The sequence below is a fragment of the Balaenoptera acutorostrata genome, chromosome 20 (genome assembly GCF_949987535.1).
Source record: "Balaenoptera acutorostrata chromosome 20, mBalAcu1.1, whole genome shotgun sequence".
NCBI lineage: Eukaryota > Metazoa > Chordata > Mammalia > Artiodactyla > Balaenopteridae > Balaenoptera > Balaenoptera acutorostrata.
This window is the reverse complement of record NC_080083.1, coordinates 57548180-57685597: the sequence shown is the minus strand read 5'-3', so window position 1 is coordinate 57685597 and position 137418 is coordinate 57548180. Positions and strand designations below refer to the sequence as shown.

At 55.7% G+C, this 137418-nt stretch overlaps 6 protein-coding genes and 1 non-coding gene across 15 annotated transcripts; 5 read left to right on the top strand and 2 right to left on the bottom strand.

Moving 5' to 3' along the window:
* The first annotated feature begins 7127 nt into the window (after window positions 1–7127).
* On the top strand, window positions 7128–11554 carry RPL38 (ribosomal protein L38). Its single transcript, XM_007185608.2, has 5 exons — window positions 7128–7206; window positions 7418–7451; window positions 7615–7675; window positions 10587–10709; window positions 11457–11554. The coding sequence occupies exons 2-5, from the start codon at window positions 7449–7451 to the stop codon at window positions 11480–11482; spliced, it is 213 nt and encodes a 70-aa protein (XP_007185670.1). The 5' UTR covers window positions 7128–7206; window positions 7418–7448; the 3' UTR covers window positions 11483–11554.
* Window positions 11555–16801: 5247 nt separating this feature from the next.
* On the top strand, window positions 16802–55513 carry TTYH2 (tweety family member 2). Of its 4 annotated transcripts, none has more exons than XM_057536212.1 (14): window positions 16802–16986; window positions 24534–24706; window positions 30128–30239; window positions 34557–34777; window positions 39424–39519; window positions 40014–40086; window positions 44460–44529; window positions 44798–44853; window positions 45347–45439; window positions 45657–45749; window positions 47328–47470; window positions 48115–48297; window positions 48740–48818; window positions 53731–55513. In XM_057536212.1, exons 1-14 carry the CDS (start codon window positions 16858–16860, stop codon window positions 53809–53811), a joined length of 1602 nt encoding a protein of 533 aa, XP_057392195.1. In that variant the 5' UTR covers window positions 16802–16857; the 3' UTR covers window positions 53812–55513. The 4 variants fall into 4 exon arrangements, with proteins under 4 accessions (XP_057392195.1, XP_057392196.1, XP_057392198.1 ...); XM_057536213.1 differs by having other exon boundaries at window positions 51667–55513; XM_057536215.1 differs by lacking the exons at window positions 30128–30239; window positions 34557–34777.
* LOC114238323 (small nucleolar RNA SNORA35) lies at window positions 52941–53069 on the bottom strand. Its single transcript, XR_003623713.1, has one exon. It is a non-coding gene; the product is annotated as a small nucleolar RNA SNORA35 (small nucleolar RNA).
* A 4391-nt stretch (window positions 55514–59904) lies between the features above and the next one.
* Window positions 59905–86644, top strand: DNAI2 (dynein axonemal intermediate chain 2). Its single transcript, XM_007185612.3, has 13 exons — window positions 59905–59965; window positions 65352–65545; window positions 67043–67204; window positions 68184–68305; window positions 71060–71202; window positions 72192–72305; window positions 76148–76287; window positions 77189–77311; window positions 80456–80679; window positions 82154–82289; window positions 82961–83107; window positions 83921–84148; window positions 85990–86644. The coding sequence occupies exons 2-13, from the start codon at window positions 65363–65365 to the stop codon at window positions 86092–86094; spliced, it is 1827 nt and encodes a 608-aa protein (XP_007185674.2). The 5' UTR covers window positions 59905–59965; window positions 65352–65362; the 3' UTR covers window positions 86095–86644.
* Window positions 86645–94070: 7426 nt separating this feature from the next.
* On the top strand, window positions 94071–118389 carry KIF19 (kinesin family member 19). 6 transcript variants are annotated; one of them, XM_007185614.2, is made up of 20 exons: window positions 94071–94184; window positions 95910–95990; window positions 105157–105267; window positions 105898–105985; window positions 106306–106442; window positions 107522–107647; window positions 108011–108205; window positions 109590–109736; window positions 111133–111255; window positions 112504–112669; window positions 113346–113520; window positions 113629–113827; window positions 114419–114689; window positions 114787–114908; window positions 115378–115511; window positions 115766–115871; window positions 116036–116132; window positions 116777–117174; window positions 117387–117546; window positions 117779–118389. In XM_007185614.2, exons 1-20 carry the CDS (start codon window positions 94146–94148, stop codon window positions 117907–117909), a joined length of 3006 nt encoding a protein of 1001 aa, XP_007185676.2. In that variant the 5' UTR covers window positions 94071–94145; the 3' UTR covers window positions 117910–118389. The 6 variants fall into 6 exon arrangements, with proteins under 6 accessions (XP_007185676.2, XP_057391196.1, XP_057391197.1 ...); XM_057535213.1 differs by having other exon boundaries at window positions 115739–115871; XM_057535214.1 differs by having other exon boundaries at window positions 117387–117904.
* Window positions 118390–118618: 229 nt separating this feature from the next.
* BTBD17 (BTB domain containing 17) lies at window positions 118619–123516 on the bottom strand. The gene is made up of 3 exons (XM_057535216.1): window positions 123422–123516; window positions 121551–121827; window positions 118619–120267 (listed from the first exon to the last, which is right to left on the bottom strand). Exons 1-3 carry the CDS (start codon window positions 123504–123506, stop codon window positions 119193–119195), a joined length of 1437 nt encoding a protein of 478 aa, XP_057391199.1. The 5' UTR covers window positions 123507–123516; the 3' UTR covers window positions 118619–119192.
* A 3977-nt stretch (window positions 123517–127493) lies between these two features.
* GPR142 (G protein-coupled receptor 142) lies at window positions 127494–131440 on the top strand. The gene is given in 5 exon segments (XM_007185615.3): window positions 127494–127585; window positions 128416–128510; window positions 128512–128563; window positions 129419–129577; window positions 130194–131440. Coding segments are annotated over 4 exon segments (1125 nt in total). The 5' UTR covers window positions 127494–127585; window positions 128416–128468; the 3' UTR covers window positions 131066–131440.
* The last annotated feature ends 5978 nt before the right edge of the window (window positions 131441–137418 follow it).

The window sequence follows — 137418 nt, the reverse complement described above, 5'->3', positions numbered from 1 at the left end:
ATGTATGAATAGATAACTAATAAGAACCTGCTGTATAAAAAATAAATAAAATAAAATTCAAAAAAAAAAATTATCCTGCAATCACTCAGTCTTGCTGTGCTGTTTCCGGTCAGGATCTGGGCGGCTCCAGAGGGCGGCGGGCGGCGGTGTTCGTGGGCAGTGGCTCTCTCCCGGAGCCAGCACCGTCCTGCCCTTGACACCTTGATGGGGGCGGGGCGGGGGGGCTGGCTTTCTTCTCTGTTGGCCCACCCTGGGCAGGTGGCCCCTTGGGGGAGGGGGAGGGGCACGTGGCTTCCTGCGGGGGTGGGGGGGGAGGGGACGGGCGAGGGGGGCAGGCTCTTCATCCTATGCACGGGTCTTTCCCAGCGTTCCTAGGTCTTAAGCCAGGGCCGGCCAGCTCCGGGAAGGACACGTGGGCCATCCAGGCTCCCCGACTCCCTCCGGGGGAGGGGGGATGCAGCCCAGGGGGCCACCGTGAGGGAAGCAGGAGGCCAAAGGCTCTGAGGCTGAGGGAGATGCTGCACCCACCAGCCTGCCCCCCCACCCAAAGGAACCACACGGCCCAGGTTATGAGGCTGTCATTCACTTCATCTTGCTTCCCCACCCCTTCCACCCCTCATACCCCAGTCTAGCCCGACCCCCAAGGCCCCGGCATTAGCACCTTTAATAGGGGCTTCCCTGGCGGTCCAGTGGTCAGTACTCTGCACTGCCGTTGCCATGGGCCCGGGTTCGCTCCCTGGTCGGGGAACTAAGATCCTGCAAACCGCGCAGTGCGGCCAAAATAATTAATTAAATAAATAAATAATTTAAAACACCATTAATACTAGAGGCCTCTCCACGCTCTCCCTTCCCTCCCTGGGACCCCCATCTGGCAGAGGGGGGTCCAAGACCCGACATCACTGCTGATGAAGGTCTCCTGTCAGCCACACCCAGGATGCTCTCCAAGGCGCATGATTTATGGGCTTTAATTTTCCCAGATCCTCAGTCGTGTCACCTCTTTCCCTCTGGTCTGTCAGGGCATTTATCTCCCACCCCTGCAGCCCTTCTCCCCCTTCCCTGTTTTTTAATTTGAAGCATCTATCTGGAGCATCCTGAGATGGGACCGTCTGCAATACTGAATGCATTACACTGCTGACAGCTCTATTGATTTTCTCTCTCCCGCTGCATAATGCAAGATATATACAAGCCGATAGGCTGACCCCTGTTCCTTGATTTGAAGGGACCGTGCCCTTTTTCTTTCTCTCTCTCATGTCCCCCTCACCCTGGCATACTTTGATATATAGGAGGGGTGTTTGTCCCTTACGCTCAAGATGGATTCTCCTCTGCCCCGATATTATTTTCCTCTCTTCTGGTGGACGCTGTCTAATCCATCCTTTTTACGGTAGCAGGTTGGACACTGTGGAAGCCGTTCACGGTGCAAAGGGGTTGGTGGAAGCAGGGGAGTTGAGGAGGTGGCATCTGTCAAAACTGGCTGTGTCCCCTCTGGACAAGACCAGGCAGACTTTCCCAGGGGACCCCTCTGCCTGCCTCACCAAGTCTAGGGCCACCCCAGCCCACCTCCTCTTCTCTGGGTTGTAGTTCTCCAAATCCACTGGCAACTCTTTTTTTTTTTTTTTTCAAAGAACAAGTTCTCTGCTCTCTTTTTTTTTTTAATTAATTAATTTATTTATTTATTTATTTTTATTTTTGGCTGTGTTGGGTCTTCGTTTCTGCGTGAGGGCTTTCTCTAGTTGCGGCGAGTGGGGGCTACTCTGCATCATGGTGCGTGGGCCTCTCACTGTCGCGGCCTCTCTTGTTGTGGGGCACAGGCTCCAGATGCGCAGGCTCAGTAGTTGTGGCTCACGGGCCTAGTTGCTCCGTGGCATGTGGGATCCTCCCAGACCAGGGCTCGAACCCGTGTCCCCTGCATTGGCAGGCAGATTCTCAACCACTGCGCCACCAGGGAAGCCCCCCACTGGCAACTCTTGACTTACATTCGGTTCACAGTCCCAGAGCCAGTTGCTGGGCTAAGCGTTTTCTGTTGTGGTTTCTGCTAAGCAAGGCAGGGAAGCGGCAGACAGTCATGTGGGCTATACCCAATTGGCATAGGGGTCTGGAAGGCTTGGAAGGAGGGATTAATATCCCTCCTCAACAGAGGCTGAGGCTCAGAGATGCCAGGAGACTGGTTCAAGTTCTCCCAGCCAGACACAGGATTTGAATCCAAGACTATCTGTCTCCAGGGTCAGTTTTCCTCAAATCCTATCACAACGCCTCCTCCAGGAAGACCTCCTGGACTGAGCCCACCTAATTCGATTGCTTCTTTATTCTTGTCCCCCCTGGAACATATTTGCTTTGAAGGTTTGCTCTTGCCAGCTGGCTGCTGAGTGTGTTGGGTGGGTTCTCTCTGTTGTGAATCAGCATCATTGCTACTTCCTCCTGGCGTGTTTCCCTGAGCCCAGCCTGTCCCCAGCCCAGATCAATCTCCCACGGTCCCCATCTGGTCCCACAGTGAGAAGCACTTACTGCCTTATCAGTGCCTCTCCTGCTAGTCTGTGAGTCTCTGGAGATGGGGACAGAGATGCAGACCGGATCTTATTTCTGCATCTTCACCGCCTGGCCGACAGAAGGAGCTCTCTAAAAATGGGTTGAATCCGTTTAATCAGTCAATGGGCCATCTGGGCGGGTGGGTGTTTGCTCTCTTAGAGACCCCGTAAAGGCAGGCTCTGCAGGACCTGTTTCTGCCTTCTCCCCTCCACCCCCCCCCTCACCCAACCCCCATCCCCACACAAGGCCTCCCACTGGAAACGGTCCTCCAGCTGCTGAGGAGGAGAGCACCATTCCTAAGGTTCAGGGCTTCTGGCCGATGGGGCTGCATGTGCTCCTGGTGACTGACCACCTGGCCACACCCATCTTGCCAGCCAGCCAGAGACCCACAGAGAAGCACCAGAAAAGGATGCTGAACCTTTGAGCATCCCAGAGCAAGGGCTGGGTACCAATATGAGCAATGGCCGTGGGGTGCAAAGACAGAGGCCTGGGCCCATGAGTACCTGGCCACAGGTGCAGGACAGATGTCATTATAATAAAGAATATCCTCTTGGTTTTGTCCTTCTGGTCCAGTGGCTCTCAACGTGGAGTGATTTTGCCCCCCAGGGACACGTGGCAATGTCTGGAGATGCGTTTGTCTGTCACAGTTGTGAGGGTCCAGCATCTGGTGGGTAGAGGCCAGGGAGAGCTGAACATCCTACAATGTTCAGAACACCCCTCCCCCCAAAAAACAGAACGATCCCAAAAGCCAGCAGTGCCGAGTTTGAGAAACCCTGTTCCAGTCCGACCAGCCATGCCTTGTGGCTTTTAGCACAGCAGTTGGGAGAGTATTGAACCTGTATCCCTCGGGAGCACCTGAGATTCTCCTGGACTCCTTGGGGGCTGGAGGAGGGGAGAAACCTGCGTTCCTTTAGCCCTCTTGGGCCCCCCCCAAAAAGCACCAGCCCCCGTGCCCGCACCCTGCCTCCTTCCCTCCCTCGTCAACCTTTTCCCAAGTAACCAGATTCAGCCAGAGGGACTCACTCTCCCCAGCTGAAAACCTTTAAGGTTTAATAAACATCCCCCTTCCAAGATGGTTTAAAGGACAGCCCTGCCGCCAGACAAAGGCGTGGGCCTCTTGGGTGCCTTTTGGAAATTATATGAGATGGTAGATATGAGAGCACCCCGTCAGGTATGAAATACCATACAAATATTACCTCTAATTTATGTAAGTGCTCTCAGCCGGGGGTTTTAGGATGCAAGGCAGAAAGGGGCCAGAATCTTCACTTTCCATTTCCAGTCACGGTCTCAGCGCCCTCGTGTGGTCACTGATGGAAACTACACCCAGGTCGGGGCGGGGATTTTCAGACCCGGGGCGGGGCAGGCAGGATGGCTCCGACTATGGCTTTTCTCGTTGTCCCATTTGGGCTTCACAGCAGCACCCGAGGGAGGAGAGAGAGAGGTAGTATGACCTCCCCCGGAAAACCCCTGGAGCCAGCCATGGTTCTTGCAGGATGATGCCTGCCGTGGACAAGCCCAGCCCTGCAGAGCAGCATAAAGTGGGAAAGGCAACTGGGGGAGCCGCTCCTCTCCCGCTGCCTCCCGGCTGTTATAGAAACCTCGAGCTCCCCCACTGGCACCCCCAGGAGGCCCGTCGTACCCCCAGGCACAGCCCTTGCTGCTCGGGACTTGGCTTGGATGAAACACCAAACCCCAGCCTGGTTATTCCCAGCCCGGGGCCTGGCACAGAGTAAGCGTTCAGACCATGAACGTAGGAAGGGACCATCCTACGTTCCTTCCCCGCCCCCAGCCCCATGAAGTCGGTGCTAGTTTTTTTGGCCACTCCTGGTCCTACTTCCAAGATGGCCCAAAAGCTGAAAAGGAATCTAAATTCAGGGGTGGCCAGGTACCTGCTGGGGGGGCCAGAGGCCGTGTGCCTTAGCTTCTAGGGGCCCAGTCGGGCAGCCCTGGGCCCGGCAGGTTGATGGAGGGAAAGGAGAAAGGATGGACGCTCCCCACAGCTCTAGACGTGCCCTCCATCCATCTCCAGCTCTCTGACCACACAGACGCCACCCTGGTTGAGACCCTCCTCCGTGGTCCTTAGACAGTGACAGTAGCCCTCACCATTCCTATGGCCACCAGTCTTGGACATTTCCACCCATCCTCCACGCTTCACGGCTGACCTGTAACGGCAAACTGGTCCATGCTATGTCCTGCTCTCAAGTCTGGGGGTCTTCATCTCCTATGGGGTCCACCCTGGGCTCCTTGTAGAGTTTGCCGTCTTGTATGTGTATCAGCATCACCAGGGAAGCTTCTGTTGAATGCGGCATCCTGGGCTCCACCCAGAGACGCAGGCTGTCTCACTCAGGGCCAGGGCTTTGGCCCTTGTTTCCACTGTGACATGTGGGGCTCATCTTCCCACAAAGGAGGGAAGCCTTCCCTCCAGGCTCCTTGACTCACCTTTCAGTGGCTGCAGTTTATTTTGCTATTTGTCACCCTGGGGGAGCTGGAGAAAGCCGTTGGTACCTGAAAAAATATGTCTCTGTGTTTTGTTACTAGACATCTATGTTCTCTTCTTATGCAGTTCAAGAGGCAAACATCTGTCTCTGGGATCACTGCCAAAAGGAAGGTGCAGCCCCTCACCCTGTCCCTGTCCTGTAGGTCCCAGTGGGGAGAAGCACCAGGCATTCACTCAACAGATATTTTTGTGGACCTGTTATGTGCCAGGCACTGCTTTGTCCGAATTAATCACTCCATCCATCCCTCCCTCCCTCCCTCCCTCTCCTCATCCCTTCGTTCATTCATCCAAACATCCCTCCATCAATCTATCCACCCTTCATATAGTGAGTGATCTCGGATGCTGCAACCATCTCGAGGATCCTGCATGTCAGCACTGAGCACCTCTGTATATGTATGAGCACTACATTTTGAGAGTTATCAACAGAATGCAGGACCTCGTTCCTGCCTTTATAAAAAAAAGTCGGTGCAAATGTATGAGAAGTTTAACATTGCCGCACAGTCTATGGAAAGGCACGTGGGAGTAACTACTGCATGAGTGACGGGTGACAGGAGGCAGAGGTGCAGGGTCGTGCCCAGAGGAGAGGGCGGAGCTGAGCTCTGAGGATGAGCAGGACTTAGTGTCAGAGGGGAGGGCACAGGCAGATGCCTGGGGTCAGGAAGTGCCCTTAAGAAACCGGTTGGCTGGGCTGAAAAGGTCGTTGCTTTTGGCGGTGCAGTGGGGGAGAAAAGACCAGAAAGGCATCAGCCTGAGATGGAGGGGGGCTGTCAGGTCAGGCTGGGGGATTTGAGAGTGTCTTTCTCAGGTCAGAGCTGAGGCATCCTGACCTTCAGATAATCTCACATTAAGCCCCTACCAATTAACTTTTCTCTTTGTTAACACCCAAAAGCATCAGTAGTCACAGAAACATAGTTTGGCTTCTTTTAAATGTCTGTCTAGCACAATTAGAGGATTTCGTGATCTCCCAGGGGCAAGGACTGTGGGTTTATCCTTCCCTGTATCTCCAGCATCTCTAGGAAAATGCTCGACCTGGGCTTGTCTAATGGGAGGGAAGGGGGGAGGGGAGTGGGTTCAAAGCGAAGTTCATGGTAAAGGACTCTTTTCAGGTGAGCTGTTCCGTAATAATGCACACAGGGCAATTACATTCTGTTGTGCAGTTATTAAATTGGGGAGGAAACAAATATAATAAAATGTAGGCATTTGTAAGGAGGTTAAAAATAAAATTAAAGTGGAGGATGAAAATAAAATCGATAACCTCAGGTTTCCCGGAGCCTGCCTGCAAAGACGTTCTGGAAGAGCTGAGGGTAAATTTGTGCTGAGAAAATAATACCAGGGATGGGATGGAGGCTGCGAGGAACCAAAGGGGCAAAGGGAACGCTGCCTTCCCAGAGCTGCCGGCCCGTTTCAGGTGCGCAGCCTAGTAAGGAGGTGGTCAAGAGTCTGGGAGCGTGGGTTCGAGTCCTGACTTCACCTCTCCCAGCAACTGACACGCCTTCATTCTCTGCGGGTAAGACTGGGGTGAACGACCAGGGCCACCCGTCACAAGCACGCCCGAGGATCACAGAGGCCCTATGGGTAAAGTGCTTCGTACAGGAGATGTCCGGTGTGAGTGTTCCATAAACGTTAGCTATTCCAAGTTTTCACTTGCTTTTATGGTACCAGTTCTTAAAGGAATTGGAAGCAGCCAGTGGAAAAGCTCCGTTAAATAAAAAGAGGCGAGCAAGAGGGCCCTGCCCATGACAGATTAGATGTCCGTGAAGAAGGAGACCAGAAGGAAAAGGGAGGAACCCCTAGAAAGAGGTTATAAAATGTACGTAGGAGGGTCCCTCCATTTAAAAGAAAAAAAATCTCTGCGTAGAAGCCCAATACACAGGTCTAATGAAAGTAGTAGATAATAAGTCCTAACACAGGTCTTCAAACCGGATCTGAAATAAAACCTAGCAAAGCCAAGGTGGGGTTTGGACCGGAGGATAGAGGAGGTAGGGAGTGGTGGAGGGAGGTGGCCCATTGCTTTCGAGGAGCCGCGCTGTTAATCTAGGGAGAGACGCAGCGATGGGAAGGGCGAACGCCTGTGTTATTCTTGACCCGTTGCAGACACCGTACCCAGCTTCCTCTGGGGGAGGGTTTAACTGACCGGAAGCGGAAGTCTCGTTCTTTTCCGTTCTCCTCGCTTCTGGCTGCTTACGGTGAGTGTTTCTGGGGCCCTACATGGGGAGTGGGGGGTAATCCGTAGCAATCCACGGCCGGGTGACGTCTGGGGACCCCGGGCCTGGATCAGAGGTGCGGGGGGAGGAGGATGGAGTGCGATGGGGCCGGCATTTCGGGGGTGCGGGGAGGGGAAGCGGGGTAGCTGCCGGTTCCCGCGTCCCATGGACGCTGACGCTTGTTTTCCCGCAGGTTCCGGCCGCGCTCTCCGCACCTCGTCGCCATGGTGAGTACGACCCCTGCCTGGGGCCTTTCCGGGGTTGCGGGGCGAGAGGCGAGGGCAGGGGCGCCTGTGCGAGGGTCTCCGGAGCCCCGAGAGGGGCTGGTGGGCTCGACCATTCCCAGAAAAGCGTGTCTCTACAGTTGATTCTTTTTGCTTTGTGTTGCAGCCTCGCAAAATTGAGGAAATCAAGGACTTTCTGCTCACAGCCAGACGAAAGGACGCCAAATGTAAGTGAGGCTCTAGACGAGCGAGGGGAAAGGGTCGCGCGGGCGCGGAGCCGGCCCTGCACGGGCTCGGGCCGGGCGGCTGCTTAAGCCTGTGCGTGCTGTCGGGGAGCAGTGGTTTTAGCGGGTCTCGCGTAAGAGAAGCTGGTTGGCCAGTGTGTTCTCTTCCTTAGCTAACTGTGGACGTTTAAGAAACGTCCTAAGGTGTTTTGTTCGTGTGTGTCCTCCAGTATACGGTAGGTGCTCTGAACGGAACCCTTACTGGGTGAAGATCTGGAAATGCGCGTTTCATAAACCCCGACTTAGCGCTGCAGGTTAGGCTCTGGGCTGAGGGCAGGCCCTGCTCACAAGGAACTAAGTCATTTCCCTTCTACGTGTGCTGGTGTGCTAGCTTGTAAACGAAGGGAAAAGTAATTGATGCATCAAAAACATAAAACAGCGAGTTTTTGAGGGACGTGGGCCAGCCCCAGCTGCCAGCGTGTTCTCTCTACACTGTGGGAGGGAGTTCTGCTGGTGTGCCTTTGTTGTAGTTGAAGGAGGTTTGGGGAGCTTGTGCTTTTTATACTAGATCTTGAACTGCTTTAACCGGGAGTCATCTGTTTTGTGCTGCTCCTTATAGCTTTCTTTCCCTCCCAGATTTGTGCTAAAGAGAAAATCGGGTAACTCGTGAAAGTGGAGTACTCTCGGGCTGACTTACTTTAAGGTGGGCTAAGGCACCAGCCGTCTCTGACGCCCTGTGTCAGTGGTAGGGTGAAGCAGTGGCGTGCAGGAGAGCTTTTTAGGGAGTTCACGGGGCTTCAGGAAGAGTCATGTTTGTGTCCCCTTTACCTGAAACAGCTTGTTGCCTTTGATCCCCTGGTGCTGTGTGAACTGGTGACCACCTGTGGGAACAGGTAGCATCTGGTGGGAATGTCTGTCCTGCCGGGTGGTGGGGACCGCGGGTGACAGTGCGCTTGTGGTTTTGTATATACTGTGGTGCACAAAGGAAATGTGTCGGGTCAGCCTTAGTCCAGGCCAGGGAATTTGCTGTCACTGCCTGGGTTCAGATCCTAGCTCTACCAGCAGCTAGCTGTCCTTAGCAAGGTAAACACAACCCCACTGTTTTCTTTCTGTTGAAGAGGGGGTGATGACATCTGTCTCCTAGGATTGGTGCAAGGATCAGATCAGATCTGTTAGAGACTTTAGCACCTTGAGCAAGTGACACCAAATCCATCAGATTGCTTTGCATTTGAATTCTGTTTGGGAGCTTGATTTTAGACAGTGACCTGTGAGAGTAGGGGTCACGTTCCCCTGGATATGATAGGGTGCCCAGTGAGTGTTTTCTGAGTAAACTTTTAAATTTTTCCTTATAGTTTTAATTGTAAAATAAACATAACAAAATTTTTTGGTGTGCAGTTTACTGGCTTTGAGTACGTTCACATTGTAGTGCAACCATCCTTTTCCAGAAATTTTCATCTTGCAAAACTGAAACTCTGTAACCCATTAAACAATAGGTTTCCATTCTCTCTCTCCAAGCCCTGGCCACCACCATTCTACTTTGTCTCTATCAATTTGACTCTTCTAGGTGCCTCATGTAAGTGAAATCATCTGGTATTTGTCCTTTCATGACTGGCTTACTTCATTCAGCATGGTATCTTCAAAATTCATCCATGTTGGAGAATTTGTCAGGATTTCCTCCTTAAGACTAACTAATCCATTGTGTGGACATGCCACATTTTGTTTATCCATCCATCCATGGACATTTGGGTGGTTTCTGCCTTTGGCTCTTGTGAGTAATGTTGTTGTGAACGTTGTACAAATATCTTGTTGCTGCTTTCTGTACTTTTGAGTATATTCCTGTAAGTAGAATTGCTGCATCATATGATGTTGAATAAACATTTTTAAGAGATGCATCTGCCTTATCTTGCGAGGGTTCAGTTAGTTTATAGATGTACAGCAGCTACTAGGGACGACGCGGTATACTTAGCTTTGGGAGGAATGTTAAGATAGCAGAATAGGTTGGTTTGAGTAAATATCCATGTGCCTGATTTATTAAAACATGAGCCAAGGCAGCCAGTGCCTTGGGCAGGGCTACAGAGCTTCTGCTTCCTGTGACATGTCCTACCGCTTTAGCAGTTATCGGAAGAGATGGAGCTGTGGGTTGTGAGTCCAAGTTAACTGTGCTGTTGAAGACGGAATGAGGAACTTGACAGCTGTCTGACATGAGTAACCTGGGAAGCGGATGTCTTCCTGCCGCCAGAATAGGTGCCGGCCTCATAGAAATGCACTGATGCTTGTACATAACCAGACTGTTTGCTAAATTTCAAACCTTGCGCTGTTGAACTTTGAGCACAGTTGGGGCTCTTTATTGTCTGAGCTGTGTTCCTGAGATAGAATTTTAAAGCAATAAAGAGCCCAGAAGAAGTGTTCTGCTCAACTTTGAGGAAAAGCTTCAGTACGTGCTCATCATGGCGGGGGCGGTCCTGAAGGAAGAGCCTCCGCATCGCCCCCGATGGCATCTCATGTGCAGAGTTATTTCTAGAAGGGTGGTGGAAAGTTCTTGATCTCAGCAGATAATCCGTCTCCTTACTTTATGAACTACTTTCATCCCTTAAAAAAAGTAATAATAACAAGATGGACACAGGATGTTGTAGGATGTGTTCAGTGTACCAGATACTACCTGTGTTTTAAATATAAACATTAAGCTCCAGGTTCTTGAGTATTAATGTAAGGGAAATGAAGATTTCTGACATCATTTTTAAATACTGAGCTCAGAGGAGGGCGGGGGGTCTTGTTTTCTGTTTCAACAGAAGGACAGTGGAGGGAGGCAAGCACAGCTGTCACGTGCCACTTCCTGCAGAACTATAAAGCAGGTGGACTTTGCGCACTCTCCTTTCTGTGATCCAATTTAATTGTTAATTCTGGTCTCTGATAGCGGTCAAGATCAAGAAAAATAAGGATAATGTGAAGTTTAAAGTTCGATGTAGCAGGTACCTGTACACCTTGGTCATCACAGACAAAGAGAAGGCAGAGAAGCTGAAGCAGTCCCTGCCCCCAGGTGAGTGAGGTGGAAACCCCGGGGGAGGGGGAACAACCCGGAATGTGGAGGGTCCCTGTGTCACCATCTTGTTTCTTGACTTGTCCCCAGAATGAGGAAAGTCCATTCTGTGGTTTGTCTAAGTATCTGCTCTTGCTGTGGGTGTAGTGCAAGGAATATGCGTGGTTCTCAGAGGTTAGACCCCATACCAGAAATCGCTTCCACGGCCAGAGGAAAGTTTGTTTCACCCGCTTCAGTGCTTTCCTAATGCAGCATCGTAACAGCTGATGCTTATTCTGTGTCACTCATTTCATCCTCACCACAGCCCTACAAGGTAGGTAGGTGCTGGTATATTGATGACCCCCATTTTTATAGGTTGAGAGACTTATTAAATGCAACAGGCCATGCGCATAGGTTAAGCATAGGGGCCTGTCCTGGTGGTGGAAGGCTCAAAAGGGCAGCTGGGAGGAAACTGCCCCAGGAGCCCAGAGGGGGTTCTAAAGGCTGCTTCTTCACAGTGAGAAGTCAGCCAGCACCACTTGCCTTTGTAAGACTAACTGGAACATCTTTAGAAAGGCTGAGAGAGGGAACGTTTTTATTATCAAACACTAACTGTTGATGTTTTAAGCAAAACCATCCTGGTGGGCTTAATTTCTGAGCTTTGCGAGCCCTCTTTAGCTTAAGTACAAAATCCAGACAAGCAGTAGTAACTCAAATAAAATGAATAATCTTCTGAATGGCTTACTTTTGGTGTCTCTTTTCCTCTAGGTTTGGCAGTGAAGGAGCTGAAATGAATCACGCACACCGATTTGAACTGTATTAAAATTTTTTTAATTCTCAAAATGGCCTTTATCTTTGAGGATGGGGGGTGTGGGTGTTACTTGGAATGGCTTCTGGTGGGACTAGGGTGGGGGTCCTGGTGGCTCCCTTGTTGCACCCCTAATCTTGGGCTGTGATCCCAGCGGACAAGTAGAGCCATCTTTTTTTTTTTTTTTTTTTTTTTTAAGCCTAACTTTGAAAATAAGTAGATGGAAATAGGCAGTTAAAAGAGCCAATTATTGGTGGAAGTGAAGCCAGTCTGCACTCATGAGATGTAAAAGTCATTTAGGTAAAATGAGCTTCCTGGTCATGAAAATGATAGTTAAAAGGAGGGGTTGATTAGCCTTCTTGGAAATGGCAGTAAATGAAGCCGTCTCTTCCTCAGAAGGTGGCGGCACTTTTGTGTCTGCCATGTTGAAATATTTCTTTTTTATTTATTTATTTATTTATTTATGGCTGTGTTGGGTCTTCGTTTCTGTTCGAGGGCTTTCTCTAGTTGCGGCAAGCGGGGGCCACTCTTCATCACGGTGCGCAGGCCTCTCACTGTCGCGGCCTCTCTTGTTGTGGAGCACAGGCTCCAGACGCGCAGGCTCAGTAATTGTGGCTCACGGGCCCAGCTGCTCCACGGCATGTGGGATCTTCCCAGACCAGGGCTCGAACCCGTGTGCCCTGCATTGGCAGGCAGATTCTCAACCACTGCGCCACCAGGGAAGCCCTGAAATATTTCTTGATGCGGAGGTGGACGTGTGATTCCCTCCCCTCCCTTAACTAAGACACTTGTGTTCTCAGGCACAGGAATGAAAATTCACTCTTGTGTGTTTCCTCAGTGCTACTCAAGATTAAGTGGAGCTCGGAGTGGTACTTGGTGCCGTGAGATGAACGCAGATGAGAGGACGGTTTAGATGAGGGGCTCTGAGAAGAAGCCTATGAGCTAAGCGTGGAGATGAGTGGATGTTAGCCCAGCGAAAGGAACCCCTGGAACCCAAAGACCCGGTGTGAAACCCAGTTGACATTTAAAGGGAGGAGCCAGAGATCTGACCCCGGACCTTGAGGCCGTGCAGTGGTGGGTGTGAGGATAGGACATGCTGCTCAGGTGCGTGAAGGCCCAGATCCCCACGTAAGGGGTGTAGGTCCCAGCCAGGCCTGGCTCCTTGGGGATTCAGTCCTGCTTCCACTACTTGCTGACTTGAATGATCTTGAGAAACTACCTCCGCTCCCCCTGTGCCAGTTACCAATCCCGGGGAGGACTCCAAACAGGAGACAGTCAAGCACAGATGGGGCAAGACTTAGAAGGCAGAATCGCCTTCAGCAGTGGGCGTTGGTCCCCTGTGGCCAGCGAGTGCACGGTGGCAGGGCAGTTCGCTTACATGCACCCCTCCTGCCTCATGGAAGGACCCCCATCCCTTCCCCACAGGGAGCAGTATAGAGGGCCAAGTGTTTTAGGAGGCACACATTTTTAAGCAGGGAAAGTCATTGAGCTTGAAATAAGGAAAGTTTCCACACTGGTGACAATGACGAGCCCAGCACAGGTCCTGTGGGCTCATTACCCTCTGGCCAGGAAGTATTCCCCAGCCCGAGGACCAGTCTAAGGCAGCTGAGTGGGGGTCGCCAGGGTGCTTTTCAGCACTCAGTTGCCATCAGGTTATGGCAATACCCGTTTCAGTGGTTTCAGAGTCCAGTGAGCTACAATCGAGGTTAGGGTCTTTCTTGGCACGGATGTGCGGGTGCACCACGAGGTGGCGCCAAACTACGGCAAATGAGCGCCCACGGCCAGACCTTCCCGGGCCGCGGGAAGAGAAGGTCTGGCCGTGGTTTACACTGAGATCTACGCCCAAGTAGCCAAGTGCCTGAGATCGTTTGTAGGCTTTTTTCTATAAGAGTTCGAGGCATGTGAGGTCCTTTTTCAGTCTAGTCCTGAAGAGTTCGGGTTTTGTTTCCTCCGGCACAGGGGTCCTCGGGCGCTTAGTGGTTGGCGACAGACCCGGATGGGGCGCCTTCAGCGGCTCCCAGTCTTGCCCGCCCTTTCATTGGTCCAGCTTCCCGGGAAGAGGGCGGGTTTACCACTTGGGCTCCCTTTGTCCCAGCACATTTTGCAGAGACCAGCCCCAGTTCCTAGGATACAAACCCCGCAGGCATTTGTCTAGAGAAGGCGTCCTTTCAGGCTGTGGTTCTCAGCCCCGGCCTGTGCCTGCCAGTCAGTTAGGGCACTCTTTAAAAGTTTGCTGAGGCCAGGGCTGATTCCAGAGATTCTGTGTAAGTTGGTTTGATGCATCGGTCTGTGTTCAAGCCCTCTGGTGCCCAGGGCCGACACTGCCTTGCTGAGGTCAGCCGGCCAGCTTGGGTGAGCTGGTTCCCGCCACGCCAGATGAATGGGGAGCTGCGTGGGCAAGAGGGCTGTTCGACCCCCTTAACGAGGCCCTGGGAGGTCTCACGTTTCTCTTCTGCTTCTCTGCTTCACTGGCGTCCTGTCTAGGTCAGCAGGCCTCTGGGGAAGCAGCTAGAAAGGTCACTGTCCAGCTGGGTGCAGACCGGCCCAGCAGGTTTGTGTGTTCCAGGCTGCACCCCGTGGCTGCGGCGATGGCCCTGAGGGTGGGCTTGTGCAGTCAGCGTCTTCAAGTGTGGGCTGCGGGCCCGTCCTTCCCCCACCCGTTCTGTCTCTGGGCCCAGCCCCGGCTCCAGCAAAGTCCATGCTCAGGGTTCACGCCATGCCCTCCCCCTCCCTTCTCCCCTAAGGCACTTGCAGTTCGCAGTAGAGACTCTAATCTTCCTAGAGGAATGCCAAATCCTCCTAACTTCCGGGTCATTGTGGCGGGGATCTGCAGCTGCAGCCAGAACTGTTGACAAGGGGGGGGGAGGGGAACGTGTATGTGACACCAGGCGGTGCCTATCCCGGAGGTCCCGGGGCTGCGTGGGGGCTGCGTGGTCACGCTGGTTATCAGCGCCACCGAGGGCCCTACGAAACCACTTCAGGTCCGTCCCCCTCAGCTACCAGCACGGCCGGTTCAAGACCAAGACCCTGACCAGGGCCTCTGGGGCCATGTGTGGTCTGGCCCGGGCCTACCTTGACAACTTCTTTCTCTCTCTTTTTAAAAATACCTTTATTTTGGGAAATTCCCTGGCAGTCCAGTGGTTAGGACTCAGAGCTTTCACTGCCAGGGGCCGGGTTTGATCCCTGGTTGGAGAACTAAAAATATATATTTTTTTTTTTTTGAAGTAAGGCTGAGATATAATTTACAGTGAAATTCACCCTTCTTGGTATGCAGTTCTCTGTACTTTGACAAACGTGTACAGTTGTGTAACCCTGCAATCCAGAGAGAATATTCCCACCACCCCAAAGTTCCCTCTTGCACCCCAGCCCCTGGCAGCCTGCCACTGATCTGTTTCTGTCGGTGCAGTGTGCCAGTCTCTCCTTCTTGCCACTCCCCTCACTCCGGGGTTTGCATTTACTGATTCCACTCCGTCCCCTGTGGACCTTGGTCCCTGACCTCACAGTGTCCTGTCCCCCTGCTACGAATCCATCCTCCCCCAGGACGCTGGGAGTTAACCCCTCCTCATCCTTCAGCTCTCACCTCACGTGTCATTTTTCAGGAAATGCCCCCCCCCCAAGACTCTGTCCGGATTCACACACCAACACCGGGCTCTTGAAAGCGCTTTGGCGGGGGGGTGGGGGGGGGGGTGGGGGGGTGCTGGGGTTATAGTTAATCACTGTGTGGGATAAAGGCTGCCTCCCCTCACCTATTAAACTTTCCATGCAGGCAGGAACGTGTGTTTTTCTCATCACTGTATTCCCTAGAACAGAGAAGGTGCTCAATCAAAATCTGTTGAATTAATGAAAGGAAACCCCAGTGACAGGAACGGTGCTCTCCAGCTTCTGTGCCTCAGCTTTGGGCCTGCGCAGATCGGACGGCCGCAGTCAGGCTCAGGGAACCTTGACCCGGACCGCGACCTCCAGGAGGAGAGAGAGGTCTCGACCACAGAACAGGACTCCATCTCCCAGCCCTGGATCTCTAATAGGGGAAGGGGCGTGTGTGGTCTCTCCCCCTCTAGCAGCCACGCTGGAGTTTCACCCGCATCCACCCCGTTCCCCAAGCCAGAAACCTAGAAGTTTCTCCCAGGTCTCTTTTCTCACCGGTGTCTCTACCCCCTCGCTACCGCCTCTCAGACTGTCTGCAACTCAAGCCTGATCCCTTCAGGACCCCTTAACCGCCCCACACCCACCTCACCGACCTCAGGTGGCCCTTTACCCTGCCCTGGACCTTGTCCCAAGCCTTCCCCCTCCTTCCCGCCCCACGCGTCCCGCAGACACGACACGCTGTTTGGGTCGCAGGACGGCGCGTCCTTCCGCGAGGCTCCGTCGGATCCGGGACTGCCCCCACCGCATCCCCCGCATCCTGACGCGCTGACCCTGCTCTGCTTTCCTCCAGAACATCGCTAACCTAGCACGCCGTCCGTCTTCACGTGGGCACTGCTACCACCTGCCGCTAAACTGCGATGCCCTCCCAGCCAGAGCTTCCATCCTCTTTTGTTCACGGACAGAACAGTGCCTGGCATGTAGTAGGCGCTCAGTAAACTTGTGTTCTCGATGGTTCTGGCGTCTCCCTGGGATGTCCGGCCCTTCCCGGCACTCCCGGTGCTCCCTCCCCTCCCCTCCCCTCAGGACAATTCCAGGGTCTCTCCCCAGGGGACCCGCCCCGTCCCGCCGGCTGGTAAGAATCAGCTGCTTCTCTTAATCCCCGGGGCTTTCCAGGCGGCACCCGTTAGCTGTTTGGGCAGATGGGCTGGGCGCTCCCGGGGCAGGACCATGTCTTGGAACCCACGTGGCTTACAGAGTGAATGCTCAATCACGGTTGAGAGTGAATTCGGAACTAGTGACCCAGAACTGGGTCCCTTCCTTCCCCAATCAGTCAGTTCGCTACCCTCTAAGAGCGCTAGGAACGGCCGGCCTCGCCTCTCGCGCCATGACTGTCCGCGGCACTCAAAGACCCCCTACATGCTTGCTTTGATGATACGTGACCAGAAGCCCGGGGACCTAGAGAGTGCTGTTCAGAGACAGATTCAGAAGCCTTCTGGGGGCTGTTTCCACTGCTCCTTCCACCTCTCTCGCCCGTGGGGCCAGGACAGATTCCAGACCAAAAACAAGCTTCAGGCTCTTCGGCGTGACCCCTTGCAGCCGGAGGGTGAGCACAGGGCGAGGAGCCCCGCCACCACGGAGGGGGCGGGGCCGGCGCGCGCGCTCAGGGGGCGGGGCCCGGGGCGGGGCCCGGGGCGGGCGGGCGTGCGTCCCGGGCCGGGCGGCGGGCGGCGGGCGGCGGGCGGCGGCCGCAGCGGGCGGGCGCACTCCGGCAGAGCCATGCTGGCGGCGCGCGTGGAGTATATCGCGCCCTGGTGGGTGGCGTGGCTGCACCGCGTCCCGCACGTCGGCTTGCGCCTGCAGCCGGTGGACAGCACCTTCAGGCCCCGCGATGAGAGTTACCAGGAGGTGAGTCCGCGCCGCCCCCGACCCGGCGCCCCAAGTCCCCGCGCCACCCCTCCCGCCCTCCCAGCCCGCCGCTCTCCTCAGGCGTCCAGACCCCGTCCCCCACGCTCCCCGCAGCCTCTTCGCCCCTCTCCGCTTTCGCCGCGAGTCCTTGGCCCACGGCCCTCCCGTCTGGGAACCTCATGGGCCGGGACAACTGGAAAGATGGGAGTTAAGCCGGCCGAGGGACACGGGGGGGAAGGGCGCAGAGGCTGCCTGCGGGGGGGCGGGGAGGCCGAGCGCCGAGGGGGAGGGCAGCGCCGCGGGCGTAGGGGCATTTGTGCCCGTACCCGGGGATTCCGCCGCGCCAGCTGCGGCGATGCTGAGGTGCGCCCCGCCGTTTTCCTCCTTCTGCTGTTACAAGACGCGCTCTCTCTGGGAGAAGTTTGGGCAGAAACTGACCGGAGTCTCCCGGTTCGTCTCCGCAGCAACCCTCCTCCCCAGCCCCTGCTTGCAGCGTGGAAGCTGCTGCCAGCACCTCTACTTGGGCCCCTCCTGGAAGGCGACAGAGCTGGGGGAGAGGGGTGTGGACCCTCAGCTACGTGTGGATATTTGGGGGAAGGAAGGTGGCCCCCATCAGCCCCATCTCACACCAGCGCACCCTCCTTCTCTGTACAAACACACCTTCTAGGCCCTGGATTTCTGGGGTCTTAGCGGCTTGGCCAGCCACTCGCCTCATCCCTGCAATTCTCGCCTTGCCCTGCTCTGCTGGCCTCCGCGGTTTCTGCACCCCTGGGGAGAAGGGGTGCTCCCCAGGCTTCCCCGCCCAGACGAACTGCAGAATCTCCCAGCCTTCTCAGGTGTGGCCCAGCCCACTCCAGCCGCTGTGGCCAGGCTGAGTAGTTTTCTGCTGGGGCAAAGATTCCGGGGCCTGGAAGTCCAAGATGGGGCCCATTTGTTCAGCACTAAGCGCCCATCTCAGGACTTTGACCCCCGGCGGCCTCTGCCTGCGTGTCAGGCTCTCCGCGGTCTCCCGGTGTGAGGCCAGCCAGGGCAGAGCAGGGCCTCCAGCGAGGCTGAGCAGGGAGTCGGCTGTTCACCTCTCCGCTGCCAGGACTCTCTCCTGCAGGGCGCCCGGGATCCTGATCCAGTAGGGGGTGCAGGGCGCCAGCGACAGCGAGTCTAATAATAACCCCGAGTGTCCCCGTCACCCTCGGGCCCCAGGCAGATGATGCCTGCCCTTCCAGAAGGAGGAGAGACTCAGGACCCCTTCCTGCTCTTAGGCAGGGATCCGTCGCCCGCTTTGGCTTCCCGAGTTCGTTTCCTTCCCTGTCTGCCTGCCCCTCCCTCTCTCCAAGCCCTGCCCGGGGAAGGCAGCTCCCTGAGAATGCAGCCACCTGGGGAGAGCTCCAGGGAATCTTCCGCTCCCGATGAATGCATGAAAAGAGGCGGATATGATTTCAGAGACAGCTGTGTTGCTTGCGTACTGTGTGTGTGTCCGACCCCACGTCCGTGTGTCCCGAACCCCGCGTCCCAGATCCTGCCCCTGGGCTCTCCAACTATAGCTTTCTCCTTTCCCCCGGAGGAAAAGTAAACTCTCGGCCTGGGTGGAGAGGACCTTGGTGTGTGGGGAGGGGTGGTAGGGCACTCCCCCCGCCAGAGACAGCTCCCGTCTGGCCAGCAGCTGTGGTTGGCAGGGCCTGAGCCTGGGCCACCCCCCTTGGTCCCCTGGAGAGGTGGCAGACGAGCCAGAGGGACCCACTCACAGCCCCTGCCCCTCTCCTCCCCGGGTTCAGACCCTGGCACACTGCTGGCATCCCCAGGGCCGCTGCTCCCCGGCCGCCTAACACCCAGCCCCACCCCTACCCTCCATGTCCTGCTTAGGCCGCCTGAGGGCTCTGAGTGGGAGATGAGTCTGGTGAGCCTGGATGGGAAGTCTGGCTCTGGGTATTTATTTAAGGCGGCTCCTATTTTGGTAAGTTCCCCTGTTGTCTGACCGTGGGTCTCTCCTGGACGTCCCCATCTTCGTCCCCTTCCTCCTGAGCGGCGATCACCGCCCAAGTCAGGGCACCACGTCAGTTACTGCCCTGGATTGGACACTTTCTGCTGTCAGTCATCTCAGTACTCAGCACACTTGCCTGGGGAGAAGCCCAGTGCCCGGCCGGGGGGGGGGGGGGGGGGGGGCGGCGGGGAGGTCACGTGATAACCAAGGCCTTCTAGGCTCAGCGCTACAGCAGCTGAGTAGCTGGGACGGGGGCTGTGCCATCCAGCTATCTGCGTTGGAATCCCAGTTTTGTCACTTGCTGTGTGACCATGGCAGGTGTCTGTACCTCTCTGAGCCTCACTTTCCTCCTCTGCAAGTATTAAATGAGATGTCCCTTGAAACATGCTTAGTAAGTAGAGGGTCCTATAGCACGTGATAGGACCCAGTGACGCAAATCATTACGCAGACCGGGAGACTCCTTGAGGTTCAGAAACGTGTCCAAGTACAGTAACCCATGGAGAACACAGACGGAAGATCTGTGTCTACAGTCACTGATCAGGAAGGACTGAAAGACTCATGCAGAGGGGGCTTCAGCTCATGCCCCAAATGTCCAAGTGAACAGTACTGTCCTGTGGTACTGTGTGTGTGTGTGTGTGTGTGTGTGTGTGTGTGTGTACACAAAGATTAAATGGAACTGGGAACAGGCAGTGCGTCCTGGAAAGCTCCGGGGTGGGGACAAGCCGTGCAGGGGATCTGGAAGGCAAGGAGGTCTAGGAGTGAAAAGCAGGTCGCCTGGTGACTGGGACATCCTGAGCAAAGTCAGTTCCCAGAACTTCCTTGAGGAAGCAGAGCTCCCAGTCACTTTCTGGGGTCTTGGGGAGCCATGGAAGCTGCCTGATGGCTGTCCTTCCATCCTTCCCTGCCAGTGGACTTGACCCTGAGTCCTCGCTCAGGCTACCTGGGCTCCATCCACCAGGCTCTTGGGGAGGTCGTGCCCGGTCTGTGTGCAGAGGCAGGTGAGGCGAGCCCCAGGTGGAGGAGGGCGCCCCGGCCCCGCTGGGCCCCCAGCCCCATCCGGGGAAGCAGCCCAGACCTCTCAGCCTGAGTCTGCTGACCTCTAACCCTGGGAGAAGGAGTGGAGATGGAGCGGATCCCTGCTTCGAAGGGCTACTAAAGGGACCCGATCAGTTAGTGGGTGTAAAGCATGTGGCCAGCACCCGGCACTTCCTAAGTTGTCACAAGCCCTGCTTGGCAAGGAGGAAGCCCCAGCTGGCCAGGTGCCCATTGGACAGAGTTGGGGACAACAGAAAGGGCCCCTGGCACTGCCCTCAGCAGTGACTCCCAGAACAAGCCACTTCAGTTTCCTCCTTCAGTTGCCACCGTCACCACGCACCCACCTCCCCAGAGAGGTGGGAGACCAGACACTGAGGCTCTACTGTCCTTGAGAGGTCTGGAAGCTCCAAAATGCTGCGCAAAGGTTGACTGTTGCTTCTGCCGACGTGCAGGAGCCTCCTGTGTGCTCCCTGTTCCGTCTTTCCCTGCCCCGCATCCATAGCCCAGCCGTTCTCTCGGGACGCGCATGAGGAAGTAGAGGAGACACTCTTAATTTTTTACACGGAGGCACGGATTTCCGTGTGTTGACCTTAGGTGGTTCCGCTCATAGACTCCCCAGAGAGTCCCAAGTGTGTGTCCTTAGGCAGGGGGAGGCGGCGAGGGAGGGGCTAGACCCAGAACTATAGGGCTCCCCCCAACTTGGGGGGCAGTCCTCAGGAGGAGAGGCCAGGCGGGGAGGCCCGCCGGCAGGATTTGAGAGGAGCCGAGCTTGGGAAGAGGAAGCCGCCTTCGCCCAGTCTGAGCCCTGAGTCACGGTCAGCAGGACAGTCACGCTGCCCCCTGCCCCCAGGGGTGGAGGGACTTCACCCTTATCCAGTCACTGCCTCTCCCTCCAGCTCCTCGCCCCCTGGCCTCACCCCTAGGCTGGCTCACTCTCTGTCTCCTGGGGTCTCGGGGCGAGGGGCACTCGGGCTGTTGCCCACTCCCCCCCCCACCCCAGTGCAGGAGCCCCTCAGGGTGCAGCTGCAGCCTCGGCGTTCCCAGAATGCCAGTCGGCCACTGCTGCCCCCAGCTCGGGTCCTGGGTTCGTGCTCTGGTTTCTCATCGCAGAGTGACAAACCAGAGCTAATGGAAGTCACTGCGATGAGGTGAGAGGCCCGAGCCCTGACGCGGGGGCTAGGGGCCGGGTGCTGGGTGGGACGGCGCGGTGGTGGCCGCAGGAGATGACCTGGAAAGCTCCTTTCTTGGCTCTGTCGGAGCAGGAGGCCTTGTGAGCAGAGCTCCTGGCTTCCTCTGGACGGGAGGTCCTCCCTGTAACGCCCTCCCCCCACCCAGGCACATGGGGGCCTGCAGTGTTAATTAGGGGCTGGAAAATAATTGCCGGTTGGCCGGTGGCCCATGACACCAAGGTGGCCGTGGGAGATGGCTCTTCAGGCTCCTCTTCCCTCCCCCCTCCAACTCCTCCTTCCTCTAACCCTAACCCTGACCCCTCTGCCCCTGCCCTCGTGCTCCCAGCGCCCGTGGAAAGTTCTGGAGGGGAACTGCTAACAAAAGGGCCTCCGCATTTGGGTTTCCCAGACAGGGCCTCCCCGGGGCTGGGCTGCATCAAGGGTAATCGAACTGAGGCCAGACGCCCAGCTTGGGGAGCCCCCCTGCCCGCCCCCCGGCCTCGGAATCCCAGGGCCCTGCGCACGAGACGGGGCTTGCAGGAGGTCAGGAGGCCGGAGTGGGCTGTGAGGCGTGAAACGGGGGAACCAGGGCAGGGGCTCGGGGGTGGGGACGGGCTGTGGTTTGGAGAGATTGAAAGGGCACCAACCCAAGTCGAGATTACTTCCTGGAGGTCCTTCCTCGGTGGATGAGGACCCATGATAGAGTCAATGGGTTTTCCTGTTTGGGGGGAGATTGAGGGTGAGGCTGTCCAGGGCAGCTGGGAGGAGGTCTGGCGGTTAACCAGTCTCTAATCTATACAAAAGCTTTATCCAGCTTTTTGTTACTTTCTTTTTAATTCGGATTAATTTATAGGGAAGTGCACATCCTTAAGTGTACACCTCAATACGTGTGTGTGTGTGTGTGTGTGTGTGTGTGTGTGCGCGCGTGTGTGTGTGTGTGTGTGTGTGTGTGTGTGTGTGTGTGACACCATTCCAGTCAAGTGTATTCCTGACCCCCCCAGAGGCTCCATCCCACTTGATTCCCTCCCAAAGGTGGTTACTATTTGGACCTCTGTCACTACAGATGAGTTTCTCTGACTTCGCATCTTACGTCAGTTAAACCACACAGTCTCTGCTGTGTCCTCTGGCTTGTTTCCTCCACCATTACATCTGTGAGATTCTCCCGTATCACTGGCTGTCGCCGCAGTTTACTTTTCATAACTGCGTCGTATTCCATCATGTGGCTTCAATCCCTGTTATCTATCTGATCTCTTGTTGGTAGACATTTAAGTTGTTTCTGGTGTTTGGCTATTACCGCAGTGTTAGGCTGCTGTGAACATTCGTGCATGTGTCTTGTGGGGGACATGAGCCCTCCTTTCTGCCAGGTGAGTATCCAGGAGTGGGGTCGCTGGCTCTTGGGGTATATGCACACTGCACAGTGGTTTGCAACTTGTGAAGGGGGTCCTGGGCTTTAGCAGAGGGGCCTCAGGCCTGCGAGGGGGTGGCCAGGACAAAGCTTGGCATTTACGTCCACCCCGCAGCCAGGGGTGCTCTGTATATCAGCGCTCTGCTAAGCGAGTCTGAAGAAAAGGTTAAGCTACTATAAACAGTTTGAGAAAGTCTGTTGATACTAATCAGTGCTTCCCAACTTCAACAAGATACAGATCTCTTGGGATCATCTCTTGGTGCAGTTCTGATTCACTGGGTCCAGGGTGGGGCTTGAGACGCTGAGTTCTGCATTTCAGAAGATGTCAATGCCGCAGGGTTGGTGAACTTCACTTTGAATAGCAAGGCTCTAAACCCCCATCCTTGCCTTCTTCCCCTTGGCCTGCGGCTACAGGGCCTCCAGTGAGGGGCATGGGCTGGGGGCCGGCTAGTGGCAGCTTCTTCCACCGGCTCACCAGGCCAGCCTCCTGGCACAGTCCATGGGACAGGCCCAGTGGCCCTGGCCCGGGAGCCCCAGCGCCCGCCACCCAGGAGGACTTCCGCAGTGGGGTGTGGTCAGGTCCACTGGGCCTTCCCAGCTACCTGGAGGAGGAGGGCTTACGACCCATGCTGCTGAGTCGGTGGTCGGGGAGCAAGTTCCTGGCAGTACCTAAGACATATTTATCCCAGGTGGAGGTGAAAGCCACACTTCGTTACATCCACCCTGAGCCACCTCTCCTGTCCTCTTCTGGGCTGTCCCCACTGCTTTGGCCATTTGTCCATGAGGCTCAGAAACCTGTCGGTCCAGGTGACCAGCAGAGCAGGTCAAGTCAGGGGTCCGCAGGCTGGCCCAAGCCCTCACGGGCCCGAGCGGCTGAGTGGGCTCAGCAGATACCCTCTCCCCTGTGAGGCTCTGCCCACCCCCCTCCAAGACGACCCCGGGCCTCAGGTCTGCAGACCCCAGCCTCTGTGTTCAGGGTTGTCCCCTGGTGTGCGCATGCTCCTGCCTGAGTCTCGTCTCCCCCTTAGACCAGAAGGGTCCCAGTGTCTCCCCGACTCTGCCGATCACCCTGCCCCGACAGCCCAGACTGGAGCGCTGGGGGCTCTGGGCTGGGAACGACTTGGGGCACGTGGGCAGCGGGGCGAGGCTGTCCGCTCAGGAGCCTGACTTAGAGCCAGGCCCAGCCCTGGCGGGCGGCCACCAGTCCTGATGCCATCTGGTGTCCATCTGGCTGAATCAGGAGATTGGAAGGCAAGGAGTGGGGGGCCCTGGGCCTCCTGACAGATAGCGGCTCCTTCTGTAGGACCCTGAGTTGCTCGGCGGGCCTGAGACGGCATTTCCTCCCCCCTTCAGAATTCTGGGCTTTGCTGCCACAATTGGCATCGGGGGGTCGCCGTCCCTTTCAAGATGTGATGAGAGGGACGCCCCAGGTGCATCTCCTGACGTCTCCCCCCTCCCCCAGCGCAGAGTTGGCCTCTGGTTGAGGATGTACCCCGATACCTGGAACGAGGCTCGGTGGGGCAGATCCGCCAGGGCATCCCTTCCCTGCCCTGCGACAGGCCCCACTCAGCTTCTGAGACACCCCGCCCAGCCCCGTGTCCTCCGGGAGGCCTTGGATGCTCTGATCCCATGGACGTCCGTCTCCTTGCCTCCCTCAGTCACGCAGAGCACTGCCCACAGACCTCACTGTCCGGGGATGATTCCTGCCTTGTCTCTTGAGCAGCTCAGAACATCCATCATCAGACAGGGCCTGGTCCGCACCTGCATCCAGGTGTGTAAGCCCCGGACCTGGGGGCCAGGCTTGAGCCGCTCCTCCTAACGCCACTTGTCTCGTGTCCTCCCCCACCCACACCTAAGCTCCTCTGCCCCCGACTCCCCGTCCAGCCCGAGGGCAGGGCGCTTCCCAACACCCCTGCCACCCATGGGAGCAAGTGCTGACCCCCGGCCTCTCCCTCCTCAGTCGCTGCTGTTCCTGGGGCTGGTGGCCGCCGTCGGGCTGGGCCTGAACCTCGTCTTCCTCGCGGCTTACCTGGTGTGCGTGTGCTGCTCCCTGCAGAACAGTGCGGTGCAGACCAAGCGTCGCCACCCCTGCTGCATCACCTGGACGGCCGTGGTGGCTGGGCTCGTCTGCTGGTGAGTGTCCCTCCGCGCCGGGCCCGGCGTGTGCGGCTCGGGGTTGGGGTGGGGGTGTCTCCGTGTGAGGCTGCAAGGCGGACACAGAGGAAGAAGAGTGGGCCTGACCGTCTGGGTCTTGCCAGTGGTCAGCCTGATGACCAGGACACCCCTTCCTCGCCCTCCACTTCCCGCACCCCCCCCCAACCCCGCCGCCGGCAACCCCCAAGTGGCTCATCAGCTGTCTGGCCACGTTCTCCTTCCTGCCTGAGCTCCGGGTACCCGGATGGGAGGGCCTGTCTCCAGGGTGAAAGCTGTGCCTTTTCTCGCCGAACAGTGGGAATCAGATGCCCTGGATGGCGAGGGGAGGTTCCCGAGCAACCCTAGCCCCTGCCCCGGGGCGGGCCTCTCCAGCCTGGCAGCGAGCTCCCTGAGCAGTTGACCAGCGACGTCTCTGCTCTCTGCGTCCTGTCCCCTCCCAGCGGCCGCCCAGGGTCTGCGATCAAAGTCTGACTCCAGTCCGGATCAATGCCATCTTCTCACAAGATCAATAGCTCTTAGTGCCATCAGCTGGGTCTTCTTTGCTTCGGATGGTGAAGTGAGGCTTTCTAACTTTGTGTCAGAGCCACGCTGCCCAGGCCGTGTGTACACACACACACACACACACACACACACACACACACACACACACACACACACACACACACACACACGGGCCTTGTGTTCACCAGTTCTATTTGTCTTGTTTTTGTATCTACAGAGGTTTTTCCAAAAGCCCCAGTTCCTCCTGAAACGCTCCAGGGGGTGGTCCCGCTCAAGGGGTGGAATGCCTCGTGGCTGATTGTCCATTGTATCCAAGAACCCACAGCACTGTCTCGGCAGCAGGACAAGAGGCAGATGGGGCTCATCCCTAGCGGCTCACCTCATCCCCAGGGCTGTCTTCTCCGTTAGATCACGTTCAAGGTCCCGTCCTGCCTGCAGTGTCAGGAGCGTCTAAGCCAAAAGATAGGCAAGAACTCAGAGCAGCTTTGCAGGGGTGACAAAGCACCAAGCACGTGGAAGGGAACCAGGGCTGGGTGAGACATGCGGCCGGGGCTTCAATCATAAACTTAAAGGAGAGAGGTTGAGCCACGGTCACAAGGTCAAAGACAAGTATGACTCCCAGCAGAAAGGAGCCTCGTGCAAAGTACCTGGTATTAAATAGCCTCCTCCTGAGAGTAAGGTGTGCAGGGCGGGCAGGGAGAGACAGGATGGAGACGCCAAAGAAACCAGCAGTGCTTGCTACGCAGGCAGCCCTCTCTCCTATGAACTCAGATTTTTCTGAAAAAAATACTGCAGATGACAGAAGAATACTTTGGAACAGTAAGAATGACTTCGGGAGGTCAATTCCAATAAGTAATCATTACCTGCCGCTTAAGGAAAACTCAAAACGGGAGTGTATGTGGTACAGCTCCTTCTTCAGAATTCTCCAGGCTACCCGTGCCAGGCACGAGGGAGCCGGCGATGAGAAAAACAGCCACCAGTTCTGCCTTCTTGTAGCTCTTGGTCTGCTGGGAGAGACAGAGGATCGTATGCTTGTTTGATTTGAGTACTTATGAATTAAAGGGTAATTTTGGAGGCAAGGCATAGGCGTGAAGTAGGATGGCCCACTCGAGTCGGGCGTTAACTGGGTGACAAGGGCACCAAGATCCACAGAATGAGAAGGCGTGAACTAGGCAAAGGTGGGGGCAAGCTGGGAGGAGATACTTCCATGCAGAGGGAATTGGAGTGTGTGCAAAGGCCCTGTGGTGGGGGGGGGGAGAGGGGGAGCAAAGCTTTTTGTTTTTAACTTATGTTATTGAAGTATAGTTGATTTACAATGTTGTATTAATTTCTGCCGTACAACAAAGTGATTCAGTTATTCTTTTTCATATTCTTTTCCATTATGGTTTATCCCAGGATACTGAATAGAGTTCCCTGTGCTACACAGTTGGACCTTGTTGTTTATCCATTCTGTATATAATACTTTGCATCTGCTAACCCCAAACTCCCAATCCATCCTTCCCCCACCCCACCTCACCCTTGGCAACCGCAAGTCTGTTCTCTGTGAGTCTGTTTCTGTTTCGTAGATAAGTTCATTTGTGTCATAGTTTAGATTATTCCACATATAAGCGATATCGTATGGTATTTGTCTTTCTCTGTCTGACTTACTTCAGTTAGTATGATAATCTCTAGGTCCATCCATGTTGCTGCAAATGGCATTATTTCATTCTATTTTATGGCTGAGTAATATTCCATTGTGTATATGTACCACATCTTCTTTATCCATTCATCTGTCGATGGACATTTAGGTTGTTTCCATGTCTTGGCTATTGTGAATAGTGCAGCTATGAACATAGGGGTGCACGTATCTTTTTGAATTATAGTTTTGTCCAGGTATATGCCCAGGAGTGGGATGCACAAAGCTTTTAAGGTACTGAGAGAAGCCAGTGTGGCTGGACAGAGGGGCGGGCGAGGGGGCTGGGGTAGGGGTGCAGCAGGGTGGGGGTATCAGCAGTAAGTGCAGTGGAGATCCACAGTTAACTTCACTGGAGTTGTGTTCAGATTGGAGCCCAGTTGGAGTGAGTTGAGGGAGACAAGCGGGGAAGGGGGTCAACAAAAGCAGAAGGAGAAGGGATATGAGGTGAGGTTGAGGGGATTAGGAGGGGGAGGTCTTGCTGAGCTCTGACAGCATGGATCCTGGAGAAGAGGGGAGATTCAATCCTTAGAAGAAAGAATGAACAAGGCAAAAGGGATATGAGGAGAGCTCCCGGCACTCCTCTCTTTGGGGGGGACAGCGGTTTAATATTTGAGAAAGAGAGTGGTGCTGTTATACCAGAGAGGGGGCAGGACCACAAACTTGTCCCAGAAGACCGGGTGCAATTACACAGCCCCTCCTGAGCCATCATCTCCGATAAATCCATAGACTATGAGAAGACGCAAAAGTAGAATCCTCCGTCGTTGAAAACAGGGAAAGGGGGATTTAAAAGGATGGGAGAGCATTGGCTTGAGGCCAAGCCCCCAGAAAACACTGGATCATGACACAGAGAATTAGCAGAGAAAGTTAGAAACACAAGGAGCAAACGAAAGGTATTTTTCAGAACATACTGAAATTTAAAAGATGGAGTGACTAAATAGAAGCTCATGGAAATACAATACATTTAATGTATGAATATTTCTGCATTTGATCAAGGTCCTCCCAGTCTCCCTGCAGATGCTGTATTTACAGATTGTGTGGTGGTGCGGTTAAGTGGATTCAAAGCTGGTTGAACAATTCTGGTTGAATGCAAAGAATACTGATTTACTCATGAGTTCACCAAACTGTAGCTGGTGCGTTGCATGCTTGCGTGCGCCAGACACGTGAAGCAGATAGGAACCTTGTTTTAAAATGCACATTCTCAGACCATACTGGTGACAAATGGGTGCGGTGTGCCCCCCGCCCCCCCCCCCCCACCTACACTTTTAACAGGTGATTCTGTCCTGTGGTCCATGGACCACTTCCTGAGAAACCCTGAATTAGGGGTCAAGGGCACCCTGGAAGGAGGTTTCTATAACAGTCTCCCAGGGGATTCCATCCCAGGTCCTGCCCTGTTTAAAGAAAAAGGGTAAGCGTTTCCACACGTGCCTTCATCTTTCCCCCTTGCAAAACCAGCGTTTTGGATGAAAACTCAAGGAAGCTGTTTAATGAATCTTGAGAGGACCGCCAATGGTGTGAGTCAGATAAAGTATGATCAGTGACAGAGGCAAGACTTCGGATGATTTGTTCAGGCTGGAATGTTGGGCTAAAACCAACTAGATGAAATTTCACAGGGATGGATTTAAAGTTCCGCTTTTGTTTAAAACAAACAAAAAGCAATACGGCAATAGAGGAAGAAGGGACGCCTGGGCTTAGCGGCAGTTCCTGGGGAGAAATCCAGGGATATTAATGGCCCACAAGGTCAGTGACAGGGAGGGAGGACCCCAGGGCATTAGCCCCCAGTGCTCAGAGCTGGAGGGACCAGCTGGGCTTGGGTGCTTCACTCAGAGGCCACGTTTAAGGGTGACATGGACTGATTAGAGAGAGTTGAACCAGAGGATGATGTAGACCAGGGTCTGGAGGACACATCTGACTCATAGAGCAGAAAAGGGGTGACACGGAGCCCCATTCAGATGTCTGACAGGGTGCCTTGCAGAACTGGAGGCTTATTCCAGTCTGGCCCCCAGGACAGCCAGGAACCAGCAGGTACGTGATTTAAGGTGGTAGGCTTCAGCTCAACCTAACTCAACCTAACAAGGGACTTTCTAGAAGCCGGAACTTTTCAGTAGGACAGATGCCTCGTGGGTGGTGTGGGGAAGTGGAGGGGAAAGGATAGAGAATGGAGGGGGCATCCCCAACCCTTGGAGGGTTTGGGAGAGGTGAGTGTGATTTCATGAGACCTCAGTGGTCCCCAAGCCCACGTGTGTCAGAGTCACCTGGGGAGCTGGCAAAGGTACGAGTTCCTGAGCCCCTCCCAGACCTACTGTAGCATCAAAATCCCTAGGGCCCGGCCAGCAATCTTCCACCCTTCAGAGCCCCGGGACTAGAGAACAGGAGTATTTTCTTGTTGGCTGAATGAAATGTGCTGCAGAGCTAGTTGGCCAGGCCAGAGACCACTGCCCCAGAACCTTCCTCCCTCCCCCGGCCAGCCCACCTGCCAGAACTCTAGACCACCCCCTCTCCCCTACCCCCAGGAAAGAATTCCTCAGCTAAAGTCAAAAACCCACTCTCATGGATGTTTAAAGGCGCTTTCATCATAATTGCCAAAACCTAGAAGCGACTGAGAAGTCCTTCAGTAGGTGAATGGCTAAATTGTGTTCATCCAAACAATGGAATATTATTCAGCGCTTAAGAAAAGAAAAATGAGCTATCAAGCCATGAAAAAACATGGAGGAATCTTAAATACATATTACTAAGTGAAAGAAGCCCGTCTGAAAAGGCTACATACTGTATGATTCCAACCATATGACATTCTGGAAAAGGCAAAACTATGGAGACAGTAAAAAGATCAGTGGTTGGCATGAGGGATGAGGGAGGGATGGACGGGCAAGCACAGAGGATTTTAAGGGCAGTGAAATTACTCTGTATGATACTGTAATGGCAGATACATTTGTCCAAACCCATAAGATTGTATTACGACACCAAGAGTGACCCTAATGTAAACTGTGGACTTTGGGTGATAATGATGTGTCCATGTAGGTTCATCAGTTGTAACAATTGTCCCATTCTGGCGGGGGCTGTTGATGGTTGGGGAGGTGGTCTGGGCATGCAAGGCGCCACAGGGTATATGGGAAATTGCTGTACTTTCCATTCAATTTCATTGTGAAGTCAAAACGGCGCTAAAAAATAGTATACTAACAAAGTTTCTCCTCTGGGTGTCACCTCTAACTTTGGGGTCTTGCCCCTAGTGCTGCGGTGGGCGTTGGTTTCTATGGAAACAGCGAGGTCAACGACGGGGTGTACCAGCTGATCTACTCCCTGCACAATGCCAACCACACCTTCTCTGGGATCGATGTGCTGGTAAGGTCGCGGGCAGCAGGTGAGGTCAGCGTGGTGGGAACGAGAGCCCCAGTCAGAGCCCAGCCAGCTCGGCTCCAAGGGGGCCGGACTCCCCTTGGGGGGCTGCCAGGTGGTCCCGCCAGGAGCCAACCGGCGATTTCTGCTCCCCAGGCTGGGGGGCGGGGGGCGCGGCAGGGGTAGGAGTGAGGACCGAAGGAGAAAGGCTGCGGGGTCCTGGGGGGCAGGACGGCTGTGGGACCAAAGCCCGTCCGTCTTCGGCAGAGCTGAGCAGTGTGCCCGTTGTTCAAGAGGCCCCTGAACGTGGGAAGTGAGCCCCGCGGTGGTTTCTGTGCTTCCCTTTCAGTGCTGGGTGTAGAGCACGGTGGGTGGCGTCCAGGAGATGTCAACACTCTTCAGAAACAAGTGAAGAGCCCCAAACCCCGCAAGGTGTCCTCCGGGCTCTGGTTTCCAGGCTCCGTGACTCCAGCTGGGGGCTAAGGGTGAAGGATGTGCTGGGCTGGCCAGAGGAGAGGTAGGAGTTTTAGCCCAAGGAACAGGTCCACTTGTTGAGCCTCGAGGGCGGGGAGAGTCAGGGTCTTCAAAAAAAGGTAGCCCATGGCCCCCAGTGCTTGTCACTTTCTCTCTGGAAGCGCTGGCTCTTTCCAGCTGATTTCCCAACAGCCCCTGGTGCCCTAGGAGCCAGGCTCCAGGGCAGTTTTCAGAAATGCCAGTCCTGTCCCCCATCACCTCTGGGCCAGTTCCGCAGTAGAGGGGTGACCTCAGCAAATGAGCAGTTGTGTCAGGCAGCCTCAGCCGCACAATCCAGCCCCGGCCGGAGCCTGTGGGCTTCATCCTGGTGCCGCTGGAGGAGGATTCGACCTCATTGCCCCTCCTCTCCCTTAAGCTCCTCTCAGGCCTTAATCCCCCAGCCCGGCTCCTCCCAGGAGGGACTCCCTTAAAGAGACAGCTGTGCTGTTCCTTGGGGGTACGGCTGGGTGCTGGGTGCTATGGCTCTGGCCTCAGAGAAAGTCCTTCTGGGGAGCCGAGGGTCACACGCCAGAGCAGGGGCCCAGCTCTCCTGCTGAGCTCATCCAACCACCCCCTGTGTTGACGGGGACCCATCCCTGGGGACTGAGAGCTGCCTGGACACTGGGCTGGAGCAGCTCTAATGGGGCGAGGATGGGGCGGCTGGGATGGGGGAGCTGAGAGGCCGAACGCCGCCTGACCAGCACTGGGTGGGGCCTGGGTATGACCTGGCCTGGGGGGAGCTCACTCCCTGGGGACCCCCGCCCTCCCCTCCGCCCTGGGGGGAAGGGGCTCCACCCACCAGCACCAGAACCACTGGAGGAAGAGCCAGCCCCTGAAGGAGAATCCCTTCCCCGGGAAGCCCCAGAGCCATGACCTTCACTGGCTGACTTGTGACCATTGTAAGGAATGACCCGTGACTCCCCAGGGCTGAGGAAGAAAGTCCCAGAGCCGTCCTGATGGGAAGATTCAAGTTTTTCACGTCCTTATCCCCCGTAGATGAGCTGGGCCTGAGACCCCCAGGCTGGGCCCGTCCACCCCAGCTGAGAGCTCCCCAGGGCCAGGGGTGGACATTCTGCAGCAGACCCCAGGTCTCTAAACGCCCCCGTGTTCCTGAAGGGAAGGGTTCTGTGTGTCTCTGGCGGTCAGCCCCTCATCCTCTCTCCACCATTTCTGAAAAGTGAAGGCAGGCGTCCCAGGCTCTGGTGATGGTCCAGCCGGCCAGGAGCTGCTTGGGTCCTGATGGCCACCTCCTGTGTTGACCTGCGTCCTTGGCTGGGCCTATGGGGCTGGTTTGGGCCTCGGGTGGGCACCCAACACTCCCAGTCCCGAGGGCTCCAGGGGAGGCAGCAGATCTTAGAGGGCTCCCCAGATTGGAGGGGTGAAGGCCAAATATCAGATAAATGGTGTTAGATGAGATAATGCCCATGAAAGTGCCTGGTAATCTACAAAAAACGCTCCACATTGGGAGGGGGGACCCTATGCTAATGATGCCATTATTATAATTACTGTAATTGTGTATGTTACTGTAATCACCACGAAAGAGAGAGGAGGCTTGGATTGGGGGGCGGCGGCACTCGGGAGACAAGTCAGGCGACTAAGACCTGGGCCAGAGCGAGGTGGGCCCTCCCAGGTTCCCCTTCCCAGACCAGAAGCCCCAGGCACTGCGCCCTTCCTCCCTGAGGGAGCCCTGTGCCTCGGTGGGCGGCGGCAGAGTCCTGGATCAGCTGCACACTCTGATTTGGGGGGTCACAAAGGGTCATTTGGGAGTGCCAGGTGGGTCCTTTCTCTGGATCCAGCGCCCCCCATCTGGGCCCCAGTGACTCACTCAGGGCATCTTGCACACCTCTGACCCACTGGGGTCTCAGCTTAAAAGCAGGGCCTTGGGCTCTACAGCCCCTGGGAGCTCAGCTGGCTCGAGTTTGAGCCACGTGTTCTGGGGGCCACTGAGGCTCCTCTGGGTTCTCCTCTGAGTTGGCATCAGGCCTGTGGGCAGCCCTGGGGAAGGAACTGGGCACAGAGAGGTCGTGTTGCTGCTCCAGGGTAGGGAGCTAGTATGTGTTAGAGCAAGTACTGGAACCCAGGGGTCTGGTCTTAGCCCTTCCCTTCAAGGCTCTGAGATGGGGGCCCTGCCCCCGGACTGCCAAGGCTCCACCCCTTCATCTCCTGGCACTTCATCCCCTGCTCGTCTAGAAAACCTCATTAACTCCCTCTCTAAGAGGGAGCTTCCTCCTTTCTCAGAGATCTTCAAACTTGAGCTTGCATCAGAATCCCCTGGAGGGCTTGATAAACACAGATGGGGGACCCGCCCCAGACTTTCCAATTCTGTAGGTCTGGGACCAGGCTGAGAATTTGCACTTACAATGAGTTCCCAGCTGATAACACCGATCTGCTGGTCCAGGGGCCACAGCTGGAGAACCACTGCTCCATCCTCTGGGATGCTTGTAAGAACCAGCAACAAGCCGGGAAAAGGAACAAGCCGCTGACACTGAAAGAAATAAAATGCAACAAAGGGGGCCATTCTCTTTTCCGGAACCAGGAACTCCTAGCCTAGCGCAGATGTGAAAGGCCACAAAGTTGCTGTCAAGTCCCCCCTAATGCGGAGAAACAGCGTTTGCTGCCAGGAGTGGGGTCTGATCGCCCCTCTGCAGAGCTCTCCCCATGGGACGCTCCTAAACCTTCTTCTGGGTCTTTTTATTTTTTTTGGCAGTACCACAAGGCTTGCGGGATCTTAGTTCCCCGACCAGGGATTGAACCCACGGCCCTCGGCAGTGAAAGCGCCGAGTCCTAACCACTGGACTGCCAGGGAACTCCCATTCTGGGTCATTTTTCTCTCCCTTCCAGACCTGGGGGAGCTGAAGGCTGCCTGGAGGAATAGCACACACTTCCCGCTTCCAACCAGTTGTGCTTGTTGCTGTAGCCTGACAGTTTCAGAGCAACGAAGCCCTTCTTCCCCTCGTGCTGACACCCAGGCTCAGAACGGGCTTGGCAGGGAGGTGCTTGGGGTTCCCAGGCTGGGTCTCCAGCCCCTGCCGGGACCCTGCATCTGGGCTATCGAGAGGCACCTTTCTAATTCTTGTGGTCCTTGTTTGCAGGCCCAGGAGAGTCACCTCCATTGACCTTCCCTCTCTACTTCTGAGCAGAGAGAGGCTTCCTTCAGGGTCTGCTCAGCTCCAGGCAGGACAAACGTGGTGGGGAGGGGGACAAGCACAGAGAAGGCGCCGATTTCCTCCTCCTGTCACGTGTCCTGGCTGCTCGGAGGCAGGATCCCGTCTGCCTGTATTATTTCAAAGTTCCATTGTTCTGACGCTGTGGGCTGTCGTTTGCTCTACAACAAAGCCTTTCTCTTGTGAGACGCTGAGAAAGCCTATTGTGGGAACAAAAGGTCAGGTAGCAACAGAGGGACCCTTCAGTTTAAACATTTTATTCCTCACCCCCCAAAAGAATTCATCACCCAAGGTGTTTAAACTTTGAAGAGAATCTTCAAGGAAGAAAAATGGCTTCTCTTGTTTGTTTCCCCATCTGGGTCTGTCTTTCTAGGAAAGCCCTGTGTCTTGGAGCCCAGGTCCTGGTTAGGGCCAGATCGAGCCTGTGCCCTGGATGGAGGGACCCACGGGCTGGGCGGGTAGTGGGAGACTCCGCTGTCCATCCTCCGTCTGGACCACAGCCTCGTGACTCTTCAGGGCTGGGGGTGGCGCCCGTGGGGCACTCATTCAAGGCCAAGCTCTTCTCCTCCAGAGTCTTAGGCAGAGGGTTTACCTCTCTGGCTTCCCCCGACCTGAGGCCAGACTCAGAAGCCCCGCCCCTCCCCAGGTGTCTGGAACCACCCAGAAGATGAAGGTGGACCTCGAGCAGCACCTGGCCCGGCTCAGTGAGATCTTTGCCACCCGGGGAGATTACCTCCAGACGCTGAAGTTCATGCAGCAGATGGCGGGCAACGTCATCGTGCAGTTGGCAGGGGTGCCCGTGTGGACAGAGGTCACTGAGGAGCTGACCGAACTGGCCAACAAGACTGGCTACGTGGAGTACTACCGGTGAGGGGCCCCAGGGAGGGGTGGTGGGGCTGCACCAGCTTCCTTCATCCAAGCCAGCGTCTTGGGGCTTGGGCTGGGAAGTGCCACCAGGAGGTCTTAATAAGCCGTAATGACTGAAATCCCTAGGGCATGAGAGCTGGTGGGGGCCGAGCGGTGGGCATGGAGTACAGCCTGCTTGTACAGGCAGGCGCTGGGCCCCCGGGAGGGGCAGTGATGTGCCCAGATCTCAGCGCAGGAGGCTGGACCTGGCCTCCCACCCCGCACACAGCAGCGGACTCCTTCTGGACCAGCATCCTCTGTGGCTGGCGCTGGGTGAAGTGCTGGTGGTTTATGGGTTCCTCACCTGCCCGGGTTTCTGGGACAGGGTTCCCTGCACCTGCATTCTCAGCCACAGAGGTGCAGGGGGTCGGGGAGATGGCAGCCTCTTTGCCTCCCCCCGATGGCAGCTGCTTAGCAAGCTCAGAGATGTGTCCAGCCTGAGTGATGTGGGCTGCGGGGCACCACCCCACCTTTGCCGTATCAGGTATGCAGGTTCATACCAGTGTCATCGAGCCTTTGGGGTTTCACTTACGTCCCCCCCTGCCTCCCCATCACCCAAACCCCATCCCAGGTGAAGGCACTGGACACAGGCCAGCTGACCAGGGATCGGCTGCCCTCCCTCCACGCACAGGGTCTGGTGAAGGTCACTCTGGGGACAGCCAAGAAAGGAGGCGGCAGTCCCGGCTTTGGGGGGCTCCCAGCCGAAGGGTGACACCCACTCATGGCATACACGTCCTTGCGCACCCAGGGCAGGGCGCCTGGCACGGAGGCAGTGCTGGGGAGCAATGGACACAGGAGCCCTGAAGAGCAAGTATCCGCTCTTTGGCTGTCCCTCCCGCCCCGCCCCACCCCCCTCAATTTCTTGCCTCCCCTTCAAGCCATTAGCAAAGGTCAGAGTCTTTACCACAACATTGCACCGTTTACTCTGGATTCATTTCCCCTTTATGAGAAAGCCCCATCCCAGGCTGAACTGACCCAGAGAAAATGCTTCTGGTGGCCTCTGGCCAGAGACCTCCCCATCCAGGGCTCTCCCTTCCCCGGGGTTCCTACCGGGCCCTGACCAGGGGAAGCTCATGAGGCCCCCCGGCCCTGGACAGCACTCCTCGTCCCTCCCCTCCCCGCCCATCCAGCCCCTGCCTTTCCAGACATCACCAATGCAGCTTCCCACCAGATTTTTTTTCGCTCACGTGCAAAAGCACCTTTCTCCCAAGTGACCAAAAAGAAACTGCCAACTCTAAGGACTGGTTGTGACTTGTGACCCAATACAGTGGCATCTGATTAGTCCTGTGACATGAGGGACAGTCATTGCCTGAGCCTCCTAAATCTTTTTGTCGTGGAAAGTAGGTATCCGTTTTGACCCTGCCATTCTCTCTGAGTGGACCTAACCTGGGGCCATGTACACTGAAGGGCCTAATGCGGGCATTTTGAGAATGACTATGGTGAAATAAGTCAGAATGTATGTATCAACCGGGACTTATGTTTAAGATGATTTTATGAAAAGATGGGGTAAGTGTGGTGACCGCTGCACAGTATCTATTTCAATGTGGGTGACTGAGAGCGTCCCCTGGAGCCCCCATCCCCGACTTCCACCCCTTGTTCAGGTCTAGTTCAAGGTTAGCACCTGTGGCTCCTGAACGTTAGTGATGTTCTGCCCCTTCCCCTCATCTGCTGTTTACTCCCGCCTCTTGCCTGAGCTGCCCTAAAACAAAAGCCTTATTTTATTCTTCATGACCTAACCAGCCTTAGGGGCTGGGTCTCCTTTGGGCGGCCTCCTCATCTTCGCTTTCCATATGGCTCTAGAGCACAGCCATCCAGCTAAGCAAATTCTTTTTAGTACTTTTACACAAGGCCTGGCTAAGTATTGGAGGCAATTAAAAAGCCACGAGACTCCTCTCCGGAGATTTACAAAGGGTGTAACAGCAAGCGCATCAACACCGGATATGGGAGGAGCTGAGAGAGTAGGGGCCTGAGCTGCTCCTGCGAGAGCCAAGTTCTTGGTTAGAAACACATCCCCAGGTCATCCCCGGGCTCCTCTGGGAAAATGCATCCGCCTCGCAGAGCTGTTTCCAGGAACCCTTTACTACACAAGGAGGCGCGGATGCCTTGAAACACAGTCATTGTGGAGAGTCGATTAGAAGCAGTCCTAACTGATTTCCTGCTAATGTGCAGAGGAGAGGAGAGAGAGGTAACAAGAAACCTTTAGGTTGGAAACATGAAACCAAGACTTTGAGAGGCGCCTGGCGGCTGGCTCTGTCTCTTGTAGGAAGGCTCCGAGACATGGAGAGTCTGGAATTCCTGGGCCAGGCTCTTCTACCACGGGCCTCAGTTTAACAATCTGTAGAACGAGGTTCTTTTTTTTAAAATTTATTTAATTTATTTTATTTTTGGCTGCGTTGGGTCTTCGTTGCTGCGCGCGGGCTTTCTCTAGTTGCGGCGAGTGGGGGCTACTCTTGTGGCGTGCGGGCTTCTCATTGCAGTGGCTTCTCTTGTTGCGGAGCACGGGCTCTAGGCACGTGGGCTTCAGTAGCTGTGGCGCGCAGACTCAGTAGTTGTGGCACACGGGCTTAGTTGCTCCGCGGCATGTGGGATCTTCCCGGACCAGGGCTCGAACCCGTGTCCCCTGCATTGGCAGGCGGATTCTTAACCACTGCATCACCAGGGAGGCCCTGTAGAATGAGATTCTAATGCTAGATGTTCCTGAGGTTCTTTCAAGCTCCGACTCTGGTTCTAAGAAGACTGGCTCTTGGTGGCCTCGTCCTAGTGGAGGGCGGGGCGGGCTCTGCACTTCGCCAGAGCCGCTAGATCCATTCCTGGGAGCTCCAGAGACAACAGTGGCTGCCCCCGCTCCGCTCCAGGCAGGGAATCGAGGATTTTGATTAGTCCGCTTTTTGAGGCGTTTAGCCTCCATTCGTAAAGGGGGAAGGAACCTCGTTTGGCTGCCAGGCGGCTTCCAGCGTGCTCTCCCCCACTTGGAGCTTCTTTGTCACTTTCTTCCAGCTCCACCCCACTCCCTACCCACACTCCAGGCTCTTTCTTACCCTCCTTGTGGTATTAGTGAAGCAGAAAACCTTTGCTGGAGAGAAGTCAACAAATTTACTTGGCTTTTGCATCAAGAGACATGATGATCAGAAGACTCCCGTCTTCTGGGACGAGGAGAAGCCCCTTCTCTCTGCTCCCTGCCTTCTCCGGCCACCAGTTCCCAACGCTCACGTTGGTCCCCCAGCGCAGGGCCGATGGAAGTGGCTGCTCAGCGAGGTTGGAGCTGAGCTGTGAGGGCGACTTGGAATCCTGTTTGGAAGGGAACGAACCAGGGCGCTTTGCTTGGGATCTTCTCAGCGCCCTTGGATTTGGGTACCCTGGGCTCTGCAGCCCGTGCTTTGCAGAAGCAGAAAAGCAGGGACCCCAGAATCCCTCTGCCTTTCTTTGTTTCCCTTTTCATTTATCGAGCACTTAATCCTCACAGAGTTCCTGCCTCCTTCACAGGTTTGCAAACTGAGGCTCAAGGGAAAGGGGGGGGGGTGCAACTTGCCAAGTTCTCCAGCTGGTGTGTGACCGCCTTTCCCCATCACCTCAGCCCTGGGTGGGCAGCAAAAGGCCAGAGAAGTGAGGGGCTGGGAGGCCTGGAGGTTCTTGGTGCCCTGGGATGGCCTGGCCTGGGCTCCCTTGCCCCACCCGAGCTCCTGATGGTCTGGGGCTGAACCCACTCATCCGAGAATCCCCTGGCGCTAAGCTCGGTGCCTGGCACAAAAGGTGCTTGAAATCAAAACCTAATCAAAAGGATATATGTATATGTATAACTGAATCATTTTGCTGTACACCTGAAACCAACATTGTAAGTCAACTACATATACTCCAGGACTTCCCTGGCAGTCCAGTGGTTAAGACTCCGTGCTTCCACTGCAGGGGGCGTGGGTTCGATCCCTGGTCGGGGAGCTAAGATCCCACATGCCGCCGGGTGTGGCCAAAAAAGAAAGAAAAAGACTATACTCCAATATAAAATAAAATTTAAATTAAAAAAAATAAAATAAGCTACAAAGATATATTGTACAATGTAGCCAATATTTTATAATAACTGTAAACGGAGTATCACCTTCAAAACTTGTGAGCCACTGTATTGTACACCTGTAACTTATGTAATATTGTACAGCAACTATACTTCAATTTTTTTTAAAAAGTTTAAAAAGAAAAAAAAGTAAATGAAAGGAGAAATGTATTTCCTCGGTTGCACTAGCCATGTTTCACATTCTCGTGGCCACACGTGGGTAGTGGCAGAGAGAGTAGACAGTGCAGAGGTGGTCCACTTCCATCACTGCAGAAAGTTCAGGGGACCGTGCTGGTTCAGACCTTCAGCCGGGGCAGGGAAAGGTGACTCCTCTGTCCGGGCAGAAGTGGGTGCAGCTCCCGGAGCCCAGAGGAGCTGTCGGCCGTGCACGCTGGGTTCTCCTGTCCGGGGCAGGGACGCTCCCCTGGTCTAATTTGCTTAGCCACTGGCTGCGGGCGGTTTGTATCACGAAGGGTCCAGCGGGCCTGGGACAGTGGTCCAGGCTTCCCTGGTGGGCCCCAGGTGGGCAGATGCTCCCCCTGACCATCCCTTCCCATCTGCTCAGGTGGCTCTTCTACCTCCTGTTCTTCGTCCTGGACCTGGTCCTTTGCCTCCTCGCCTGCCTGGGACTGGCCAAGAGCTCCAGGTGCCTCCTGGCCTCGTGAGTAGCCCCGCCTCTGGGCCTGGGACAGGAGCTGGCCAAGGGTGTGGGGTGACAGTGCCACCATGAGAGAGATGAGGGCCTGGCAGGGCTGGGAGGATGTCGTGGGGGCAGCAGCCGCCGACTCACCATCTGGACACCAAGCCAGCTCCAGGCTTTCTCCCACGTGTCCCCGCCCTCCTGGGCCTGACTGTTGAGCAGCTGAGGCGTTAGAGCCACTCGCCTCCTCAGCTTGCGCCCTCACTGCCGTGTCTCTTCGGCTCAGGGACCTGTGCCCCAGGCATCGTTCCCTATCCCTCTGCCGGCAGTCAGCGGGGCGATGTCAGGGCAGGGGCTGAGGCTGCCCTCAGGGCCACCGCAAGAGTCTGGGAGTCGGGGGGACAAGATCGTAGCCGAGAGGAAGGGCGCTGAAGGTTGGCGGGGTGACAGCCATCACGGGGTCCCCCGCCTGCCGGCCTTGGCCTGGATCCCACCGGCAGCTGCCTCTCTCCTAGGGTGCTGTGCTGTGGGCTGCTGGCCCTGCTCCTCAGCTGGACGTCCCTGGCTGCTGACACTGCTGTGGCAGTGGTGAGTTGGGGGGCCTGGGGGTGCTGGGTGGTCTGACCAGGTGGACCGTCTGTCTGGTGGTGCATCGATGTGTCCCGTCCAGCGTCCCCGGGGCAGGGCCACCTGCCAGTCTCATTCCCTAACCTAGAACCCCAGAGTCTCAGGACTAAAGGGGCTGGGCTCATCTGTGCCAGCCCCCTCCCCCTTCAGAGGGGGACACAGGCCCGGGGAAAGGAAGGGGCTCGCCCAGGGTCACGAGGCTTTTGGGGGCAGAGCCAAGATGAGACCCCTGAAGCCTGATCCCTTTCCCACCCCGCTGGCCCATTCCCAGCCACGGCTTGTGAGGACGGGCACAGAAGACCAGGTGCCTTCTCTCTGGGTATAAAGAACTAACCAGGTCTGGTGGGTGTGGGCGGGGTTTGAACCTCAGGCTGGAGGAGCCCTCCAGCTTCCGAAGCACACTCCTGGGCCGGCTTCCCCGGTGTCAGGAACGGGGAAGGTGGCATTTTACCTGCTTTCCGTCCCCTTGCCCTTGGACTCACACACACCATCTAGAACGCAGTGGTGTATGTTTCCTGATGGGGTGCCTCGAGATGTGAAAAAAGCAAAACCAAGCGCGCGCACACACACACACACACACACACACACAAGGTCAGGAGTGTAAGGGGGGAAGCTTCCTATGCAAGTATGTTTGGTCTTTAATAGACCTAGTGCTCTAGAGAAGCTGTGTGCGTGTCATTCATTCATTCATTCGTTCGTTCAGCTGATGTTTGGCTGTGTGGCACTCAATGGTGAGGGGGCCTGGGGATGCAGAAACAGGAGGGCATGATGTTAGCTCCTGACTAAGTCGCAGCCTGCAGAAGAAAGACATGTAGGCAGATCATTGCAGTCCCATGTGAATCGGTACATGGCGGTGCACGGTGTGTGTGTGTGTGTGTGTGTGTGTGAGGCACGGGGCAGGATGTACCGAGGGATTTCCGGGAACCCCTAGCTGACTTAAGGGCCACAAAGTAACCCCGTGACCTGCATCCGTTCTGCCCTTTCAACCTGGGGAGGAAAAAGAAAAGGGCTCACTGGAACCCCTCTACCCAAATGCGTGCCTGGCCCAGTGACTTGGGGGCTGGCTGGTGGCTCTGGCCTTGACCACTTTGCATCCATGAGGCCCCCAGAATGAGTAGACCCTGGTGCAGCTTGGCTCAGAGTAGCTTTGGGCAAAGCTTGTCCGGAAGGGGGAGGAGGTGGGCATCTCCTGTTTTGTCTCCCCTCCCCCCATTCAGTGTCCGCTTTGGGCAGGAGGGCGCACTGGACAGGCGAAAGGCAGGAGCCTACATCCCCAGGGCTGAGGCTGCTCCAGATACGGGCAAGAGCAGAGTAGGAGAGCGCAGGTCATGCTCAAATGCATCCTGCCGTCATCTGGAGCTGGGCGGGCTGTACACGGTCTGGGGGGAGCGGCTGCTGGCCGGAGCCCCTCGCACAGCTGCCTGGCGACCAGCCTCTCCTCCAGGGACAAGCGTGGGCGCAGAGAAGCTCGCATATGGTGGGCCCTTCCCCCGTCTGCCTTCTCAAAGCAGCGATGGCCTCCAGCTGGCCACCGCGGGCTGCCTTCTGGGAGACAGCTCCGTCCCAGCGGGGACTTCAGCTCCCAGCTGAGAGCCCCGGGATGACAGGGAGCTGGAGAGAAAGGCCGTTTCCCTGATTCGATTAGTCAGGCCCTTGTGTGAGAGAGAGAGAGGGCGAGGGAGTGAATGGGGCTTTGATGGGGGGGCGCGTCCTGCTGCATTTTAATAGGAAGTCGGGGGAGAAGGAGCGAGGCCCGCAAAGGCTACTGTGGGGAGCTTTTGTGTGGCCACTGCCCCTGCTCTCTGAGCTTGTTTTTTTGGGGGTGTTTTTGTTTTTGAGATCTGTGGGACCAGAGCTCCAACACTGCCTTCCCACTGCAGGGGTGGCCTCACCCCGTGCCTTCCCTGTCCCCCGGAAAGGGCCTCCATGAGACAGGAGCAGTTGCCCCTAAGAATGTGATGGGGAGGGAGCTGGGAGCTGGGGAGCTGAGCCTTATCTGCTCGACCACCCCCTGTGCAGTCAGGAGTGTAAGGCAGAGGTGAAGGGTGAGGGGCAGAGAGGAGAGAAGGCGCCCAAGGAGAAGGAAGGGGGAGAAGTGGATTCCGGGAGAGGAAGGAGGAAAGGGTCACCCAGGTGCTTTGGCCGCAGGGCACCCCTGACTGAGCCGAGGTCTCCCTGGGAATCGGCCATGGAGGGACGGCGGACCCACCTCACTGGGCCCTAACCCAGCGAGGGTTCTTTTTTTAAAATATTTCATATAATAAGCTTATTTTAATAGTGCAAAAAGTAATCTGCTTCCAATCAATAAAGGAAAAACTTCCAGAGAATTTTATAAAAATAGCCAATACTTTGAACAAATACAAAAGCAAATAACTAGGTAAATATTACAATTATATGCTCCAAGCCCAAGGAGCCTGGCCTCCGGAACCCCCCTGGCTGGGTCCTCATCCCCTCCCCCCCTCCCCAGCAGGGGGCCCTGGGAACATAACTGAAGTTCCCCAGGCCTCTGGTCTCCTTGTCTCCTCTTGTGTAAAATGGGGAGAACAGCAGTCACGTTGAAGGGTTGTTGTTGGGACGAGATGGGTTGGTTGACCCCTGGGAGGCACATAGTAAGGGTCCGTTGCTTTACTGCACATTTACTCCCTTTCTAGGAGGGTCACAGGGTGACTTCAACTGTGCTCGGCGCACCCTCCCCCGCCCCCGCCCCCCATCCCCATCCCCGTTGCGTGAAGAAAGCACACGCGTGCACACGCACATACGGGCCCTTGTCTTCACCGATAGGAAGGCCGAATCCTCACTGAGGGTCTGAAGAGCAGGCCCGGCCTGAGGAGGGGGGTGAGGGACGCATCCCTGGTGGAGCCTCTGCCAGCGGCCTCCTGTCCTTCTTTGGGTCCCAAATATGCTGGGGGTGACCCAGGCCAAGATGGCGGCCTCGCTCTTCATGCTTCCCAAGGCCTCCCCATCCCCCTGCTTGGCTCTGGCTCCCCTCTCTCTGCCACTGCTGTAACGGGGGTGAGGGTGCACCCCTGGGCCCGCTGGTGCAGCAGCTCTGATTTATAATAATAAACCAGTCTGATGATGGACCCTAGTGATTTGAGTATAAAACGGTTCTCCCAGGGTCCTGAGGCATGTGGTTGTGTGAGCATGTGTATGTGTGCATGTGTGCGTGTACATATGTGGCTCTGTGGGAGCTCTGTATCTGGAGGGGCATTTGATTCCCCAGTCCCACCCAGACACACACTTTCTAGACCGTAAGTGCCACAGTACAGCTTGCCACTGTGTCTCATGCCTAGAACATCGTGCGGCACCTAGTAGGTACTCAACAAATATTTGTCAACTCGGTGAATGAATGAGCGATGCTCCAGCATTGCCCCCTGAGGCAGCCCTTCCTGAAGGAGGACAGGGCACGGGCAGGAAAGGGCCGTGGAGAGGAGTCCCCGGCTTGGAGAGCACGCACTGGAGCAGGGGTCCCCCTGGGAACGGGCCAGAGGACCAGAGCTTCCCCTGGCTGCTCTGAAAGGTGGACGTCCCCCCTCTACCCAGTGTCCCACTGCACCCCCCCAGGCCAGATCTGGGGAGGGCCTGGCTCAGAGGATGGCCTCCTTGCCGCTGCCTCTTCCAGGGCCCAGACGTGCTCCCACTCAGCCCTGTGGGCCCGTGGTGGTCACCTAGCCAGGCCGCACTGCCGTGTCCCAGTCCCCCAGTGCGGCAGTGGCAGAGCCTGGAACCCGTGTCCTCTCAGCCCCGTGCTCTTCCTGGTCCCCCATCTCATCATGACAGGACCTGCACCCAAAAGCTCAAAGATGGATTCAGCACCAATGTAGTTCTTTAGAAAGAGATTCTGAGGGAGGCTTCATAGATGGACAGCCCCAGAGCAGGGGTGGACTTGGTAACAGCGAGACAAAAAATAAAATAGAGAAGAGCAAATAAGGCCATGGTGCAAATAACTCTCCAAAACTCATTCCGCAGCTTACCCTTGACCCAGGTCCATCCCAGAAGAGGCATTTGGAAATAAGAGTTAACCGTTCATAGTTCCTGCTGTTGGCCACTTTTCTGAGTACTTTATGTAGATTAATTCATTAGGTGAATAGCGTTTTTCTCTCCATGTGACTGACAAGGCCGCTGAGACACAGGATAAGGCATTTGTCTGTAAAGTTACAGAGCTGGGCAGGGGCAGAGCCAGGATTCGAGCGCAGGGAGGATGGCTGTTGACTGTTCTTGCCCGCCGAGGTCTGAGCTGCGGGGTCCCCATGCCTGGGGCCAAGGGCACCCGGTTCCTCCCAGGGCCCCGGTGTGTGACTTTCCTCCACCCCTCCCGTCTCTCCCCGGCTCAGGGCACCGGCGACTTCTGCGCGGCTCCCGACGCCTTCATCCTGAACGTCACGGAGGGCCAGCTCCGCACAGGTAACAAGCTCTGGGGCCTCTGTGGTCAGAGCCACTCAGGATGCTCAGTCCAGGCCCATGGTCAGCCAGACTGTGCCTCTACTTACCCCTTTCAGCACTGTAGTCACCCAGTGCCTCCCACCCCTGTACTTCAGGTCCAGCTGGACCGCTGGGTCATTTCGTAGAAGCTACCTCCCTTAGGAGCTCTGGTACCGGCTTGGCCGCTGAGGATGGATGAGCACCCGGTCACATGTGAGCGCCTGCCTGACCAAGTGTCTTTGCCTTGCAGAGGTGACCCGTTATTACCTGTATTGCAGTCAGAGTACAAGCAGCCCCTTCCAGCAGGTACGGCCCGCCCAGCCCAGCCCTCACCCTGCCCCCAGCCCCCTCCGTGGTCAGCTCGCTCCCTCTTGACCCCAAGCCCCAGCACTGACCAATAAGGTGGCAGTGGCTGGGTGTTCTTTGCTTCTTTGGGGTCCTCTGCAGGGCACAGTGCTCTTGGTCAGCGGGCTTGCCCATCCGTCACCCTGGATGCTGGTTACCAGGCAGAGGTTGTGCAGTAGATCTGGGTTGGGGCCCAAGATTCTGCGTTTCTCACAAGCCCCCCCCCCCAAGGCTGTCCCAGCAGGACATTTAGAGTAGCAGGAAGCAAGAGAATGGTGTGGCTCTCAAGAAGCCTGAGGGCTGAGGGGAAGACCTCCTGTAAGCAGGAAGGGCCAGGATCCGGGAAGCGAAGCGACTGCAGCTGCAGATGGGGGAGGGGCTGCCGGGGAATCAGGCGGCTGCGGGGGCTCCTGGGAATCAAGCTCACGCGGGACCTCGGTCTCTCCTGGCCCAGGCACTGACCGTCTTCCAGCGCTCGCTGAGCAGCATGCAGATCCAGGTGACGGGACTGCTGCAGTTTGCGGTGCCACTGTTCCCCACGGCAGAGGTAAGGTGGCTGGCCACCTCCCACAGGGCCGGGCTTCGGAGACCAGGCTATGGAAAGAAAGTGTCCCCTCCCGGCAGTCTAGCCGCTTCCTTCGGCTTTAAAGGCCTCTCTGCAAAAGCCGCGGTTTGCGGTTTTATCCACAAGCCCTGCCCCCAGCGCTCATGCTCTGCCTCTCCGTCTGTCTGCATGTTCGCCTCTTTCTTTCTTCCGGCTTCAGAAAGATCTGCTCAGAATCCAGCTCCTGTTGAATTCATCCGAGTCCAGCCTCCACCAGCTGATGGCCATGTTGGATTGCCGGGGGCTGCACAAGGTGCCGGGGTGGCCCTGGGGGCGCGGGTGGAAGGCGGGGGGGTGGGACACCCCAGCAGGCCACATCTTCCCAGAGAGAAGGCTGCCGAGGCTGGGAGAGTGATTGCCTGGGCTCCCTTCAGGCTCAGGGAATGGGGTAGAAGAGGTGCCTGGCTTCTGGATTCTCTCCAGTAGCCGAGCCGGGGAGCCTCAGTGAAAGGTACCAGGGGGTGCGGGTAGGAGAGTTGGATCCGTTTACCTCTAGAACGCTGGGGGGCCCTGAGCTGTATGAGGGAGGCTGTTCCCCGTTGCCCAGACTCCCAGCCATCTGGTCACCTGACCAATTCCTGAATTGCAAGTGGACATCCCATTCTCATTGCCAGCGTCATCTCTAGGAGTTTGGAATATCGGACGATCGTGCAGGGAACACACTGGGAGTATGTGAGGCCCTCTCTCCCCCAAAGCAGAAAGCCAGTGCATGTCGATGGCTTTCACATCCCGTGTGGATTTCGAGCAAATATTCGTAATAATGTTCACAGCTGCCATTTACTGAGTCCTTGGTTCTGTGTTCAGCCTTGTTCTGTGCAGTTTATATCCAACATGTCATTGAGTCCTCACAGTTTTACTGTGAGATACATGTTATTTCATGGGAAATTTTATAGATAAGCAATGTGTGTGTGTGTGTCTGTGTATGTGGATGGATAGATGGATAGATAGATAGACAGATGTATCTATCTACCTATCTATCTATCTATATGTATACCTAAAAAGTAGCTTACCGAAGATCCCAGAGCTATCAATTCAAGGGCTTGGGTTTCCGACCCCAGCAGTCTGACTTCAGAACTGAGAACATGGGAGTCGCCCCAGTACCCTCCCTCCCCGTCCACATCCAATCCCTCAGCAAGTCCTCACAACTATACTCTCCAATATATCCTGCTCCGTCCACTTCTCTCTCCCTCCACAGCTCCTGCCTTGGTCCGAGCGCCCTCCCGCTCCCCTGGGTGACAACCGTGACCTCCCAACCGGTCCCCACTTTCTCCTGCCCCCTTACCTTTCATATATGGCAGCCAGGGAGCCAGAGCGGTCTTTTAAAAATGGATAGGATCACATCCCTTCCATCCCCAAACCTGCCCATGGCTTCCCATCACCTTGTGTAAAATTCAAACGCCTCGCCTGTCCTGCGAGGCCCAGCATGACCTGGTACCATCTCACCCGTCCCCTGCTGGCCTTTTCCCTCTTTCCTGAACACACCAAGCTTGTCTGCTTTGCCTCAGGTGCTCAAGGCACACTCCACTCCTTGCCATCCTGGCCTCAGATTAAGTGCCCCCCGCCCCCTGGCTCCCCCACCCCGCAAGCTCATCTGTCCTGTTCAGAGCCCAGCACACAGTAGGTATTCAGCAAAGGCTTGTAGAGAGAACCCGAGAAGCCCCATAGTGTCGGGGTCCCGAGCGTGGACCCTGAGTGGCTGTTCAAGGTGCTTGGGATGGGGGAGGGGCAGAGATCCCGAGTCGGCTGGGGGAGAGGGGCTTTCAGAGACCAGCTCAGACCCCAGGCTGTGTCCCACTCCCCCTCCAACTATGTGTCCCTCTTCCTCCGCCAGGACTACCTGGACGCCCTCACTGGCATCTGCTACGACGGCCTCAAGGGCCTGCTGTACCTCGGCCTCTTCTCCCTCCTGGCCGCCCTTGCCTTCTCCACCATGATCTGCATGGGGCCAGGGGCCTGGAAGCACTTTGCCACCAGGTGGGCTGCCTGGGCGGCTTCCTGGGGGAGGAGGCGGGAGGCTTAGCTCTGTGACTGAACCGAGAGCTGATAACCTGGGATGGAGAAGGGCAGCAGGGGGACCAGGCATTCAGCCCCAACAGGCTGGCTGGATTTCTGCCCAAGCGTCCCTGAAAGTCCAGACAGAACCCCAAAAGGAGGTTGGAGGGGGCCAGGGCAGGAGCAGGGCCAAGAATGGTGACAGCGTCATGCCACAGACTGGCATCCTTTGCTTATCGCCTCTTCCTCTGCAGCACTTTGTGGTGTGATGCTGCTGCTGGGAGGGGTGCCTCAGAATACCAGAAGGACACATTGTAGCACCAGGGCGCCTATAGTCTCACTGAGGAGATAGACGGAGACAAGATGGTATTTCAGTGTCTTGAGAGTAGGTCAGAAAAGGAAGCAGGGTAGGGAGGGTCCGTGTGCCTGTGGTCAGCATGGTGGACTGCCTGGAGGAGGTGGATGTGCAGTTGGGAATGGAGCAGAATAATACCAAAGAACCTCAAGGAGACACCTGTGGCCAGAGGGAGAGTCCTGGGAGGCAAGATTGGGAAGCGGGCCGGGACCCCACTGCCTGGAGCCTGCCTCGCCCCTCACAGCTGGCCATATCCTACGTGTCATTCCAGGGATAGAGACTACGACGACATCGACGATGACCCCTTCAACCCCCAGGCCCGGCGCATCCCCGCCCACAACCCCCCTCGCGGGCAGCTCCGCAGCTTCTGCAGCTACAGCAGCGGCCTGGGCAGCCAGACCAGCCTGCAGCCCCCGGCCCAGACTATCTCCAATGCCCCCGTCTCGGAGTACATGTACGGCAGGGCTCCCAGGGCCTCCCCGGTACCTCCCCCGACACATCGGGCTGGATCTGCGGGCAGCACGTTTGGGTCCAGAGAGCCGGGTGGGGAGGAGGCATCCGAGGCCAGCGCGGTCCCCTCACTGCAGCCAGGATGCCAGGTGGGAAGGCCCCCGGGGAGCATCTAGTGCTGGAGGAAGAGCCCCTGCAGGCGTCAGGTCTTTTGCCTCAAGCTTGCAGGGCAGGTTTAAGGCCCGAGAAGCTGCATTTCTCCAGGCCACACTGCTCCTTCTCCCCAGGCCTCCCTGTCTCCCTGCCCTCACTCCCTCCCGTCTATCCGTGGTCCTTTTCCGTCTCCCGTCTGCACACCCCCGGGATCCTCCTGTAGAAATCGGAGCAGACACCCCCCAACCCGGCCTCCCCAGCCTGAGCACTCCCCGCTCCTTTCGGCCCTGCAGGAACCAAGCTGTGCTCTTCGGTGGGAACCCACGCTACGAGAACGTGCCGCTCATTGGAAGAGGCTCCCCTCCGCCCACGGTAACCTGGGCTCCCGGGGCAAAGGCACTGCCCTTGCGGGGAGGGGGGAATGATTGAAGAAAAAAAACCTCCTGCGGACCCAGTGACTCCCCGCCACAGAGGTAGAAAAGAATGAAACAGTCTTGTTACCAGATAAGCATTAGACCAGACTGCCATGCACATCGCAGGCTATCTGCTAAGGGGACTGTAAAGACGGAGCTCATCCTACACAGTCAGGCAGGTAGACGCACCGCATTCCATACCTGTCCTCAAGATAAACGGTTCCTGTCCGCCAACAATAGGACTCGGCAGCACCATTTGTCACACTGGTTCATCCTAAATCCACCTGGTAATTGTGTGGCCATCAGGGCTCACTAACTGCCAGGGAGATGGGGGACAGTCTTCCTGATGCTACCATTTCAGAGATGGCTCCCAGCCCCGGAAGAAAACGTTCCTGGATTGTAAAACTGCTGAGAGCCTTCGTTGGCCTTTAAAAAGGTTTATACACCTCTCAAAGGGACAGAGGAGTAATTTATGATGATCAGCTTTCTAAAGGAAATGCTGCTCAAAGAAGCATTTCTTTCCCTTTTTGCACCGGGGAAATTCTTTCGTTTTAAATTTACGTTTACCTTGACACCCTGGGCTAGAGGATCAGGGGCCCCTGTGGTGGCAGGTCTGGGAGGACTAATACCAGACCTGCCTGCCCCAAACCACCCCACCCCCCGCAGCTCCTGATGTCCCCAGGCTGTGCCCAAGTGGGGTCCGCACTTCCCACCCGCCCTCCACCCCAGCCAGGGGACCTAGACGCAACATCAGGGTGTGAGGGGTGTGCCGGTTGTCTGCCCCTGGAGAAGTGTGAGGGTCGCCTCATACTACTGGCTGAGACAGAGCTGCAAATAGAGACAGCTGAGGTTCAAAAACACAGACTCCACTCTTTCACTGCCGCGGCCCAGGTTCCATCCCTGGTCGGGGAACTAAGATCCTGCAAGCATCGTGGCACGGCCAAAAGAGAAAAAAAAAACAGACTCCAGTACCAAATGCCTGGGTTCCAATGCCAGCTCATTGCTTATGACCTCTGTGGCTTTGGGCGAGTACTTTACCTTTCTGTGCCTCAGTTTCCCCATCTGTAGAATGGGGATGTAATAGCACACCACATAGGTGGTTGGAGCATTGGAGAAACTGACCCTTACAAAAGCATGTTTGTGTGACACAGTAAGTGCCGTTAAGACTGAGCCGCCTATTTATTTTACCCCCTCCTTCTGCTGTCACTCAAGCTTCCTCCCACCCCACCTCCTCCACAGAGGCGTGGCCTTTGTAAGAAAGAGGGGGCTCTAAGACCAGGTTGAAGTCTGCATTCTTGAGCCAGGCGTCTGTCAGGGAAGGAGCCCCTGCCTTCACTGGGCTGGGCGAGGTGTTTCACCTGCCCCATCCAGGTAGTTTGGAAGGAGCCGTCCAGTTGGTGAACTAGGAGCCCTGGAGCCCCAAGGACGGGGGCAAGGATGGGGGGACTAATGAAATAGACCTTGGCCCTGAGAACCACAATGTTCACGTGCACTCAGGGAATCCAGCGAGTGCTCCTGGGGAAAACCACAGTGCCGGACCCGGAAAGAGAGATGGGGACCCAGCCCCCATCTTCAGGACGTGGATAGTCTGCAGGGGCGGGGTGGGGGGGGAGAGACTCAGAAAGCTGTTGTAACAAGTGCCATACGGTGCTTTAGGACCTAGAGGGAGGAACTGCTCCTTCGCGGTCTAAGGAGGTGACATTTGAGCCTTACCTTGGAGCACTGGGTATCACCCAGAAGGGAGTTTGCTCCCCCAGGGGACGTTTGGCCATGTCTTGAGGCATCTTTGGTTGTCACACCTGGGGGGGTCGCTGGTACTGGCATCTAGTGGGTGGAGGCCAGGGGTGCTGCTGAGCCCAGGGCACCGCCCACCACGCAGGATGATCGGCCCCAAATGTGTGCAGTGTCGTGCCCAGACGGACCCTCTGGCTCTCCCCACCTTGCTGGGTTTTGCCCAGAGCGCCTCCCTGCTGTCCTTTTACAAACAGCACTAGACCCAGGCCTTGCCCTTGCTCCCTGGGGACCTGAGGCAGGGAGAGCGGCTGGTCCAAGCCTGCTTCCAGAGTTGGCACCTTTGAAATCCCAAGCTGGCTTCTCTCTAAACCAGAAGCCTCTTGGGTTCCTTTTTTCCTCCCGCCAGCTACTGTGGCCCCAGGAATGCAGATTGATTTTAATATTAATCTCAGTACAACATGATTAGGGGCGATCCGCTGCTGTGAAAAATAAATTACTCGAGACACTGGGATGCCAAATAAAAATGAATTTCGGATTACCTTCTGTTTTGAAAGATCCAGGCCACTCTCCCTGACATTAGCAGAGATAATCAAGAACTGACCTTATTTGCAAGGACAAGGACAGACTAAACCTTCCCCCACTATAATGGAGACCAGCCCAGAAACTCCAGTTGCTTTGGCAGAGTTGACTGCCCTGCCCTACCCAGCTCAACCTGCCCCAGAGATGACCCCCTTCCCCTCCTAACATGCAAGAGGCATGAAGAGACAGCTGAGCCTGCTGACCAAGGAAGCCACAGCGTGGAGGATACGGACATGAGCCCCAATAAAGAGGACACAGCTGACCGCTCCCCACTCTCCCCCTGCACCTGCTCTAAATATTATTCATCAGTACCCAGTGCATTCGGTGCACGGAAAATCCCTGCCCCTGACAGCTCCATCTCTGGGACACTGGGGATTTCACTAAGGTGGGTGATATCAAGCCAGGCCATCGGAACCTACAGCCTCTTCCCTCATCGGCTAGAAATGTGTTTTCCTTTAGCTCTGCTTTCTAGGAATCACCTCCTGTCTTTCCAGGCACCGTATCCTGGGCCCGATGGACAAAAATGACCCAGGCACTTGTTTAAAAATACCAGGCCAGGGACTTCACTGCAGACGTAGCCCGGGTGAACCTCGTCATCAAGCAAGTTTGGAAAATACTGCTTCAAGGAGGAGGGTCTCACTCTTGAACATCCATCACCTGGAGGACTCGTGACAACACAGGCCGCTGGGCCCACCCTGCTTCTGATTCAGAATATCTGGGGCGGGGCTCGGGGGTTTGCATTTCTGACCTGTTCCCAGGTAAAGCCTGAAGCCTGCTCAGGGGCAGGCTTCCTCACTCGGCGTACCAATACTTTGATCCAGGTCCTTGCGTGTCACGGGAGCTGTCCTGTGCGCTGCCGGAGGTTTAGCTGTGTCCCTGGCCTCCACCCACGCGATGCCAGTAGCACCCCCCACTCCATAGCCCGCAGCCATGACAACTGAAAATGCCTCCAGACATTAACCAGATGTCCCCTGGGCAGGGGCAAAATTGCCCCTGGTTGAGACCCACTGGGTTAAGGAGTCTCAGGCCCCTACTCCCTGCCCCCCAGCTGGAAGCCTTCGTCCATCTCTGGCATGAACGGCCTAGACCTGGACCCCGGAAACATCCCTGGCGCTAGGAGACAGTCAGGGTCCTGTGGACCATTGCTACTTGGAGTTAGCTGCCCAGCAGCACCTGGAGCTTGTTAGAAATGCAGAATCTCAGGCCCTACGTGGGATGTGGGATGTGCTAACCTAGGAAGCCGCATCTCTACTTCCGAGCAGAGGCTGGCTAACATCTCCTGTGAATGAACGCTTAAACTTTGTGTTTCTCCGACTTGGCTGCACTTGGAAGAACTTACAAAAAAATATTGGTGGCACTTAATTTATTTATTTTTTCTGTAAGATAATTATAGTCTCATTTTTCTCACATCAAAAGGAGAAAACAACTTATCTCTCCTGTCCTAACATTTAATGAGCAGTTTGCCAGCGAATTTAAATGAATTTATCTTGTAATATAATCACCCTGACGATCTTAGATCGTTCCAGTAGTGTCAAGCTTGTTTTACGAACTAGGACACTGAGTCTAAGAGGGTTAATGTGAATTGCTAAGAGCTACACAGCTAGTAATAATGATGATAATAAGCAATAATAGTGATAACGTTTATTGAGCACCTGCTATTAAGCTGATTCAGACATCGTCACTTTTATCTAGTAGCAGCAGATACTGAGCTGCTCGATTTGCTCTCCACCTCCTCACTTCTCTTAGGCAGGGTCCCAGGACCCAGGAGATATGTACCCACCTGCATGCAGGTGTAGCCCACAGCACGACTCTCCCAGCTTTATGGAGGGATTTGCTTTTGCACTACTCGATGCCCCGTTGGTCAAGGAGGAACCTAATGGGTCACTTGCCAGTGCTGGTGGTGGCACTTCAAAAGGCTTAATTTTATGTTATGTGTGTTTTATCACATAAAAAAAATACTGGTGGGTGTGGCCTAGGTTTCAGGATGCTTTTAGACCCACCCCTGCCCCCGCAGTGTCTCTGATGCACAGCCAAGTTTGAGAACCCCTGTGTTAGGGGTCTTGCCTGCTTCATATCATTCCATCCTTTCAGTGGAAAAGCTGAGTGCTCTTAGGTCCATCGTGCAGGTGGGGAAACGGAGGCCTGGAGTGACTGGAGAACCTCCGCCGAGGTCATGGGATGAGCAAGGTGCACAGCTGGGATTTGAGCTCTCTGAGTCAGTGGGCCTGTGCCCTCAGCCTGCCCACTAGGCGGGCTCCTAAGCACACTGGTGCATTACGGTGGCTGGTCGGCGTGTGCCTCTTGAGTTTGAGGCTGGGACCCAGATGTCCTGATGGCCCCAGGGTTGGCAGCATTGGCAAACACGAAGCCTGCCCAGGCCACTCGACTATCCTCTGATAAGCCCCACGAGGCCTTGACATTGAAACTTGGTGCCCGGCCGCTGTGGCTGGCCCAGCTCGCACTTCCTCAAAAGTTCCAGCATTTTTGCTAGTGCGGTGTCTGGTTTAACGGGTGATGTGTGACCCTGTTCTGACTGTCCCCTCCCCTCTCTCCCACAGTACTCTCCCAGCATGAGGGCCACCTACCTGTCCGTGGCAGATGAACACCTGAGGCCCTATGGGAATGAGTTTCCAGCCTAACACACTTTTGGGAGTTCCTGCCTCCTTGATCCGTTTTGGTTTTTAACTAAGGCAAATGCAAGCGTGTTTCTTTCATAGAAACCAAAGGCATCTAGAGGCTGTGAGTGGACCTACAGGATTGGAAGGCTCCTGCTGGCGCAAGGGAGTGGCTGAGATTCAGGGAGAATCGGCCTGGGGTTGGCTGAGATTCCCAGGCAGACAGAAGACCCATGACTTGGACCAGCCTCTCCCTCCTTTGACCTCCCCTCCACACCAGAAATGCCCTCCAGGTGCTTGGCCGTCCCTAAGCTGGGAGCCTGGTTCAGTTTGCCCCTGCATCTCACCTTCACCAGGTGGTGAATGACAGTGAGGAGGGACCGGGTCAGGCTTGAGGGTCCCCTTGCCTGGACTGTGCCTCCTCCTGGCTGCTCGGATGGGTGCCATTTCCCCACAGGTGAAGGTGGAAGGGCTGATCAGGAGATGACATCCCTGATGAGACCCGACACTGTCCAAAGCAGTCTCCCGGGGACAGGTGGACTCTTCCTGTGCCACCAAGGGAAGGCATTGGCAGGCTCTGCATAGGAGGCTGGGGGACCAGAGCCTCGTGCCTGGTGGGCTTCCAGGTGGCAGGGGTGGGCCTGTCTTTCTGCAACCCTCTGTCGCCTCACCTCCATTCCAGAATCGCTGCTGTGAGTTTGCTCACTGCGGATAGGGACAGTCTCAGGTATTCACAGACACTTTGAAAGCAATTCTAACTCTTTTTTGCCAGTGTTTTAAAAATTTTTGATTATCCAAAGAATTGAAATTCACAGCACAGCCGGTTTTTACTATAGATGTGGGGTTCATCCCTCCCACCTGATTTGTCTACCAAAATAAAGATCAGTGAGACATCCTGTCCCAAGATGCTGATGGATGGGGATGTGGGTTCATCCCACCCCAAGGGAGGCATTTTGAGAGAACAAAGTCTCTAAGAGGCAAGTCTGAACATGAACAGAGTCTGGTCCAGGAGACTGGCTGAATGCCCAGGTCAACTCTCCCCTCCCTTTTGTCTTCAGGAAAGTTTGTCATAAAAGGCTTTAGCAGAATGGGCTGACTATGTCTTGATATGAAGACAGGTGTCTTCCCTACCTCTCCCACCATGCCGTCCCCACCCCACTGTCCCCCAGCCCCTGACCTACACCTGCTGGGAGCTTGTAGACCAGGAGAAAATAATGACCCACGATCCTTCCCGCTGAGGATCCAGGGTTAGGGTCTTTGGTGCTTCCAACCTCCTGCCGACGAAGAGTGCACAGCCCGGGAGCCTCCACAGCCCTGCACACCGAAGCAGGGGCGCAGGGTAGTGTGGCTGTGGACAAGGGCTCCATTTCCATTTTGGAAGCGCCGCCTTCTGGTCAGAACACCGACAGCAGAGTGGTTCTCAGCCCCCAGCCAAGCCTCCACGACAGCGGGGCCACGGGGCCGCCGGCACTCTGTCTCCCCCCATTCACCTGTACATACGTGCACCACGAACCCACCTTCGTGAGGCCCTGTCACGTGCAGACAGGACTTGGCGACATCAGGGTGATGCTTCTTAACACTCGTTGGCGACTAGAGTTGTTTTTAATGCATGTAAACTAAACTAGAATCCCTGGGTGGTTCCTGAAGGGACCGTGTGGGCACACCTCTGCTTGACACATGTGTGCCCTCACCTGGGGGAGAAATAAACCACTGGTACTAAAATGCACACTGTCTCCAACTTCCTCAACTTTGGGAATGACGAGGGTACCTGACAGCACCTTCTGGCTGGGTTATGCGCGGGGAGGGCTCCAGAGCAGGTTTCAGTATGAAGGATTGAAAGACGGGGCTACTGAATGCATGTCACAGGGCCTCTCCAGCGGGTGACCTTGCTGCTCTTCGGGACCAAGGACAGGCCTTTCTGCTCGAGTCTCCAAAGTTCCCTTTAAAGGTCATCGCTTCTAAGGTTGCTGATAATGAGTGGCATTTATTGAGTATCTCCAGTGTACCAAGGACTGTCCCAAGTATTCACATTAATTGTTAAACCTCATAATAACCTTATGAGGTCATTTTGTAAATAAAAGAACAGAGGTGCAGAGAGAGAGTAAGGACTTAGTTGGAGCTGAGACAGGCTGGACCTGGGGCCCTTTGCTGCAGTGCTTGAGACAGGCTGGACCTGGGGCCCTTTGCTGCAGTGCTTACACCTGGACACACGTCTCCTCAAGCAACAAAATACAAAGAAACTATAGGGGACTAAAAATAACTGCGTGCATGTGCAGTTGGGGCAAATTCTGGACAAAAAGACCCCCAAAAACCCAACCGCCACTTCTGAGGGGCTGGGAGCAAAAACCGTGTCAGGAGCAAAAGCAGGGCACTGCGCATGCCCCCTGCACACAGCACCACCCGTGGGGTGGGCAGAGCACCTCAGCCACCCTTCCAGCCGGACCCCGGGACACATCCCCACCCTCACCGCATATAAGGAACCAGCTCCCTCTTCGGGGAGCGAGCAAGGGAACCTGTTACCTGTTTTCGCTCTCTCCTGCTGCAGCAGGGGCCCCAATAAAGCCTGGCCTGAATTTCTTGTCTGACCTCTAATCAATTTCTACTGGTTGGTTAAGGCCAAGATCCCTAGTCGATAACAGAGAGAGTGTCAGAGCCAGGAGTGTGTAACCCAGAGCCCCGGCTGGGCACCTCTGTGCCACCACATGGGCTTGGGGCGGGTGTCGTGTGGCGGGCCACCTCTCCCAGCTTCGCAGGGGTCCTTGCCGCATTCTCTTCCTAAGCTCCTCACCTGCACGGGGTGCTTCTCTGGGCCTGGGCGCCTGGGAGGCGCCTTTCCAGCTTTCTTTGCAGCATCTCATTTGTCCGCTGAACACCCGGGCCAGCCTGGGAGGGCCGGGCAGGCCGACCCCAGCTCCCCGCCCATGGGCCTCCACTACTGTTGACTTCCACGCAGCGGCTGTGCTCCCAGAATCGACCGCGTTTCAAGCCTTTGCCGGGAACAGGCGTGTGTTTGAGGCTGTCATTCACACTTATCCCTATGGAGCGGCAGACAGAGTGGTCCCTTGTGCACTGTTGGTAGGAATGTGGAATGGTACAGCTGCTGTGGATAACAGTATGGAGGTTCTTCAAAAAAATTAAAACTTGGGACTTCCCTGGTGGCGCAGTGGTTAAGAATCCGCCTGCCAAGGCAGGGGACACGGGTTCAAGCCCTGGTCTGGGAAGATCCCACATGCCGCGGAGCAGCGAAGCCCGTGAGCCACAACTATTGAACCCACGTGCCACAACTACTGAAGCCCACGCACCTAGAGCCCGTGCTCCACAACAAGAGAAGCCACCGCAATGAGAAGCCCGCGCACCGCAACGAAGAGTAGCCCCCTCTCGCCGCAACTAGAGAAGGCCCATGTGCAGCAACGAAGACCCAATGCAGCCAAAAATAAATAAATAAATAATAAATTTTTTAAAAAATTAAAAATGGATAAATTCTATTAAGTAAATAGAATTACCATATGATCCAGCAATTCCATTTCCCAAAAGAATTGAAAGCATGGTCTCAATATTTGTACCCCCATGTTCATAGCACCATTAGTCACAATAGTAAAAAGTGGAAGCAACCCTAGAGTCCATCAATAGATGAATGGGTAAACAAAATGCGCTCTATCCATACAATGGAATATCAGTCTCAAAAAGGAAGGAAATCCTGACACTTGCTACAACATGAATGAACCTTGAAGACATTATGCCCAAGTGAAATAAGCCAATTACAAAAAGAAACAAATACTGTGTGATTCCACTTCTACGATGTACTTAGAGTAGTCGAAATCATAGAGACAGAAAGTAGAATTGTGCTTGCCAGGAGCTGGAGGAGGGGCGTGGGGTCTTATTGTTTAACGGGAGTAGAGTCTCAGATTTGCATGATGAAAACAGCTCTGGAGATGGATGATGGTGACAGTTGCATAACAATATGAATGTACTTAATACCACTGAACTGTGCACTTAAAAAATGGTTAAGGTGGTAGATTTTATGTGTACTTGACCACAGTAAAAAATTGGAAAAAGAGGTTGGGGGGATAGCAGTGCAGTGGATTGCAGACTGGCCTTGGGGATGTCCAGGGCCAGGGGCCGCTCTCAGCAAAGAATTTCAGTTGCCAATTCTGCTGTGATTGAGCAGAGATCTGAGAGACCCTGCATTTTTTAAACTGGATCCTTGTGCCTACTTCTAATTATATGCTCTGTTGCTGGCTTGCCAGGGTGGCTGAGACGGGCTTGCACATGGGTGCCACCTGTCCTCCCAGTGAACACAGCCGCAGGTTGGTGGTTGGCAGCATGCAGGCTTTCTGCGTGGTGGGGGGTGGGGTGGGGATCGGGAGCCTGTAATAAATCATTGCAATAATAGGAGAAAGGAGGCGGCAGTTTTCCTTTCAACTTTTCCCATTTCCCCCTTTTCCACCTCCTCCGCCTCACTTCCCTGCCCGGGGGCATAACGTGTGTGTCGGGAGCCTCAGCTTTCCAAAGCTGAGGGTGGGGTGAGGAGGGCACCTGTGATCGCAGCCCCAACCAGCCAGGGCTCCAGGGTGGAACCGATTTTCTTGACGTTTTGTCCGGGTCTGATTCACATCTGACCACACAAAGCCGGTTCAGTGGGGCTTTCAGACGCTCCTGCACCCAGCCCCCATCACCCACCTCGGCATCCACCCTGAGGGACTCCTTGACTCAGAGAAACTGGTGGCGGGAGTCGAGGGGGCCGTTGATGGCAGCAGTCACTTATGGGCTCGCCTTTGGTTAGTGCAATTGGGCAAAGTGCCATCTCAATGGCAATTTTGTTGCACCTGCCCGGTAGTGGTGAAAGCACATTTATGGAGGAGCTGGGGAGCCTGAGGGAGGGAATGTTTGCATTCTTCCTGTACTTTCACAAAACCCCCGGGAAGCTGGCCAGGCACCTTAGACTGCCTCTCGGATCTCCCACAAACTGGCCCCAGCTGACCTTTGCAAATTCATCTCTCATTGTCCCCCTGCAGGGACTCCAGCCCCCCAAATGCCTTTCTTCCATGACAACCGCCCCTCCTTTGCTCACACTAGCCCCCCCCTCCCCCCAATCTGGAATCCTCTCCCCACTCCTTCCCCCCTGCAGCTCATAACCGTTTTTCAAGGCTTGGTTCCAACCTCAAATGCCACTTCTTGGATGACACATGGTCCGCCACACTCCAAATCTCCAGCGCCCATCCCTGAACTCCGATTAGATTCCCTGCCGTCGGAGGTACAGAGCTGGCCTGCCTTCCGATGCCGGCTCTGCGGTCAGCTCCAGCCTGGGCACCCTGCCCCGTCAGCTCAGCTGGCCCTCCCAATTATGCTAAGTACTGCCACTGTCCCCTCCCTTTGCCAACGAGGATGGCTGAGTCAGAAAAGGAAAGCAACTAGCCCAAGGTCATGCGATTAGTGAATGGCCAAACTGGGATTCAAACCCATGTTTTCTAGCCCCAAATCCTCTTCTTTTAGTTTACATTATTTCCCTTCATTGCCTTAACCCATGAGAAATTCATTTTAATCATTCATTCATTCATCCATTCAATAAACAGCACATGTTTACAACGTGGCAACCAAGAGCTAAGCTGTGGAAACACCCAGTCCCTACTTTCCTGGAGTTTCCATTCCGGTGCTGTAGTCAGACTTAAGCTTATCATACAACGTGCAGGGAATATTGTGGCAGAAAGGAGGCTGGGGGTTATAATTCCCATGTAGCAGACGAGGAAGCTGAAGGAAGGGGTGGTAAAACGACCCGCCGGATCACGAGCAAATAAATAGCAGAGCCCCAACCAGGGCGCAGGACCCGGAGGCGCGCTGAGAACAATTTGCATTTTCTCAGGATCTTGCCAAATGCATATTTGTAGACTCGGATAAGCGCCTTGGCAAAGACTCTACACACGTTTATCATTACCGGTGCTTGACTAACTTGGGAGGGAACGGAGGCGCTTCCAACGTAGCGGGATGGGGGGGGGGGGTCACGTGCTCCGGATCTCCTTCCGCGCAGCGCTGCGCAACGCCGCCCCGCGTCCGGGGCCCAGCCAGGGTTGCTAGGCAACGGGTAAACGCCAAGGCTCCGAGCCGTTTGAGAAGCCGGGAAGCCGGCACCGCCGCTCGGGTGCTTCCCCAGCGGCCAAGAGGCAACAGGAACGGACCGAGGGTAAGGGCGGGTGCGGGGAGGACGTCCGCGGCTGAACAGGAGAGTGGAGAGTGAAGGGGGGGATCCCCCAAGTGTGAGAACCACCGCTAGTGCAAGAAACTCCTCGTGGGGCGTCCTTCGGCGCTAGCTCTGCCGGATGGTGGATTCCTGGCCCAGCGCTCCTAGGGTCCCCCGCCCCATCAGTCCTCGCTGCCCTCGATGCTTCCCGAGTCACGGGACCCAGAAAGTTCTAAACACCCTGCTTCCTGCACCCCTAGCTGCCAGTCGGGTCCTGATGTGATCGGTCTCGTGGAGGGGACGGGAGACCTCTGAAGGGTTTACAGCTGAATGGATAGAAAATACAGCCTGGGGCTGGGGTGCTGGGAGGCTAAGCCCGTGAAGAGGAGAGCTTTCTGGTAAGAACGGAGGGCAGGGAATTATAGTGATTGAGCCCCTACTAGGGGACAGGCCCTCTGCATCAGTTCATTGATTCCTCAACCCGGGAGAGGGCATACTTATGCCCCTTAGGGTATCACTCTGAAGTTCACACCGTTAGTTCCTTCTTCATGCAACAAGTTCAAACTTTATGATGGTCTCTTGAACCACAGAAGTGCACTCTTCTCCCAGCTTTCAGACCCAGTGCTTTCCTCTCTTAAATTGTTACCTTTGCTGTGCTTTGTTTTTCAAGCCAGAAGAGGAGTGGAGGGAGAAGAGCCCTAGGGGAGAGCCCTGGGGGATTGGGGTCACAGCACACATTCAGCACGTGACGAAGGGAGTAGGGAGCCCCTCTCTGCGCCAGGCACTGGGGATAGGGATGAATAAAAGACCTCAGTCTGGGCTTCCCTGGTGGCGCAGTGGTTGAGAGTCTGCCTGCCAATGCAGGGGACACGGGTTTGAGCCCTGGTCTGGGAGGATCCCACATGCTGCGGAGCAACTGGGCCCGTGAGCCACAACTACTGAGCCTGCGCGTCTGGAGCCTGTGCTCCGCAACAAGAGAGGCCGCGATAGTGAGAGGCCCGCACACCGCGATGAAGAGTGGCCCCCGCTTGCCGCAACTAGAGAAAGCCCTCGCACAGAAACGAAGACCCAACACAGCCATAAATAAAAAAATAAATTAATTAATTTTAAAAAAAAAAGACCTCAGTCGTCATTCAAGGGGCCAGCACTGTGGTGGGCAGAGGATGTAGACAGGGTCCCGCCTCACCCTCCGGTTTGGGGGACCTCCTCCCACCTCTGGCTTCCTCATCCTCCACCTCTTTTTTTTTTTTTTTTTAATAAATGTATTTATTTATTTGTTTTTATTTTTGGCTGTGTTCAGTCTTCGTTGCTGTGTGCGGGCTTTCTCTAGTTGCAGCGAGCGGGGGCTACGCTACGTTGTGGTGGGCAGGCTTCTCATTGTCGTGGCTTCTCTTGTTGCAGAGCATGGGCTCTAGCCACATGGGCTTCAGTAGTTGTGGCACGTGGGCTCAGTAGTTGTGGCTCGCAGGCTCTAGAGCACAGGCTCAGTAGTTGTGGTGCACGGGCTTAGTTGCTCCGTGGCATGTGGGATCTTCCCAGACCAGGGCTCGAACCCGTGTCCCTGCATTGGCAGGCGGATTCTCAACCACTGCGCCACCCGGGAAGCCCCATCCTCCACCTCTTGGAGCTCACTGCTGGTCGACCCAGTGTGAAGCAGAGGAAGGGATTCAGGGAGATCAGCCTCTTTTGAAGGCGAGTGAGTCCCTTAGGACCGCAAATTCCAGAAGGTGAACAGACAGAAGAAAGAGGGCAGGAAGCCCCTCCCCCTGCAGTCCTTTGTCCAGCCGGACACAGCACAAAGACTGGGGACTGCCCCAGGGACGCGAGGAAGAGGAGACCTTGTGTCCTTCATACCACCAGGGAGTCCCGTGGTGAGGGAAGGTGCCGCTCCCGACCTGCCTGCCTGCGAAAACCCCGCACTGAACTTCGGAGCTACACTCCGCTCCCTCGTCTCCCTGCTTGGGAAACACACTTTCTCTTAAGCCAGAGGAAGTTCTTTTCCAGGAATTACTTTGCTCGCTATCACTGCACAAGACGAGTTTTGTTTTTATGTTTGGTTAAGGTTCTGATCTGACTGCCCCAGGATGCAGGAGGCGGTTGCATATTTGACATTCAGATCAGCACGTCTCCAATTCCGCGCGTTCTTGTGTTTGAGATGCCTGTGGGTCTGAGGTTCCCACGGGTGGGCGATCTCCCCCCCGGAACTCCCAGAGGGCAGCAATGCTGGTCCTGCCTTCCTTGGAAGCCCCGTCTGCAGACAGCCCCGTTCAGGCGCTGCTTGGGGCAGCCCAGCCTATGAGACTTGTCTCACCAGGGCGGGAAGAGACCTCCTGAGACCCCCAGCTCTGACCTCACCATTCATCTTCATACTCCACCAGCTTGCAAGAAAGAGCCCGCTCTGGGTCCTTGAATGAGCTGTCTTCCCATCACCCAGCCAACCTTTAAATGTCCCCTCTGTCTGCCTCCAGATAGAAAACAATGCCTCTGTTCTCGCTCCTAGCTTGGCTTAGGAAGCACCCAGAAGGAAAGCAAAGCTGTTAAAGGTGTGACCTGGGCTAAAGAGGATATTTTTGTCTTCCTGGGGTTTCCTCATGCTCTTAGGACCCCTCGTGTCCCCTAGGAGCTAGCTGTCTCGTAGCAATTATCTTTTAACAGAGGGAGAGACAGGCAGTCCTTGGGGGAGGGGGAGGGGGAGGGGGAGGGGACGCAGGTGCAGCCCTGTTGTGCTTCAACAGTGTGCTGGCGGACAGGAAGAAGCTAATTGGATGTGCATCCTTCTTCACGAGGCTCTATCTTGTCCATGTCAAATAACCCGTGAGGGCAACCTACTGTAATTTGTGCTTCTGTCCCCACCCTCTGTTCTCCAAGCCATTGCTTTTACCCTTCCTGGGCAGAAGAGTTTCCAAACCACAAGAAAGAGCGGAAAATACTGCTCTCTGTGAGTCTGGTGCAGTTTGAGTTGTTCTGGGGCTGGGGCTGGGCAGTTGGGAGGGTGGTATTGTCTTCAAGGAACAACATAGGTGGATGCAAAGGGACCTAGGAGTTAACCTCGCACCCTCGTCGCCCTGACCCCTGGTCCCAGCTGCTCCAGGGCCCAAGGGCACCCAGGCACGTGGTTCTAGGCTGTCACACAGCTCTTGGCCCTGCATCTCAGGGGACAGCCTGGACCCACCTGTCTGGTCCTTTGAAGCCCTGGAGGTGGCGTCAGACACATATCTGGTCCTAACAGTCATCTGGGGTGATTGTGTAAAACACACGTTGCTGGGATGTAAAACACACGTTGCTAGGCCTCATCCGACACATGTAAATCAGTGTTTGCAGGAGGGGGCCTGGGAATCTCTATGTTTTGAGTGGACGTTCCCAGATGCGAGAAACGTTGGTTGAGAGATTAAGAGCCCTCACTTTATTTTTTTTATTTTTAAAATTAATTTATTTGTTTATTTTTGGCTGCGTTGGGTCTTCGCTACTGCGCGCGGGCTTTCTCTAGTTGCGGCGAGCGGGGGCTACTCTTTGCTGTGGTGCGCGGGCTTCTCACTGAGGTAAGAGCCCTCGCTTTAAATCGGTGGTTCTCACCCTTGGCTTCATGCTGGAATTATGTGGGGCGTTTGTAAAAATACTGCTGAGAGATTATGATTTAGTTAATCTGCAGTTCAACCGAAGCACTGTGATTTTTACAAAGCCCTCCAGATGTTTCCAAGTGGGTAGCCAGGGTTGAGAATCATTGCTTTGGAGCCAGATGTGTGTGGGTCTTGGCTCTGTTTAGACTTAAGAACTTTGACCTTTGACCAGGTACTTTCTGAACATCATTTTCCTTACCTGTAGAATGAGAATTGTGATACCTATTTGGGGCGTTGTAGTGGGCATGCAATGAGGGTGCCTGTAAGTGCTGTTCAGAGCACCTGGGACCTGGTAGGTCTTTAGATATTCTGGACACAGTCCTTCATCAGATATATGATTTGCAAATATTTTATCCGTCTATAGCTTATCCTTTATTTTCTTTTTTTAAAAAAAATTTATTTATTTTATTTTATTATTATTATTTTTGGCTGCATTGGGTCTTCATTGCTGCACATGGGCTTTCTCTAGTTGCGGCGAGCGGGGGCCACTCTTCGTTGCAGTGCACAGGCTTCTCATTGCGGTGGCTTCTCTTGTTGCGGAGCATGGACTCTAGGCACACGGGCTTCAGTAGTTGTGGCACGCGGGCTCAGTAGTTGTGTCTCACTGGCTCTAGAGCTCGGGCTCAGTAGTTGTGGCGCACAGGCTTAGTTGCTCTACAGCATGTGGGATCTTCCCGGAGCAGGGCTCGAACCCGTGTCCCCTGCATGGGCAGGCGGATTCCTAACCACTGCGCCACCAGGGAAGCCCTCTCTTTATTTTCTTAATCTTGTCTTTTGGGGAAAGTCGAGAGCAATTCGTGGGAAGGGCCCCTGGCCTTTCTGAGACTTCCAGTTAGCATGAGTGAGAAAGAATTTCCTAGCGTTGCATTTGAACCCTGGCTCTGCTGCTGCCCAAGATCTTGCATTTCACCTTCTCGGCATCCTGAGTGTGTCAAGTCTTGGAATGACTGAGTGGCCCAGCCAAGGTCAAGCAGCTGGCGAGTGGCAGGGCCAGAACTTGAAGTCAGGGTCCAACCCAGCCTGCTTTTCAGTTTCCCACTGTGCCTTTCATAACCAGTAGCACAAGTCAGAGGGTTTCCCAAAGGCCTAACTATTCTGCCTGCTGGGGAAATGGTCTGACCCTCTCTCCTTCTCAGCTGGACTCCCAGCCCTGTCCCCGTTGGAGTGATGTGAGGGAAGAGGTTTCAGTGGGGCTCCCCACAGGGTAATGGAGGGTGGAGTCCAGTAACCTAGTGGGTGAGCCTTTCTGGCAATCACGTGGTTGGATGGGAGGGTTTCCAGAGAGGCCTGGGACTCATATCTGTATGCTGTATGATCAGGTCCAGTGTGTGGCAGGGAATTTAGTTCAACATAATCGCCATCAGTATTTCTTCCTGCCTCGCAATAAACATACTAGCTCAGCAAAAACTGTATCATTTGGTGAGTAAGAGCTTTGGAGTCAGGTAGACCAGCTGTACCACATGTGAGCTATGTGATCCTGGGCAAGGCATTCTGGGTATCTCCAAATATCGGATTCCTCCAAAGTAAAATGGTGATTTTATTGTCCACTTCATAGGGCAACGGTAAGAACTGAACAAGATGATGCTTAACCTGTAGTCATCACTCCATAAATTATTTTTTCAAATGCAGATGCAGCATCTGGATAAATCCATTAGGAACCCTCCCCCCAACCAGATTGGGAACCTGGAGCTGCCCCCGGTGGTGGGGTCCGTGGGGACTGGGAAGCAGCCAGCTGGGGCCCCTCACCACACACCCTCCCTCTGTTCCTGCAGCAGCTGGTACCATGGAGATTGTGTACGTGTATGTCAAGAAGCGCAGCGAGTTCGGGAAGCAATGCAACTTCTCCGACCGCCAGGCAGAGCTGAACATCGATATACCGCCCAACCCTGAGCTGGCCAAGCAATTCGTGGAGCGGAACCCCGTGGACACCGGCATCCAATGCTCCACCAGCATGTCAGAACACGAGGTGGGTCCCTGCCCCAGGGGCCGGGCCAGTGGAGGTGTGGTCCGGCAGGGTGACTGGCCAAGGCAGGCAAGTGGGACCGGGTGACTCCATCCCCCCGGAAGCCAGTTAGAGTGGACCAGTGAAGATGCTGGAAGTATGAGGGCAGAATCGCCCCCAGACCCACCTCGGTGCCCAGGGTCAGAACAAGGCCCAGCACCAACCACTCTCTGGGCCGGGTGACTATAAACCAAGATGTTCTCTCTCCCAGGGGCTCTGGCCTCACCTCTAAGACTCTTACTAGAGTTGTTTTAGGCATTGGGTACATCTGGGAGAGGTATCTGAGGGGGCCAGGGATTCACATCTACAGGACCTGCCTAGCTTGGGAAAAGGAAAGGGTCCCATAGAAAGTGCTGGTCAGAGTTGCCTCCAAGATAAAGGAACTGAGGGGCATGTTCCTGTCCAAACTCCCAGATTTCTCCTGGTCTGTCTGAACCAAGTGATCAGCTCCTGATTACGTCAAGAACTGCTGGGAGAAGATTAGACTGAAGGGGTTAACACAACTCTCATGTTCCCAAATCAACGGAGTGAAAATCACACTGATTTGGCCAAAACACTTTGTGGATGGCTCCAATAACTCACAGTTCAAACAAACTTGAGTTTCTTGCTTCCCCAGGGCAAGCTGCCGTCATGGGGACCAGGGTGGTTTTGTTCATGGTGTAGACACCTAAACAAGAGGGCGGCCATGAAGGCCACACCACGGGGTCTCCTCTGTCAGCAGCTCCACCCTGTTGAAACTTTTAGCTTTCGTGAGAACTGGCTTAAAAAGGAAAAGGAGAAGGGGAGTGACCGCTCAATGGGTATGGAGTCTCCATTTGGGGTGATGAGAAAGTTCTGGAATTAGAGAGTGATCATGATTGCACAACATTGTGACTGTTCTTAATGCTACTAATTTGTACATTTTAGTCAAAATGGTAGATTTTATGTTATGTGTATTTTAGCACAATTTAAAAGATGGGGGAAAACTGGGAAGGAGGAAAAGAGGTAAGTTTAAGGGGTAAAACTACATCTATGCCATCCTCCCTACAACAGAGAATGGGCAAAGCAAGTCCACACTCTTAATTGTTTTTCTGTTTCGATTCCTGTGACGTTGTAAATGGTAGGGTGGAGAAAGCTTAGTCGCGTTTTCCTTTGGGATCTCACAGAACCGATGGGTGGGCTCCTCTGGACCTTTAGGGTGGAGATCAGGTCAGAACTGGATTTTCCATAGCCACTGGCAGCATCTGCAAAGCTGCTGACTCCACAGGGGTGGCACTCTCGTGGCTGCCTGTGACCACCTGAGGACCAGAAAGTTCCTTGCTGGACCTGAATATACAGTGGCTTTGGCCAGGGGCACCTCACGGGTCCATCCCTGAGCGCTCAGAGCCCAGGGACCCGGGAGCCCTGGGACATTGGTTTGCAGGAGTGGTCGGATGCTTCCACCAGGGCCAGGCGTCTTCTCACCTGTGGCTCTCTGTTTAGGCCAACACAGAGCGGTTTGAAATGGAGACCCGGGGGGTTAATCACATCGAGGGGGGCTGGCCCAAGGATGTGAACCCCCTGGAGCTGGAGCAGACGATCCGCTTCCGGAAGAAGGTGGAGAAAGATGAGAACTACATCAACACCATCATGCAGCTGGGCTCGGTAAGGCTTCCTTCAGCGCCAGTGGTCAGGGCCTCAGCCATCACTCTGCTTCCCCAGCTGCATGTCAAGCTCGGCAACTGTGGCTCCTCGGGGAAGGGCAAGAGCTACGTTATGGAACCTTCTGTCTGGGAGCAGGCAGGCAGGTCCACACAGCAGACCAGAAGGTCCAAGGACGGAACGGGCTTTAAGAGGAATCTGAAAAGTGGGAAATCCTCTGGGCAAAGAGAAGCCCAAGGAACCCCACCCAGCAGCTACCTGCCAGTAGGGATCATTCATTCATTCGACACATTCGGATGGAGCTTCTAGTCTCTGCCAGGTGCAGTAGAGAGTGCAAAAATGAAATTCACATATATTCTGCCCCAAAGAGTTTATAATCCATTGGAGGCCAGAAACAAATACAGAGGTATCACTGTATAATGTAGAAAGAAAGGCTGTAAGAGAAAAGATGCTCTGCCATTTGCCCCATAAGGAGGGAGAGTTGATTTCCTGCTGAAGGAATCAGGGGAGTCTTCCTGGAAGAGGTGGCACTTGATCTTGAGCTTTTCCTTGTTGGACATTTGGAATAACGGGGAATGGCCTTCTGGGTGGAGGAAACAGGAGATGGATGCCATATATGGAGTGGTTACTAATTCTGTTTGCCTGGAGCAGTGTTTCTTCATCTTTTTTTCATTGTTGTCCCCCAACAAGCCTTTTTAGACATCGCCCCACGCCAATGAAAATGTAATACCATAGGTGTACTATATATTTATGTACTGTATGTATATCTGTGCTCTGTATAAAAAAGTAATAATATTTTACCCCCAAGAACCAATTCCCACCCTTTTGGGGGGTAGATGTTGCCCCCATTGAAAATGCATGGGCTGGAAGGATGGGAAAAGACTACTAGATATTTCTCGTCCCTCCCAGACTCCATCTCAGCCCTGGTCAGGCTGAAAGGACCTCCCTTTACTGCTAAGAACTCCCGATGTGTCCTCCTCAGATCATGGAGCATTGCATCAAGCAGAATAACGCCATTGACATCTACCAGGAGTATTTTGATGACGAGGATGCGGTGGAGGTGATGGAAGAGGCCCCTTCAGCTAAAACCATCAATGTTTTCAGGTACCTCTATAGCCAGGCAGGTGTCTGGCCAATTTCTTTCAGCCCTATGCGTGGGTGCTTCCAAAGGTGACCCCTTGCCAGTCACTCCATGCCATGGGTACAATGCCATCTGTGATCTGAGCTTAATAAGGGACAGAGCAATAAAACGCCCAGCAGACAAGTGGTGCCTACCCTGAGGGCAGGCCTGGTTGGTGGAAAGGGAGGACAGAGTCTGGGGAAAGACTAAAGCAAATTTGCAAAGCTGTGTACAAGTGTGGTTGAGTCATATGGTGTAGAGAATGTATCAAGTACCAAACATCAGTGATCCGGCTGCAGTGTGAGTAAACAAGACCCTCGTCCCAAACTCTCAGGAGTGTGCCTGGAATAACCTCCAAGGACAGCAGAAATTTGACAAAAGAAATTTATCCCACAGACGCATGTGTGAATATCACTGGATATTCACTGCGGCAGGGTGTGTGCCAGCCAAAGACTGGAAGCAAGCGAAACCCATCGGTAGGGGGCTGGTTCCAGCAATTCTGGTATGCCCACACTGTTGAATACCACGCAGCCATCAGAATGAATGAGGCAGCTCCTTATGTGCCTATAGAGAGTTGCCAAGATTTACTATGTGAAACCAAAGCAAAACAAGGGGCAGAACAGTGTGTAGAGAGCACTACTTTTTGTTTAAAATACACCTATATGCATGTGTGCATGTATGTATGCATATGTGTACATGTGTATGTATATATATGCATGTGTGTGTGCACGTATACATGTATATTGCGTGCGTGTGTGTGTGTGTGTGTGTATGCTCATATATGCAGAGAATACCTGTGATTTCAGACATGACTAGCCTCAAATGCCAACTCTGGAGGATTCATTTTGCTACCGTGACCCACTGAGGGTCCTAGGAAGTGTTTCACCCAGCCCCAGCACTTCCATGTGGATATCCGAGAGGGCTGATGCATTAGTCATGCCATCCAACCTCCGCGTCTGACAGATGAGGAAACTGACCCTAGGGAGGGGATGTGCTCAGGGCTCACAGTGGGTGGGTGACCCAACCAAGGATGGGCCTCAGCCTGTGCTCCTTCTACTGTGGCAGTGCTCCCAGGGAGGAGTGATGTGGATGAGTCACATGGCCAGAAAGTTATTTCATTTCCCACTTTCGTTCATTCCTTCTGGTGACTTCAGTGACAAAGTGTCAGTTTGGGGCCATTAAGTCTTTAATCATTTTCTAACTCTTACACATTCTCCCTCCCCTTTCATTTTTTCTATTAAGAGTTAATTTTTCTCTAGCAGTTTTTTTTTTCCAGAGAAGGAAGGATTTATTACTTGCAACAAGTAAAGAGAACACCTCAGATCTTTCCCAAATCAGTGTCTCTCGAGCAGTTTTAAGTCCCCAGCAAAACTGATCAGAAAGTACAGAGAGTTCCCACATGCTCCATCCTCCCCCATCCCACACAGCCTCTCCCACCATCAGCATCCCTCCCCTCCTCCCTCCCCGCAGGTGGAACATTTATCACAGTCAGAGAACAGCACTGACGTCATTACACCCTGCCCTTGGTCTGTTCAGGCTGCTGTATCGAAGTACCGTTAAGTCAGGTGGCTTATAAACAACAGAAATTTACCCCTTACCACTCTGGAGGCTGGACGTGTGAGATCAGGGTGCCAGAAAGGTCAAGTTCTGTGTCCAGTGAGGATTCAGTGGCCTCCTGCAGTGAAAGTGCTGAGTCCTAACCACTGGACCTCCAGGGAATTCCCAGGACTCACTTTCTAACTCAGAGACAGCCGTCTTCTTGCTGTGAACTCATAAGGTAGAAGGGGTGAGGGATCTCTGTGGACCCTCTTTTATAAGGGCACTAATCCCATTCATTAGGGCTCTACCCTCATGACCTATTCACCTCCCAAAGGCCCCACCTCCTAATACCAGCCCATTGGAGATTAGGCTTCAACATATGAAATTTGGGGGGATGCCTACAGCACACCCAAAGTTTATAGTTTACATTAGGTTTCACTCTTGGTGTCATACATTCCAAATGTATTATACAGAATACTTTCACTGTCCAAAAATCCCCTGTATTTTTTCCTATGTATCCCTCCCTGCCCCCAAACCCTTGTCAACGACTGATCTTTGTACTGTCTCCATGGTTTTGCCTTTCCCAGAACGTCATATAGTTGGAATCATACAACATGTGGCCTTTTCAGATTGGTTTCTTTCACTTAGCAATGTGCATTAAGTTTCCACCATGTCTTTTCATGGCTTGATAGCTCATTTCTTTTTAATGCTGAATAATAATGATATCTGGATGTACCACAGTTTATCCATTCATCTACCGAAGGGCGTCTAGGTTGGTTCCAAGTTTGGGGAATTATGAATAAAACTGCTGTAAACCTCTGTGTGCAGGTTTTTGTGTGGACATATGTTTTCAACTCAATTGGGCAAATACCAAGGAGCATAATGGCTGAATTCTTCACCCTCCCTCATAGTTTAATATTAATGAGAAATCAAGCCTCAGGTTCGGAACTTTCAGCCAACGAAGACATCAGGCTGAAATTTAATATTTTATTTCCATTGTCTTAATTTTTATTAGTTTTTATTTATGGCTGGTGAGATCAGTTTTCCAATTAAGGGAGTCCTGTCAGCTTTGTTTTTAAAATAAATTTATCTGAGCGAATGTTTAAATATGTATGAATTCTTTTAAGAAAAAATTAAGCAAATACGAAATTTAGGGAGCCTGGGATTTCAGTCTTCTGCCCTCTTGCCCTCCCCTAAAGGGATCCCCAGGAAATTAAGCGGCCAGCCACACACATCTCCTGGCACCCCGATGGCAACAGGAAGTTGGCAGTGGCGTACTCTTGCTTGAATTTTCAACGGGCACCTGAGGGCATGAGCAACGAATCGTACATCTGGGACCTGGGTGAGAAACAGAGGGGTCCAGTAGCCAGGGAAGGATGAGGGAGTGCGGCAGAGGCCAGTGAAAACTTGGGGGAGGAAGGTAGACTTAGTGGGACTCTCGTGGGGCTGGTCCCTCACTGGGATGCCCAGGGACCCAGGAGGAAGCCCCTGTCTCATCCCTTTGCTGTCTGGGTTCAGGTGCAGCCAAGCGAAGCCAAACCAGAAGCAGGAACTCCCTTCACTTCCAGATCCTGGGGCATTCAAGACCAGACCACGTGGAGACCCAACTCTGGGTCCCTGAAGAGCATATCAGAAAGAGTCCCCAGCAGACTGAGAAGGGACCCGAGGGGCCCTCACAGGGACGCAGGGACTCACCTCTGTCCCACCTGTCCTGGCACTTTCCCCTAATTCATGGCCAGTAGGGGCAGTGTGTCCACTCGGGAGCGCGGACCACTGTTGACAGAAGGGCTCACTCCAAGGGCAGAGTCTGGCAGGTAGCAGGTGATCGTGGGCTCCATCCATGCTCTCAGACGTCCCTCACTGCTGTCGTTGTGAAAATAAACGTTACCTTTATTAGCAGGTGCAGGTGCCACGCACGGGACTGAGCACTTCACACTTCTGAGCATCTCAATGGGCTCTTAGCGCTGCCCCGTGGGCCGGACTCCATCATTACCCCCGCTGGACAGACAGGGCAGCTGGTTCACACAAGTCAGGGGAGAGCTGACTTCTTGTAAAAGCCTTGAACCTCATTTAACACCAAACCTGGAAAATGGACTAGAATGACAGTCACACACACACAATCCTGATTCCCAAAAATAAAACCAGCAGAAGAGCCTCCAGGGCTAGATGCTGGCCACTGAAGACCAGAGCTTGCAGCCTGGAGAGGGGCTTCCAGGCTTCCCCCTGCAACCCCCCACCCGTAGAAAGGGTTAAAGTGTTTGACCCTGTCCTTTTTTTTCCAGGTCTGGTAGAATATATATATATAGTTGTTGCTGTTGTTCTGCTTTGTAGAAAACCCCAACAGGCCAGAAATTGCCCTAAAGCCGTCTTCTCCTCTTGTCACCTTGGAATACAACCCCAAAGATTCCCACGTGCTCCTGGCAGGCTGCTACAATGGGCAGATCGGTAAGGAGGGACCCCCCCCCACACCCCGGCACTTAACCAGGAGTCAGCCCAAGTCCCCTGCAGGGTCTCAGGCAGCTTGGCCCCTGCTGCTGTCTGACCAGGGCCCACCTGCCAGGCCAGGCTTGTCACGGAGGACAAAGTGGGGTGGGGACTTCCTGTAGCTTCCAGACGTCAAGGTGAGACAGGTATTGCTGATATTTCAGCCGTGTCTTCAGTTGTAAAAGTTGAAGTGAGTCTAAAATGAGTTCAGAATAAAAAGTTAAGAAAATTATGGGCCAAGTCAAGTCAAGAAACATTTACTGTACACCTACCCTGAGCTAGGCTAGGTTAGCTAGAGGCAAAGGGGTTATGAGACCACTGGGGAGCTCCAACTCAGGAGATGCAGTCGGAGCAACCTATATGGTAAAGGGTGTGAGTAATACCAGCCATATAGAGTGAATGGGGGGAAAAAAAGGAAAAAAAAAAAAAGAATTATAGAACTGGCTAAAACAAGAGGTATGAAGACCATTTACAGGGGGATTCATTCAGTTTAGAAACTGATTCTATCAAAACTTGTTTAAAACCAGCTTACCGTCTTGCTTGTTCTTTCATTAGTGAGTTAGATAAAGCTTCATACATTAAAAAAAAAAAGAATGAATGGGGAAGTGTTACTCCTCTTCTGTTTTTTTTGTTTTTGTTTTTGTTTTTGGAAGAGTTTGTGAACAGTTGATAGCCATTCTTCTTTAAATATTTGGTAGAATTCACCAATGAAGCCATCTGGTCCGGGGATTTTTCTTATTGGTAGTTTTAAAGTTGAAAATTCAACCTCTTTATTTGTTACAGGTCTTCTCACGTTTTCTATTTCTTCTTGAATCAGTTTTGATAGTTTGTGTTTTCCTAGAATTTTTCCTTTACATCTGGGTAATCTAATTTGTTGGCACAATTGTTCATTCTCTTACAATCATTTCATTTCTGTAAGGTTGGTAGTAACATCTCCTATGTCTTTCCTGGTTTTAGTAATTTGAGTGTTCTCTCCTTTTCACTTGGTCAGTCTAGCTAGAGGTTGGTATATTTTGTTTTATTTTCAAAGAACCAACTTTTTATTTTATTGATTTTTCTCAGTTTTTAAACTCTCCATTTCATTTATTTCCACTCTAATCCTTATTATTTCCTTCCTTCTGCTTGCTTTGGGTTTATTTTGCTCTTTTTCTAAATTTCTTAAAGTGGAAGGTTCGATTCTTGATTTGAGGTTTTTAAAAATACAGATATTTACAGTTATACATTTACCTCTAAACACAGCTTTAGCTACACCTAAGTTTTGGTGTGTTGTCTTCTCATGTTCATTCATTTCAAGGTATTTTCTAATTTCCCTTTGACTTCTTCTTTGACCCATGGATTATTTAGATGTATGTTGTTTAATTTCTCTATATTTGTGAATTTTCCAGTTTTCCTTCAGTTATTGGTTTCTAGGTTTATTCTATTATGGTAAGAAAAGATACCTTGCATGATTTCAATCTTTAAAATCTATTGAGACCTGTTTTATGGCCTAACATGTGGTCTATCTTGGAGAGTGTTCCCTGTGCGCTTGATATGAATGTTTTCTGCTTATTGTTTGGAGCCAGTAAATCTCGCAGGCTTTGCTGGAAGGCTCTGTGTGCGTACTTGAGCATACCTTCAACACTCAGCCAGGCAGTCATCAACTCTGCCTTAGCCGCTGCACCAAGCCTTACGGTCAGCCAGAGGTGAAAGCTTAGGGCCTTCTCAGTTCTTTCCTAAGTATGTGTGCAGCCCTGGGAATGCACACAGCCATACCCATGCATGTGACCTTCTAGGTTCCAGGAGCTTTTCAAAACCCCTATGGACATTCTCCAGCTTTTCCTCTCAAGCTTTTCGGTTAGCCTATTGTTTGCCCCACTTGTTATCCACCACTGTGGGACACTGCAAAGTTAATCAGTTGTCTGTAATTATAATTATTTTCAAAATTGCCTTCTTAAAAAGACCTTTTTCACTGGGCAAGCTCCAAGTCAAGGTGAATATAGACAACCTTGCAAGTGGGGGGGGTCTTCCAGGGAACCACCAGACAGACAGGTCAAATAATGACAATTCTTTGAATAGGAGACTTTGAAAGAGCCCCAGCTCCATTCTGCTCAATCCCTCGGCTGCCAGGCTATTGGTTTTTTACCAGGAAGGCAGAATGTTATTTTTCAAGGCTACCATAGAACCGGAGAGTATAGGATCCTAACTAGGGCAAGTCAAAATGCAACAGAACTTACTGTTCTTACCAAGATTCAGCCATTTTTCTCAAATAAACACTCTGATTTGCTGCCAGCCTTCGGCTAATTTCCAGAGTTCTGAAAAAGTTGATTCTGACCATTTTTGCCAATGTTCTCTTGGAGAGAATTCTCAGAGGTCTTTACTCTGCCATTTTTGCTGGTGGGACACCCAGAAAACTGATGTTGGTATCCCTGGTGAGCTCAGAAGAAACCTGCCCACATGGGCCCTGAAGGTTCCTGCCTGCCCTTCACCTCTGGCCTTGAAGTAACCAAACAGTTAATCCTCCTGTCTGCATCCGAGGTCAGACTCAACCAGACATGAAAAGGGTTCCCCTTCCCTCCTGTCTTCACGAGCTCTCTATGTTCCCCTCTTGCTCCAGGAGTAGGGGCCGGAATGGCTGGGACACTTCTCAGCAACTCTCTGTGGCCAGGCTGCCTCCTGGCCTCCTGGCCTCCTGAGGCCTCTGATCTCCCTCTTAGACCTGCTGCCTCCTCTCCAGGGGAGCTCCTGGGTTATGAAATAGACGTGGGCTCCCATAAACCTCCTGCAAATTTATCTGGGCGCCCAGGCTCTAAAAGACTGAAGCAAAGCCACTTGGCCACGATTTATTCAGGAGCCCTGCCTCGCTCATCATTCATAACCCCTTTCAGTGGTTTTGCATGCCAGCTCGGACCAGCACAGGCTCTGGGGCTCTGCTGTCTGTAAGACAGACATGGTGGGACCCACCCTGGAGTACTGCTTTGCCCAAGCAGAGCAAGCTTAGCTAAGAAAACCTGTTTCTGGGCCAGACTGGTCCAGGGCCAAATGCCTTGGACTTGGATTCCATAAGTCAAGACTTATGGATCATGGACTTTTGTTGTTGTTTTACAAAACCAGCTTTCCTAGAAACAGCTCTGAGTAATAGGGTGGGTCCTCGCTATACACTTGTGGGAAAATGAAAACAGAATCCACTGGGACAAAAAAATAAGTAAGCTTCGAGTCTTTCTTGGTAAAACAGAAGAAGCAACGTACTAATAATGAATCAGAAGAAAGGACAAATCTCCCTCTGTGTGTTTCTTTCCGATCAAATGCAGCAAAGGTACAGAGGCGAAAAGGGAATGAGTGGATGCAGCAGGAGAGATTTGCATAGATGTTTTTACTTCCCAGAGCCTTTGCCTGGGGTGGAGGTGCTCCTCTCTCTTTGCCTGGCTCCCTCCATCCCAAGGCTCCTCCTCGGTCTTAGTTCCTTCTCACTTCCTCCAGGAAGCCTTCCCTGACTACCTCCATGTGTCTCCCTCCGGAGCAATCACAGCACGGGCTGTACTTGCAGATTTCCCTTCCTGTCTCCCAGGGACTGTGGCTGTCTGAATCCCAGTGGCTTCCCCAGTGCCCAATGTGATGCTCAACACGTGTTAGGGGCTCAGTGGAATGAACGAAGCATGCTTTGGGGGCTTGTAGGAAACTCAGGCGGGTTTGAACTTAGCCCGGCTTCTAAAAAAACCACATACCTGCCAAACCAAGACAAGCAGCATCCCTCTATCCCGTGCTCCCTGCACTAAGAAAGGAAGCCTGTGCCCCCATCACATCCCCTTCCTTTTCTTCCCCGCCAGCCTGTTGGGACACCCGGAAGGGCAGCCTGGTGGCAGAGCTATCCACCATTGAGTTCAGCCACCGAGACCCTGTTTACAGCACCATCTGGCTGCAGTCGAAGACGGGCACCGAGTGCTTCTCGTCATCCACGGACGGGCAGGTACCCACCAGCCAGGCGCTGTAGGGGGCGAGGGGGTGGGGCTCAGTAGCAGTCTCCCGGCCTCCCACTGAATTACCTAAGAACGTTTCCTTTTCATTCCATTTTTAAATTGAATAACAGGTAATCCATGCACATGGAACAAGATCCCAAAGGTACAAAAGGGCAGACAGTGAAACGCCTTCCTCCCACCTCTGCCTTCAAGCCTCCCAGTACCCCCCCCCCGTAGGCGCCCACCCACATCAGCCTCCAGGGTCCGTGTCTGCATACAGAAGCCAACGTGTCTGTCTTTGCTCTCTTTCTGTACACCTGGCACGTTGATCTGCACTTGACGTTTTTCATTTAGCATGTCTTGAAGATGATTTCATATATCGTAAAGCGCTGCCCCATGCCTGCTAAGGACTTAATAAATTATGGATATGCTGTAATTTGTTTAAGTGGATTTTAATATTTTGTAGTTACCAAAAAATGTGGCAAAGGGTGTGTTTGTATATAGATTACTGCACACATGTGAAGTATACGTTCCTGGCGGTGGGATTTCTGGGTCAAAGCATGTGTGCATTTTGAATGTTGCTATATATTGCCATACTGTGAGGAGCCTTTAAGAATACAGACTCCAGGGCCCACATCTGGCAATTTTCCTTCAGTAGGTCTGGGGTGAGGCCCTGGCATCTGGATTTTTAGGAAGCTTGCTCACGACTCTGATGGTCAGCCAGGCTTGGGACTGTGGACCAAAGGAGTGATTCTCAAAGCATGTCTGTTCCCTCAGGTTGCCGGTAGTCTCTGTCAGACACCCTTTTGGCCCCAGTGACTGGCCCCAAAAAGGTGGAGGGGGTAAAGAAGGCAAAAAAGTCAGGAGAATTGCGGGACCTCAGGTCTCAGAGTTGGCCCCTCCTCCCATCAGGTCATGTGGTGGGACGTCCGGAAGATGACCGAGCCCACCGAGGTCGTCATCCTGGACATCACCAGAAATGAACGGTTGGAGCATGCCTTGGGGGCCCTCTCCCTGGAGTTCGAGTCTACTCTGGTGGGTGTCCCTTCCTCTCCCTTCCCTGACTTCCATTGCCAGGGCAGCCAAAGCCAAGGGCAGACCCGTGGCTACTGTGTCAGATGGACCCTGAGGCTGCTTCTCACCTTGTGCCCTGGACCATCCTCCTGTGGTCCTCCGAGACCTGTGTGGTCTTTGCAACCACTTTCCAGCAGGGGGCAGCAGAGCAGAGGAAGGAGGCCATTCTAATTCCCTCAAGAGTCACCATTTGGCTAGTGTCCCGGCTGATTAGAAGGCAAGCTTTCTGAGAGGACGGGATTCCAGAGAGGCCCCATTCTATGAGAAGAGCCCTGTCCACAACCAGCGTTCAGAGGCCAGGCTCCAGCTCTGTCCCTGCCTCACGTGGGACCCTGGGCCGGTGGCTTCACTTCCGTGGGGAAAGAAGAGGTGTTGGAGAGGAAAATGAGATCAGAGGAGGCCCCTTGGCAAACCAGAGCACGGGCCTGTGATGGCATTTAGTAACTGAGAAGGAAAAGTAAAGAAATATCAAAGTGGTAATGTGGTTGTGTCCGAGGAGGGAAGCTTCTAGAAGCTGCAAATGAAGACTCCCTCCAAAGCAAGAAAACGACCTTTCCAGATGGCTCTTGGCCTGGCTCCCCCTTGGGATTGTCACTGGTTTGCTTCCAGGCCGTGTGACATCATTCCCAGGCCCTTAGGAGGTGGAGGTGCTCTGGCCTCACCCCTGCCCTGGGAGTCCCCCACCACCACCCCCCAGGCTGGGGGATCAATGTGGTGGATGAGGTGGAAGACAGTTTTACTGACCCCCTCAGCCCTGGGCGTGGAGTCACAGTGGGGAGGACTCAGAAAAACATTCTGTCCCCGAATCAGAGATTTCTAGGCCAAGTGCTAGACCTCAATGCCACTAGTCCTCATCTCTCCCACGCTGTGTGCTGGACCCTCGTAACTGCCTTACGTTGTGTGATCACCCATGACCGTCTTGTGAGGTGATGTGATTATCCCTACTTTGCAGATAAACAACTTCATCTTAGGGAGGTAAGTCACATGCTCTAGAACACAGGGACGCCGGGGCTCAAACCCAGGCCTCTGACCCCAAGGCCCAGGCTCTCCACCCCATGCCCCACCAAGGAGTCTGAGGCATGATGGGCCACCGGGACCTGGGCAGTTTATCTCCCTTACTAGCTTGCAGAAGCCCTGGAGTTGACTTTATTCCTTACTTTTCTGGGACTCTCGAGCTGTGTTTCTTTCCTTTCCCCTTTCCTTTTTTTTTTTTTTTTTTGTTTAATTTTTATTGGAGTATAGTTGATTTGCAATGTTGTGTTAGTTTCTGCTCCACAGCAAAGTGAATCAGTTATACATATACATATGTCTACTCTTTTTTAGATTCTTTTCCCATGTAGGTCATTAGAGTATTGAGTAGAGCTCCCTGTGCTACACAGTAGGTTCTTGTTATCTATTTTGTATATAGTAGTGTGTATACATTAATCCCAATCTCCTAATTTATCATTTCCCCACACCTTTCCTCCTTGGTAACCGTAAGTTTCATTTCGATATCTGTGAGTCTGTTTCTGTTTATAAATAGATTCATTTGGGATTTTTTTGTTTTGTTCTTTAAATATTTATTTATTTAGGCTATGCCGGGTCTTAGTTGCAGCAGGCGGGATCTTTAGTTGCGGCATGCGAGCTTCTTAGTTGCAGCATGTGGGCTTCTTAGTTGCAGCAATGAGGACTCTTAGCTGCGGCATGCACGTGGGATCTAGTTCCTGACCAGGGATTGAACCTGGGCCCCCTGCATTGTGAGCGCGCAGTCTCCCTAAATAGGTTCATTTGTATCATTTTTTAATTAGATTCCTCATATAAGTGATATCATAGAATATTTGTCTTTGTCTGACTTACTTCACTTAGTATGATCATCTCTGGGTCCATCCATGTTGCTGCAAATGGTATTATTACATTCTTTTTAACGGCTGAGTAATATTCCATCGTATATATGTATCACATTTTCTTTATCCATTCCTCTGTTGATGGGCATTTAGGTTGCTTCCATGTCTTGGCTATTGTAAATAGTGCTGTAGTAAACATTGGGGTGCATGTATCTTTTCGAATATATGCCCAGAAGTGAGATTGCTGGATCATATGGTAGTTCTATATTTAGTTTTTTAAGGAACCTCCATACTGTTCTCCACAATGATTGCACCAATTTACATTCCCACCAACAGTGTAGAAGGGTCTTCACTTTCCTTTGACCCTCCAATCTGTAGCCCAGTTGTTCTTTTTAATTGTAGTAAAAACAAAGACAAAAAAAACACACATAATGTAAAATGTACCATCTTAACCATTGTTAGATATATTTACATTGTGGGCTCTCCGGAGCTTTTTCATCTTACAAAACTGACACTCTGTACCTTTTAATCAACAAAACTCCCCATTTTCCCCTCCCTTCAGCCCCTTCAACTTTCTGTGTCTATGAATTTACCTCCTCTGGGTACCTCATTTTAGTGAACACTTCCTGCATTTGTCTTTTTGTGATGAGCTTTTTTCACTTAGTACAATGTCCTCAAGGTTTATCAACATCGTAGCACGTGGCAGAATTTCCTTCCTTTCTGAGGCCAAATAATATTGCATTGTATGGGCAGAGCACATGTCGTTCACATGTCGATGACACTTGGGTGTTGTGAATAAAGATGCTATGGGCACGGGTGTACAATGTAGACCAGTTTTGCCGGGAGTAGTAGTTGGAGGCTGGAGGGAGCTCTTCTAGATCCATGTTTTACATTATTGATTCAATCATTTACTTTATGTGTAAACATTCAGGATCTTTATGGCAACATGCTTAGTGGACACAGTGAGGCTACATGAAGAGGGCTGGTGATGAGATTCTCCAGGGACCAGAAGAGTCAGGGGGGGCTTCATTATTTGTGGGGCCCTTGGGCAGGTTTAAAGAAGTGTGGGACCTGATCAAGCGCAATAGTGGGCGCAGCTACCTAGAAGGGGCCGGGGCACAGCGCAAGCAGAGGCTTAAACCGAAGGCACTTTCAGTACCTTTGGACCCACAGCCGCCCTGCCGCTCCACCACCCTGACTCCGGAAAACTGCTCGCCTTGCCAGCTAAACCCTGAGCTGATGTTCCATGGAGCCTTTCGCTCACGTGTCACCCCCTCCACAGCCGACCAAGTTCATGGTGGGCACGGAGCAAGGCATCGTCATCTCCTGCAACCGCAAGGCCAAGACATCGGCCGAGAAGATCGTGTGCACCTTCTCAGGCCACCACGGCCCCATCTATGCCCTGCAGCGAAACCCGTTTTACCCGAAGAACTTTCTGACCGTCGGCGACTGGACCGCCCGCATCTGGTCAGAAGACAGCCGGGAGTCGTCCATCATGTGGACCAAGTAAGGGGGGAAGTTGAGGGGGCGGGAGAGGAGTGCAGGGGGTGGAGGGGACCGAGGGGGCCCAGCCCAACCCAGGAGTGCTCTGAGCCTTTCTGTGTCCACCCATAAAATGGAGAAAACACTTCACAAACAGCCAAGCTTACGCTGGGAAGTGGCTTGATTCGGCCACTTCACAAAGGAAGATGCTTCAAACCGCACATTCATCTGTCGATGGACATTTAGGTTGTGTCCATGTTTGGCTACTGTGAATAGTGCTGCAGTGGACATGGGAGGGCAGGTGTCTCTTCGAGGTCCTGATTTCAATTCCTTCGGATAAAGACCCAGAAATTGGATCAAGGACCCTCCACACTGTTCTCCACAGCGGCTGCACCAATTTACATTCCCACTAACAGTGCACAAGGGTTCCCTTTTCTCCACACCCTCTCCAGCACTCATCTTTTGTTTTTCTAATAATTTAGCCATCCGCACAGTTGTGAGGTGATATCTCACTGTGGTTTTGATTGCATTCCTCTGATGATTAGTGATGTTGAGCACCTTTTCACATACCTGTTGGCCATCTGTATCTCTTCTTTGAAGAAATGTCTGTCTGGGTCCTTTGCCCATTTTTTAATTGGGTTATTTGGTTTTTTGCTATTGAGTTGTATGAGTTCCTTATATATTTGGGCTATTAACCCCTTATCGGATATATGGCTTGCAAGTATTTTCCTTAGGTTGCCTGTGCATTTTTTAAATTTATTTTTTCATTAATCTATTTATTTATTTTAAAATTTTTAATGGCGTATAGTTGATTTACAATGTTGTGTTAGTTGCCTTTTCATTTCGTTGACTGTTTCCTTTGCTGTGCAGAAGCTTTTTAGGTTGATGTAATCCCACGTGTTTATTTTTGCTTTTGTTGCTTGTGCTTTTGGTGCCATATCCAAGGTCATCGCCAAGGCCAATGTCAAGGAACTTTTCCACTGCATTTTCTTCCAGAAGTTTTATGGTTTCCGGCCATACGTTTTAGCCTTTAATTCATTTCGAGTTGATTTTTGTATACAGTATGAGATAAGGGTCCAATTTCATTCTTCACTGCAGAAATCGTTGAAAATCTAGGTTAAACCAAGTAGGAAGTATACCACTCTCTTCATCTCAGTAGCATGAACTTTTCTGGGCAACTTTTCCTTCCTCCGACTCCTTTCAAGTGAGTCTCACGGCTGGGGGACTGGGCCCAAGCCTGTGCCCTGGAGTTGGCCGTGGAAAACGCCAGTGACCAGCCCCTGGGAAGGACCCCACCCCAAACCCTTTATAGTGCAAACTGTGAGCTGTGGGTGGCGAGGCTGGGGCGGCTAGAAGTCAGACACAAGAAAGAACTTCCTGCCCAGCAATGAAACCCTGGAGCCGGGGCGGGGCTGGAGGAGTAGGGCTGCAGCCCCGCAGGCTGTCCATCCCTCCCACCCACAGGGGTCCCTGACCGGTGACACCTGGCTCCCAACAGGTACCACATGGCTTATCTCACTGATGGTGCCTGGAGCCCGGTGAGGCCAGCGGTTTTCTTCACCACCAAGATGGACGGGACCTTGGACATCTGGGACTTTGTGTTCAAGCAATGTGACCCCGCCCTCAGCCTGAAGGTCACGTGCACCTGCCTCCCCACGCACCCAGGCCCTCAGACTCTGGTGGTACAGCAGAATCACCTGAGGGGAATTTTAAAAGGAAAAAGGCAGATGCCCGGCCTTTCCTCCCTCCAGGCCTGTTCCCTCAGAAGCCCGGGCGCAGGCCCCTGGCAGCTGACCCCTTCCAGCCTGAGCTAACGTTATCCTATCAGCAAAGCCAGAGCAGAGACCTGCAGGCTAGGGCCGTGGAAAAGCGCGGGGCTGGGGAAACTGCAGAATGAAAGTGGGGCTGAAGGGACTTCCCCGGCGGTCCAGTGGTTAGGGCTCCACGCTCCCAATGCAGGGGGCGCGGGTTCGATCCCTGGTCGGGGAACTAAGATCCCACATGCCCAACAGTGCAACAAAAAAAGAAAGAAAGAAAGAAAGTGGGGCTGGACTGAAGGGGTGGGTGTGGGGGGCCGGCTGAGGCGGAAGATGCGGCTGGGGGTGAAGGGCTTTACAGCCAGTCGTAGAGTGTGAACTTCATCCTGTGGGTTGAGGCTGGGGTCCCCCTCAGTCGGGGGAGTCACCAAGGGTGTCTGAATGGGGCTGCTTGGCTAAGTCTCTCCAAGAGCCAGATAATCAGACCAACAAAGGGTGACATTGCTCCTCTCTCCTCCCTCACCCGGGTCTGCCTGACCCTCCAGCAGGTGTGTGACGAGGCCCTCTTCTGCCTCCGGCTACAGGACAATGGATGTTTCATTGCCTGTGGCTCCCAGCTGGGGACAACCACGCTGCTGGAGGTCTCGAGTGGGCTGTGCACCCTCCAGAGGAATGAGAAGAACACGGTTTCCTCGGTAGGTGCAGGCCCCGGGCGAGGTGCGCACCAGCTCCTGAACTGACCTGGCCCCCTGGCCGAGCGGGCCAGTCAGGGAAGGACAGATGCCCTTTTCTATCACCTCCTGGGAAATGGATGGATATTTGGGGGTAGATCAGGAAATGAGCCCGAGAAATGGGTGTTGGGAATGTCTGAATCCACCCTGGCTTCACTACTCGGTAGCCAAGCAGCCCTGGGCAAGTCACTTTACCTCTCCAAGCTTCAGGTTTTTTCAGCTGCAAATCCAAGTGGTTTGACTCGGTCAGTTTGTCTAGTTTCAAACAACATACTTTTGGGGCAGCAGAACCTGTCCAAGGAAGGCTTAGCAGAATGCCTGTAGAGAAGACAGCTGGAAGGGGACCGTCCTGGGGAAGGGGCCCTGGGGGCTGAGATCCATCACCCCGGAGGCGCCTCCCCAGAACCGTGGGGCACGCAGAGAAATTGAAAACCCCTGGTGCCAAGACCCTGGGAGACCCTCCTGGCTCTGCCTGAGATTGTGGTCCCACCAATGAACTCGTCCTCTGTGGGCCCAGGCCGCCATGTTGCGCAGCCCCAGAGGGTGTCCTTCACGCCTGCTTCCGTGTTCTTGGAATTCCTTGGAACTAAGTAACTTGGCACCCCTGCTCCCGCCTCCCAACCCCAATATTTAGCCCCCCTTTCTTGCCATTAGCCCGGAGTACAGGCCTCTGGGTGGGCTGCTTGGAGTCGAGCAAGGAGAGCCCGCCCGGCCCCCGTGCTGGGAGCCAGCGCTGCCTGCCCGCCTCTCCCACGGCCTCTTTGTCCCTGTGCACAGATGTTTGAGCGTGAGACCCGGCGGGAGAAGATCCTGGAGGCCAGGCACCGCGAGATGCGGCTGAAGGAGAAGGGCAAGGCGGAGGGCAAGGATGATGACCCGAGGGAGGGGGAGCCCGCCTTGAACCTGGAGGAGCTGGTCACCAAGGCCGAGGAGGAGTTCTTTGATGTTATCTTCACGGAGCTGAAGAAGAGGGAGGCGGAAGCCATGAAGCAGAAGCCCAAGCCTGTAGGGGCCTCGAGCGGGCTCGGGGTGGGGTGGCCGGGAGGGAACCACGGCGCCCGGGCTGCCTGCTTGCTGACCTCGGGCGACCGCGAGCAAGTGGCCTCGCCAGGCGGACCTTCATTTGTCCATCTGGCAAGTGGGAGGAATTACTCCCTTCCTCCGGAGGAATCCTAAGTCTCCAAACAGACTTCAGGCTCCCTGAGCGCAGGAGCCGTACCCTGTGCTTCTTGAAATCCTCCTCTCCCCACCGCGATGGGGACCTTGAACATGCATGTGACCCGGGCTACATGAGCCATCAGAGAAGAGGGAGCCTGGAGGCCCCGGGAGGAGGGGGCTGTGAGATCCGTGATGACCCCTCCTGGCATCAGGGGGTGAAATTTGTCCTGAGCTCAGCCATCCATGGCCCCAGCTCCAAAGCACCTTCTAGCTGCATCACCTGGGCTGGACACTTCACTTCTTGGTTCCTTAATTTTCATCTGGAAACTGAGGAGATGGAGTGATAAAGGTAGTGTCACCTTCCAGGCCCTCTTCGGTACCAGGGGACGAAGAAAAAGACATGGTCTGTCTGGGCCATTGCCTTTAGGGGCCCACCGATAAGACGCTAAGATGTGAAAGAGTGAAAGCACAACACGGAAGGGAAAAGAACAAGCGATTGTGGGCCAGCGTCTGCCCTTGTAAGCAAGATCGGCTACCTAGTTAGGGAAGGAAGGAAAACATGGGGCCCCTAGTTCAAAAGTGTAGAGAGGTTCAAGGGACTTCCCTGGTGGTGCAGTGGTTAAGACTCCGCGCTTCCACTGCAGGGGGTGCGGGTTCGATCCCTGGTCACGGAACTAAGATCCCTCATGCCTCGCAGCCAAAAAAAAAAAAAAAAAAAAAGTATTGAGAAGTTCAAGACAGTGGCAGCGGACACTAAAGCAAGCGTGGAGCTCTGGTCAGCACAGGCCGCGTGGCCGCACAGGGCGCCGGCCCATGAAGCCGGCCCTGGCAGCAAGAGGGGCTGTGTGTCCAGTTCTCGGGCACTGATGGAGTGACAGGGGGACGGAAGGTGGGTAAGCACACGGAGGAGCTCACCGGTTCCATCTCGTGACTACTCACCATTTCTGCCTCTCTCCCACTGGTTCTAGAGACAGGCTGTGATTTCTGTGGACGCATTTTGCGCTTGGAAGTACTCGGATCTGAGCGGCTTTATTCTCACACCATCTGGTGGTACCGGTGGGGCTGAGGCGAGGCTAGAGTCCTGCCTTTCTGACCCACAGCCCGGGCTCCTCCCACCCATCCCCCCGGGCCCTCCAGCCCTCCAGCAGGTGATGCTGACACCGTGCAATGCGGCCACTGACTCCGTGTCTGGTGCTGGACATCCCCAGATGTGCTCCCCACAGCAGCGTGAACACTCTGGATGGAGAAGCTGATTCTCAGAAGGGGTTAAGCTACACAGAACCTGGCCCCCTCCTTCTTCTGCCCACCACACGCTTCCTGCCCGTCTCTGCGTCTCTGCAGTTGGCCAGACCTTCTGGGCTCAGATCTGAGAAAGCACTGCTGGGTCCTCACATGCATTGTCTCTAATCCCAGCCACAGCCCTGCAGGGAATCATGTCCCCTTTACAGGGGACGGGACCAAGGAGACTCAGGAGGAACTAGCTCGAGGTGGCCCAGGCAGCAAGCGGCAGGTGCCCGAGGCCGTGCCCACTGTCCATAGCCGCAGGTGTCGAGCGCCCGCTAGGCCCTCACGGCCGTGGTGCTGGCAGCGCGGCCTCCTGGGTGCCCAGCAAGCTAGGCTCAGGGGTTAACCTCCCGGGTGCAGGGAGCCCTGCCCCCCACCAACAAGTCTATGCTGTCTTTCCGTAGCTGAAACAACCAAGTCTGGAGACAGAAGAGGAGGTGGAGGGAGAGGAAGAAGGGGCGGAAGAAAGAGACTGTGAAGAGAGTCCAACCTTGGAAGGTCAACCTTGACCGGACCCCTGCTCACACGTGCGCCTGCTTCCCACCTCTCGGCACTGCCCTGGTTTTACAAGTCGGGGTGCTGACCCCCTCCCTTAAAGGGTCTCCGGGGTAAGGGAGGGCTGGAGGAGCAAAGGGGCCCCAACCCAGCCCCCATGCCCCACAGATCCCCGGTCCCCGGTGACTCCCTGAACCCAGTCCCAAGAGACGCCTCGGAGGGAGGGAAGGGTCAGGGTTCATCCCCAAGCTGGTCCCCTGGTCTCAGCCACACCCCAGCCAACCTCACCCAGGTCCCCTGGCCCTCCCTGTTCCCTTGGATTGAGCTTTGCAAGGGCTTTCCCGACAAGCATCTTCCTTCACAAGCTTGCAAAGCCTCCGCTGGGCTTGCCAAGGTCATGGCCTGGCCTCGGGAAGACCTGTGGGTGCGGGAAGCGGTCTCTCCTTCTCTCTTGCTCACCCTCTGCACCCATATATGACTGGGGAACAGAAAGTCTGTCCACTTCTAAGACGTCTTTCCAAGCAACTCCTCTGGGGAATGTTGACCTCCAAGAGGGTGAGAGTCAGTGGATGAAATGAGCTGGGTGTCTCTTGCACACGGCGAGCTTTCTGCTGTCTTCATTCTTGTAAAATTAAATTAATAATAATAGTGCTAATGGTTAGTGCTTATTATACCTCCTGCACTAAGAGCTTTTCATGTTATCTCATGTCACTCTTTTGATAAAGTCCCTGGAAGGTTTCTGCTCTGATTATCCTTCCTCGGTAGAGGAAGAAACAGGTTCTGGGAGACATGTGGGGACTTGCCCGGGTCACCGGGCTCATGAGGGGCAACACGGGGACGGGAGCCCAGGCAGCTCACTCCCGACCCTGCGCAGGGCCCGTGGGGGCTCCAGCACGGGCAGTGGGATGCCCTGAAACCACAGCTAAGCAGAGCGTTTGGTGACCAGAAACATTGGTAGGGCAAGAGGGCAATTCAGAGGCAGCTTTTTTTTTTTTTTTTTAACATCTTTATTGGAGTATAATTGCTTTACAATGGTGTGTTAGTTTCTGCTGTATAACAAAGTGATTCAGTTATACATACACATAACGTTCCCATATCTCTTCCCTCTTGCGTCTCCCTCCCTAAGAGGCAGCTTTGCACCAGGAGAAATCCCGGACCACCGTTCACTCTGTGGGTGTCAGGTGATCCCGATGGTGACCGAAAGTGCTCTTTATTTTTAAATATTTATTTATTTACGTATTTATTTAGGCTGCTCAGGGTCTTAGTTGCGGCTTGCAGACTTCCCAGCTGCGGCATGTGGACTCTTAGTTGCGGCACACGTGCAGGATCTAGTCCCCTGACCAGGGATCAAACCCGGCCCCCCTGCATTGGGAGTGTGGAGTCTTACCCACTGGACCACCAGGGAAGTCCTGAAAGCGCTCTTTAAAAAATAAAAAATGACTGTGTTAAGAATCTTACTGGGGAAGTACACAGGGTCAGCTACCCCTTGTTCCCAAAGGGAAAAAAAAAATCCAATTGCCACTGTGGCTAGACCTTGATAAAACAATCATCGCAGGGCACACTGACTGAGCACTTGATCTCTGCGTTAACCCCAGAGGGAGTGATATCACCACCTACAATCCCTGAGTCACCATGTGCCAAGCAAGGCACAGAGAGAGGGAGGGAATTGGCCAAGTCTCATGGGGGCAAGTGGCACAGCTGGGACTTCAGCCCACCGTCTGGCCTCGGAGCTCACGCCCATCTGCACCCCACCCTCAGGTCCCCCAGGAAGGGCAGTGGGCCGGCCCGGCTCCGCTCCCCGCCCGGGGTGGCATCCAGGCAGAGAGTGCCAGCACACCCTGCACCCTGCTTTGTGGGCTCTCCTGTGATAAGGCCCCTCACTGTGGGAGGACACAGGGAGCCCCAGTCCTGCCTGAAGAACAGGGGTTTCAACTGGGGGTGGGTTTTTGTCTCCAGCGGGACACTTGGCAACGTCTGGGGACATTTTGGATTGACAAAACTGGTTGGAGGGTGCTACTGGCATCCCGTGGGTAGAAGCCAAGGGTGCTGCTAAATATCCCACGGTGCAAAAGACAGTCCCCACCACAAGAGGTCAGCAGTGCAGAGGTCAAGAAACCCTGACTTAGGACTTCCCTGGTGGTGCAGTGGTTAAGAATCCGCCCGCCAATGCAGGGGACACGGGTTCGAGCCCTGGTCCGGGAAGATCCCACATGCCACGGAGCAACTAAGCCCGTGCACCACAACTACTGAGCCTGCGCCCTAGAGCCCGTGCGCCTCAACAAGAGAAACCACCGCAATGAGAAGCCCGCGCACCACAACAAAGAGTAGCCCCCGCTCGCCGCAACTAGAGAAAGCCCGTGCGCAGCACCGAAGACCCAACGCAGCCAAAAATATAAATAAATAAATAAATTTATTTTAAAAAAAAGAAACCCTGACTTAGAGAAAAAAAGTCTATCCAAATGAAACATCCTGGAGAAAGTCAGAGCTCCCTGCGTTAGCCCCGGGCGCACCGATGGACCCCTGGGTGAGATGCCGGGCTGATGAGCCCCAAGGGACAACATTCTTTTGCTTTACTAGAATTTGGGCCTTTGGCTTCTGCTGGCAGGGGTGGGCCACCTCTGGGGCCTCAAACCCTTCGCTGCAGTACAGAGGGTGCCACTGTGCCGGATGGCATTTGAGGAATGGGCGTGGGAGAGGCGAGGAGGTCCCCTCGGACATCGCGGGGCAAAGGGCGGCGTGAGCCCTGTGAACGCGATACCCATCGCTGCCCGTCCTCACCGACGACCGTCCCCTCCTCGGTCACCAGCCTCCCTGGAGCCTGTTGCCTCATCTTTCCCAGCAAGGAGCAAAACAAAACCATGATGCATCGCTGGAGACGCAGGCGCTGCTGGAAAGACCCAGCCCGTGGGCGTGGAATGTGGAACGTGGAGGACAGGGCCTGGGTGCGGGGACACATCCAAGCAGGGTCGGAAAGCGGCTGAAGCGGTGGCCGGACCCAAGCCTCCACAGCACAGTTAAGGCCCCCCCCCCGGTCCACGCACACCCAGGGGAGAGTGTGCCCCTCCTCTGGGACCTGTTCCGCTCGGCTGCCGTGACTGGCTACGATGCCGCTTCCCGATGCCGCTTCAGTTGCAGCTGCGACGGCCCCGTGCGCTGCAGCGGAATCACCGTCCCGCGTTCCCTTCTGTGTGGCAACCAGATACCGTGGGCCCCGGGGCAGGACTCTGAAGAAGGAACCCCCTTTGCCCTTCATTAGAAACAAAATAAAGTGCTCCCTGGGGTCCAGAGGCCCCTGGGATGGCACTGCCCCCCGGGAGGAGGCAAAGGTGGCAGCTGGTAACCCACCAGGGCCAGATCAGCACCCCCTTTCGGCTCTTCTCTGTCTCCCAGAACCAGAGGCCCAGAGGCCCAGCACCGGGGTGCTAAGGGCCTGATGGTTACCCTCAGGACAGGCATGAGAATGGCAGACAGGAGCAGCGCTGTACGGGGCTCAGAGGCAGGCGAAAGGGTCTGGGCTTTGGAGTCTGCCTCCAGCTCAGGTGCTTGCTGTCTGGGTAACGCCGACTTTGCTCCGCATCGTGCCAGGCCCCGGCCACGGAGCAGCAAGCAAATAAGCCAGATGCAGGCCCTGCTCTCCCGGAGCTGGTACACCAGTGGGAGAAATGAAGCCCTGACAAATACACAGGTAAATGTAGAATGACAGTTGTGCAAAGTGACAGGGCCCTATGAGCGGGATAATAGGAGGAACTAACCTAGACTCTGGGGGCGGGGGGGAAATGGGACTGTCAGCAAGGCCTCCGTGAGAAAGTGACAGTGAAGCCGAGACCCAGGACGAGCGTGAGGCAGCCAGGCGGTGTGTGCGCAGGTGCGGGTGCGTCCGTGTGCCCGTAGACGCACACGCGTGATTGTGGAGGTGTACAATGGAGGGGGCAGTCGGGCAGAGGAGAGAAGATGCTGGAGCTGCTGTCTGGCCAGCAGGCAGAAGTCGCTGTTGGGGAAGTGCGGTGAGCAAGGGCTGAAGAGACGGGGAGAGAGCCTGGGTGGCCAGCACCTTGACGGTCCCGGGAAGGATTTTGACCTTTCTCCTAGTATCACTGAGAAGCGGGGGAGTGGTGTGATCAGATTTGTATTTTTACAGAATCACTGGGCTGCTCACGGATGATGCCGGGAGGGGGGTGGCCTGGACCCTGGTTGGAGGATATCAAGGTGTCGGGTGAGAGAAGATGGCAGCTTGGAGCGAGGCGATGGCTATAGACTTACTTACCTCTGTATCTCTGTTACCTACCTGATTATGGGGGAGTCAATGAAATAACACGTCAACATAACACCACAGTTGGATTCAATATGAATGCTCAATTAGTGTCTATTACCTCTCTCATTTAGAAGACTCTGGTGGCAGCCTTCACCATGGGCAACAGGTTCTAGGTTAATAAGAGAACCTACTAGGATGATGTGTGAAATGGTTTCTCGGGATCCCTTCAGCAGCTGAACCCCAAACCTGGAAGGGGATGCTGGGGCTTCTTCCTAAGAGACAAATCCTCAATGGGTGCTTTGTTTCCCAGTGACTCTCCTTCATGTCTCTTCCCAAGCTATAAGTACCCTTGTCCAGCTCACAGGTAGGGGGGACTTTGATCCCTTGGGCCCTCAAGGGTGACAGGGCTTTAGAAAGTGCTCAGGGCTCATTGAAACCAGTGGGTTCCAACGGGGGTGGGTTTGGAGGACAGCGGAGAACGTCACATACCTCTGATTGAAAATACCGTTGTGCGAATTCCCTGGCGGCTCAGTGGTTAGGACTCGGGTCTTTCACTGCCAAGGGCACGGGTTTGATCCCCGGTCGGGGAACTAAGACCTGCAAGCCAAAAAAAAGAAAAAAGAAAGAAAGAAAATACCGTTGTTCCATGCAAATAATAGTCATTGACAACATCAACACTCAGGAGGGCAGCGATGGCCTTTTATTAGTTAAGGGAGCTTTTGCCCACTGGAAACTTCAGGTGAATGACTGAAGATCTCAATGAGCTCAGAAAAGCCAGAAAGGGGGGCGGGGCCATGTGAGATGAGTTTTGAGGGCGGAGTTAGCCAGAAAAATAAATGGAAGATGGACAGCCAGGACAGAAAGGCAGGAACAAAGCCCAGGGGTGATTGAAGAGCGTGGTACATCCCGGATACTTCCCGCGGTTGAGCACGGCCAGAGCAGGGGCAGGAGGAGGGGACGGGCCAAAGATGAAGCGGGCAAGGCCGGGACTCCAGGCTAAGGGGCCAAGTCCGCATGCAAGGCAACAGGGAGCCATGGCAGGATCTCAAGCGAGGTGATGACACTGATCTGTCTCTTAGAACAACGATGGTGGGAGTGGGTGGGAAGAGAGCAAAGCTGGAGGTAGAGCAGGCAGGTTGCTGCGGCCACCCAGATGGGACGCGCCGAGGTCCCAGCCTGCGGGCAGTGGCAGTGGGGACGCAGAGGAGGGTAGGTACTACACGCTCCCCAAGTGCCCGGGCCCCTGCCCTGATGGAGCCTACTTTGATGCCTTTTTGAGGGCATAAAAGGGAGATTTGTGGAGAAGGAGGGAAGGGGTCTAATATGGAGGACCAACAAATTCAACAGAAGTTGGAAAGGGCGTAGCAGGCAGGGAGACCAGCATGAGCAAGGTAGGACCCAGCACCAGCATGTGTTTGAGAGCAAACAAGGAGTCAGGACGGGTGGATGCAGACCAGTGTGCGGGTTGGTGGGGGGGGAGGGGCGGGGGGGCAGTGCGGGGGGGGGGCGGTGAGGCTGGGCAGGGGCTGAAAAGGAGGTTGTGGTGAGCAAGGTACCAGCTTCTACTTCCAGGTCAGAGCTGCAGCTTTCAGAAGTGGAGGAGACCGCAGGCAGGGGGCACAAGGGGCCATGATGTTGCCCAGGTGAGAAGAGGTAAAAGCTGGAGCCCGGGGCCGGGCCGGGGCGGGGAGGGGAGGTGGGGTGGGGGATGGCCAGGAGACATCGAAGAGGAGACACACTTGCAGAAGTAGAACCGCCAGGACTGAACATAGAGATGAGAGGAGAGGGGAAGTCAAAGATGACTTAGAGGTGTGGGGCTCTAAGGACGGGGGTGTCATTGACAGAAACACTGGAGTCAAGTGGGGGACGTTTGAGAATAGGGATGACTTTGTGATGAGTCAGAATCTAAGTAATACGGGCTGGGACCACCTGCTTAGAATTTCCTCTTATTTTTACCACAATGGGTCATCCTGAGTGGAATTTATGCATGAGGAGGAACAGAAAAGAGAGAGAAAGATAGCTATAGTGTAATTGATTAGAGGCCTCGTGTGCTGAGCCAAATGGATTAGACTCGGGGGTCTGAAATGCAAGGCTGGAGCGTGTTTTCTTCCCTTCCTTCCTTCCTTTCTTTCTTAACAAATTTTGGATTTTCTTTCTTTTTTTTCTTTTTTATGCCTCACCGCAAGGCTTGCGGGATTTTAGTTCCCCGACCAGGGATCCAATGAGGCCCTCGGCATTGAAAGCACAGAGTCCTAACCACTGGACCTCCAGGGAATTCCCTGGAGGGTGTTTTCAATCCAAATGACACATCTTCAAACTTACCTGCTTCTCCATGCAGCTCGCCCGTTTGCAAACTGTCCAGCCTCCGTGCGCAGCCCTGGGAGCAGCCTGGGCCAGAGAACAGGACAAAACCTTGGGGCCCCATGCTGGAGTGTTTGGTTTCCACCGAGCTTTACTGGGTTTATCTATTTATCAAATCCAAAGCCACCGGCGGCTTTCTGCCACTGTTTATTAATAACTATACCTAACATGAGCTCCTTGGGGTCAACCGGGTAAGCCAGTCCCAGGACACAGGCTGGTATCATGTCTGGATGTGTGCCAGGCCGTCTGAGACAGCCCCAGGGGATAAGCAGCTCTTCCTTACCCAGCTCCTTAAAAGGGAAGTGAACCCCACTGGACTCCCCTTGCCCAGTCTTTGCAGGGGGGCTGCCTGGCTCAGCTTCAGTGGGGGCAGAAGACAAGAAAGATGACGGCTTCTTCCATCAGAAGCAGGTGGAGCTCCACCATCACCCAGGAAACTAAGGCCCAGGGAGTACAGAAAACACTGACTCCAGGTGATTCAACAAGTTGGATTCAGAGCTGGGACCAGAATCCTGTTTTCCTGGGGCCCCTGAGGCCAGGAATCTTTCCACTGTGCTCCCTGAGTGTGTAATTGCTGTCGTTCTCACCAAGAATGGAGACTGCAGCGTCTGACCTATACTTTCTTGAACAGTATCGTGGCTGTTACAGCAGGCAGGCAGCCAGAAGGCACACAGACCCAACCATCTTGACCTAGATTCTGGGTTTACGGATCAGGTCTGGTTTGCTAGTGAGGTACACTGAGAGGCGGGCTCTTCTGTGACACAACCCAAGTGACATAGGTGCTCCCCTGCACACTCGGGTGGGCAGCCTGGGCAAAGGGCCAACTCTTTGCCCGCTCTCATTGGACACGCGGTGGAAACACCACGCCAGCGACACGAGCCCACAGCCACGATGCACGCAGCGCCCATGGAAACACAAGGCTGCCAGCCGCCGCCCTGGAGACGCTGAGTCAGACAGACAGACGGGCAGACAGACCGGCAGAGGATGCTCGCGGCCCGAGCGGGAGGCAGCGCGTCTGTCTCTCGAGCCACGCGGCCGGACGGGCGCCCCCTGGAGGGCCGAGGAAGAGGAGCCCAGGCCGCGAGCCGCGGGCCGCGGGGAGGCGGCGCCGAGAGCTACCAAACGGACGGACGCAGGGCCGCGCCGAAGGCCGGAGGGTCGCACGGGCGGACGCTCGCCGGGAAAGCGGAGCAGGCCAGGGCGCCTCCCCGGCGGAGGCGGCCACCCCTCGGCAGCAGCGCGGAGGGGCGGGGGCGCGGGAGGCGGGAGGCGCCGTCGGGGCCCTCCCCCGGCCCCGCCTCCCTGTCAGCGCCCTCGGCCGCGGGCGCGTCGTTGGTTTCGGGTTGTCAGGCAGCAGCGGCGCAGGCGAGGCTGCGAGGGAGCCGGCGGCGGTGGGGCTGCGGCTCGGCCATGACCGCTGTAGCGGCCTGAGCCCTTCCACCCGCCGCAAGCATGAAGGACAGCGGCGACTCCAAGGACCAGCAGCTCATGGTGAGACCCCGTCAACCTCCCCCTCCTCGACCCCATCCCTGGTCCCCCGATCCCACACTCGCGGGCGGCCTCCGGACCGTACTGCGTGCCCCCGCTAAGAGGACGCAGGGTCAGCAGCTGGGAGTGTCCAGGGCAACTTTCCCCGAGTCGTGCATGTCAGGAAGGAGGGCATCGTGGCCACCCTGCTAAGGCCTGGAAAGTTAGCCTGGCTTCAGTCCCACTCCCCCCTTTACACCTTCCCACCAGGGACCCCCCACCCCGCCACCTGTGCGGATGGGGCTCTGGAACAAGACTACTCTCTGATCCAGAAAAGCCAGGGGCAGGGAGGGCTTGACCTACCTGCCCGGGGAAGGAAGGTGGGAGTTTCCTGGTGAACCAGGGCATGCCAGCCCGGTGGCGTCAGGAGTTGAAAGGGTTTGGGGATCACAGGTAGGTAGACAAGAGCCCCCAGGTACCAGAGGAGCTGGTGGTACAGGGTTGAAGGTGGCTGGTTATTGGGTTGCAACACAGATGCTGCCCAAGTAAGGACTCTGAACATTTCAGAGAAGTGCTGGAAGCCACCAAGATGGCCCCTCAGAGCCCTGGGGACTGGGGCAGAGGAAGAGGTGTGAGTGGGGGGCACGGGAGACAGGTGGAGACAAAGACAGGTTTCTGATTATCAGTGGGGCCAGACTGAGTGATGGGGGGAAGACTCAGTGACCCCCAAGGCCAGTGCTTTCTCCCAGCCCCCTCCCCACCCCATAACTTCTGAGATCTGGGAAAGGGCCGCCATCACCAGCAGGTGGGTGGTAATGTAACTGGAGGATAATGCAGCCCCCAGAGACTCCCGCCTCTGTAGGGTGAGCTCGCTGCTCCGAAGACGAACCTCAGCCCCAGGCCCCCAAGCAAGCCCGGGGCTCTGGAACATCCTCTCTGGCAGTTTAGAATTGTCTCTTTGAAAATGGCTTGGCTTGGCTTGTGTGGTGCGTGCCCCTGGGGCAGGGATGGAGGGGCCTTCCCTGCCACCCGTGGAGTTTGGCTGAGGAGGCCGGTGTGGGCGGCCTGACAGGCAGTGAAGTGCTTCTGAGAGTGAAGGGTTCTTACCTGGCATGAGGGCCCGTTAGTTATACCCACACAGCCCCCCTGGTGCCCCCCAAGGGCAGCTATTTCCCCTTGATCAGTAGAAGAAGCAACTCCCCGTCTGGGGGGAGACCCAGGCCCAGGATGAAGACCCACCATCTCTCTCTGGCGGGAGGATAGAGGAAGGTGGGAGCCTCCGATGGCACTGTCCCCAGGTGGGAATGCAGTCACAGGTTGTCCGCATGAGGAGGGGATGTCCCCTGGGCCCCCCGTCCCACCTCCCGCCCACATCATTCACAGACGCACAGACAGGCTGCGCCACTGCTAAGGGCTCCAAGTTCAAAGCCCAGGGGAGCTGCAGGTGCTTAATTTGGGGTGTGACTGATGCAGCCTGGAGGAGCAGACAGCTCTCTCCCTGGGGCACGGGCTCCTGGGAAGTTCATAGACTCAGACAGAGCCCACACTCTGTGGACCTGGTACCCTCGACCTAGATGGTAGTCTTGAGCCACTGAGTTTTCCTTAAGATAAACCAGGCTTGGATGGCTGAACAGAGAGGAACCCATGGGGCTGGTCCAGGGGAGGATTCCTGGGGTCCTCTCATCCTTCTCTCTGCGGCCCCGCACAGCCCTCTCCATCTAATCCCAGGGGTCTGGCCTTCCCTCCCAGGTGGCGCTCCGGGTCCGGCCCATCAGCGTGGCGGAGCTGGAAGAAGGAGCCACCCTCATCGCCCATAAAGTAGACGAGCAGGTACATGGGGCTGTGGCTGGGAGCTGTAGGGCAGGGCAGAGGTCTGCTCACACCTGGTGGGGGCAGAAAGGGCCCTTCCTCTACCCTCTGAACTCTTGTCTGTACTATTGACTACATCATCAAGGAAACCACAGTCCTTCTTCTAGGAAGCCTCCCTAGATTGATCCAAGGAGAGCTAAAAGCTTCCCTGGTCTGGGGGGGAGGGGGAGCTTGATCCCCTCCCTCCAGCCCTGAAAAAATTCACACACCTTCCGTGTACCCATGACTTGACTTCCCCACCTTAATGGGTCTGCTACCCATAGAGCACTTGTTCATAGGGTCTAGAGCTAATGCTCACCTCCAGACTGTTCATGTTTTGCAAAGTCTTTGGATGTCTATTTGCTCTCTTGGTTCTCCTGTCAACATGATGAGGTGGGCAGGGCAAGCCCCACCTCCGTTTACACAGGAGACAAGAAATATTTATCAAGTACCCACAACACGCTGGGGACAGTGCCAGGAGCCGGGAAACCACAGTGAACAGAAGAGACCCTGTCCTCCCTCCGTTGCCAGTGCAGGGAGATGAGACTTAAATGAAAGAATTGAATCATGAACATATGAGTTTGTAGCCAACAAGGGCTGCAAAGAAATGCGTGGAGATATGAGAATAAGAGGGAACTTGACCTCGTCCCAGAGGTCAGGGAGGGCTTCCTTGAGAAAAGGTGCTTGAGCTGAAACAGGAAGGATGAAGAAGAGGTCATTAGGAGTGTGCTGAAGGGAGAAATTTCAACCAGAGGGACTTGCATGTGCAAAGGCCTTGTGGTGAGAAGGATTGTGATACACTTGGGTAACTGAGAAAAGACCAGCATGGTTCAAGCCAGAGAGAGAAGGGGCGAGAGGAATGAGATAAGGTTGGCGGCGTGGGCAGGAGCCAGGCCGTACACTCTGTAGACCACGGCCAGGATGGTTTTTGGGGTAGGCAGTTGAGGACTCAGGTTTGGGGTGGGGATGGGCACAGTGGTGGGGGCAGGCTTGGTCCCTGGGTAGAAGCATCATGGTGATATGGCCTCTGGGGACCCCGAGAGCAACCCCTTGCCTCTGCTCTGTGGCTGCTGCTAGCTTCTCCTGAGCGCCCCAGGCCCATCAAGGTGGCGGGACGTGCTAGGGGGTCAGAGGAGTCGGGGTGGCCCAGTGCATTGCAGAGAGAGGCGTAAAGTGGGCACCTGCTGGCCTTGAGCCTGGCAGGCTGGACTCACGAAGCCCAAGGGCCATGGTAAGCAGACCGTAGGTGGACAAAGCCTGCGATGCCTGCCTGCCTCGGGGCCCCTGGGGGCAAGTGCTCACCCGTCCCAGCCTCTTCCTTCAGCCCCAGTGAGCTGTGGCCACAACAGAGCTGGGTGGTACCAGCCTCCTGGTTTCTCTTCCTCTGTGCCCTCCTGGAAAAGGGTAGCCTTCCTCAAAGACCTGAAGGAAGGCAGGGGAGGGCTGGGAAGAGCCCATCTAAAGGCCCGGTGGGAGCAGGACGAAGGCACACAGCAGCCGTGTAGCGTAGGTTCCATCTTTTACCCGCTGTGTGGCCTGGGCCACGTTGCTTCCAGAAGCCCCAGTTGCCCCCTCTGTAAGTGGGGACGCTAATCATAATGCCTCCTCTGGAGGATCTTCAGCCGCAAATGCGTGCACGGTGCTTCCCCAGGGCCTGGTACCCAGTAGGCATTTAACAGCTGTGAGTTATCGTCTATAAGTGACTGAGAGTGCCCAGGGCTGCTGGATTGGCTGATGAGAGGGGCCAGCCATGAACGGCCAGAGAACTCGAGAGGAGAAACCCCCTGCCAGGCAAGGCCACTCCCTGTTTTTCCAACTTGTCCCCAAGGATATCAGGTCCTCAGAGGTGGGACAATGATGATCTCTCTCTGGGCTGCTCCTGGCTCCCAGCCGGAGTGGGGGCTGATAGATACTAACTGATGCTGATGGAAACGCTCTGGCCCAGGGCACAGCCCATTGTGTGCCCACGCACAGCAAACACTGGCTCCTTTCTGTCCCTGCCAGAGGAGAGGGAGGCCGAGCTGCGCCTCCGAGACGGTCCCAAGGGCTGGGCAGTCCCAACGGGGCTGCTCCTTTGTCAGCTTAGACATGGAGAGAGTGGTCTGAGCAGCGTGGGCTCAGGGCTCTCAACACAGACTCCAGGCCCTGCAGGGAGAATGCTAAGCTTCTGGCCCCCGGCATCTTCTCTCCCTGCTGGATTCAAAGATGCACTTGCCTGGGACTTCCTTGGTCCAGCGGTTAAGACTCTGCACTTCCACGGCAGGGGGCCCAGGTTCGATCCCTGGTCGGGGAACTAAGATCCCGCGTGGGATTCTGCATGGTGTGGCCAAAGAAAACAAAACAAAAACCCCAAAGATACATTTGCCTGGGCTGCAGTTTGGGAGAAACCACAACAAATGGCAGGCTGGGAACCTCCGAAAAACCAGCCGCCGCTCAAGTGCTCCGTCCCTCTGACCAGTAAGGTGAAGTCCAAAAAGTAAAATGGATAGCCTCGCCCTCTGGCTAGGCCCTGCCCCCTGACCTCCATCCTTCTCTGGTGACCCCCATGGCTTCTCTGTGGCCCAGGCCTCCTGGGCTTGCATCACTGTCCCTGAGGGAGGCTGGGGGCTGCAGGCCTGGCCAGACTCACTGATGGGCCAGCTGCCCGGTGGGCTGGCAGGGTGAGTTTGGGAGCATCCCCAGGACAACACGGCCTTCGAGTCTTTTCCCAGCAAAGGTGCAGCTGGGCCCAAGCATCCTACACAGCACCCGGCCTCCGCTAAAGAGGCGTCTGCTTGGGAAGCGGATCTGCCCTTTACCCGGATGCCTCCGTTGCTCCCTTGGGATGCCACTGATGACCACAAGGTGTAGGGGCGGCCTGAGAGGTCGCTGGGCCCAGAAGTTCCAGAACAAGCAGCTCCCTTCACCCCACAGAGCCCACAGCCTGCTGTTCCTCCCCCCAGCCTTCCAGACCATGTTTGTCCACAGGATTTAAGTCACCTGACCATATGCATAATCCCACAATTAGCCTTTATCTGCTCAAAGCCCAACTGTCACCCCCCGCCCCGCCCCGTGCCCCTGGGGTGCTGTCGGAGGAGCCAGAAGACAGTATGTTAAGAACCTGCTCCGCTGTTGGACTTCCCTGGTGGCGCAGTGGTTAAGAATCCACCTGCCAATGCAGGGGACACGGGTTCGAGCCCTGGTCCGGGAAGATCCCACGTGCCGTGGAGCAACTAAGCCTGTACGCCACAACTACTGAGCCTATGTGCCACAGCTACTGAAGCCCGCGCGCCTAGAGCCCGTGTTCCGCAACAAGAGAAGCCACCGCAATGAAAAGCCCACGCGCCGCAACAAAGACCCAACGCAGCCAAAAATAATTAATTAATTAATTAATTAAGAAAGAAAGAAAAAAAGAACTTGCTCGGCCCAGCCCAAGAGCTGTTGAGAGGATTAGAGGCAACCCTGTATGGGAGAGCTGTGCCGCGCAAGTGCAGGCTATCGTGAAAGATGAATAAAGTCTAAGGTGACAGATGCTGGGAGCAGCCCGGGCACCTTCAGCCCCACTCACCTGCCCGGGGGCGGAGCCCTCCCTGCACACTCACCACCTGGATGCTTCTTGGTTCTGTGGCCCCAAAGCAGGGTGACTGGGGGAGGATTCGAGAAATCTTTCCCTCCACCCTTAGCCACCACCCCGCCCATCTCCCCAGCCCTGTACCGGTCCCAGGAAACCACTTTCCGTCTCTATAGATTCGCCTGTTCTGGACGGTTTGTAGAAATGGAATCATACAATATGTGGTCCTTCATGTCTGGCTTGTTTCACTGAGCATAAGGTTTTCGAGGTTCATCCACGTCGTAAGACCTTCCCCGGCGGTCCAGTGGTGAGGACTCCACGCTTCCAGTGCAGGGGGTGGGGCTTTGATCCCTGGCTAGGGCACTAAGATCCCACATGCCACGGGGTGCAGCCAAAAATTAAAAAAAAAAAAAGGCTGCATCCACCTTGTAGCCTGGGTTCGAACTTTATTCCTTTTCGTGGCTGGATACTATTCCATGCTATGGTTACTCTGCATTTAGTTGACCCATTCATCAGTTGATGGGCATTTGGGTTGTTTCCTACCTTTTGGCTATTATGAATAATGCTGCCAGGATGCAAGGATTCTTATACTGAGTGCCTGAATGGGTACAAGGCAAGAGTGCAGGTTAAAAAGGCAGATCTGTGGGCCCAGTTCCCCAGAGATTTTCATTCAGTGAATCTGGGTAGTGCCTGGGAATCTGTATTTTACGAACTCCCAGGGCGACACTGATGAAGGCATCTGTAGACCCATGAGAGATGTAGCCCTAGACGATCTTGGTCATACCTCCTCTCACCCAAGGCCTCAGGGTCCTCAGATTCTTGTAGGCAGTTGGGGACCTGGCCAGGACATCAGCCAGGTGTGACTCTGTCCTGAGCAGCCAGCTGGGCCTTGGTGGCTTTATGAGCTCAGCGTTCTGGTCTTTTCCATCTAGCCTGAAGGCTGTCAGGGCCCAGGAACACCCTTCCTGAGACCAAAATCTCCTTTCTTGAGTACCCACAGGATGGTACTTTTACAACTAGAACTATGAGCAGCCATGAATTTTCCTTCTTAAAGAAAAAGCAAACAAAAATCTAGAAACAGCCTTACAGGGGTGATAGCCACCTGGAATCAGGCTTTTGTTTTGCTGTGTCCTGTTTACACCCTGAGAATACAGGAGCTATGGACTCAGCTCCCAGGACTGGAAATGATGTCTCCTAGGCTGGGGCCTTCCCAGATGCCCGTTCTCTGCTGGGGCTTCCTGAGTAGGCGAGGAGTGCTGGCACGATGTCTTCTCTCAAGGCTACGGCCTTGTTGGTCCTCCCAGACTTCCAATTGGGAAGCACTTGAGGCCCAGAGAGGCGGTGCAGTTTTCCCGAGGTCACACAGCAGTATGGAGCCAGAACCCAATTTGCACATCCCCTTCCCCGGAGATCTTCGCTGCCAGTTTGGAGGCTTGAGGAGGAATAGTCTAGGTCAGAGGCTTTCAACTGGGGGCGATTTTGCTCCCCGGGGGACGTTCGGCAATGTCACAACTGGGAGGAGGCCGTGCCATGGCCTCCAGTGGGTAGAGGCCCGGGCTGCTGCTAAACGTCCTACAACACACCGGACAGTACCTGATAACAATGATCCAGCCCAAAGTGTCAATAGTGCCAAGACTGTGAAACCCTGGTCTCAGTTTAGCCGTTTGGAGGCCAGAGAGAAGCGGTTAAAACTGCAAAGCCGATCAAAGCCCAGCAGCTTAGCGGTGTGCAGCAGGAAGAACTCCCGACACACTTTGTTCACGGTATTGCTCACCTAGGAGACGCTGGAGAGGAGCCTGGTCCCTAATGGGGACACAGGCTATGGATGACACCCTCCCCCGAGCCTGAGGCCCCCTACTTCCCTTGCGGGTCTTCGGTTTCCGGGCCCAAAGCTAGAACCGTGGAAAGGTCACAGTCGGCATTGAATGAAAAACAGGTCTGGAGGTTGAGGCAGTGGGGGCAGGGAGAGGTCAAGCCCAGGGGCCTCTGCTGAGCTAGGAGGCCTGGACCAGTGGGGACAGAGCCCTGCCGTGCGCCACCCAACTTCCCCACTCCCGGCCCTGCCTCCCACCCTCCTGCCAGCATCGGGAGGGCCCTGTGTGTCCTGTGTGGTCAACGTGCCCCTTGAAATCTCCCAGAGTCAGGTGCCCAGCATGCCACAGGCATGAACATTTAAGATGCAGAGGGGCTTCCCTGGTGGCGCAGTGGTTATGAATCCGCCTGCCAAGGCAGGGGACACGGCTTCGAGCCCTGGTCCAGGAAGATCCCACATGTTGCGGAGCAACTAAGCCTGCGCGCCACAACTACTGAGCCCGCAAGCCACAACTACTGAAGCCCGTGCGCCTAGAGCCCGTGCTCCGCAACAAGAGAGGCCACCGCAACGAGAGTGGCCCCCACTCGCTGCAACTAGAGAAAGCCCGCACGCAGCAATGAAGACCCAACGCAGCCAAAAATAAAATTAATTAATTAATTTAAAAAATAATAAGATGCAGGGAATTGTGAAAGAGAGCTCCCAGACTAGCCCACCCCCTCAGGGCTGAGGGAGGAGCCCGCCTCCAGTAGTGTATCACTTTGTAAGGCTGCTGGAACCAAGTACCACAGACTGGGGGGCTTAAACAACAGAAATATGTTCGTTCACAGTTCTGTGGCCAGAAGTCTGAAGGGCTGGCTCCTTCTGAGGCTGCAAAGGAGAATTTGTTCCAGGCCTCTGTCCTCGGCGTGCAGATGGCCATCTTCTCCCTGCGTCTCTTCCCATCATCTTCCTGCCACGCGTGTCTGTGTCCAAATTTCCCCTTTTTATAAGGACACCACCAGTCCTTATAAAGGGACCGCATCCTAACTTAACCGATTGTAGCTGCAACAACCCTCTTTTTAAATAAGGTCAAATTCTGAGGGACTGGGGGATTGGACTTTAATATTTGAATTTGGGGAGGACACAGTTCAACCAGGACAGGCCCCAGGAAGGCAGCTGTTGGTCCAGAGGCAGGGACGGGAGGCCTGGCGGTTAGGAGCCTGGGTTCTGGAACCCAACAGCTCTGAATCCAACCAGCTCTGTACTTGGCAGTGCCGCTTTTGGGTACCAGTCTGACTCCTCACGATAATCCTGAGATGATACAAGTGCCTACTCTAAGCTGTTGGGGAAAATGAGGAAGCGCGTGCAAAGCACTTAGCACTGCGTGTGGCACATTCAAAGCTCCCTCCGTGCAGCTTTACTGAGAAAACATTCCTTGGGCAGATGCTGGGTGCCAGCCTAGGTGACATTTAGGACGTACAGGAGCCTCCCAGAGCTGGGGGAGCATGTGCTCACAGAGGGGCCCCGACGTCTCCTTCTGTGGCCATCTCGGGTCTGTGCTCTCGAGATTCCTGGCAGAGAAGACAGGAGGAAAAATCCCTGCCTTTCTCACAAGAAACGCCAGTGATTCTGAGGCCGTCTGCCCACAGCCTGCCTCTCACCTCGCGGCCTTGCTAGTGCTTTTCCCTCGTCTGCTTTCCTCACCTCACATACCTCAGCCAACTCTTACTCATCCTTTAAGACTCAGTGCTGGGGACTTCCCTGGTGGCGCAGTGGTTAAGAATCCGCCTGCCAGTGCAGGGGATACGGGTTCGAGCCCTGGTCTGGGAAGATCCCACATGCTGCGGAGCAACTAAGCCCATGCACCACAACTACTGAGCCTGTGCTCTGGAGCCTGCGAGCCACAACTACTGAAGCCTGTGCATCTAGAGCCCGTGCTCTGCAACAGGAGAAGCCACTGCAATGAGCAGCCCAAGCACCACAACGAAGAGTAGCTCCCACTCGCCACAAATAGAGAAAGCCTATATGCAGCAACAAAGACCCAACGCAGCCAAAAATAAATACATAAACTTAAAAAAAAAAAAAAGAAAAAGACTCAGTGCTGGCGCCACCTCTTCCAGGAAGCCCTCCTGCAGGGGAAAACCTGGATCACAGATCACATGCCCCTCCTCTATGCTCTGATTGCCTCCTGGAGCCCGGCGCTTGTTATTACAATGATCTGTTCCCCACTCCACTGTGATGTCAGAGGCAGGAAACCACATTTCATTTTCTCTGTCCCCTCGGGGGCCCCGCTTAATGCCTGGTACAGAGGAGGTGCCCCGCAGTCGTGGTCGCCCCGCCTGAACTCCCTGTGCTGCTCCCTGTGGGCCCACAGCGCCCCACCCCACCCCAGCCCTCCGGGGCTCAGCTCCATTCACCTGGCTGAGGGGCACAAGGGCTCCATTGTATGCCAGAGTGGACCAGGATGGGGGTGGTGCTGTGAAGGGTGGGGCGCGGGCTGGGGCCCAGACAGATGGAGGCCCAGACAAAGCCCTCTTTAAGGGGGGATCGTAGCAGGCGTGCTGACAATGTCCTGATTCAGGAGCCTGGATGTCAAAAGAACCAAATGCCGTTGGTGCCATGAACTTGGCAGTGCCCGGAGGTCATTTGAAGGTGATCAGTGGGTGACGGGCATCAGTGCACACAGCTCACCCTCTCCCGCATCAAAGGTCCCTAGAGGGTGGCCCGCAGGCCGCTGGCGCTGCCGGTATGCACAGGAGTTCTGGCACCGAGGGTGAGAGCTGTACATCTGGTCAAGTTCCATCGCGTTCCACTGGGACCCACACCTGGGGACTTGTGGGCGGGTGTATCTTCATTTGGGTCTGAAACTTGATCAGGGCTCCTGCTGCTGGCGTTAGGGCCCGAGCCAGGAACTGGATCCTGAGACAAGCTTACAGGGCACTGGGGCTGAAGCCCTGAGGTGGTAGCTGGGGACAGGTGGGCACCTCAGGTACAGCCGCAGGCCCCGACACCCTGCACTCAGCTCACCATGGCCACCCAGCCTCTGGCAGGCTGTGAGGGGGCCTCAGTCAGTGGCCTCGTTCTTTCCCTGCACAAAGCCCAGCCCCGCCCGTCTGGAGCATCCCCTCTACTGGCTTACCTGGAATCCCATCTGATTGGATAAGACCTCTGGGTGAGGGTCCCGGGTCAGGCCTCCTAGGGAGCTGTCTTACCTCCTCCTTCTTCCCTCTTCCATTGAGAATCCCAGAAGGGGGCCCCGCTGGGACCCCAGGGGTCTTAGGCCAGTTTAGACGCAGTGAGCACAGGTGTGGAGCTACTGGGAGGAGTCTGGTGGGAGCTTCAAGGCTGTGGTCCTCCCGGCACTGGGCCTCCTGAATCCTGTTGCTGGACAGGGGTGCACCCACAGGGACCCATGTGGATCTCCCAGGTCCACGGAGCTGGGCCGGGCTCCCAAGTCAGCCTCCTCTGTCAATCAGCTCCATCTGCCCCTCATGCCTTGTCTGCTCTCAAGTCCTCTCCTCTCTGGGCTGTCACTGGCCCTGACTCCCCTGCTGACCCAGGAAAGGAGCTCCATCACTGTCTCTGCGACCTTGGGTGGCTCTAGGACAGCCCATCCCCCTCAGTGCCTTGTCCTCTGTCAGGACTCAGTTTACCTCCTTGGCCCCAGCGTTCCTGGACACAGAGCATCGTCCCCACTCCTTCCCATGTGCTGAGTGAGGAGGGGTGAGGTCAGTGGTCAGTGTTGACATTGGTATGGGCCTGGGGCTCCCGGGTGACCACCAGCCTCCCCTCGGGTACCTTTGCAGATGGTGGTTCTTATGGACCCAATGGAAGACCCCGACGACATCCTGCGGGCGCATCGCTCCCGGGAGAAGTCCTACCTATTCGACATGGCCTTTGACTTCACTGCCACCCAGGTGAGGGACGCCTGGGCCCAGGGACACACAAGATCCTCTCTCTGCCCTTTGACCCCCTCGGGAGGGAGTCCTTAGGGGACCCTGCCACCGACCCTCAGCCTTCCTTCCATCACTTGCTCTCTCCCCACACATGCAAGTGTGCGTGCGCCTGCGTGGTGCACTCAGAGCCTCCTGCGTGGACACACACCCCGGTCAGCACACAGATGCCACCCTACACGGGGACCCACACAGCACACCCCACAGGTGGCCCCTATGGGAGCTGGAGGAGAGTGCTTGAAGCCCATGTGGTGCTGGGAGGCGAGCTTCGGGAAGCTGACACCCTCCCAGGGACCCCCGTCTTGCCCATCTGCCGGATGCTCCCAGTGGCAGGTGTAATGCGTCCTCGGGGCTGGGGGCTGGGAGCCGGCTGTGGGGGGAGGCGTCTCAGGTGTCCTGAGCTCTCTTTCGGGCTGGCATCCCCCCATGGGGTGAAAGCAGAGACATCCATCCCCCACTTCCCACCCCCACTTCTCTGGGGCCGAGGGCTCCAGGGACAGAAGCTGCGTCTGTTGGGAGCCAGGATGTGCCCGTGGGCCTGTGTGCTCTGCCCTGCCTGTGCCCGGGCCCTGACGGCTCTCCTCTTTCCTGCAGGAGATGGTGTATCAGGCCACCACCAAGAGCCTCATTGAAGGCGTCATCTCAGGCTACAATGCCACTGTCTTTGCCTATGGGCCCACAGGTGAGGGGGAGCCCAGCCCACGGAGAGGACTGTATGCCCTGCTTGTCCCCTCTGAGAATCAAGCCCCCTTGCCCTCCACCGCCGAGCTAGTCTGGCCCCAACCGGAGCAGGATCCGCGGATGTGGCTGATTAAAACCACCCTCCCCCAGGGCCCTTTGGACCCAGAGCCCCATCCCCAGCCAAGGATGCCATCTTCTCCCCTTCCCCCCACCTCCCTGGCCATCTGGGAGAGTCCAGCCTTGAGGACAGACCCAGGTTTGCCAGGAGCCCCTGCGCTCCCGGCCGCTGCCCTGCTCACCCACCCCCCTGCTCTGCCCCAGGCTGCGGGAAAACCTACACCATGCTGGGCACAGACCATGAGCCCGGCATCTACGTTCGGACCCTCAATGACCTCTTCTGTGCCATTGAGGAGACCAGCAGCGACATGGAATATGAGGTGTCCATGTCCTACCTGGAGGTGGGTCCTCCCTCCACCCTGTCCTGTGGGCTAGGACAAGAGGTCCATAGGACCGGGCTGGCCCACCTCCCTGGGGCCAGGTCACGGGGCAGTTTCCTGGGGTGCTTGTCACTGCTGCTCTCCCATGTGCATATGGTTGGCCTCACTTTATAAAAACTGAGGCTCAGAGAGGTTAGGCAACTAGATCGAGGTCACACAGTAAGTGAGGGAGCAGGGATTCAAACTCAGGACCCCAGGGCTTTAAAGCCGAGCCGTGCCCGTTGTGCCACACTCCAAAGTAGCCTTGTCGCTGAGCACAGACCTCAGCCATCCTCCCAGACGCCATCCTCCTGGGCACACTCCTGAAAGCCAACCCTGTCTGCCCTGCCAGGCTACCTGCAGGCACTCGGTGTATATAGGTACAGGTGGGAACTGCACATACACGGACAGGCTGGGACCTGCCAGCCTTCGCTATCTTGCCACAGCCTCTGATGCCCACCTGTATGAGTGCTACCACCAGGCAATGAGGGGTCAGCAGGGGTGGCCGTGGGGGAGGCGCACACAGAGGTCAGAAGAGGCAGGAGAGCCAGTGGGCTAGACGCCATCTGGCTCCTGGCCTCTCCGGCTCCCTCCGGGAGCTGATAATCTCCTGGGTGACAGCTCAGGAAGGGCAGCGAGACATTGCTGCCAGCAGCTGCTCCAGCCAGCGTGGTGTTGACTCAGCCAGCAAGATGCACTTTGGGGGCCTGCGAGGTGGGAGCAGGTGAAGGTAGAGTATGGGTTGCCTAGAAACAAATAGGGCTCGGCCATGGGTCAGGTCCCATCCCCTGTCCCGTGCCTGGCCAGCCTGCAGAGGGAGTTCCACTTGGTTCTGATGCCTTCTGTACCCTTGGCTCTGGCAGCCCGATGTTTCCCTCTGGATGCTGAAGCCCCCTATGCCCACCCCATAGAAAGGAAGGGGTCTCTCTCCTTAGCCAGGGTCTCCTTGAGAGGAGCCTGGAGCTCTCGGGAGGGACGGAGAACCTGGCCATCGCCTGAACCTCCTGCCCTTGGCCTCCCATTAACATCTGTCCCCTGCCCCTCCCAACCTGGCCCATCAGATCTACAATGAGATGATCCGGGACCTGCTGAACCCTGCCCTGGGGTACCTGGAGCTGAGGGAGGACTCCAAAGGGGTGATCCAGGTGGCCGGGATCACCGAGGTCTCCACCATCAACGCCAAAGAGGCGAGTCTTGCGTAGCCAGCGGGCAGTAGGGAGGGCCACTAACCTCCCGGGGGGCTGGGCAGGAGGGGGCTGGGCCCTGCAGCCAGGGAGCAGCTGCCCACTCAGCTGGGCTGGGGCTAGGGCTGGGGCTGGGGCAGACACAGAGAATCCTGGATGACACGCCCCCAGCCACGCCGACGCTGGGGGCTGACCAGGCAACCAGCCTCCCAGTTTACAGACAGACCCTGACCTCCCAGGCCCCGCAGCACACAGGGGGCCGACCCACCCCTGCCTGGACCCCTTCCCAACCTCTCAGATGCAGGACGTGGGAGCATCCCCACGGGTCCCCAGGAGTGGCCTCCCTCCCCCGTCCCACCCACCCAGATCATGCAGCTGCTGATGAAGGGGAACCGGCAGAGGACCCAGGAGCCCACGGCCGCCAACCAGACGTCCTCCCGCTCCCACGCCGTGCTCCAGGTGGCCGTGCGCCAGCGCAGCCGGGTCAAGAGCGTCCTGCAGGAGGTGCGGCAGGGCCGCCTGTTCATGATTGACCTGGCTGGCTCGGAGCGGGCCTCCCAGGTGAGGCTAGCTCCCCGTGGGGCTGGGGAGGAAGCTTGGGGGGCAGGGCAGGGATGCTGGCCGCCCAGCTCCCCAAGGGGTGGGGGTGGGGACTGTCCCAGGGAGGGCGGGGATGAGGGGCATCCCGAGGGGAAGGGACTGAGGAATGTCTCCGATGAGCAAGAAGGATGGGGAGGGCGGACCCTGGGGAAGCGCTCAAGGGCTGTTTGTGGGAAGGGGCCTGGGAGTGTGGGGATTTCTCCAGGGAAGGAGACAGTGGCTGCCCCAGAGGGGGGCGGAAACAGGCAAGAGAATGAATGGGCCCAATGAGGAGCTGGGGCAGGGGGGAAACAAAGTCCCCTAACTGGGGGCACCCTGGGCAGAGCCTGGGAGGGGGCCCTTGCCAACCACATCGGGGAGAGAAAAAGGTCCATCATCCATTTCTCAGCATTTGTCCCCCATCACTAAGCCCTGTCCGCCTGGCCCTGCGCCTGGGCCCGGGCCCCCTCCTGCGGGCAAACTTGGAGGTTTCACAGTCACGTGAGTGCTGGTGCTGGGTGATGTCACCGTTAGCACTGAAGCAAATGCAAGGGACAGGACAGCGCCAGGGAGATGTAACAGGGCTTCGTGTTTGAACGTGTGGGGTTGGTTTAAATGGGGTGGGGTTGGAGAAACACACCCCTCTCTTCCAGTAAAGGCCTGAGGGCTTCCTGGAGGAGGAGTACAGGGGAGCAGCCAGCTCCCCATGGGGGGAGAGGGTGTGCCCCGCGGCCACCGGAGTGAGTGGCTCCCAGCTTCACCAGGCTGGCCAAAGACGTCTCCCGAGGGCGGCTGTAGGCAGAGCCTCCTGGGACTTGACACTGTCCTGCTCTCACACCCACTCACATACACCTCAACCCATTTCCTCACTCACAGACTTTCTTATACACATATACATGCTGTCACATATACACATGCAATTCACACACACTCACTCCCCCCCTCCACACACACACACAAACTTCCCTCTTCCCTCCCTGAAGCCTGGCGCACCCTCTAGAGCCGTGTGCCCGTGGCCACACCTGTTGCCATGCCCGTGGCCGGGCCGGCTCTCAGCTGAGCTGCCTGGGAAGCCACGACCCACCTCCATCGCATTCTCGGCGCTGCCTTAGCTGTGCCGCGGGGCTAGCCCCGGGGGGGGACGAAGTGCCAGGGTCTCAGCCCTCCTCAGAAGCCTCTTGTCCCCCACTCTTGTTCAGAGGCCTTTGGGTTCTCTGACCTTCTCGAATGCCCTCCGTGACCCCCGGACAGAGGGTGGGACCAGGCCCTCAGCATCTCTCCCTTGCAGGGCCCCGGGGGAGAGGGAGGGGTTTACAACTCAGGATGGCCCCGGGGTAGGGAGTCACGCCCACTGCTCGCCCCCCAGACACAGAACCGTGGGCAGCGCATGAAAGAGGGGGCCCACATCAATCGCTCGCTGCTGGCCCTGGGCAACTGCATCAACGCACTGAGCGACAAGAACAGCAACAAGTACATCAACTATCGTGACAGCAAGCTCACCCGGCTCCTGAAGGTACCAACTGCCGCGGGCCCAGTGCCTGGGCACCCAGGGTGGGGCTGCCAGCGTCACAAAGAAAGATACAGGACGCCCGGCTGCATGTGAATTTCAAATAAACAAAATCTGTTTGGGTATAAGTATGTCCCATGCCATCTTTGGGACATACTTATACTAAAAAACAAAAAACAAAAACTCACTTGTTATTTATCCAAAATTCAGATTTCACTGGGTGTCTTGTATGTTATCTGGTGACTCTCACCAAAAACTGGGCAGCAGGGAGGGAAAAGGGCTGCATCTGACCCCCCACCCCAGGGCTGTGGGTCTAGGGGAACTGGGGGTCGTCTGGATTTGGGGGTTCAGGTGGTCAGTCAGCATCATGGCTCCCAGAGGCTGCTGTTGGGAGGCCCCGCTCCTGGCTGGGCTCTGTGTTCGGTGCCTTAGCACCCCCTTCCCAGTTCCTCTCATCTTGTCAGCGAGTCTGAGTTAGAGGATTACTATTTCCATTTGCAGATGAGGAAACCGAGGCACTAAGAGGCTAAGTAACCTTCCCAAGGCCTCACACTAGTAAGTGCTGGATGTAGGGTCCCAGCAGAGGTCTGTCTGGGCTGATAGCAGAGCTGCAGGTGACTTAATGCTCGCTGGCCATCGGCCTGCCTGCATCACTGCACTTACAGCCTGGGAGGTAGGACAGTTAATTACTGCCACCCTTGAAACCCAAGGAAGCTGAGGATTAGAGAGGTGATGGAGCTTGCTTGAAGTCGCCCAGCTGGTAACTGCCGCAGCCAAGGGCTTTGTCTCCCCCAAAGCCCGCAGCCCCGCTGTGCATTCTCTCTCTGTCCAGGAGGGCACGGCAAGCCCAGGGCAAGGGAGGCGGAGGCCACAGGCCAAATTCAACCTTCATACAGAGGTCCCCATCACCCCCCTCACTGCAGCCAAGACAACAGTGCCACCAGCAGTCGGATGAAGGGGGACCTGGGAAGCCAGAGGGGATGGGGAAGGGGCCCAGGGCCCCCAGGGGCTCTTCCCCCTCTGGTTCCCAGCCAACCAGGGCCGCTGCCTTTCCTCCTTCTCATGTATGAGGGGAGGAGAAGGGAAGCCCGGAGACCCTGACCTGGATACTTGAAATTTTCTAACATGAACTTTGGAGAAGAAGCTGGAAGAGGGAAGAAGGGGGGACGGCAGAGGAGGAGGGGAGAGTCCTGTGATGCTCGGCACCAGCACCTGTGAGAGTGTGTGCGTGTGTGTGTGTGTGTGTGCGCGTATGTGCGTGTGTGTGAGTGTGAGAGAGAGAGAGAGGGAAACGCACACACACACACGCACACACCACGAGGGCATCACGAACAGCCTGGCAGGAGCAGCGTGCAGGAAGGCAGGGCCCTGCTGACCGCAGCCTGCCCTTGTCCCCATCCAGGATTCCCTGGGGGGAAACAGCCGCACGGTGATGATCGCCCACATCAGCCCAGCGAGCAGTGCCTTTGAGGAATCCCGGAACACCCTGACCTACGCTGGCCGGGCCAAGAACATCAAGACCAGGGTGAGGGACCCCTGGTCTGTCCCCCAGGGCCCGCCTTCCTGGGCCAAGATTCAAGCCCCTGGACTGATTCCAGGCCCTGCCACCACACCCCACATTCTCTGGAACCAGCCACCATTGCGCCGGCCCCATTCCCCAGTCCAATGTCACCCCTGTGCCCTCCCCTGTTGCCGGCGGGAAGCCCACAGCCCCTGAGAATCCCCTTCTTCTTGTTCAAGGTCTGTGCTCCCCCAGCCCCACATCCCCTTCCATCTTCCCGTTTTCGTCTTCAGATAACTCATTCAGATGTTTACCTTTCCAAAGCCCCTAATCCGAATAGTCATAATAGAGGTGACCGTTACTACGCACTTATGCCGGGCCCTTTATCAAATCAACTCATCTGATCCTCCAATGAGGCAGGCGTTATTTCTGTCCCCATTTCACAGCTGAGGAAAATGAGGCTGCAGGGAGTTAAGTGACCTCCCAGTCCCAGGGCAGTGGTGACGCTGAGACTAGAGCTGTGTCTGCCTGTTTTCCAAGCCCACGTTCTCACCCTCTCTGGTGAACGCGTGAGAATCCTTGCTATGTGTTAGGACGTTTGTTTCCACCCGTGTGGGTCGAGGGGTGGGAATTCTAAGGCAGAATTTCATGAACATTCTCCCAACACTACAATTCGCCAGCCATTGTCCCAGGCACTTTATGTTTTATCCCAACCCTCAAGGAACTTAATGATGGGAGGAGACAGGTAATAATAATACTCTGAATTGACAGTTCAGAATATTATTAACAGCAGGAAATGATGCCAGCGATCGGGGATGGGGGTGCTGGTGGGATCCCATGTAGCTCTTTGGAGACTGTGAGAGGGAAACAAGGATGGGGAGGAAATTGAGGAAGAGAGGGAGCAGTTAGGGTAGAGGTTCCAAAGGCAGGAAGAAGGTGGTGTCGGTGGTGGGAGTGGGGCAAGTAGGATGGTTCCTCGGCTGGAGCAGAAATGTTCCTGATGGAGCAGTGAGTCACAAGAAAATCTAGAGAGAGTGGTGGGGGAATCAGGGCATTCCCCCAAGCAGTAGGGAGCCATTGAAGGTTAAGCAGGGAAGGCAGCACTTTAGGAGTTTGCCTCCGGCGGAGACACGTAGTGTTGAGAGGTTGTAGGATCAGAGGCCAGGAGTCCATTACTGTCAGGAAGATTAGGGGTAAGAAAGAGAAAAGAGGAACCCGCAGGCAGGCCCCGGCGTGCAGGTGACTGTACCTGCTCCCCTCGCATCCCCACAGGTGAAGCAGAACCTGCTCAACGTCTCCTACCACATTGCGCAGTACACCAGCATCATTGCCGACCTGCGGGGCGAGATCCAGAGGCTCAAGTGCAAGATCGACGAGCAGGGTGGGCGGGACCAGGCCCACGGCCGGCTGGAGCGGGGCGACATCTGTCACATCCAAGGTGTGTGTGGGGGTCTGTGTTAGTGGGAGCCCGTCTCCCGAAGCCCATCCAGGCCGTCTCAAATTGCTCAGGGGTCAGGCAGGGCTGGGTTCAAAGCTAGACGCAGATTCTTTCTGGCTGAGTAGCCTTGGGCTAGTCATCGACCACTCTGAGCCTTCAGTCCTTCAATTGTCAAATGGAATCATGATCTCTGCTTCAGAGACTCGACCTGAGGATTAGGTGGTATCACACGAGTGAGTGGCACGTGGGCATTTAGCTGTGTGGGGCGTCACTCTCGGGGCCGCAGTGCAGAGCTCCGAGACTGTGCCTGGCATCACCAGAAGGGATACGGTGCTCACACATTTTCTGTATTTGCTATGATGATTTTCCAACAGATGGCAGTAAAGTGTCTAAAGGGCACCTTTTATTAGTTGACGGAAAGGTGCTCTAAAGGCTGGCGGCGGAAGCCCAGTTCATACAGAGAAGCTGGGAATCACCTTTGGGTCAGAGCCTGAAGACTCAGTGCGGAAGTGGGATGTGGGAGGGGTGTGGTAATCCAGGAGGTCTTTCTGGAGGAGGTGCTTGTACAGGAAGTCATTTGAGAAGAAAGAGAGGGGAGGGCCCCAGGTAGCCTAGACTTTCCTGGCCTGACCCTTCCTCCTCCACTGACCTCCCCCACCTGCTGTTCAACGGCCAGCCAAGGTCCAACTGCACAGCGAGAAGGGTGAGCGGGCTGAGATGGGACCGCTGCGGGAGCAGCTTATCAGCGCCTTCCAGGAGCAGATGGACGTGCGGAGACACCTGCTGGAGCTGGAGAACCACGCCATGGAGGTGCAGATCGACACCTCCCGCCACCTGCTCACCATTGCAGGGTAAGCACCCCCCACCCCCCGGGACAGGGGCTGGGAGCTGGAGATGCATGCTGTGCCTCCCACCGTGGCCTGAATCCCGGGTCTCCCTCGGGGGTGGGGCTGCGGCAGCTGGGAGCACGAGAAGTCGCGCAGGGCACTCAAGTGGAGGGAGGAGCAGCGCAAGGAGTCCTACACCAAGGACGACAGTGAGAAGGACTCGGACACAGGTGATGACCAGCCAGACATCCTGGAGCCCCCCGAGGTGGCCTCCGCCCGGGAGAGCATCGCTGCCCTGATGGGAGAGCAGAAGAAGCTGCGAAAGCACAAGGTGCCTGGGGTCTGGGGGGCTGGGAGGGTGGGTTTGAGAGGCCCCAGCAGGAAGGGGCTGGGGGAGGCTTGTGGGAGGAACCAGAGCTGGGAGCTCAGGCCACAAATCCCCTGTGACCTTACTAAACTCCTTCACCTCTTTGTGCCTCTCCTACCCATCTGTAAAATGGGAGTAGTCAGCCCTAGTAGGGTTGTTGGGAAGATTAAACAAATGCCTTTCACATGCCAAGGACTCAAAAAATGGTAGCCAATATCATAATTAGGATTTTCCAGATCTCTGCCCTCTGTTCTGGAGCATATCCTCGCCAGGGGGTTTCAGGGTACCATGAGCCCTGAGGGCATCAGCTGGGCTGGGGCTCAGCAGATCCACGGAGCTGGTTCCAGGGATGGGTTGTGGTCAGGACGGCAAGAAGGTAGGCACAGAGGGGCCACTCAGGAGCAGCCCTGGGTTGCAAGGCCCGAGATGCAGCTTCGAGGGTGGGCCTCAGAATGGGGTTTCGGCCGGGAGCCCACAGTCCGGGGACTGGAGGGGCGGGGACAGGCTCAGCGGCGGGCGAGAGCCCGCCTGGCGCTGACCTCGCTTGGTCCCCAGCTGACGCTGGAGCAGCGCTGCCGAGAGCTGCGCGCGCGCGGCCGGCGCCTAGAGGAGACGCTGCCGCGGCGCATCGGCTCCGAGGAGCAGCGCGAGGTGCTCAGCCTGCTGTGCCGCGTGCACGAGCTCGAGGTGGAGAACACCGAGATGCAGTCGCACGCGCTGCTCCGCGACGGCGCGCTCCGCCACCGCCGCGAGGCCCTGCGCCGCCTGGAGCAGCACCGCAGCCTCTGCGACGAGATCATCCAGGGCCAGCGGCAGATCATCGACGGTAGGGCCCGCGGCCCGCGCGTCCGAGCCACCCACGGGCCCCATCGACCCGCGGAGGGCCCGAGGGCACGCGCTGAGCCCTGCCCCTCCCCCGGCAGACTACAACTTGGCCGTCCCGCAGCACCTGGAGGAGCTGTACGAAGTGTACCTGCGCGAGCAGGAGGAGGGCAGCCTGGAGCGGGCCACCATCATGGACCGCGTGGCCTCTAGGGCCCTGCAGGTGGGCGCCTCGGGCCTGAGCATGCGCATATGTGCTAAGGGAGGGGCCGATGCCCAGGGCAGTGCGTGCAGGTCGTCGGCATGGCGGTGGGACCAGGCTGGTTGGTCCCCAGGGAGTTGACTCCTTCCTTCTTATCCCACCCAAAGGCTTGCCAAGCCTGAGTAAGCTTCCTTTCTCGGCGTATTCTTCTCTGACACTTGTCCCCGCCCAGGGTCTGAGGGTCAGGTTTGGCTATCTGAGATATGACAAATGGCCCCAGACGCCCTCCCAGGAGACCAGGCCACCAGGCAGTGCCACGGGGGATGCCTAGCATACCACAGCTTGTCCCTGGGGACCCAGAACAAGCCCACTGCCCTCTGGGGCTCCCAGCCCATATTACAGCCCCAGACACCCTGTGTGCCTTTGTCACCCTGCGCTGCTACCTGGCCCAGGACCAAGCCTTCTGACTGCCCCTTCTCCCCCTCCCCAGGACAGCTCTTTGCCCAAAATTAGCAGAGCAGGAACCTTGCTGACCCCAGAGTCTGACCCAGAGAGCGTGAAGACGCTGAGCTCCGAAGCCCAGCTCCTACAAAGCAGCTTCCTGCCTCCGATCAGCACAGAGAGGTGAGACCAGGGACCACTTCCTGCCAGCCCTTCCTGCCTGAGCCACCACAGGCTGTGTCCCAGAGATGCCAGCCCAGATTAGGGCTTCCTGGGGAGGATGGAGCGGGAACGACAGGGGGGAGGTGGCACAGGTCTGGAGCCAGGACTTTTGGGTCCTCTCGCCCTTTACATAACAGCTCCCCCCTAGGGTGGGGGTGGCACTGCAGTGGGACCAGCCTGGTCAACAGATGCCCATCCTCCTCCGCCAACCTCAGTGAAGCCAACCACGTGCTCAAGGCCAGTTCCGGGGCCTGGCAGGTGAAGAGCTCCTCTGTGCCCACCCCACCCCCTATCCTGATTGGCAGCCTGGTGACGCAGGAGGTGAGCACTGGGAACCGCTGGCCCGATGGGCTCCTCTGCTGCAGGTGGGAGTACCAGGGTGGACACCCAGTGGTTGGGATGCAGCCTTTCCAAAACAGCCCCCTGGGGACATAGGGTCCCTGCTGTGTCCAGTGGCTTCTCTTCCCAACCAATTCGTCTCACAGGCCCCCACTCAGGACAGCCTGGGCAGCCTGAGCGGCCGGATCAACTCCTCCCCTGACAGCAGTGAGAACCTGTCAGAGATCCCTTTGTCCTGCAAAGGTGTGCCCCCTGCCCACCCTGTCAGCCTGAGCCTGGCATCGTCTAAACTGCTCAGATCACCCAGCCCAGAGCCCCTTCCTTCCCTCTGCACTGCTAAATACACCCATGCGTCGGCTGCTGACCGTTCTAGAAAGAAAGGCACCAGTGCCCAGAGAGGATTAACGACCTGCTCTGTCCACACAAAGCTGGGGGCACAATCAGAAACCAGAATGGGGAACACATGGCACTTAGGATCATGGCCCACCTTTCCACTCAGAAATAATTGTAATAGCAAATATAGACCGAATCCCTACCCCCTGGCCATAGGCTATGCCCATTATCTCAGTTACTCCTCATAGCCTGGGACTTCCCTGGAGGTCTAGTGGTTAAGACTCTGCGCTTCCACTGCAGGGGGCATGGGTTCGATCCCTGGTCGGGGAACTAAGGCTCGGCCAAAAAAAAAAAAAAAAAATCCTCACAACCCAATGGGGCTAGTTTTACCATCCCCAGTTTACAGATGAAAGTAAGGCTCAGAAACTTGCCCAAAGTTTCTTAAACAGCAAGCAAGGGGGCATGCTTTGGCAGAGAAGGGGTGTTGGAGGCGCAGGAGGGGGAGGAATATGTGGCCTTGATCCCGGGTTGGGTGCTCCTTTGTCCCGCCGCAGAGAGGAAGGAGATCCTGACGGGCACCAAGTGCATCTCGGTGAAGGCTGCCCGGCGGCGCTCTCGGGCCCTGGGCGCCGAGGGGCGCCACCTGCTGGCACCCAGCATGGAGCGCAGCAGCCTGTGCCTGCACTCGCTGAGCGAGGCTGGCGAGGCGCGGCCACCCGGCCTGCTGGCCTGCAAGCGGCCACCCAGCCCCACGCTGCAGCACGCTGCCAGTGAGGACAACCTGTCCAGCAGCACGGGTGAGGCCCCGTCCCGGGCAGTCGAGCATCGCGGCGATGGCCCTGGGCCCCGGCTGCGTGGCCAGAAGAAAAGCCAGGGCAAGAAACGGGAGGAGTTGCTGGAGGCAAAGAGGAGGAAGCGGAGGTCCCAGTCCTTTGAGGTCACAGGGCAAGGGGTGAGTCCAGGGGCAAGGATTGGGGGGTCTGGGCCCCTGCCTTGCTGGTGGGGCTCTGAGGGCTGGATTGCTCCAGCGGCCCCAGGGTACCCCTAGCCGTGCACCACCCTTCATGCCGTATCCCCCCAAGCTGGCATAGCAGCTGGGGCAGACCCCTGTATCAGATCCCCACGCACCTCCCACCTCACCTCACTGCTCTCCAACCAACACAGCTCTCCCACCCCAAGACACACGTCCTGGGGCCCCGTCCCGTGCAGAGCATCTCGGACCACAGGGTGCGAGTGTGCGGGCACCCAGCCCCTGGTACCCGGCATCTGGGAAAGGTCACCCTGCCTATGGCCAAGGTCAAACTCCCTCCAAGCCAGAACACAGGTCAGTACCAGCAAAGGAGGGAATGGGAGGGGAGCGCTTGGTCAGCCCAGGGAGGAAGCATGTTGAGCTCCCTGCCCTATGGCTGCCCCTTGCTGGAAACAGGGTTCTTGAAGAATATTTGTGGGACTGGCACCTTGGGGTTGTGCCCCTAGGGAGTTCAAAGCCACTGGGTGATCAGAGGGGATGGAGAGGCATTCCTAAAGCTCTGCTCGTGGCCCTTCCCGTGTTGCAGGCCCTGGGGACTCCTCACTCCTCGCTGTCCCCGCCAACCCAGCTGGTGTTTCCCAACGGGCTACCCGGGGGCCCCGCCCACCCCATGGCACAAGCACCCATGGCAAAGATGGACGCTTCCGACATAACTGAGGGGCCCTGCCTGGAACCGGCCCTCCTGCCCCCAAGACTGAATGGGGTGTAGCAGGAAATGGGAGATGGAGGCCGGGCAGATGGGGGTGACCTGGGAGCAGGAGCTCAGCATCTCAGAAGGCTGGGGCTCCTGAGACCCAGGAACGGTGAGGGTGCCTGCCCAGCACTTCCGTGCTTTCGGTGCCACTGGGAAAGGGAGGTGAGCCCAGGAGGCACGGCCGGGATGGCAGGGCTCCCTGGCCTCCCAGCCCTGGACAGAAAACCCTGCTGCCAAAACCCTGTTCTGAGACCTGTGGCCCGACTTGGCCTCAGAAATGGGGGGGAGGGAACTGTTAATGGGACAGCTCCTGGGCCCACATCTGGGGCAGGAGCGTTCACATACTGTGGTTGGGGTCGGGGAGGGAATCTGGTTTTGTTACTTAGCAGTGGCTTCCACCCCCAAGCCCCCTTTCTAACAATAAAATCCCATTTGAGTCTTGATGGTTGTGTTGGAAACTAGACCTTGTCTGAAATGTGGGGTGGCCATGACTGATTAAGATTCAACCCAACTCCCCACCACCACCAACCCCCCCCCCCCCGTGCCCTCTGGCAGGTTGTACAGCACCAACCTACAAACACCTGGGGGAAAGCAGTTTTCCTCTAGACCCTGAGGTCTTTCCCCAGGAAGGGCGGGGCTATAAGGCCCATTCACGTCCCCTCCCACCAGCCTTCCAATCTTCCCAGACCCCCTCCCAGGAGAGGTCAGAGACTTGGGGTGGTCCACAACCCAAATGAGGTGGTTACCCCCTGCAAGTCGGGACTCAGAAGTTGCTCAGCTAAGCCCCCCAGCTTCAAGGTGAGAAAGCTCCCACAGGGGTACCTAGTGCCTTGATCATTTGGATGCTTTTACCTGCCCTGTTCCCTGCGGAGGTGGGGCCCTCAGGGAAAAGCTAAAGAAAGATGGGGAGCCCCTGACCTGTGCAGCCCTCCTTGGACTGTTTTTACCCATGAACTCCGTGGTTTAATCATCCCCTCGCCTCTCTGAGCATTGGTTTATTCTACCAAGAGCATTACCTTCAAGTCAGCGTGAAATCAGCTCCTGAAACCAGGCATCTGGTCTACCACCCCTCGCCTGGATTCCACCCAGCTCCAAGGCCGCCAGCGCCTGGCCACCCAGGGGGCCACGGTAGGCACCTCCGCTGGCCATGCCACTCCTAGTCCCTCTGGCCCATCTCTGCCGGGCCTGTATTTCCCGATCCAGAGGCCTCAGGGACGCCGAGCTTCCCGCCCCGTGCCCCGCTTGGCTACTTCGGGGTCCGGATGAGGGGGTGGTAGACGGGCTTCACGATGAGGTGCAGGTGCAGGGCGTTCTCCACCAGGTACTCGGAGTTGCGCCGCTGCAGGTCGGCGTGCGCCAGGAAGTCGCCGGCCTCCTCGCTGCTCTGGTGAAAGCTGTAGGCGTGGCGGACCAGCAGGCGGCCGTGCTGGCGCGTCCCCACCAGCACGGTCTTCTGGAAGCTCACGCCCGCCGCGTCGCCGCCGCTGCTGGCCGGCGTGACCACGAGCCGCGGCCGGCCGTCCTCGGGGCGCGCGAGGGGCAGCGCGGTGCCCGCGGCATCCGCGTAGACGGGCCGCAGGCTGACGGGCAGCCAGCGCGGCGAGAAGAGCACGTTCCACGTGACCCGGCGGCCCGAGTCGTGGCCGCTGGGGCCCAGCTGCGTCTGGAAGCTGGTGCTGCGATCGTCGCGGGCCGGGTTGTTGATGACCCACGGGGCGCCCCACGCGGGCGCGAGGTAGTTGCGGGGCAGGAAGGAGCTGCCGTTGACGTCGAAGAACTTGGCGTAGTGCAGCGGCGAGGCGGCGTGGAACTGGTAGGCCTGCAGCAGGAGGTCGGCCACCGCCGCGCCGTGGCGCGCCAGGGCCGCCGAGCGCGCCTGCAGCTGGAAGAGCTGCGCCGGCGGGATCATGGGGTAGCGGATGGAGCGCAGCGCCCGCTCGGCCACGGCCGGGGGCGGCCGCGCGCGGCCCAGCCACGCCTCCAGCGCGTGGAACAGCTCCAGCTCGTCCTGCAGCACCAGGTCCGAGCGCGGCAGCAGCTGCGCCAGCAGCTCGGGGCTCACGGCGCCCCACTCGGCGCTCCCCGCCACGGCCGACAGGTTCCAGGCCAGGAACTGCAGGCAGCTCTGGCGCAGGGCCTCGTCCCCGGTGCTCACGGCGTAGTGGTACCAGCCCACCGCCGGGCCCGCGCCGCCCGCCAGGTGCGCGCGCATGTAGTCGGCCACGCCCCGCTGCAGGGAGGACACGCCGTACTTGGCGGCCAGCCTGTGCAGGGGGATGGCCTGCGCCAGCAGCACGACCAGTTCGCCGCAGTAGAGGTACCTGCCGGAGAGGCGCAGGGATGGGGCGCGGTCAGGGCGGGCGGGCCCACCCCGACCCCACCCCGACCCCACCCAGAGCCGCTTTCTGGGTCCAGAGGGTCCCGGCCTTGGTCAGAGAGCATCATGGCCAAGGGCGCCAACAGAAGGGCCCTCCCACGACCATCCGACCTCACCGCCTCTTCTTTCCGTTTCTCGTGGGGACATGGAAATAGCATGCACGTATTGAGCACCTACTAGGTGCCGAGCTCTGTGCTAGAACAAGACAGATGTAGCTCCTGCCATTGCGGGGTTTACTATCTGGACTCATATGCCGCCAGTTGCTTGCTATGAGAGTGGGCAAGCCATTTAACTTCGCTGTTTGCCTCTGGGACTAAAAGATGTTTCCCAGGCTCTCGTAGAGCGAGTGTGGTCATGTGACTAAATTCTAGCCAATGAGATGTCCGCAGAGGCACAGAGTGGGAATGGGGGAAGGCTGGTTAAATAGAACTGACTGGGGTGGCGGGGAGACCCTTTGGCCCTTCTGTGTTATCCCTCTTCCCGTTGCCCGGAAGTTGGAAGCAATGACCCGAATTCTGCAGCCATCTTGTCTAAGCCGTTAAATCAGGGTCACTTTCTCAGACTAGAGTGTGAATGGTGCCCCACTAGCAGGAGGCAGGAGATGGGGCAGAGAGATGGCTAACCTTTTTAGCTCCCTAGCCCTCTGGTCCAAAACGTGGCCAGACACCAAAGCCACCCGGAGACATTAAAATAAGAAACGACTGCTTGGGGGACTTCTGTGGTGGTCCAGTGGCTAAGACTCTGCACTCCCAATGCGGGGGGTGGATTCGATCCCTGGTCAGGGAGCTGGATCCCGCATGCCACAGCTAAAGATCCCACGTGCCACAACTAAGACCCGGCGCAGCCAAATAAATAAATAAATATTTTTTAAAAAAGGAAAGAAACGACTGCTTGGCCCAACCCTAGACGGGAAGCCCAGGATCCAGGGTGGGGCCCAGGAATCTACAGTTTTTAAAAGCTCTCACGGCCAGATTTGGAAACAGCTCTGAGGTTAACTGGTAAGAGACATGAAACCACACAGAGCTTCCAGGCAAGGGCGGGGGAGTCACGCTGCATTTTGCAGGAGTGCAGTGGAAGGAGGGAAGAAGGAGGTGGTTACACTGTCATCCTAGTGACATCCAGGGAATGGGCATGATGTCTGCTAGGAGCCAGGGCTTCCATCGCCCTGTGAGTGGAGAAGCCAGGGACCTGGGAAGTCCTGCAGTCTTCCCCCTGATCCTTCCCCACCTGATGAACTTGTCAAAGACCGCAGCGCCGTCCCGGGGCTCCTGTAGCACCACCTCGCTCTGGTTACTCAGCAGCTCCCGGAACAGCTCGCTGTGCAGTCCCAGCAGCAGGCGGTGGGCGTGGAAGACCCGGACCTCGTCGGTGCCCGCAGCCTGGACCCGCAGCACCACGTCGCTGGCATTGCCCTGCCGCAGCAGCTCCTGCAGGCGTTGGAGCAGCGTCTGGGAGTGGTTGATGGAGGTGCCCGTTGACTCCCCGCCGACATCGGTTTTCTGGGCTGCAGCAGGAAGGAACACGGCACAGCCTGAGGAGGCACCCGGGCCCCGGGGAAGCATGCTGAGGTTGCGGAGGGACCAGCTAGAGATGCATGTGGTTGGATGTGGGCAGAGAGTAGATGAGCCTGGGGTGGCTGTCTGTGCTCACCTGTCTGTGCCCGTGAAGTGCGTGGATGCATGCGTGTGCACACAAGCACATCCTGGGTGGGGAAGCTTGTAAGCCTGACCCTGAGCAGACCCTGAGAGGATGGATGCTGTTGGAAGGTGGGCAGATTCCTGGCGGGGAGAGCTCGTGACCCAGCATGGGACAGAATGTCCAGAGCTGGTCTCCATGATGCCAGACCCCTAGGTGAGGGTCAAGGAACCTCTTGGTTCCCACCCTTCTCACCTCCTGAAGAACTGTGCGCCTCACCCCTCGGAAGAGTTGTCCAAAGGAGTGCAGTCACTAACACACTGAGCACTTACTACAAGCCAGACACGCTCCTGGGAGCTCAGAATAGCACAGTGAACAAACAAGCCGGGTCCTTACACTCATAAAAGCACAAGTTAGCTCCTTAGACAGGCGATAAATACACAAATAAGCACTCTAGTTTTAGATTGTGATAAATAAGGGAGGTGATAGTAGTGGGGTGGCAGCTCCTTTAGGTGCAGAAATCAGAGACAGGCTCCCTGAGGAAGTGATAAGAAGGACCCAGCCAGAGGCCCTGGAAGAGGATGGGCTTGCCAGGCTGGGAGGGGAGGGAGGACCTGCCCTAGCCCTGGGTGGGCGGAGAGGGGCTGAGTGGGAGAGGAGGCTGCAGCCTGGAGGGGAAGCTGTTTCCAGGCCCAGCAGCCCTCCTGGGTCCCGTCTACACTGGCCTGCGGGAGACCAGAGAAAGCACAGAGGGCCAGCTTGCCCTGGACAGGACTCTCGGGGTACCTGTGCCTTGAGGCTGGTGTTCCCCCCTTCCAGGCTGGGCACGCTGGGCCCTTCTCTCATGTTTCCAGGGATACCGTGAGGGTCAGCTGGGGACATGCCCTCGGTGACAGAAAACTCAGTGACAGAGAACACTGCCGGCAGCTTCTCCAAGCGGAGCACAGTGTGAGGAGCTGACAGCAGCAGATGGGCGCACCCACCCCCCAGAGCGCACACACACGCACACACTCACACACACACACAAACACACACACACTCACAGTCCCGAGGCCCACGTGCGCTCTTGGAGAGGAGACTCACAGGAGAGCAGAGCACCTTTGTGTAAGCAAGAGGGAGACAGAGGGAGGAAGAAAGGGTGAGAGAGGCGCCCGAGGTTATTTCCCAGCCCCGCCTCTCCAAGCTGTCACACTGAAGGCCCTGAATGCTGATGGCAGCCCACTCGCCTCTACCTGGGCCCAGCTGCCTGGGACAATGGACAGTGGAAGGGTCTTCTTGTCGTTGAGACCCCTGCCTGCCTGCCCAGCCCTCGTCCCCTCGGAGGCAGGCTGCCCTCCTCCACGGAGCTGTGTGATCAAATCCACTCTGCGCCCGTCCTGGCTGGCTGGACACCGCCCCCTCCTGGCCGTGTGTGGCTAAAGCCGGAAGGTCCTGCCCCTTCTCCCTGCCCCCTGCCCACTCACCTGCACGAGTGACCAGGCCCACTAAGGTCAGGATGGCCCAGAAGCTGGCCCAGGACCCAGGTTTGGTGTAGCCCAGCCTAAGCATCTTTGTGCCCGGCCCCCAAGCCAACTGGAGGAAGAGCGAAGCCCAGACCTCTCCACTCACATTCCTCCTCCTTATATAGGGTCCCGCCCAAGGGGCTGGTGCCCTCCCTTCCCCGGCTGGCTTCCCTCCCACCACCCAGCCTCTGCCGTGGATTGGTGGAAACGGGCCCCAGCTGTTGCCCAGGCAACGAGTTAAGCCAGAGAGCAGCAGCCCCAGGGGCTATTGTGCTGCCCGTGGGCCCCTGAGGGGGACAGATCCGGCACCCTCCCCCATAGCTCCTACCACCTGGCACAGCTAGTCATTCCTCTCCTGGGAAGTTTAAGCCTCTCCAAAGGGCAGGCAGAGCGCTCCAAAACCAGTGGCCGCCACCAGCCCAGAGGGTCGCCGGGTCCCAGGCGCAGCCTCCACTCTGGCACAGAGCACGAGCTTGCCAGCGTCAGGGCTGGGGAGCCATGGTGAGCCGGCTGCAAAGGAAGGGCCTGGAAGAGGAACGCGGCGGCAGCTCAGGCTCCCACCCCTCCCCCCCTCCCATTTTGGGGTGGGCTAGCTCTCCAGAAAGGAGGGCAAGGGTCTCAAATAGGGGCCCACGGCGTAACTGATATCATTTTCATGTTCTTCGTTGAAGAATGTTCCTGGGAGGGTGATGGGCCTTTAGGGAGATGGGGGCTGTGACCATCACTCCCCTCACCCAAGGTCAAGGTGAGCCAAGATGGCAGGGCTGGGCGTAGAGGAGCTGCACCCGACCCTGTGCGCCCCTGCACGGAGCACCCCTGCCCAGAACAGAGCTGGCCGCCTCACTGGAGGCTGGTCCTCGGCAGGCATCCCACCCCCCTGCCCAAGCAGCCCAAATCCAGGCATGGGGACTGGAGATGCCTGGTCACTTCCTTCCTTTACTTCACCTTCCCAAGAGGTCTCAGGTCTCTTGGTTCACCTTGTTGGAAGGCTTCTTTTACCAGCTTCTGTCCAACCTCCTAGTGTAATTTTTCCCATCTCAGAGTTCCAAGGAGACACACAGCAGACCCAGTACCCCACCCTGATAGTTGGAGAAACAGGCAGAGAGCTAGGTGGCCGTTTCAGCTGGATTAGTACAGAGGAGAGCTCTTCTAAGGACAAAGGAACAGAGAGAGGAGGGTGGCGTCTAGAGCCCAAGGGGTGTGTGTTATGGGTGGGCAGGTGCTGGGGAGGCCTCACCTTTTCCAGAAGCAAGTAGGGCCTGGCCCCGATCTTCATGGGAGGGAGTCCTTCCAAGTTGATGAATTGAAATGGTGGAGGTGGGGTGTGCTCCTGAGAGATCCAGCTCAGAGTTTCTCCCGAGGCTGGGTCTTTAACTGGGGGTGGGTGGGAGCCCGCCCTCCCTCGCTCGCTGGATGCCAGGGACCAGCTCCATGCATTGATTTCTGCCCCGGGCTGGCATGGAGAGACCCACCAGCTCCATGCATTGATTTCTGCCCCGGGCTGGCACGGAGAGACCCACCAGCTCCATGCATTGATTTCTGCCCCGGGCTGGCACGGAGAGACCCACCAGCTCCATGCATTGATTTCTGCCCCGGGCTGGCACGGAGAGACCCACCAGCTCCATGCATTGATTTCTGCCCCGGGCTGGCACGGAGAGACCCACCAGCTCCACCCCCCTCTCTGGAACCACAGAGAGAGCAGGAATTGGGTCTGGCACCTGCCTCGTCCGGGTTGGCAGAGCTGTAGCTGTCCAGCCCAGCGGAAACCCCTCCCGGCTGTCCTGACCTTCACGCCTGGTTCCCCTTGTCCAGATCCACCATCCCTTGCCCACTGGCTGCCCGCCTGCCCTTCCCGTGGGCTGCACCACCTCCCTGGCCCCGCTCAGCAAAACAGAGCCTCAGTGTGACGGGGGTCGGGGCCTCTGAGGGCATCCCGGCTTCCACGTGCAATGCTTTCCGCTAGGAATGTCGATGCTAAAAAGATGACGCTAAGAGAACCCACTACTCAGAAAATGGTCTTAACTTCTTAACTCCAGCCTCCTGAGGCTCTGCGTCAGCCCCTAGAGGTGTGGCTGCCTGCGCTGGAATCTCCACACTCCACCCAGGAGCCAGGGCAGCTGTGTCTTCTCAGCGTCTCGGCGATCGTCATGTACATCCCAAGCTAAGGTCTACCTGCTAGAATTACATGGCTGGCATTTCAAGTGTGCAGGGATCGGGGAGGCCCCAGGTTGCCAAGAAGACTCAGGAGGGTCACCTCTGACTCCCCATCTCTGAGAGGCTCCACCTCTTACTAGCTCTAACTTCTGTTATCCCTGAAACCCCTCTACTGATTTAGAAACTGGCTTTCCAGGAATACGCATTCTCTGTTCTCATTTTCTTAGTCTGAGGTTTTCTGGAGTGTGTGCATGCACGTGTGTGTGTGTGTGTGTGTGTGCTATGTATGTGTGCACACGTGTGTATGTATGTGTGGTGTGTAGGTGTGCATGCATGTGTTTTGTTTTGTTTTGGCCACACTGCACAGCATGCAGGATCTTAGTTCCCTGACCGGGGATCGAACCCGTGCCTCCTACAGTGGAAGCGCGGAGTCCTAACCACTGGACTGCCAGGGAATTCCCTGCATGCATGTGTTTGTGTGTGTGGTGTGCGTGAGAGTCTTGGAGCTGGAGAGAAGAAGGAGGGCGTTCGCCCTGCCCAATCTTGGAGATGGAAGATCTGTGACAATCTGTTTTATTTTGCCCTGTCGATCTGGCAGCTCCATAATTCCTTGAGAGCAAGTCTGAGCTAGAACAGAGAGAGGTGTTACTTCCCACCCAAGGCAAGGGTATCTATAACTCAGGTGACTTGTCTGAGGTTTCACGGCTCGGAATGGGCAGAGCCAGGATTCCAGTGCTGCTTTGCTGCTTGACTTTTCTTTCCACAGCCCGATACTGTCTTTTCTGGGAAGCTACTGTGTTGGCCAAGAAGTTCATTCGGCCCTTTGGGTAACATCTTACGGAAAACCTGAACGAACTTTTTGGCCAACCCAATGTTTCAGTAGCCATAGACGATCCCCGTGGGGCAAGGAATCTCTAGTGCTGGAAAAGCAAGCTTGGGGCAGGATGTAGAGTTTCTGGATCTGTGGCGTGAGTGATCAGACACGGGACGACGGAGGGGTGGGCTCCCAGCCCCAGCCCCACCCCAGCTGCAGCCTCCCTTGCACCTGTGGCGTCTCCCTTCTCGAGCTAGGGTGCCCCCCAAACGCTTAGATTGGGGAAGAGGGAATCCTGAGCTTAGGTTCCAGGCCACGTGGATTCAGGGGGGCAGAGCGTTGCTAAACAGGAAGGAATTGCTCCCTGAAGTAACTGACATGATATTGAAAGCTTCCCCTGAAGCCGGGCTGTCCCGCGGTGGCACACCTGCCTTCCTGCTTCCATCCTGCTGTCCCCCGACTGGAGGGCCTTCCGCATCCGAGTGCTGTCTGCCTGGCCCACTTCCCCTCCCCGTAAAGCCCGAGCTCACAGTGGCCTCGTGCTGCCTGAGCCCCTGCTCTTCCGGAGAAGGTGGTGGGAGGGAGTGACCAGCGAACAGCTCTGGGGGAGGGACAAACCCACGTTCAATTTCCAACCTCCACTTGCTAGCTCTGTGGCCTTAGCATAGTTGCTGGACTTCTCTGAGCCTCGGTCCCCTCTTGTGTGAAACGGAGGTAACCTGAGTTAGCTTGAGGGGCTGCCGGGAGGGTGACACGTGTAGGACAGGGTAGGTCCTCAGGAAAAGTCAGCAGAGACCCTCACACCCGGCTGTAAACGGCCCCCTGCTCATCCACAGCCTCCTGGCGCAGGGAGGTGGTGGCCTGAGGAATTATCTGTGCTACTTGCACCCTCTGGGGCTGGAGTCCTGGACACTCTGCCTGGGGACCTGAGTGGGTAGTGCCTACTCTGGTCCCACTGTGCCACCCAGGGGACCTGGCCAAAGCCAGAGGACTCTCGGAGGACTGCAGGGTCAGGCCCCAGCCACCAGGGGGCAGCAAGGCCTCTGTGAGTTCCAGGGCTGCGCGTGGAGGTAAGGCTGGCGGTGGGCGTCCAGGTAGCTCCAGCCCCAGAATTGGGATCTAACTTAGGGAAAGCAGCTCCGGGACATTCCCAGAGGGTGAGTGTGGGAAGGGAGAGCTGGCTGGGCCTCAGCTCTCCTCCGAGTCACTCCACACGTTGTCCTGGGTGCCCGCTGTGGGCTGCACCGGTCGCTCTTCCCCGCATGGGGTTGGGGAGCTGGCCGGGCGCAGGTTCCAGCCTCTCCAGGGTGCAAGCCACGCCGGATGGTGTTGACTTGCCAGTGACTAATTTTCCTTAAAGGATGGTCCATTTCACCAGGGCCAGGAAAACAACAGCTTGCGAGGAGCCGCTGGGTCTGGGTTTCCCAGCGCTGCTGGCAGCCTGGTCAGGCTTCTGCTGGCCTGGCCATCACGGCCGGCACTGGGCATGGCTTCCTGCCATCCTTCCAGGCCAGCGGCCCCCCTGGGTAGTCTCCTTCTCGTCCTACCACCCGCAGCCACTGCGGCACTGAGTCTTTCAAACCTGGCCCGTGAGGCTTCTCTCCAGATCTGGGTCCTGCCCAGGGCAGCCTCAGCTCTCCCTCCCCAGCACTGGTTCCCTCCCCACAGCCCCCTCTGAGTCAGCTCCTGGAATCTGTCTGCCTTTCCCCAAAGACCTCACGGCCAGGGTTTGACCGCCAGACTGAGCCCAGGCCGGTTCCCAGAGTGCCCTGGAGCACGAGGCAGCCCAACCAGAGCCCTGATGCTACCCCCTCCCCAAGGTCTGCCTCCCAGCCTCGCCCCTCCCCTGCCTGTGCACCGCCCCAATCCTGCTTTGCTCCAGGCAGCGACTACTTTACAGACTGATTCCCCTCAGCCTCTGCCCCGCCCTCCCCTTCCTCCTCCTCCCTCCTCCCTCCTCCCTCCACCCCACCGCTCTGCACAGCAGGCTCAGGACTGCTGGAATAATCCTGGGGCAAACAACCGCTCGGAGAGCTGGCGATGATGAGAGGGAGCTGCTGGGACCACCAGAAAAAGCCACAGGGTGACCCAGGACTCAGGACCCAGGAGCATGAGGCTTGCAGGACAAGAGACAGGTAAAGCGCCTGGGGCCAGGGTGGGCGGGGGGAGTACGGTGGCAGGGCCAGTAAGGAATCTAGAGTCCGGGAGTGGCAAGCTTGAAGCGGATATGGAAACATCAAAAGCTGGAAGGTGAAACCTAAAATCCTAAAGAGTGGGCTAAGAGGGGCAGGGGCCAGAGCGTGAGGTTGGTCCTCATCCCGGACCGGCCACCTGCCGGCTGTGTGTGATGGCAGGCAGGTCACCTTATCCCCTCTGGACTCAGTTTCCCCATCTGAAAACTGGATCCATTCTAGCTCCAATAGCACTAGGAGAGGGTGCTCTCTAGCGTAGAAAGGAGCGGAACTTAGTAACGTCTCTCCTTAAAGAGGGGGGTGGCTGTCGGGTAGAGCAGTGCAGCTGCCGTGAGTTACTGTGGGTCAGGATCACCCGGGATGCTTTAAAAACACAGCTGCCCAAGCTCCGGTGCAGACCCTCCGGCTCAGGCTGCCTGGAGCAAGGCCCAGGGCCCCGGTATGTCACAAGCGCCCCACCCCCCAAGCCCCCTGCTGACTGTGCCTAGCAGCCTGTTTAGGGCCCTGCTTTCCAGGCTGAAGATCCACCAGGAGCAATAGGATGGAGAAATAATCTCTGTGTCAGCAAGAAACGCCACTGAGCGCTTCTTCCCATCAATGCGGGAGCCGGGCCACTACGGGGGTGGGCTGGGGTGCAGTGGGCTTGGCAAGAGGGATTACCGTTTGGCTGGGCCTGACCAGAGGTTCTGCACAGAGTGGGGGTGAGTAAAGCCCTCAGGGTCAGGGTCAGGGTAGGGCTGCTGCCAGGCCAGGCTGGAAAGGAACCAAATGCTCCAACCCACCCTCTGCGCTTCCTAGCTGGCCAGCTGCAGGTGACTCTGCCGTTCACACCCAATGGCAGTGGGCTGAGCCAGGAGTTTGAAGGCGATTGGCCGGAGATCCCAGAGAGGTCCCCATGTGTGGCCGGGGTCATCCCTGTCATCTACTACAGCGTCCTGCTGGGCCTGGGGCTGCCTGGTGAGTGGGGAGCTGGGTCTGGGGTCCTGGGGTTGCCCAGAAATTGGGGTCCTCCTTCAATCCTCTGGGCTGACCCCTGAAACCCAGGATCATAGACCCCAGGGCTCTCCTTGCCTTTGGGGGGTGATCTGGGTCACTGGAAAGCCAAGCATAGTGGGGAGTAAAAGTAAGGGGCTCTATAGCTAGACCCAAGTTTTCACCACAGCAGACAGCCCCCTTCTACCCCCAGGAATGGGCACCTCCTAGGATGACTAAGTTCGTGCAGGACCACCCCCACCTCCACCAAAAGCTTCCTGTACCATCCACTGCGTTCAGAGAGCAGAGCTGGAGGTTGGGTGGGGTGTGGATGCAGGAAAGGACGGGTGGAATTAGGGAATTGCCCATCCCTGCCCGTTGCCAGGGAAGCTGGTGTGTAAAGCAGTGGCCTACGGTGCATGACTGGACAAGGCAGGGCTGATCTGGTTCACCTTCCAGACAAAGTGAGGTTTAAGAAGGGTCTGGAAAGAGGAAAAGAGAAGCCAGAACCAGCAGGTGGGGAGGGACGATGAGAAAGCAAATCCGAGGAGCCCTTCTAACGCCTCTGACCTCTCCCCTCCCTGACCTTGGTTGCCATCAGTCAACCTCCTGACCACAGTGGCCCTGGCCCGCCTCGCCGCCAGGACCAGGAAGCCCTCCTACTACTACCTTCTGGCGCTCACGGCCTCGGATATCATCACCCAGGTAGTCATCGTGTTCGTGGGCTTCCTCCTGCAGGGAGCCGTGCTGGCCCGAAAGGTGCCCCAGGCTGTGGTGCGCGCGGCTAACATCCTGGAGTTTGCTGCCAACCACGCCTCAGTCTGGATCGCCGTCCTGCTCACGGTCGACCGGTACAGCGCCCTGTGCCACCCCCTGCACCATCGGGCCACCTCGTCCCCAGGCCGGACCCGTCGGGCCATCGCTGCTGTCCTTGGTGCTGCCCTGCTGACTGGCATCCCCTTCTACTGGTGGATGGATGTGTGGAGGGACGAGGACCCCCCCAGCACACTGGACAAGGTCCTCAAGTGGGCTCACTGCCTCATCGTCTATTTCATCCCTTGTGCCGTTTTCCTGGTCGCCAACTCGGCCATTGTCTGCCAGCTACAGAGAAGGGGCCAGAGTGGGCCTCGGCCCCGGGTGGGCAAGAGCACCGCCATCCTCCTGGGTGTCACCACGCTCTTCGCCCTCCTTTGGGCACCCCGGATCTTTGTCATGCTCTACCACCTGTACGTGGCCCCCGTCTACAGAGACTGGAGGGTCCACCTGGCTTTGGATGTGGCCAACATGGCGGCCATGCTCAACACAGCAGTCAACTTTGGGCTCTACTCCTTTGTGAGCAAGACTTTCCGGGCCACTGTCCAAGAGGTCATCCATGACGCCCACCTGCCCTGCACCCTGAGGTCACAGCCAGCGGGCATGGTGGCGGAACCTGTGCTGAAGCCTGCAGGACTCCCCAGAGGGGCAGAACTGTAGAGGAGGAGCCCGTGCAGGGAGCTTGGGGTGGCTCACTGCCAGATTACTGGGGTCCTTGTGGTTGCTGCCACAAAATGTTATCAACACCCTACTTGGCAATCTGGGGATGGAAGGAGAGGCTCCTTCCTTCAGGGGTGGCTTCCCAGGAAGCTAAATTAATGTTGGTTGAATGAATGAATGAATGAATGAGTGAATGAATAGATGGATGGATGGATGGATGAATATGAGTTGTTTCCAGGCCACCCCTTCCTGGAGCCCACCTCTCATTCCCTGAGTTGATTACTTCTCTGGCTTCTAGTTGCAATGCCAGGGAGAAAGGGAGATGTCCGCAGGATTCCAGGCCTTTCCTGGGCTGCGGGAACCAAATGCAGGGGGCCGAACAATGGGAGAGGGGCTGCCTGGGAAAGGGAGTGGTGTTTTTTTTTTTTTTTTTTTTTTGAAAGGGAGTGGTCTTAAGCAGATTCAATGCCCCAGCCCTGGGGCGACATAACCTCTGGGGTCTCTAGCATCCTGGACTGATTAAATCCCTTCCCTGGAACCAGAACAGGTTCAGGGGCCCAGAACAGCCCTGGGGCTGCACTTTTCATGGTTGCTGAGGACCAGGACTAAGAAAGAAAATGCCCTCTTAGCTCAGGGGCCAGGAGAGCGGGAAGGGGGATCCCGGCCACACCCCTGAGCTCACTCCTCTTGGAGAAGAAGCCTCTTTCTCCACCAAGGGGAGGAAGGGAGATGGCTCAGCCAATCTGAGACTATGAGGGGCTCTGCTCGGCCCCTCCCAGCCTCTCCTTTCAGTCATGCCAGCTGGGAGAGGCAGCTAGGAGAGATTAACAGACAAACCTCCCACCTGCTCCAGGCACTGGGTAAACACATTAGCAGTCTGCTTTCTGCTTTCAGATCAGACTGAGATGACCTTTCCCCTGAATGTGAGGTCCAGGCGGGCCCCCACCGGCACCCAACCCCTTAATGGGATCACAGAAAGGAAAGAGCCAGTTGTGTGCTGGGCAAACAGTCGGTGCAAAATAAATGCACTTGGCTTTCCCCCTTTCCTCTCTACTTCTCCCCACAGCAGGAATGTCCAGGAAGGGATTTTCAGCCACACCCAGAAGGAGGAAAAGGCAGGTCCCCAATCCTTTATCCACAATTCTAAACTCCAAAAACTCTGAAAACCAAGACAGTTTTCCTGAGTTTGCCACAAACACACCAGAATAGATACAAGACCACGTATGTCTTGGTGCTGTCCCGCTGCTTAGGTTCCGCTGCGGACTCTCAGTGGGTGTGATTTTGCAACAACTCCCTACACCCTGCCAGAATAGAGATCTGTTACTTTATCTAAACCATACATTACCTTCCTCTATTCTGAAAAATTCTGAATTCTGAGACACCTCTGGTCCCAAGAGTTCAGAGAGAGGATTGAGGACCGGTAAGTCCCATCACTTTTGCCACAGCAAGGTCTCAGCTGGCCTTGAGTGGGTCTGGGGCATGGCAGATTCCCCCATTGTTACCACACCAAACTTAGGTCCGCTTGCCTGCTCACAGTACAGCCAATCTACTGACACCCGGTTGTGGTGAAGGAAAGGGCAACATTGATCGCAGGGCGCCAAGCAAGGAGTTCAGGCAGCTAATGCTCAAAAGGCTGCAACTCCCTGATGGCTTTTAGGGAACGGTTTTTAGACAGGGTGAGGGAGAGGGTTGCAGGGTGAGTGATCAGCTCGTGGACACTCTTCTGATTGGTGGGTAATGAGGTAATCAGAAGTCAACATTATCAACCTTCTGTTTCCAATTGGTCTGGAGTCTACATGCTTGTGGGCAGCATACAGTTAATTTCTTCCACCTGGTAGGGGTTTCAGTATCTGCAAAACAGCTCACAGGACTTGGCACAGAATCTTATCTATAGCCCTTGAGGAGGAACTAAAGGTCCTTGACTTTGTTTAACGACTAAACTATTATTATTTTGTCTTGTTTGACGGTTTTCCTTTTTTCCAACAAATGTATGTCCATGTAATTTAACATACCAAATAAGGAGCTCAGGCCTTTTAAGCCCTAGCTGCCTGGACTCCTTGCTTGGTGCCCTGCAATAAACGTTGCACTTTCCTTCACCACAACCAGTGTCCGTAGACTGGCTTTACTGTGAGCAGGCAAGTGGAATCAAGTTTGGTTCGCTAACACTATGTGCAAACAGACGTGTCCATGGGTAGAGCTGATGCACCAGAGCTTCATTCCTTGCTTAAGGGGGAGGGGGTGCGAGTCCAGGTACCCCAAGAAGGGGCACAAGAAGATGAGATGATGCCTTCCCCAGCCCAGCCCCAGGGGCCAAATCCACCCTACAGAGGAAAGGTGCTTTTGATGCAGAATCAAATGGAATGTCTTGAGGGAGAGACCCGCCTCCCCCTCTATACGAAACCTGTGGGGCCCTGTAGGAGAGCTGCCCAGTACCAGGGGAGACCCTTGGCATGGAAGGCAACTGCGGTGGGGCAAGGCTGGAAGCCTGGGACTTTCCTGGTGGTCCAGTGGTTGGGACTTCATGCTGCCACTGCGGGGGGCATGGGTTCAATCCCTGGTCAGGGAACTAGGATCCCGCGTGCTATGTAGCGCAGCCAAGAAAAAAAAAATGAAGATGGGAAGCCTCTTTCAACTGGCTGGTGGGCTGTCTTCAAGGAGACAGAAAGATTCACTCACCTGTCCCCAAACACCAGGGAAACCAGGTAGCTCCAGAAACAGGTGAGGAGGCTCTATTGAGGCAGGTAGCATTTTGCACTGGTGGGGGATTCAAGCCACGGGAATGTGGGTGTCCCTATTAATGTGACCTCACTTGTACCCACAGGCTGGAGCGACATCAGTGTTTTCAAATAACCCAGTATCCTGAGTATTGCAACCATTTTACAGACAGAGGAAACGGAGGCACAGAGAGGTTCAATGATATGCACGTGGCCCTAAGCTGGTCAAGAGCAACAGTGAGACTCAAATTCATGTCTACTGTTTCGTTCTCAGTCCACCCGTCACCTTGCAGGTGGTCTCGGGTGCAGAAGATTAGAGGAAGGGCAGCTCCAGGGCTGTTGGCATCACTTATAACTTTTTGGTTCTGGACTTAACAGATTCAGGAACCAATATCATATTTCTCTAATAAGATGCATTAGGTAGCAGTTCCTTTTTAATATTTTCGTAACTTTTAATAAAAGGACGAGATCATCACTGTGACAAGCATGTCACTGAAATGGGAATGAAAAGTATTCTTAAGACTGCTCATGTTTCCTTTATGCATTTCTATTGTTAAACTCTCAGTGGCTTCTGGAGAACAAGACAGCGGGGGTGTGGGTTACCCTTCTCGCCTCCATCCCATCTGCTGAAATAGCTTGGCTAACGGAAATCCTTTTTGGAATTCTAAGTTTTTTCCTTACAGGTCCCCCCCCAAGCCCCGCCCCACACACAATTTGTCAGTTGATCTTATGTTCTATTTTTAACCCTTTGTTAATATTTAAAGACAATTATTTTTCTAGTGTCTTTCACATCTTTCCAAGTCTATATATGATTTTTGCTGTTTTCTGGTCTCTACATCCACGTGTATTTGCTTTCTAGGGCTGCCATAACAAAAAAAAAGCCATAGACTGAGTGGCTTAAACAACAGAAATTCATTTTCTTAAGGTTCTGGATGCTGGAAGTCCAAGATCAAGGTGTCGGCAGGTTTGGTGTCTTCTGAAACCTTTTCCCTTGGCTGGCAGATAGCTGTCTCCTATCTGTGTCTTAAAAAGCTCTTTCCTCTTTGCGGGCACATGCCTGGTGTCACTCCTCTTCTTTTAAGGACACCAGTCATATTGGATGAGTGGCCACCCTAATAGCCTCATTTTAACTTAATCATCTCTTTAAATTCACATTCTGTGGTACAGGGGGGTTAGGGCTTCAATCTGTGAATTTAGGGAGACACAATCCAGCCCATACACTAAGGTTATTTTTCTTCTCTTTTCTTTTCTTCTTCTTCTGTTTTTTTTTTTTTTTTGGTCCCTGTCACACAGCTTGTGGGGTCTCAGTTCCCGGACCAGGGATTGAACCTGGGCCTCCACAGTGAGACCGCTGAATCCTAACCGCTAGGCCACCAGGGAACTCCCCACTATGGTTAATTTAAAGAAAAATGTTGGTTTGGTTGCATACCCAGCTCTTGATGAAAGGAATTTTTCTCTTAGCTTTATAGGAAATGTCCCTCCACTTTTCCTTCTGGTTGGTGTAGCAGGATTCAGCCTCAGTCTTGTATCTTTCAACACGACCTCTCCTTTCTCCCTGGATTCTTGGAAGATCTTGATTAAACCGTAGTGAAGATATATCTGAGGACAAGTGTCTTCCTTCAAGAAGCTTTCCCGGAGTCTGCTACAGAGCTTTTAAATTCCACACTGAGAGTATCTTTTGGTTTAAAAGAATTTTCTTCATTTTCTTCATCGTGATTGGGTTGCTGGCCCCCTTTTCCCTCCACCGCTCTTATTTGTCATCAGGCAGGAGAATAAATGCGTCTTTGCCACATTTCCTGGGTTCCCTTTAGTGCTCTCACCTCCAATAGCGTTTTTTCCATTCTGCGTCCGGCTTCAAGTTTGCACGAGCTGCGGGCATCGCCAAAGATTCCCTGTTATCTGTGCTTCCTTCCTCTGCTTCCTCACGTGATACCAGTGCTCCCAGGGGCTTCTGGGGAGCAATCTCACTCCCCCAGCGCCACCCCCACCCCGCCCCATTTACATTCCCGGCCAGCCCGATTCGGGCTAGTTGGGTAAAGCGCCCCACAGCTGTCCACGTCCTCCTGGGATGGGGAAAGGTGGGAGGGGACAAATCGCCAGGCTTCTGGAGTATCTGCTGTTTTCAGCAACCTGGCCCAGGGGAGGGGGTCCCTCCCCTCCAGAGAGCAAAACTATACTTTTCCACTGAATTAAACGTTGAGCGTCTTGGTCGGCCAGGTTATAGATATGCCGGCAGGGACAATGGGACAGTCTTTGACATGGGGGTGTCTTGGGAATCTTGACTCCCCCAGCCCCAAAGCCCTGGCTCCTTTGTCAGTGGGGAAGCTTGGGCTCCTTATAGGGTCTTACGGCCCAACTTCCCCCTTTGGCCTGTCGCTATGGGCTCAGACAGCAGAGGGCGCTGCAGGACTGGAGGGACGGACAGACTGGCCTGGGAGCCTGGGGGCGGGGCTTTAAGCCAGATTTCTAGGCAGATCCGAGTTATTGCAAAGAAACGGTGTCAGCCCCGCGAGCCACAGCCAGCGGGGCGCAGTTGGGTGGGAGGACTCCGCTGTTTCCCTGGTCACACCCCTCCACCCTGAAGCCACGAAGCCACGTGCTTCCTCCAGCTGGGGTTGGGGGTGGAGGCGGGCGGCAGGTCACTGCAGTTTTCTCAGATCCTTCTGGTGGTTGGAAAGGCTTCCTGCGCGAGGCACTCTATGAAGGGCCCTTTCATCACCCTCGTCCCTCCCCTCTCCAGGGGCAGGGTCCGGCCAGCCCCTCCCCCCCAGTCTCAGATTCAGCTGCCTGCCTTCCCCACTGTGCGGAGCTCAGCCCGCCTGGGTTCAGAGCCCCAGGGCTCCAGTCAGTCCTCCGGGGTCCCAAGTTCCACCAGCGATTCCTGTCTATGGCAACCACTTGGGCATCCTGCCCCCTAAGGGAGTTTGAGTCTTGTCACCAGCCGAACACGACAAGGATGGAGGGAAAGGGGCTGGGAAGGTGAGGAGGGAGGGAGCCTGCCAAACCCCACTGTGAGTCTTGAGCAGAGCTGGGACCCAGGGCGGAGGGAACCAGGGTGGGGCTCCAACGACGCTCCCGGTCCTCTAGCCAGGAGGACCTGGGGAGGCTCTGGGAGCACCTTTGGGGGCAGGAAGCCAGGCCTGGGCTGAGGGGCACCACGTTGAGCGGAAGGGAAGAAGGGAAGGTGTGGGGGGGGCGAATCCAGAGCATACTCCTGTCTGAGGCCAGCTCCCAGGCCTTCACACCTCTACTCAAGGAGCCTGGAAAGGGGACCCACCCTGGGGAGAAGGGGGCCTGCCCTCCTGGCACTCCCTCACCTTCTGCTTGAAAGGAAAGCTCAGGCCATCCTCCAGGTCCTCCTGGAGAAAGTGGCCGAGGGCCTGACTCAGCCTCAGGGCTGCCCAGAGTCCCCCCCACCTGCCCTCCTTTACCTCCGTTTCCTCCTTTGGGCAGGAGTGGGGAGGGGGTGTTGAGGACACAGTTGGTCTCCTTCCCACAGGTCACCCCTGACCTCTGAGCCCAGGTCCCCATCCCCATGGCCGGGTGTGAGGGGCTGCGTCCTCCCCTGGCCCCAGTCTGGCCTTGGGCGCCCCTCCCCCCGGATTGCCAGTCCCCTGCCCCCTCCACAGCTGCTGGAGG

Coding starts and splice junctions, on each gene's coding strand:
- BTBD17 (XM_057535216.1), bottom strand. CDS start 123,506: ATGCTTAGGCTGGGCTACACCAAACCTGGGTCCTGGGCCAGCTTCTGG. Junction 121,828..123,421: donor GGGCCTGGTCACTCGTGCAG/GTGAGTGGGCAG, acceptor TTCCTGCTGCAG/CCCAGAAAACCGATGTCGGC. Junction 120,268..121,550: donor GTCTTTGACAAGTTCATCAG/GTGGGGAAGGAT, acceptor CCTCTCCGGCAG/GTACCTCTACTGCGGCGAAC.
- DNAI2 (XM_007185612.3), top strand. CDS start 65,363: ATGGAGATTGTGTACGTGTATGTCAAGAAGCGCAGCGAGTTCGGGAAG. Junction 67,205..68,183: donor CCATCATGCAGCTGGGCTCG/GTAAGGCTTCCT, acceptor TGTCCTCCTCAG/ATCATGGAGCATTGCATCAA. Junction 84,149..85,989: donor TGAAGCAGAAGCCCAAGCCT/GTAGGGGCCTCG, acceptor GTCTTTCCGTAG/CTGAAACAACCAAGTCTGGA.
- RPL38 (XM_007185608.2), top strand. Junction 7,676..10,586: donor CAGACGAAAGGACGCCAAAT/GTAAGTGAGGCT, acceptor GGTCTCTGATAG/CGGTCAAGATCAAGAAAAAT. Junction 10,710..11,456: donor GAAGCAGTCCCTGCCCCCAG/GTGAGTGAGGTG, acceptor CTTTTCCTCTAG/GTTTGGCAGTGAAGGAGCTG.
- TTYH2 (XM_057536212.1), top strand. CDS start 16,858: ATGCTGGCGGCGCGCGTGGAGTATATCGCGCCCTGGTGGGTGGCGTGG. Junction 30,240..34,556: donor TCTCTGGGATCGATGTGCTG/GTAAGGTCGCGG, acceptor GCCCCTCCCCAG/GTGTCTGGAACCACCCAGAA. Junction 39,520..40,013: donor TCCAGGTGCCTCCTGGCCTC/GTGAGTAGCCCC, acceptor CCTCTCTCCTAG/GGTGCTGTGCTGTGGGCTGC.
- KIF19 (XM_057535211.1), top strand. CDS start 94,146: ATGAAGGACAGCGGCGACTCCAAGGACCAGCAGCTCATG. Junction 114,690..114,786: donor CCAGCGGCAGATCATCGACG/GTAGGGCCCGCG, acceptor CTCCCCCGGCAG/ACTACAACTTGGCCGTCCCG. Junction 117,175..117,386: donor TTGAGGTCACAGGGCAAGGG/GTGAGTCCAGGG, acceptor CAACCAACACAG/CTCTCCCACCCCAAGACACA.